Here is a 121,896-nt window from a genome sequence, read left to right on the forward strand (position 1 = left end):
TGGGATGCGTCTGCAGGGCGGTGGGAATGTGTGCAGGAGCTCTGAGCCCTTTGCGGAGCGCGTGTGTGCCTGCGTGCGTGGTCTCAGTTGCTGAAATCCCGTGTGTGCAGGAGGGCTTCGTGGCTCTTCGGTGAGATTTTGTTGGTGTGTGTTCGGATGTTGCTGGAAATAAAACCTTGGTTTATCAGAGCTTCTTGCTGTGGGAAGTGGGGAAATGAGGTTCCTGGGCTCCATTGTACAAACAGGAAGCTGCCCGAAGCGCCATTTGCCTGCAACCTGGCCTGGTCCCTGCTCCCTGTCCTACCCCTTCCTGGTTCCTGTCTCAAGGTGGAGCCTCTGGGCGTCCGACCCTCAGTCTAGAGCCCTCTTGTGGCAGAGGCAGAGCCTTCTGCTGGAGGGTGCCCCGGGGAGGCCGAGCCGGTGCTCCGGGCTTCTGCAGGGTCTCCGGCACCGCGTGGGAGGAGAACGTGCCCGCCTCCCCCTCTGCCAGCCAGATGCATTAACAGACTAATCTGCGGCTGTGGGGAAGCTCCAGAGCCCGAGGCAGGAGGATTCCTCAAACCTTTTCAAGAAGTTCTTCTTTAGTAGTAGTTTAAAGCAGCAATTACTACTTTATTTAAGCTGGGTGGGGTGGGGGGGACGCTGTTGGAGGAAAAGACCGTTTTGAGAGCAGGACAGAAGACTGGGTGGTTGGGTGGGAGTGAGCAGCAGTGAGCAGGGTGGCCTGCCTGTCGTTGCTTCCTTCTGTCCATCCGGAGCCTTTTCTGCCCTTAGATTTCTGTTTCCCCATCTACCACGGCCCCCCAGTCTATTAACCAGCAAGAGGGCAAGTACGGGGTTTCCCAGGGCTGACGTTGCTTCTTTCTGTGGAGGACGCTGAGCCCCACTTGGCCATGTTTTATTCCCTTATCTGGAAATCCCTAACAGAATCGAGTGTTCTATCAAGAATCCAAAAGGAAAAACGAAACCAACCAGACCATCAGTTAAGGGTCATGCACCAATAAAAAGTAAATATTCCAGATGGAAATAAAATTTAATGAAACAATAAAAGTAGAGATTATGGAACGGTTCAGTAAGAATGAGATTTTTAAAGTATGCTTCAGCTTCGTGTCTTGCTTGGGAGATGGGGGCAGGGGGGTTGCGGAGAGAAAACACCACAGGAAAGCAGACGTAGGTGATTCATTGTTCCTTTAAGTCTGAGGGGAAGGGTTCCTCACTCCCTCAGTGGCTTGTGGTGAGCTGGAGTCCTTTATTACCGGCCTTGGGATTTACCTCTGCAGCTTACCGCAGCCTCTATGAGTTGGAAAACACCTTGTCTTGTTTTCATTTTGAAATGTCAAAACTCATTTTTGTAATAAATGTTTATTTTTCACATTGAGTTTGTTTAAAATCCTGAGGGTCTGTGTTCAAAGAAGAGGGACTTCGGAATGACTTGGATATTCAGAATCTTCCTGATAGCCTTATTAAGAGATTTGAGGAATCCTTCCACAGAGCCTGATAATGTGTCTTAAACCTAAGAGTTGGCCTGTGCCTGAATGGGGTTGATGCAAATGGACATTCTCTTAAATTGAAGTAGCACCTGGGGGAAGCAGTTCTATGGAGACAGGTGTTTTGAGAGACAAACCCAGTGTGACTGGGGAGAAAATGATTGTCAAGGATGTCTGCTTTTTTTTTTTTTTAAGATTTTGTTTATTTGACAACACAAGTTGGGGGAGTGGTGGGGAGTAAGTGGGGGAGGGAGAAGCAGGCTTCCCACTGAGCAAGGAGCCTGACCCAGGGCCCATCCCAGGACCCTGGGATCATTCCCTCCGAGCCACTCAGGTGCCCCAGGATGTGTTCTGTCTTAACAGATTCTACAGACGGGGCACCTGGCTGGCTCAGTTGGTGGGGCATACACCCCTTGATTTGGGGGTTGTAGGTTTCAGCCCCATGTTGGATGTAAAGATTACTTAAAAAAAGGGGTGGTTAAGTGACCAACTTTTGATCTCAGCTCCGGTCTTGATCTAGGGTCCTGAGTTCAAGCCCTGCACTGGGCTGCCCAGTGGGCATGGAGCCTACTTAAAAAACAACTTTAGAACAGAATCTATAGAGGAAGAACAGGAGGGAAATAGGTTTGGTCCATTTCAGAATGAAGGGACAAGTATGTTTTGTGGAGGTATGGGACAACTTAAGGGGAATAAGTGAAGAAAAATGCAACTTTAAGGAAAAAAAGCTCTAGTTCTGTAGATCCTTTGATTTATTACCCCTTTGGTATTAGCTGTAAAAATTTAATGAACTGGGAATTTTTTCTTTCTTGAGGGGTAACTTGTTGAATGATTATTATCACCCATTCAATTATTTACTGTTATTACCAATTTCTCTATTGCACAGGTGGGGAAAAGAGGCACAAACGCTAAGTAACTTGCCCAAATTCACAACCAGTATTCGGCAAGTGAAAGGTCTGGGATTCAAGAGAGCTGGGAGAGAAGGTTCCGAAAGGGAAAGAATTCGAAAAGAGGAGGAGGAGCTGGAAACAAGTTCACTTTCTTTTTAGAAGTGGATGTGTGGGTGTTAGGAGAGAGGACATTGAAAGTAATGATGTCCACCTGGGTTCCCTGCCCCCAACTGTGACTGTCACTTGAGTCTGACGTCCCAAAAGCACCTATAGGACAGAATAGCCTAAGAGTGCCACCTTCTGGAATGAAGGATAAAGCCACTGCATGTTTGCCAGTGACACAGAGGCAAGGCATGCATATATTTGTGGACGGCAAAGAGAAGAGCAACATCAGCTTGCAGAATGAGAATTCAAAAACATCTCGATGGAACAAACGTGGATACCAGAGGGGAGGCGGGTGGGGGCTACGGGTGAAACAGGTGAAGGGGAGTGAGTCCATCTCTCTTGACTGCTGAAATACATGAAGTTGTGCACCTGATAATATGACACTGTATTAGCTACACTGGAATTAAAAATAAAATCTCGGGGCGCCTGGGTGGCTCAGTGGGTTAAGCCGCTGCCTTCGGCTCGGGTCGTGATCTCAGGGTCCTGGGATCGAGTCCCACATCGGGCTCTCTGCTCAGCAGGGGGCCTGCTTCCCTTCCTCTCTCTCTGTGATCTCTTCCCTTCCTCTCTCCTACTGTGATCTCTCTCTGTCAAATAAATAAATAAAACTTAAAAAAAAAAAGTAAAAAAAAATAAAATAAAATCTCAATAGGCAGGAATGATACACTCGATCTTACAGACCAAAATTCAATAGTAGAAAGTATAATATTCTGCCTTTGGGTCCAAAAAGTTAACTGGTCACAAATAAAGATGGGAAGAGGGACGCCTGGGTGGCTCAGTGGGTTAAAGCCTCTGCCTTCGGCTCGGGTCATGATCTCAGGGTCCTGGGATCGAGCCCCACATCGGGCTCTCTGCTCAGTGGGGTGCCTGCATCCTCCTCTCTCTGACTGCTTCTCTGCCTACTTATGATCTCCGTCTGTCAAATAAATAAATAAAATCTTTTAAAAAAAACTTCATTTATGCACACAAAAATGTGAATTTCAAAATTTCCATGTCATAAAGTAATGACCTTTTGGTTTTTTTCCCCATTATGTAGAAATGTAAAAAGCAATCTTAGACCCTAGGCTGCACAGGAACAGGTGATGGGACAGCAATTAGTATTTTACTTGAGGTTAAAAGAAAGTGCCTGACCCCATCTTTTTCTAATTAAGTTATTTTATTATTTTTTAAATGATTTTTGGTTACTTAGGCATTATATTTATTTATTTAAGAGAGAGAGAGGGAGAGCATGTGTACACACTCCTGAGCAGAGGGGGAGAATCCCAAGCTCAGTCTCAGGACCCTAAGATCATGACCTGAGCTGAAGACAAGAGTTGGACACTTAATTGAGCCACCCAGGTGCCCCTCTAATTAAGTCATTTTAATTTCAGTATAGTTAACATACAGTGTTGTATTAATTGTAGGTGTACAATATAGTGATTCAACAATTCTATACATCACTCAGTTCTCATAAGAGGTAACTCCATTTGGTTTTGAATGCAGACTAAGATTCCTTTGGTCCAGGTCTGTAACCTCTCTGGGGAGAAAGGAACTCAAGACAGAGTGGGTGGAGCTGGACAAGTATAAAGTGAAATCATCAGAGGGTGCAGGAGAGAAAGGAGGGAAGGGAAAAATCAATATGCCAGTGAGCAGTGCTGGGGAGGAAGGTCTAACTGATGGAGACATCCATACCCATTGAGTTATTTATTTTATTTTATTTTTAAAAAGATTTATCCACTCATCTTTTTTTTTTTTTTTAAGATTTTATTTATTTATTTGACAGAGAGAGATAACAAGCAGGCAGAGAGGCAGGCAGAGAGAGAGGAGGAAGTAGGCTCCCTGCTGAGCAGAGAGCCCAACCCGGGGCTCGATCCCAGGACCCTGAGATCATGACCTGAGCTGAAGGCAGCGGCTGTAACCCACTGAGCCACCCAGGTGCCCCTATCATTTTTTTTTTTTAAGCAGTTGTTAGTTTTTTTTTTTTTTTAAGATTTTATTTATTCATTTGACAGACAGAGATCACAAGTAGGCAGAGAGGCAGGCAGAGAGAGAGGAAGGGAAGCAGGCTCCCTGCTGAGCAGAGAGCCTGCTGTGGGGCTCGATCCTAGGACCCTGAGATCATGACCTGAGCCAAAGGCAGATGCTTAACCCACTGAGCCAATCAGGCTCCCCTGAAATCAAGATTCTGATACTCATCTGACTGAGCCATTTTATTTTATTTTATTATTTTTTGAAAAGATTTTATTTATTTATTTGAGGGAGAGAGAGCACGAACAGGGGGAGGAGCAGAGGGAGAGGGAGAAGCAGATTCTCCGCTTAGCAGGGAGCCCAACATGGAGCTTGATCCCAGGACCCTGAGATCATGACCTGAGCCAAAGGCAGATGCTTAACCAACTGCACCACCCAAGCAATCCAGCCACCTAAGTCATTTTAGAACAACACCTATATTCAGTTTCTGTTTCTAGTTGATTCCTAGTTAGTTATTAAACTATGTGGAAATAATGCAATAGTTTTCAGTAATAAATCTATTATTTATAGCTCCTTAGATGATGTCACCAACTTCCTTAAGGGTGGGGAGCCTGTGTTATTGTATGTGTCCAGTGTCTGGTACATTATGCCAATCACTAAATGGTGAATGAGTAAGTATCCCATTCCAAAATTTGAATGAGGTAAATTGAGATAACTAAAGAGCTGCTCTGTTGGCTGTCAGTATTGTTACCTCTTGTTATTTGTATGTAAGCCAAATGAAAATAAGCAGAAGGGGAACGGTGGACAGAGTATCTCAGACTCTGAATTTTTAAAGGTTGGCACCACGAACATTTTGTTGTTGGTTTGTGGGCAGTGGAGTCAGCAGAACAGGGTGCAGGGCCGAGAAAAATAATGAAGTGGACTCATTTACTTATCTCTGGCATACGGAGTCCTTTCTAGGTGGCTGAGCTCCTGGGTCGAGTGCTATTCCTACCTCTGCTTAGGTGGCCAATAAGGAGCACATTGAAACTCCCTGGAAGACTACCTGCACACAAACAATCTAAGTGCTGAGAATGAGATCTCTTTACCTGCCCTTGGAAGGTCCTTGGCAGGGAGAGTGTAGCCAAGGGGATAGATGAGGAGCAACAATAACTCCCAAGGTTCAGACCTTCCTCACCCCTTTCCACCAATGTTTGGGCAACATTCCAAAGAGGTTGTAACTTTAATTATTTGCAAACAGAACACCTGCAGTCAATGTCTATGGTAGGGGAAGAAAAAGCATTTTTCCATCTACCCTCCTAGGTTCTCAGGTTGGGGACCTGTGATTCAGAGTGCAAAAGGCAAATTAACAAGTAAATATATTTACTTTAGAGAGAGGATGAGCAGGGGTTAGGGGTGGGGAGCAGAGCAAGACTGAGAGAATCTCAAGCAGACTCCCTGCTGAGCGCAGAGCCTGATATGGGGTTTGATTTCATGACCCTGAGATCATGACCTGAGCTGAAATCAAGAGCCTGACCCTGAACTGACTGAGCCACTCAGGCGGCCCCAGACTAACAAGTATATCAACCGGCATATCACGAAATTACATGGGAGCCCTCTGAGATGAGTAACTCAAAGTAGTGGGTTAGAACTCAGGCTTCTGTGGGGTGCCCAACTGGTTCCGTTGGTAGAGCATGTGACTCCTGATCTCAGGGTTGTGATTTTGAGCTCCATGTTGGGTGAAAAGATTATTAAAGAAGAAGAAGAAGAAGAACAACAACAACAACAACAATGACGACGACAACGACTTGGGCTTCTGTAGCATCTTAACAAAAGAATAACACATTTTTAGATATGTGACAAGACAAAGGAAAAAGAATTTCTAGGGGAGCAAATTATGGAAAAATAAATATGTGCAGAAAATGAATGGAAGATAAGGGCTACATTTTTTTTAATATATAATTTTTTCTTCCCTATGTAATCACTTTACTTATTAATTTCTTTTTAAATTAATCTCTAGGGCGCCTGGGTGGCTCAGTGGGTTGAGCTGCTGCCTTCGGCTCGGGTCGTGATCTCAGTGTCCTGGGATCGAGTCCCATGTCGGGCTCTCTGCTCGGCAGGGAGCCTGCTTCCCTCTCTCTCTCTCTGCCTGCCTGCCTCTCCATCTACTTGTGATTTCTCTCTGTCAAAGAAATAAATAAAATCTTAAAAAAAAAATAAATTAATCTCTACACCTAACAACACCTAACATGGGGCTTGAACTCACAACCCCAAGATGGAGTTGCATGCTTTAGTGACTAAGCAGGCAGGAGCCCTGATAATGGCTGCTTTGTAAGGGTTGTTATGTAAGTTCTTCTGGTGCCATCTCTGGGCTAAGGTTCTAGAGCTGTCACCAGTGATTAATTTCTGTCCTCCTGGTGGGAGAGACAACTTTACAAATTGATGTCCTGCCATTAAGTCGATAGGGGAAGGGCAGAGAGCTTCTTTTGTATCTACTTCTTAGCTGCCTTCAGCTCAAAATTTTAATATATCTGAGTGGCATCTTTTGGGGTGGTATATTCTGCCATGCTTCAGTGTGTTTTTTTTTTTTTTGGAGGGGAGTACTCTATGAAGCACAGGTTGAAATCCTTAAGGATGTCCAGGCTGAGAAAAGTGGCATTAGCAGTAGATTGGGGCATTTGGAACTTTGATCCCCACGATGGGCATAGAGATTACTTTAAAAAAATAAAAATCTTAAGAAAGAACCATCATAGATTAAAAAAGATGTGAGAAGGATGCATACTCTTTAGAGCTTGAGATAAGCCAATTTAGGTGAAAAGTGGTCATCTTCTATTTTCCCTATATGGAGCTGCAAATTTAGGAGTCACAGAAGAAGTGATGTAGCTGAAGTTGTTCCACAGGGAGCAACAATCTGGTTGGAGGGCAGGAGCTTGGAGCTGTATTTGCTTAGTGCCTTTCAGCATAGTAGTTAACCTAGAGTCCAAATAGTGCCAGGCACTCTTCTACAGGCCTAATTTATTTATTTAGACAGATGTTATTTATTTGATTGTCAGAGAGAGAATGAGAGCACCAGCAGGGGGAGCTGCAGGCAGAGGGAGAAGCACGCTCCCCGCTGAGCAGGGAGCCTGACGCAGGACTCCATCCTACATGATCTGAGCCTAAGGCAAACACTTCACTGACTGAGCCACCCAGGCATCCCTGTTCTAAGTGCTTTAAAGGCATGAACTCATTTAATACTTCACCCAAGAGGAGACACTGTTATTATCTGTATTTTCAGGTGAGAAATGGAGGCAGGTGGAGGTTCAATGCTCTGCCCAGGGTCCTACAGTTGTATGTAAGTGGTACCAGAATGTCAGCTGGATAGACAGGCTCCAGAGCCCGATTTGGAAAGAACAGTCTTTGCTGCCTGTACCAAGATTACAGAAGCTAGTTACCTGTATGGAAAGAGATATAGGAAGGCTTTCTTAAGCCTCCCCAGCGCTGTCACTCTACAAAACTCCAGAATGCTTTTTGGTCCATTGGTAAATAAGAGAACCCATGTTGGGAGGCACCACCTCCCAGGTTCACAAACTCACTTGGGACCTGAGGCACCACTTACCAGAATTCATTGTGAGTGTCGTGCCTGGGGGGAGTACAGTCTGGGGCTCCAGCATGCGGCTCCCACCAGTGCCTTCAAATCCTAGGACGGATTGGAGATTTCAAGAAAGCATTCCTTATGGATGTTGGGAAATTTCTCTGTTCACTGAAAAATTTTTTTAGTCCTAAGTCATGGCCTGATGGTGTCACCTTTGGCCTTGGGCATGTGGAATTGAGCAGGGGGTAAAAAAAAAAAAGAAAGAAAGAAAGGAGAAGAGTGCATTATGGGGGGAGCAGGTGCTCACAACCTCTAGCCCCCAATGCTAGCATAGAGCTAAGTTCTAGGTGGTCTACAGGTTGCTCTCTGACATAGTCTGGCTGGTTGTGTTCTGTCCAGATTCCTCTGTGGAAGTTCTAGCCTCTAAAGGGGATGGTATGAAGAAGCGGGGCCTTTGGGAGGAGGGTGTGGCTTGAGTGTGGAGCCGCTAGGATTAGTGTGTTATCAGAGAAGTGCCAGAGAACTCCCTACCCCTTCTGCCATGTGAGGACCCAGCAAGAAACCTGTATTCTGGGGGTGCCTGCTGGCTCAGTCAAAAGAGCCTGTGACTCTTGATCTCTGAGTTGTGAGTTCGAGCCCCACACTGGGTAAAAGGATTACTTAAAAACAAAAGCAAAAAAGTCCGTGTTCTGGAAGAGGGTCTTTGCTAATTCTATCGGCATTCTCATCCCAGACTTCCAGCTGTAGAACTGTGAGTCGTAAATTTCTGTTGTTTACAAGCCACCCAATCTATGTTCTGTGGTTGTGGCAGCCCTAATAGATGAAGACATCCTCTAACATTTTAAAGAGTCTATAGGCAAAAGGACAAAACTGCAGGTAGATTTGTGAAATAAGGTTGGTAAAAAAAGTGAACACAATTTCTGGCAAGACAAAGGAAAATTCCTGTACCTTTCCCAGTCTGGAACTTAGTGACAGAGGCCCTGCTTGCTTGCTGTCTTTTTTTGTTTGTTTTTGTTTTGTTAAACTAGGGAGCCCAGTGGAACTAGAGCTCACAACCCTGAGATCAAGACCTGAGCTGAGTTCAAGGGTAGGATGCTTAACCAACTGAGCCACCCAGGCACCACAAATTTTATTTTTTATTGCTTGCTGTCTTAAGTTGAATGCTGGCTCCCTGCCAAATCCCTGAAAATCACCATCCACAAAGTGAAGCTGGCTTGATTGTCTCCTGTAGCTGGGGGAAGAACAACGTTGAGAAAGTAGAGGCTCAGGGGGGCAGGCAAAGGTAAGATGTTGAGAGTTTTGGAGTCTTTTTTTTTTAATTTTTTTTTTTAAAAGATTTTATTTATTTGACACAGAGAGAGATAGTAAGAGAGAAAACACAAGCAGGGGGAGTGGGAGAGGGAGAAGCGGACTCCTCACAGAGCAGAAAGTCGGATGTGGGACCGATCCCAGGGCTTGATCATGACCCAAGCCCAAGGCAGATGCTTAACAACTGAGTCTCCCCCTGGAGTCTGGTTTAAACTAAGTCATTGTGGTGGGGCCTCTGCAGCAGGTAGGGGAGAGTTTCCTAACCACCGTTGTTTGAAGAGCCATTTTACTCTAATGAGGCTTAGTTGGGATGTCTAATTACCTGCAACTTCATCTTCTGGGCAGAGTTTTGTAGAATACTAAGGTCTGATAATGCAGGCCTTATAGTCAGGTCACCTAACATAGACAGCAAATGGTGTGGGTGTGATACGGTTTTTGAATATAGCTGAGGTTCGGTGGGGTGAGGTCTGGAGCCCACAGCCAAGAAAGGATTCTTGACACGTCTCTAGTGCAAAATGGTGGTTTATTAAAGCAGGGGGACAGGACCCGTGGGCAGAAAGAGCTGCTGCCCCAGGATTGTGAGAGGTGACTGATTATATTCTTGGGAGTTGGGGGTGAGGAAAAAAGGTTTTCAAAAGAATTTTTGTATGTTAAAGAGGACCTACAAGATATTGGAGGCCTTGAACTGCCAACGTTGTTCTTCCCTCTAGAAGAGCATTAACATGAAGACAGTGGGGAGTTCCCTTCTGGAAATTAAGTTATTGATAAGAATGCTTTTTTCTTGTAAATCATGAAGACATTCTGTAAACCGAGGGAGACTCCTGTCTTGCTGGACTGTGATCTCTGTAAGCGAACCGTTTGTTTTTCCTTCCCTTGGTTTTAGGGCAGCTGAGAGTGACTGAGGAATGTCACCTGGGAGTTTGGGGATGGGAGTCTCCGGGGTGTCAGCTTGGGCTCTGTCCTCAGCTTGCCTTCTGCTCCAACAGGTGCAGACTGGTTTAGTACTCAACTCAAAAAGTTTGGAGTGTGGCACGTGCTGCAGCCCAAGGAAATGGATTGGGATGCAGGCTTATTAGAGAAGAAAGGACAGGAAATTTAATAGGTAAGGGTAAGTGCAAGGGCAGGTATCCGTGCAGAAAGGGTACTTTTCCTGCAACTGGATGCTGCCACCAGGGGGAGCTAGACCCTTCTGGCAAGGCCCTTCCTTTGCGATGCTAAGTTACAGGCAGGGTTTTCAGGAGGTAAGTTAAGCAAGAGGGAATAAAAATAGTTCATCTCACCCATCAGACGGAGGAAAGTTAAAATGTTTGTGTAGGGGAGGAAAATAATTTTCCTTTACTCTTCTAGGTTCTTGGGAGAGACCCCTTTTTAATAGAAGACAGTTTAACAGGAGAACAAGTTTAATAACATGTATACCTCCTGTGTGCTTGAGATACCCAGCAAAACTGAGTAACTTCCCCAAGTGAGCTGAGTCATCATCTTAAATACTCCAGCTAAAGACAAAGACGTTGGGGCGGCGGGGGTGGGGTGGGGGTGGGGGTGGAGGAGCCATTCTTTAGGAAGCTTTTCAGGTAAGCACGATAAACCAGGGTAAGGAGGTTATACAGATTTAAGTTTTGAACTTCTCTAAAGATAAAAGTTTCTAGTGATTAGGCCCCTCCCCTCTTCCTGGTGCAGTGCAGGAGACACCCTTACATATGGAAATTTCCCTTATAAATGCAAGTATCTCTTACAAAAGGTCACATCTACCTATTTTTCAGAGCTTTTCCTGCAGACTATGTTTCCTTAAAACATCCCGCTCGAGGTCATTTTTATGCCGAAGAGGCGTTTTTGGAGGTGACATTCTGCTTCCCTTCACGTGATTGATGCTCGATTTGGCAAGGCTGTGGGGAAAGAAGTACTGGTATTGTTAGTGGGGATACAGAAAGGTGTAACTGTGCCCCAATGTGGCAGCATCTTAACGAAACAACGTATACATTGAACGTTTAACCTGGCAGCCCTATATCTGGGAATTGATTCTGAAGCTTGAGATCTTAACAATACAAAAATACATGTACACAAATTTATTTAATTGCGGCATTATTTGTAATTGCAATATATTGGAAACTACCCCCCAAAGTTCAAATATGTAGGCATTTGTTTCAATTACCTATGATATATTCACACAATGAGATCCAATGCAACTGTAAAAAATATATATATATTTTGAAAGGGAGAAAATATCCCACCCCAAAGTATGCCTCCGGCATACTGTTTTTTAAAAAATGGTTATTTTTAAGGACTTGCAAGCTGAGGAGAAGCTGTGAAAACTGAGAAGTGACCCTTTTGTAAGAGATATTTGCATTTATAAGGGAAATCTCCATTTGTAAGGGTGTCTCTGGGGCTTGTATCCCGAAGGGGGAATCACCAGCAAGGTGAATCTGCATGACAACCTTAAGTCTTGTTTACTGTGCTTCTCTAGGTCTCTCCGATAATGGACTCCTCACCCCCAACAGCTTCTTTATCCTTTAAGGTGATTTTCCTAGGTGTTCCCTTGTATACAGGAAGTATATATCAGTAAACTTCTGCTTGATTTTTTCCCCCTGTTAATCTGTTTTATATCCATTTAATTTTTAGAACAAAGAACCTAGAAGAGAATAAGGAAAAAAAATTTCCTTCTCGGGGCGCCTGGGTGGCTCAGTGGGTTAAGCCGCTGCCTTCGGCTCAGGTCATGATCTCAGGGTCCTGGGATCGAGTCCCGCATCGGGCTCTCTGCTCAGCGGGGAGCCTGCTTCCCTCTCTCTCTCTCTCTCTCTCTCTCTCTCTCTGCCTGCCTCTCCATCTACTTGTGATTTCTCTATGTCAAATAAATAAATAAAATCTTTAAAAAAAAAATTTCCTTCTCGACAATTTGTATTAACTGATTTGAAGTATTTTCCAGGATATATTTGCTAAATGAAAAAAAAAAAAAAAAGCAAGGCTACCTTTGTTGTAAGAAAAGGAGATAAAGTAAGAAGGCATACTGTATTATTTTTGCGGAAACACACAGGATGATAAAATTAATGAGACCGGTTATCTATAAGAGGTGATAATAAGATTAGGGTGAAAGAGGACAAGGAGTTTACTTCTCTGAGCGGCCGTTTGTCTAGTTTTGACTTTTTGAACTGTTAAATAGTAAAAATTCAACTGAGTAATTAAAAAAAATTTTTTTTAATTAAAAAAAAAAATTCGGCTCCATGCTCAGCAGGGAGCCCAGCATGGGGCTTGAACCACCGACCCTGAAATCAAGACCTGACCTAAAATCAGGAGTTGGATGCTCAACCAGGTCACCCAAGTTTAGGGCAGTCAGGGGTGCCTGTGAAATGTCACACATATTACCAAGGGGAGTGGGTGGAGAGGGGGTGCAAGGTGCCAGCCCCTGCTCCGTTCTCAGCCAGCCTCCTGCTCCCTCATCACAAGTGCCCCTCAACTGAGTAAATTTCATTTTTTAAAAGGCTTTATTTATTTATTTGTTAGAGAGAGAGCACACAAGCCCGGGGAAGCAGCAGGCAGAGGGAGAGGGAGAAGCAGACCCCCTGCTTAGCCCTGTGTGGGACTGTGGGACTGGATTCTCAGGTCCTGACCTGAGCAGAGGCAGACACTTGACTGACTGAGCCGCCCAGGTGCCCCTCAACTGAGTAAATTTTAAAATACCTAATGGGTTTTATTAATCAAGTCGTGAATAGGAAGCACCACTTCTCCCAAGTAGAGGGGCGCTCTACTTGCAAGGGCTACAGAAATTGAAAGGTTTTTTAAAGGTGGGGGGGACACCTGGGTGGCTCAGTGGGTTAAGCCTCTGCCTTTGGCTCAGGTCATGATCTCAGGGTCCTGGGATGAGCCCCGCATCGGGCTCTCTGCTCAGCAGGGAGCCTGCTTCCCCCTCTCTCTCTGCCTGCCTCTCTGCCTACTTGTGATCTCTCTGTCTCTGTCAAGTAAATAGATAAAATCTTAAAAAAAAAAAAAGCGGTCTGGTCAGACACTTGTCTGGTGCTTAGTTTAAAGGTAGAGAGGGCACGGGAAAAAGGAATTAATAAAGAATCTATTGCTTTAGGCAAGGTAGTCTCCTGAGAGTGGTAGGGGTCCATCAGTAAAATTCCTAGTGCTGACCTGGAAGTCCTTTGTTGACTGGTTAGAGGTTAGATTTCTGGGGGTGGTTGAAACGACTTAGGCAGTAAGTTTTGGTTTACTGACTTGGGGCCTTAACCTAAGTGACACCATTTGGTTTTCTTTTGAACAGAACCATGTTAATGTTTTGCAGATAAAAAAATAACTCAGTGAGGGCTCCTGGGTGGCTCCATTGTAAGGGCCTGCTTAGCCAGAGTGAGCCATTTTGTAGTTTATGCAGTAAACTTAGATTGACCTGCCTCCCCCGCCCCCCCAGAGGAACTTACTTAGAAACAAGTCTGGGAAACCAGAAAAATATGACTGACCAGACCCTGACAGGACATGTCAGGTCAGGGGGAAGTAACAGAGCCCAGAATACAAGTCAAGATGGAGTCAAGCCACTTGAGTCAAGCCAGGTGGAGACATCCAATCAGGAAAGCACCTCCCTAACCACCCGAGAATGTAGGCCCTGCCTTTTGGGCACCAGTTCTGACCAGAGTGATAGGCTAGTTCAAATAGCTACTATAGGGTGAATTGAATTTCAGTTGGCCACCTGTGTGTGGCCAGGCTCAACCACATGACCTTTACTCTATAAAAATTAGTCTGTGAGGCTGGGAGGGGTCGCCTCTTTGCAAGAGATGGCCCTCGCTAGTCAGTTTGATTCTTGATGCTTGGCGCGAAATAAAGCTTTGCTTGACGTTCGCTTTGTATCAGTCTCGCTCCTTTGACCATGGACCCAACACAATCAGTTAAGAGTCTGCCTTCAGCTCAGTCATGGTGCCAGGGTGCTGGCATCGGGCTCCCCACTCAGCAGGGCATCTACTTCTCTCTCTGCCTTTCACCCTACTCGTGGTCTTTTCCTCTCTCTTGCTCAAATAAATAAGTAAAATCTTAAAAAAAAAATAAATCAGTGTGAAAGAACTGGAATTACATGGGAGTGCTTGCCAAGAGACTCCCATAGTTGTGAGAAGGAGCTGAGCATTGGTCACGATTGGGCTAGGATAGTCTGGAAACCACACTCAAGAGACAAACACAGCATGGCCAAGGTCTCAAGTCCGGGCTGTACATTTTGGGAGAAGGTACTTCTAGAGATGGTTGAATGTGCTGGGTGAGGGGTCAAACTTTAAGAACCACTTAAGTGACTGATTAAAAGGAAAAGTCTCTGGAAGCAGGAAATTAGAAATTAAGGCATATCGGACAGCAAAAATGAACACAATTTAGTAATGAACTTCAAGTCCCTTACTTCACTAGGAAGCAATCCATGGGTTGGGGAGTATCTCACAGTAGTGTGGTCAAAGAGAGAGTCTTCATCACCTGGCTCTTGTGGGCAGTGTGGTGGCAAAGCCCTAGAGCGTGCGTGTGGTGGGTAGATGGTGACAGGATTCATAGCCCATTGGCCTGGGCAACCAGCCAAAAGCAAGCACTGCTCCAGAGACCTTGGTTGCCAGCCACTAGGATACAGAGGAACAGGGCTTGGAGGGAGGCTCGGGGCAAAGGAATACACTCAGAAAATAAGAAACAGCTTGGGACTTTTGCTACCCAAATTCTTGCAGCTAGGTAAGAAAAATTGTGAAGGATTCTGAAATGGCAAATACCGAGCAACTGTCTAGACCAGAGGACCCTCTTCGGTCCTCTTCGGGGTTTGTGGACTCTGAGAAGTGTGTATTCCTCATTATCTCTGACTGTTTTGCAACTCTGTGGGGAAAGGAGTTAACTGGGAAGTCTGATGTTGATGCGATGGTCCAAGAAATGCGAATGATTTTTATCTGGTACTGATCTGATTGGGTTTGCCTCTGTAGAAAGGAGGTGATTTCCATCAATTACATTCTTGTCCTGTATGACTAATTCATTAATTAGTTAATTAATTAACACTAATTCATTAATTAGTTAACACCTTCCCTCCTCGCTCCCTCCCTTCCTTCTTTCCATCCTTCTTTTGTATTTCTACGGGAGCCATGATTTTACCTTAAAAGCAAAAATAAAAACAAAAAGCTTTTCAGGATGCCACCAGACTTGATTTGGCTCAGGTCTTGATCTCAGGGTCCTGGGATAAGCTCCACCATCAATTACAGCATGGTCTGCTTGAGATTCTCTCTCTGCCCTGCCCCCTCCCCCACCCCTTTCTCTCAAATAAATAAATAAATCTTAAAAAAATAAAAGTATCACAGGGCTCCTGGCTGGCTTTGGTACGGGACGGGACTCTTGATCCTGGGGTAGTGAGTTTGAGCCCTGTTGGGTCGGCAGGCTCTGGGAGTGCAGGAGGAACAACAGAAATCTCCCAGCCCCCTCCCCCCTTTCCTTAAACCCCTGACTCTCCCGCCAAAAGGATAGGTAGCCCGATACCTATGCAGGAAACAGAAGTATTAGGACCCCCCACCCCATACCCTTTGATCACCAAATACCCTACCATATATGGATGTGAGCCCATGCCCTACCTTGGCCTGATAAAAGACCCCCCCCCGCCAACTCCCTCCTAGTGCGACTTCCCCTACTCCCCTTTCCGGAGTCCCGAGGGTGCCCACCTCCTCCCGGCGCAACTTTCCTGGCTCCCCTTCTCCTGAGCCCTCAGACTTCGCCGGAGATGCCTTTAATAGATCTTGCCTTGCGCCCACCTTGCCTGTGAAACTTTACATTTAGTGCCATGAAACCTGGGAGGAGATTGAACCCCCACCCCGGTAAGGAGGCTCTCTCCTCTCCTAGCCAGACCTGGATCTGCCTTTCCAAATGCCACTTCCGAAGCTGTGGTGAGTTTCCCCAGATTCCGCACCTCCGTCCGGAAAGCCCTGCCCTAATTGCGGCCGCGTGAGGGCGGACCCCGCCGGTCACCAGGTGACCTCCGTGACTCCGAGAGGCTGGGAGGCGTCCTAATCTCTAGGGCAGTCGACACAGGTTTTCTGCAACCCAGTGGTGGACGAGGGGACACCTTACTCCAGCCCTTGGGTTGCCTGGCAATGAATCATGAGGAACTCCCAATCCAAATTTGACCCTAAAACATCCCCGGGGGTGTTTTAGGTCTGTTGGCCAATCTCCGAACCCTGGAACTGGACCAGGACTTGAGAAATGATGTTACTGTACTGTCGCTTGGCCACAATACCAATTAGACAATTGGTCCCAATGGCCTCCAGAAGGCAAGTTTAATTTTCAGATTCTCATGGACCTAAATAACCTCAGCAGACACCAAGGCAGATGGGCCAAGATCCCTTTTGTTCAGGATTTCTGAACGGGCGCCCTCGTCCACCCCTCCCCCTCCCCACTCCTATCCGAACTCCTGACAGTTATTAGCAGTAAACGTGAAACTGCAATCAAAGTTTACTGAAGGTCAAATAAGCTCATGTTATTTGTTAAAATCTGTTAGCAAAGAAATGACTAAACTGATGGTTAACTGTCCATCTCAAAGTTTTAATGGGTAATTGCTGAGATAGCTTTCAAAGTCTTTGGTAACCTGAAAGTTTAAAGTTTTGCTTGGATGACAAATGAGATTAAATTTGTTGGACATTTAGGTCTTTTCCAAAGAGGATAAAATGCCAAGTCATTGATTACTGAACATAGGTTTGTGCTTTTGACTTCTCAGAGCAAAGAAAATAAGAATATTTAAATCTGTTGGTAAGCATGGTTTGTGCTTAACTGATTCATAAATTGGCATCTGAAGAATTCTGTTGTAACCGTTCACAATTGATTAATAACTGACTCGAGGTTAATAACTAAAGGTGTTTCTAAGAGTACAAAATTCTGTGAACTGTAAGACTGATGGAAATAAAGGAAGCAACTCTGTATGTAGGAAAGTAGAAGATATGTAAGAAAGATTTAAGGAACGGGAGTACAGTTTGTTGAAAGTAAAAGGAGGTAATTTTGTCCTAAATGAGATGGTTGTTTGGGACAAAACCTGAATGCAAAGGAAGTTGTAGAAGGTTTGTGAAGGGAAATCATTCAGGAACCCAATGAAAACCCGGCCATGTTTCTTAACCGACTTACTGAGGCGCTGACTCAACACACTCGCCTAGACCCGGCCTCTCTGGCAGGGGCGACCGTTTTAGCTACCCACTTTATTTCTCAGTCAGCCGCCGACATTCGGAAAAAATTAAAGAAAGTGGAGGAGGGCCTTCAAACTCCCATTTCTGATCTGGTGAAAATGGCATTTAAAGTCTTTAACTCCCGAGAGGAGGCAGCAGAACTTAAGTGCCACGCCAGACTCCAACAGAAGGTCCAACTGCAGACCCAAGCCCTGGTAGCAGCCCTGAGGCCGGCAGGTTCTGGGGTCAACAGAAAGGAGCACCTAACTGCGTCCCTCCGGGGGCCTGTTTCAAGTGCGGAGCTGAGGGACACTGGGCCCGTCACTGCCCCAATCCAAAAGCGCCTACTAGGCTGTGCCCTCGATGCCGCATGATGGGCCACTGGAAATCGGACTGCCCCAGCCTCGGGGGATTCCCAGTGTCTCCACACAGGGGAGACCCTGAGACGATAAGTCTTGCCTTCCAATTTCTCGGATTGGAGGATGACTGACGGAGCCCAGACTCGGACACTCCTCTCACCCATGCCGAGCCCAGGGTCACGCTCCAGGTAGTGGGTAAGTCCATTTCCTTTCTGTTGGACATGGGGGCTACCTATTCTGTCCTGCCTTCCTACTCGGGTCCTACTCGTCCCTCCCCAGTTGCAGTTATGGGAATCGATGGTACTTCTCCACTCCAAAGGCCACCCCACCCCTATGTGCAGCCTGGATGGGTTCCCCTTCTCACACTTCTTCCTCTTTATACCTTCCTGCCCTGTTCCCCTACTAAGCAGGGACATCCCCCACAAACCTCAGGCCACCATTCGTCTGTCTCCCTCTCCCTCGACTTCTGTTACCTCGTCCTCCCTCTACTCCCCTCTGACTTGTTCTCTGTCCTAGGCTGTCTCCCTTCCGTGCACCCGCAGGTATGGGACATCTCCAGATCTATAGTAACAACCCACAGGTGACGACTTAAGCCCATCATCGACCGCCTCTGGCAGCAGGGTCTCCTTATCCCCATCAACTCTCCAAGCAACTAGATGTCACCACCTAGGGATGGCAGCCCTGCCTCAGGGCCCTAGCAGCAGCAGCTTCTCTGACAAAAGAGGCCCTCAAACTTACCTTAGGACAGCCCCTCACGGCCTTCGCCCCCCATCGACTAATGGACTTAGTCAGCCACAAATCCTTGGCACAACTCACTCCTTCCCGTCTCCAACTCTACCACTTGCTAGTCATAGAAAACCCGCAGGTCACACTCTGTCTCCCCTCGCCTAAATCCAGCCACTCTCTTGCTGACACCTTCGTCTACCCACATTCCTTCCCACTCCTGCTCTCAACTCCTGGAAGAACTCTGTCCCTCCCATCCAGGACTTTCGAACCAGCCTCTGCCTGACCCCGATCGCACTCTGTTCGTGTTGGGAGCTCCCGCACAGCGCCGGATGGACAGCCACACGTGGCCTATGCAGTGGTCGCCCTGGACGCTGACATAGAAGCGGCCCCCCTTCCCACTGGGACTACTTCTCAAAAGGCAGAACTTGTGGCTCTCACCAGGGCCCTTCACTTATGTGAGGAACAATGGGTCACTATTTATACTGACTCTAAATAGGCTTTCCTTATTACCGACACTCACTCTGTCCTCTGGTGAGAAAGGGCATTTCTCACGATCAGGGGAACTCCCATAGTCAACGGGCCTCTTATTGCCAAAGTCCTCGAGGCTCCAATCACCCTACGGGGTGGCTATTGTCCACTGCCATGGCCATCAGGCCTCCAAGGAACCCATCTCTTTGGGGAACAACAAGGCCGACTCTATTGCCCAACGGATGGCCTTAAACTCCTCTCCAGCCCCTCTCCTCTTTCTCAACACTCCCCACAGTCCCTCCTACACTGATGAGGAGACTCGGGCCCCCAAAACATTAGGTGGCAGGTTGGGTGACAAGGGATGGCATTTTTTCCAGGACAAAATTGCCCACATGAACAGCCTAATCCACACCCTCATTACTGACCCACCAGTCTCTCTGCATCGGTCCAAAGGCCCTATACCAATTTCTCTAACCTCTTTCACCACCCCCTCCTCCAAAAGACCACTAAGGAGGTACACCAGGCCTGCAGAACCTGTTTTGTGGTCAACGCCCAGGGCCACCTCCTCAGACCGGGACCCACCCACCAGCTCAGAGGGCATCAGCCAGGGGAGGACTGGCAACTTGACTTCACTCACATGCCTCAACACAAAACCTTTAGATACTTACCAACTTTTGTGGACATTTTCACAGGCTGGATCGAGGCATTCCCCACCACGAGGGAAACAGCAGACGTGATTGCCGCGGTTCTCATTGAACACATCATCCCGAGATTTGGACTCCCTTGAACCCTACAATCGGACAACGGACTGGCCTTCATCTCCAGCATCACACAACAAATCTCTGAGAGTCTCAACATCACCTGGAAACTCCATGTCCCCTACCACCCCCAATCCTCAGGTAAGGTCGAGAGGCCAACGGCCTCCTCAAGGAACAACTCACCAAATGCACTCTTGACACCCGCCTCTCTAGGCCAACCCTTCTCCCACTAGCACCCATCTTAGGGCCTCTCCTCTCAGCCCATTAGGACTCAGCCCCTTTGAGCTCCTGTACAGCAGCCCTTCCTCCTCAATCACAACCTGCCTGCCTCTCCCCCACCCCTCCTATCCTATCTGCCCAATCTGACCCTCTTAGAGCCCTCCTAAGGGCTCATGCAGATGCAACCATCCCTGCCCCCAACAGCCTTGGCAGAGATTTCTTTCCCCCAGGCCCTAAATCCTGGGGACCAAGTTCTCCTATGAGAACTTCACCCAAAGTCCTTACAGCCCAGGTGGACCGGCCCCCATACTGTTATTCTCACAACTCCCACAGCGGCAAAACTCCTAGGACACCACCCATGGGTACACATCTCCCATCTAAAACCAGCTCCACCACAGGATGCCTGGACTTCCCAAACCCTGGGGCCCATGCAGTTGCGGATTTCCCACACCACTTCTCCTCACCCTCCTCCTTCTACCCCCCCCCCCCCCCATAGCTGCCCCTCTGGTGACCCTGGGTTCAGGTGGCTCTTCATCCTAGTGGAAACTTGGACCCATGGGGACACCACACAGTCTAGTCAGCTGGTCACCACAGATTGCCAGCCCAGCAAGATGACTGTGAAGATGGCTGTGTTTGGAGATAGGCCCTATAAAGAGGTAATCAAGGTAAATGATGTCATTAGGGTAGACCCTAACCCGATGTGACTCTGGTTCTTATAAGAGGAAATGAGGACATAAATGCAGACCCAGGGATGACCTTGTGAGGACACTGCTAGGTCAAGGAGGTCCCTTTGCAGGTCAAGGAGAGAAGCTCCAGTAGAAATCAAATGTGCCCACATCTTGTGATCTTGGACTTGCCAGCTCCCTCCGGAATTGTGAGAAAGTAAGTTTCTGCACAAGCTCTGCACAAGTCTTTGGTGTTGGGTTAGGGCAGCCCTAGCAAACAGGTGATGCTCTATTTAAGGATGTGCCCCTGAGCACAGTCGTAGCTTCTGCAGGAGAAGTTTGCTAGCTACAGTCCACGTTTCTATTCATTCTTGACTCACAATGCAGTCTGATTTTCTGCACACACGGGAATCTCGCTCCAGTCTTGTGTTTTGGAGGCACACCCTGCTGGGGATCCTCTGCAGGTTACATTTCCACTGGGTGGGTCCCTCTGGTCCAATGTGGGAGCTCCACCTGGGGAGTCCTTCTTGTGTTAGGTGACCCAGAGTGAAGAAAAATGCTCCCATTTTTCTTCATATAGAAGACAGGAAATTATAAGCGGCATTTAAATTGAGAGTCTTATTTTGCATGGCTTAGTTTATAGCAAGACACAAACAAAATTACACTCTTTCATCAGGGTGGGGACACTTTGGGAAAGGGGCGCATCAGTGGACTGGTGGAGGTCGTGTGCGTGGTCACAACCTTTTTCTGGATGCATTACAGCCTCACCTTTCAATGGCCATAAAACTGTTCACGTTCTGAAGTTCAGGAATCCCTCTCCTGGGAATCTGCCCTAAGGATATAATTAAACAGAAGCAAAAGATCCTATACGGACAGATGTGGAAGATATTAGCTGTAGCATGCTTTGTAAGAGGAAAAAGTTGGAAAGCAACCAGGTCCTCAACAGTCAGCAAGTTAAGTTAGAACACAAAAGCCCATGAAATATATGCAGCTATTAAAAATGACAGTTATGAAGAACGTGTAAAAGCATGAATAATGTTTATGATTTTATGCATGGCCCTAATGAGGATGTAAAATAACATCCATTTTATAATTACATCTGTGTGAGAAAAGTTATAGTCAAAAATTGAGAGATGGTAAGAATGAATACAAAATGTTCTTAGGGTAGCAAAGCTGTGAATTGCTTTTTCTTTTAGACATTTTTTAAAAGATTTTATTTATTTATTTGACAGAGAGAGACACAGCGAGAGAAGGACTCAAGCAGGGGGGGTGGGAGAGGGAGAAGCAGGCTTCCCACCTACCAGGGAGCCCGACGCGGGGCTCATCCTAGGACTCGGGAATCCTGACCTGAGCCGAAGGCAGACACTTAATGACTGAGCCACCCAGGCGCCCCCAATTTAATGGTTTTTAGTGTAACCATAGCGTCGTGTAACTGTGGCCATACTCCGTTTTAGAACATTTCCATCACCCCCAAAACACCCACACCCACCGCAGTCGCACCTGGTGTCTGCTCCCAGCTCCCTCCAGGCCTAGGCAACCACTGACCTACTTCCTGTCTGTATGCATCTGTCTCTTGTGCACATTTCACATAAATGGTTCATCCTTCTTGTAGCATGTGTCTGAAAATGAACCCTTTTTAATCACCAAATAATATTCCGTGTCGTGGATTTGCCGTATTTTATTTATCTATCATCTGTGAGACGGAGAGACTGGACTTGGGTCCCCTCAGCCCCGACCGCAGAATCCAGCGTTCTTTGGCTGCCTCCATAAGGAGGAGAAAAGGCTGAAACTCAGGGCTCTGGAGTAGCATCTCGGGGGACTGCAAAGGGAAAATGGTTACTGAGAGGAGCACATGGGCTCTGAAGACTGGCAAGGATGGGACCAGACCAGTCTGCTCCCAGATGGACGCTACTGCTGACCTTTCACGGACTTTCCCCCTCATTATAACAGTAAAAGTCATGCTCAGGGGTGGAGATTTAACATGCTAGTTAGACATGACCATGCATGAAGAGGCATGACCTTCAGCGCACGGGTGCTGACGAATCCCTACACCCACGTGCTTCCTCGTCACCTTCCCCACCTCTTCTCTCCTCCTTCCTTCCTTCCTTCTTTCCTTCTATCCTTCCTTTTCTGCCCACAGTACTTGTTAGTTGTCCATTTATCAAGAGAAGCTATTCCATAACCCGGTACTCACGTTCCATAGTTCAGGAACACAGGCCAGGGACAAACGTCAATGGAACTCAACCCAAAGAAGCTCTTCACATTCCAAAATCACTTTGCACTCTGAAACATACCAGCCTCTTGGTCTCTCAAAATCTTTCACGGACTCGTCGTTTCTATAGAAATCTGCGTATGCCCTTTCCTGGTTTGTGGCCACCCCACACTTACAGAAGGTTGGAACCCTCAGGGATACAACGAATGCCCCAAAAATGTGAAGTCACAGACCCGGGGGCTGTTGGCCTCTCATCTGAGGTTTCATCGAAACTCCGGAAGCTGTGGTTGTTATTTTCTTCTACGCTGAAGAGATGCTCAAACCCAAAGTCCTTCCTTTTTTTTTTTTTTTTCTTTTTTCTTTTTTAAGGTTTTACTTATTTATTTGACAGAGAAAGAGACACAGCGAGAGAGAGAACACAAGCAGGGGGAGAGGGTGAGGGAGAAGCAGGCTTCCATCCCAGGGCCCTGGGATCATGACTTGAGCCAAGGCAGATGCCTAATGACTGAGCCCCCCAGGAGCCCCCCAAGTCCTTCCTGACAGAAATGGACGGCATTCCCAGCACCTAAGTTTCTTTAAAAGCTCTCCCTGATCACCTCAGGGAGTCTGCCTGAAGATTCTCTGTGCTGCCTCCCTTGTGCTCAAGCAAAAACCCCAATAAAGCCTTGCCTGAGACTCCCATTTGGTCTTTTCTCAGTTTCTTTTTCCTGTTTTTTGAAAGAGTTGATTTATTTATTGATAGAGAGTGGAGGGCGGAGGCGGGGGTGGCGGTGGGGGTAGGACCTCAAGCAGGCTCCACGTTGAGTGCAGAGGCCAACCTCGGGCTCCATCTCAGGCGCAGCGCTGAGATCCTGACCTGAGCCGAAATCAAGAGTTCACCAACCCAGCCATCCAGAAGCCCCGCCTCTTGTCGATTTCTGTTGCTTAGCGAGCTGAAGGGGTCAGTTCAGGGACAGATGGACATTTGGGTTATTTCTCTGGATTTTGTGTGTTGACTGAGCGATGCGTCTCATTCCCTGTCAGACAGGTGGCTTCTGCCGCTGCATTCAGCTGGGAACTCCGAGGGGCCTCCTTCATTCTCCTCCACGGGCCTCCAGGGTTTGGGCTGGGTTCCAAGAGAGCAAAAACAGAAGGGCTTGAGGGCTGCACCTTTGTCCTTCCTGCTACATTCTCTTAGTCAAGGGAGGTCACCACGCCAGCCCCAATTTAGGGAGAGGAGAAGCAGGCTGCACTGTTGATGGGAGGGGTGACCTCCGTGGAGGGAGGGGAGGGATTGTGGGTGACTTTTTTTTTGTTCAAATTTTTATTTAAATTCGAGTTAGTGAGCATCTAGTGTAATACTGGTTTCAGAAGTAGAGTTCAGTGATTCCTCACTTACATGGACACCCAGTGCTCATCCTAACAAGTGCCCGTCTTTAGTACCCATCCCCCACGGAGCCCCTCCCCCAGTGGGTGACATTTTTGGATTCTACCGCCTTAGCCACATGGACCAGTCCTCCCCAAATAAGGTGGGGTGGTTTGACTAATTGCGGACAGTGAGGTACGAGCAAAAGTGACAAGTTTCTCTTCCAGGCTGAAGCAAAGCAAAGTCTGCACCCTCCGCCAAATGTTAACATCCCTTCTGCAGTCAAGTCTGCCTCATGGAAGACAGTTACCATGAGTCACCCCACACCAGACCCGCTGCTGACTTTGCATTAACAAATAACAAGTCTCTGTTGTGTTAAGCCACTGGGGTTTGGAGGTTGTTTGTTAAGACAGTGTAACTGAGCCCATCCTTATTAAAATACATGGTTATGTCCTTCCCCTGCCCCTAAATCCCATTCTTTTTTCTTTTTCTTTTTTTGAAAGATTTTATTTATTTACTTGTCAGAGAGAGAGAGAGCACAAGCAGGCAAAGTGGCAGGGAGAGGCAGAGAGAGAGAAGCAGGCTCCCCCTGAGCAAGAAGCCTGATGTGGGACTCCATCTCAGGACCCTGGGATCATGACCTGAGTCAAAGGCAGCGGCTTAACCGACTGAGCCACCCAGGCGGCCTTTTTTTTTTTTTTTTTAAAGTAGGTTCCATGCTGGGTGTGGAGCTCAATGCGGGGCTTGAACTCATGCCCGAGACCTGGGCTGAGATGTCAGCTATGTAACTGACTGAGCCACCCAGGTTCCCCACCTAAATCCAATTCTGATGCTGTTTCTGCTGCTCTGACTTTAGCCTCCCTGCTTCATCTACTGAACTTACTCCTCTGTGCTATTGCTTCTGACTTCCCTGGGTAAACTTCTGCCTAATATAGGCTGACCCTGGGACCTTATAGCCCCTAGTGGCTCATGTACCTTGGACTTGGAGCCCTCCCTAACCCCCCCGCCCCTCCAATGTGGGATTCATGGAATCCAATGTGGGATTCATGGAAAACAGAAGGAGTGACAGCCAGGTGACCAAGATCTTTATGGCAGGAGTTTAGACTTGACCTAGTAGGCAAAGGGGAGCTGTCCATGACGTTTTTAATGTGGAGAGATTTTGGGGGGAAAGGTGTCTGAAGAATTGTTTGTGGATGAGAGCAGGGTATATGGCAGGGAAGTGAGGGTGAAGAGAGTGGTCAGTTAGGGAAACGGTGGGGTAACTGTGAATGTCAAAGGTAATAATTAAATGTACATAATGTTTTATAGCTTTTACTTATGCCAGGCAGCCCTTCCTTGTTAATTCTCATAACCCTGCAAATTCTTTCTCTTGCAGTTGGAAAAATCAAGGCTTGGAGAGGCTGGTGGTTTGCAGTTATTAAGAGGCAAAGCTGGTGGGGCACCTGGGTGGCTCAGTGGGTTAAAGCCTCTGCCTTCGACTCAGGTCATGATCTCGGGGTCCTGGGATCCAGCCCCACATGGGGCTCTCTGCTCCGAGCCTGCTTCCTCCTGCCTCTCTGCCTACTTGTGATCTCTGTTTGTGAAATAAATAAATAAAATCTTTAAAAAAAAACAAGAGGCAAAGCTGGTACTTTGAGTTCATTCATTAATTCACTCATGGAATCTGATTTAATTCAACCCCCTTTTTTTGAATCTTGCTGGGTCAGTGCTTCCACACCTTTGCACCCCGGCCCACACAGAAGAGGATGCTATTAGCGGGGCATTCCTGGGGGAGGGGCTCCTTGCTGTAGCCCATAGACAGCACTCTCTGGTGCTGGGTGTTAGGACTGAAGTCTTCTGCCAAGATAATAACTGAATTCAGGGAGTGTACAACAAGAGGCCGTACAAATAAGGATCCAGTATAATTTTGACTGCAGTAAACATTTAAATGGTTGTAGGAACATGGCTTGGTTTTTACATCACTATGAAAAGTCTACAACCATCCACAAGAAGATGGGAGTAAGAGAGAAGACCAGCCGGTGACCTAGGGCATCTCCTTTCCCCTTTGAGGACAATGGAGACTCAGCTTCCTGCTGTTCCTCCCCGTGGCCACTAGAGGGTAGAGTGCAGGCGTGGCACTCACCTGGCACCGCTCTCCAGCTCAGGGTGCAGGGGAGTGGAGGGAGCAGAGCTGGTCTGGATGCTGAAGTCCTGGGCCAGAGGGGCAGTCGCGGAGATGCCCAGAAGATGCACTTGATATTGGTCTAGATATTGACCACTGGCCTCTCCTGGGGTCTGGTCTGAAGCCATCAAGGTGTTAGGTAGCTAAGGCGTGTCCTGCTGGACCCTCACTCTGTGTGTGGCTGGGAAGGGGCTCAGGGGTGAGATGGTAAGGGCTGTGTGCCCTCCTGGCTGTTCCTGCTCCTAAAGCCTTAGCCTTGGGATTTCCAGAGGGAGCAGTGTGGTCAGTGCTGTATCCAGGAAACATCCTCGGATCCTCTGGTCCCCATCTTCCCGATTCCATTTTTCACCATAAGCCTACTGATAGTTTTCACTTTAATTTAGCTGAGCAGAAGAATCCAGGGCTTGAGCCTGTGTTGGAGAGTGGATCAGATGGCCTCAGCAGAGAGAGCATTGACCTTGGGGGCCTCATGGCCTCGCGGTGGCCTGCTGAGGGGACAGCAGCTGGGAGCTGGTGGCCAGGAGGGAAGATATTTGTGGCACCAGACTGTTACAGAAACATATTCTCACATCCTCTAACAGTGGCCCATTCTCATGAGATGTCCCAGGGGAACACAGCCTATGCCTCTTCCCTTTCTTCCCATAGAAGCTGCAAAGAAGCCCAAGAAATTTGCCGAAGAACAGGTGGTGAGTCTTAAACCAAGCCAGCGTCCTCTCCCTGAAGCCACCATCATGGGTGCCAGTCCTGGGCATCGGGGGGGGGGGGACATCCACCTGCTGCTACGGTCTGTTCCTGCTCCAGCTTCTACCTGAGGAGGTTTCTAGCATGATTCTTGAGGCTTTTATGACCCACCCAGCCAAAGCAGATGTTGCCTGAGCACGGGGAGAAAGCTGTGTTCCAGGGGACACTTAACGGTGGTGGCAGGAGCTCTGGTGAGTCCGAGATTTCCCCGCACTTGTGAATTAATGGGTTAGCCTGCCACAGTTTCCTGGATGCTGGCACAACACAGACGCCAAGACTGGGACAAAGGCTTTGCATTTCACAGCAGCCAGAGCATCATCACATGGCCTTGTTCTGGCTCGGAGTCCCAGTTCCAGCCGAGGGACGCCCGCGTGTACGGTGGGTCTCTCCCGCGGCAGGCACGCTGGGCAGGTCAAGGAACAACAGCGTTTAATTTAATTTTTTAAAATTATTTTTGAAAAATAGAAAATCTGTTTTTTATTTTAAAAAATTTATTTATTTAAGAGAGAGTGGGTGAGAGCAGAGGGGAGGGCAGAGGGAGACACGGAGAGAAGCAGACTCCCTACTGAGCAGGGAGCCCAATGTGGGGCTTGATCCCATGATCCAGAAAGGTGGGAGGCGGCAGACCCCACAAGCTTCCCAGGACCCCTCCCTACAGACACTCACCCCAGATCCCTAAGCCCCTGCCCAGAGATAATCACTGCTGTGTTTTTGTTATCATAACATTTTTGACCTACAAGAGCTCTTTGGTACAGGAAGGTGCTGAGTGACAAGCTGGACAACATGTCACTTTCTTTCTTTCTTTTTTTTTTTAAAGATTTATTTATTTATTTGACAGAGAGAGATGACAAGCAGGAAGAGAGGCAGGCAGAGAGAGAGGAGGAAGCAGGCTCCCTGCTGAGCAGAGAGCCTGATACGGGGCTCGATCCCAGGACCCTGAGATCATGACCTGAGCTTAAGGCAGCGGCTTAATCCACTGAGCCATCCAGGCGCCCCAATATGTCACTTTCTGACCTGCCTCCCTGTCCTCATTCAAGGCACGCACTGTTATTTGTAAATCAGGAAAAATATCTCCATTTGTCTTATAAAATTAAGTTCGTATCCAGAAGTTTCTGTCTCCCTAAGACATCTTGGGGATTTGTCATTATTCAAAACATCACACTCCACTGGTTCAACTCGTTTATTTTTGTCTTTAATTCAATTTTAGTATTTCTTACAGTTTTTGATCTTAAGCAAGGAAAGACTTGGAGCTCTTTTGAATTATCTGGTAGCATTTAAAATGTTGAAGTCACTGTGTCCTTTGATGAATACCAGCTCCAGAGGAGCTAGACTATTTATAGAACTATCAAGCTAAAGGGTCTGTCTCCCAGAATCACATGGGTGGCTACAGCTCGCGGACAGGGAGCTGTCCAGCTTTCCAGCGCCCAGAAAAGGCCTGGATTAGGCAACAGGTCGTTGCTTGTCTCTATGACCTACAATCATCCCACCCAAGGCGATTCTATCTTCTCCTGTCAAAAGAAGGAGAGTTCTTATCCTCATCAGGATAAGCCCTGTTGGAGGGGGGAACATTTTTCTTCCACTTCAGCAGCCACGCTCCGCTCTAGTCACTTGTATTAAAGAGTGAGCAGTTGAAGAATACCCAGTATTTTTGTTAATAATAGGCAGCCATGCCTGAAAGATGCATCATGGTGAAATTGGACATGTCCTCAGGACCTTGAGCATGGCTTCTGCTGGGAAGTATTGGGCTGTTGTGTGAAAAGACATGGCACGGGTAATAGATTCAGGTCAAACAGAATTGTTAATTTTTCCTTAGAAACCTTCTGGCCGGGGGCCTGGGTGGTTCAGTGGGTTAAGCCTCCGCCTTTGGCTCAGGTCATGATCCCAGGGTCCTGGGATCGAGCCCCGCATCGGGCTCTCTGCTCAGCAGGAAGCCTGCTTCTCCCTCTCTCTCTCTCTGCCTGCCTCTCTGCCTACTTGTGATCTTTCTGTCAAATAAATAAATAAAATCTTAAAAAAAAAAACCCAAAAAACCCTATGGCCCTTTTAAAGATTTTTATTTATTTATTCGATAGAGAGATAAGGAAGAGCCAGAGAGCGCAAACGGGGGAACGGCAGAGGGAGAGGGAGCCGAGCAGGGAGCCTGACGTGGGGCTCTATCCCAGGACCCCCCAGGATCATGACTGGGGCAAAGGCAGATGCCTGACCTACTGAGCCACCTGGGTGCCCCACCTTGTGGCCCTTTTAAATGAGAGAGGAGAGCAAAATTGTTGAGTCCCACTGGTAGGCATCTGTTGAGTTAGAGGCTGAGGTCATCTACATAGGACACCAGTATAGAGAACCCAGGAGACATAATACTGTTCAAGTCTTTTTGAAGGATTTGCAAAGGTAAACATAGACTCTCAGTATCCAAGGATATTGGAGACCTTGATGTTTAATGGCAAAAAGACACAGATCATCGGGGGGGAATAAGGATAGAAAGGAAAGAGGAAAAACTCCTCACACCCCCGGGGAACGGCAGAGCATGGAGTGACGACCACACAGTGGCTAGATGAGGAAAACGAGGAAAAAAGTCAGCACTGTTGCTCTGACTGCTAGATCCGGAGCATAATGGCAAGCGCATTTGTTTCGCTATTTAACTAAAAGAATTGGAAACTGTCAAGAGCTTTGACATGGAATTCTAATGTCTTACAACAGTTGTAGCAATGATGTTGCAACATGGAGACACTTATTTCCGATTCTGGATGCAAGGGAAATTGAGACATCTTATTTATTTATTTACTAATTTGGTTTAATTTATTTATTTTAAAGTAATCTCTATGCCCAACGTGGGACTCAAACTCATGACCCCAAGATCAAAAGTCAAACGTTCCACTGACTGAGCCAGCTGGGAACCCCTGAGATTCTTTTTTTTTAATTTATTTTAAATCTTATTTTAATATGCGGCATCTGGGTGGCTCAGTTGATTAAACATCTGCCTTCAGCTCAGGTCGTGATCCCAGGGTTGTGGGATGGAACCTTGTTGGGCTTCCCTGCTCAGGCTGGAGCCTGCTTCCCCTTCTCTCTCTGCCTCCGCCCCCACTCTAGTGTGGTCCTTCTTTTACATAAACAGATAAATAACATCTTTTAAAAATCATTTTATTTTTGGGACGCCTGGGTGGCTCAGTTGGTTAAGTGGCTGCCTTCAGCTCATGTCATGATCCCAGCGTCCTGGGATCGAGTCCCACATTGGGCTCCTTGCTTGGCGGGGAGCCTGCTTCTCCCTCTGCCTCTTCCTGCCACTCTGTCTGCCTGTGCTTGCTCTCGCTTCTCTCTCTATGACAAGTAAATAAAAAAAAAAAATCTTTAAAAAAATCGTTTTATTTTTATTTATTTATTGAATGATAATTGACATACAACATAATATTACTTTCAGGTGTACAACGTAGTGACTCAATATTTTTATTATGAAGGGATTGCCTTGAGAGGTTCAGCTACCACTTGTTTTATGTATTTATGTTTTATCTTCTTTTTCATATGTGTGTTAGTTTTGTACAGTAAAGTTTTTTTTTTTAAGATTTTATTTATTTATTTGACAGACAGAGATCACAAGTAGGCAGAGAGGCAGGCAGAGAGAGAGAGAGGGAAGCAGGCTCCCTGCCGAGCAGAGAGCCCGATCAGGACCCCGAGATCATGACCCGAGCCGAAGGCAGCGGCCCAACCCACTGAGCACCCAGAGGCCCCCCCCCCTTTTTAAAAAATATTTATTTGAGAGGGAGGGTAGGAGCGAGCGTGAGCAGAGGTGTGGGGCAGAGGGAGAGGGAGAAGCAGGCTTCCTGCTGAGCAGAGAGCCCGATGTGGGGCTTGATTCCAAGACCCTGGGATCATGACCTGAGCTGAAGGCAGAGGCTTAACTGAGACACCCAGGCACCCCAGGGTTTTCTTTTTAACAATGAAGCATAAACCAATCACTTGGAGAAGCTGGGCTGATGTGAGTTTGTGGGGAGACCTTCCTTCCCTGCTTTTCTCTCTCGGTGCATGCGCATTCCATCAAGTGTTTTGCCTCAAGCACATTCCGAGTTATTTTGACGCGGACTGGCCCCTGGCGATAAGTCTGAGCCCACAAACAGCAGTGCTTTATTAAAAGCCGTTATTTATTCCTCCTTTTACACTCTTACCAACCCTCCCCCTCATCCCAATAATTTCCAGCTTGTCAACACCCACAACCTCAGACTCGGCCCTGCCATGGCGTTTAGGCTGATGTGTGGTGGAAAGAGGCGTTGGCTATGATTGGAACCTCGTAACCCTTCCCTCACTCCCTCAGCCCCTCTACACTGCCAGCGCTGGTTCCCGTCTTCCAGAGCACAAGGAAGTTCAGTGATCAGAGGAGCTGATCTAAAATGCATGAGAGGGGGGTGCCTGGGTGGCTCAGTCTGTGAAGCATCTGTCTTCGGTTTGGGTCATGATCCTGGGGTCCTGGGAGCCAGCCGTGCATCAGGGTCCCTGCTCGGCGGGGAGCCTGCTTCCCCCTCTGCCTGCTTTGCGTGTGCCCGCACTCTCCCTGACAAATAAATAAATTAAATCTTTTTAAAAAAGGCAAAAGGGCCCAAAGTGAAGAAGAGAAAGTTGGTGAGGACCAGCGCTGGGTGTTAAAGGAATCCCACTGACCAGCAGCAGTGGGGCCACTACTCCTTTTGGGTAAGTGAGCAGTTCAGCTCCAAACCCCACCTGACAGCCTGTTTCCAGCGCCATCTCGGGGGCGATGTATCTTAGCCTGGGTCCTCCACAAAGGAAAGCCTGTGGACAAGATTCGCGTGCCAACATGACTGGAGAGGAGCAGATTCTGGGACGTGGGAATGAGGAAAGGAGGGAAGAGAGGTGAGAAATGATTCGAATCTGTGTCACTTGTGGTCGCTCTGCCTACCTCTTTACCCCAGTTCTCTAAGAGGTGTGAGGGCAGAGACTTCCCAGTCTCTGCCCCATGTCCCGTGGTGCATCTCCTGCCTGGGAGAGAGAGCGGCCGAGAACGGTTGAAGTCTGAGGAACAGGGACAACTCTGGGCGGACAGGGGAAGGGGTGTGACCGACGGAAGGGTCAGCAGATAAAGAAAGTGAAAAGCAGAAGAGGAAGGGAAGGGAGGGAGAGGGGCCAAGCTGTGCTGAGGGGAAGGAACATGGAGGAAGGAGAGATGGAGAAGTGACTGAAGAAAAGGGAAGGTGCGCGTCCCAGAAACAAGCCAACCCACCGAGCTCTGTTCACAGTGCAGAATCAGGAGCAAAAAGAAATGACTGCTGTTTTGGGGTGGCTCCGCTGTGATCTCGGGGTTCTGGGATCAAAGCCTGTGTCATGGAGCTTTGCACTCTGCAGGGTCTGCCGGTCCCTCTCCCTCCGCCCCTCCCACATGCGTACATGTCGCTCTCTCTCAAATTGTAAAAATCTTAAAAAAAAAAAAAAAAAAAAGAAGGAAATGATGGCTCTTTTAAGCCACTGAGTCTTGGAGTGGTTTGTTATGTGGCAATAGGTGACTGCCCGGCACTCTATGGTGCAGAGTTCCGGCTTGGTGCTTTCGCAGACCATGTGGATGTTTTAGTGGGATGGCGGGGGTGGTTCCTGTCTTGTAAGGATCTTTGTTGACAGCCGTATGGATGAGGGGTGGAGGGGGCCGGTACTGGACACAGAAGAGGTTTAGAAATTGTCAGGAGACGATTTCAGAAGTGGAGGCCACCAGAGGGCCTTGTTATAGGGCTTGCCAGCACCAGTCCCATTCCAGATGATTAATTTGAAGCAATCAGGGTGGTTCCACCATCCTGGCCAGAGGTTGGTTCGAGAGTGGGCACTTTTTTTTTTTAACAGTAAGCTTTATGCCCAATGTGGGGCTTGTAAGTCACGACCCTGAGAGCAAGAGTCACATGCTCCAGGGACTGAGCCAGCCAGGTGCCCCACGAGGGGGCATCTGACCCATTTCTGGTCAATGAGGCATGAGGAAAAGTGTGCGGGCCTCGGGAAGAAGCTTCCTTACCTCTGTAAGGGAGCCACAGGAGGAGAGGGTCCTTCTGCCCTCTGGACATTTGTTTGACATATAGGTTGTTATGGGTTGAACTGTGTTCTCCCAAATTCGTATGTCAGAGTCCTAACCCTCATACATCTGAATGTGACTATCTGGGGACAGGGTCTGCAGACAGGTGACTGAGCTAACATGAGGCCATTTGAGTGGGTGCTAATCCAATCTGACTGGGGTGCTTGAGAGAAGAGGAAATGTGGACACACAGGGTCATTAGGGATGTGCAGAGGCCACACGAGGCCATGGCGAGGAGGGCGCCATCTGCAAGCCGAGGAGAGAGGCCTCAGGAGAAACGAGACCTGCCGACACCTAGATCACGGACTCCCGGCCCGCAGAACCATGAGAAAGTGCATTTCTGTTGTTTCAGCGCCCCCGCTCTGGGCATTTCAGTAGGGCAGCCCTGGCAAAGTGGTAGGTGGGTGATGTTGGGAACTCTAGCACATGTCTCCCACAGCCAGAGGGTGCAGCCGGGGTGGGGAGAACAGTAGGGCCCTTGAAGACATCATAATGCTGTTGAGTGGATGAAGCCAGCCTCTGGATTTCCCATCTGGTGAGGCGATTTGTTTGCTTTGTGTTTAAGCCACTTTGAGGTGGGATTTCGATTAGTCACAGCTGACAGCATCCTAACTGATCCAGACCGGAGCCAAATTTGTGTCAGAGTGGTGGGGTGTGGGGAAGGTGGGGTGGGGAACGGATTTAGGAGGAAATAGGACGTAATATCAGTGGGACACATTCACGGTTGTGTCTGGATGATAGTGGTCAGAACGGGTGGTGTCCCTAAGATTAGAGCTACCACTTCCCCAGACTCTTAGGTGCCGTCAACTGCACACGTCGATTGTTCCGTGACTATACCACAGAGGAGGGAATGCACAGTGCTCTTAAAGATGTCAAGACATGAAAAAAAATGTGTCTTAGAATTATTAAAAGAAAGGACCAAAGAAGCATAAATTTTCTTTGAAGATTTTCTTCTTGGGGGCTGTCCTATCTTCTTTTTTCAATGTATCTGAGTATTGTGTGTGAATCCGGGAGGTGGGCATGAGGGAAGAAGGCAAGAAGTACTTTGAGCCTACAAAGTGCGCAGCACCTTAGCAAAATAGAGGCAACCTTTTTTTAAGAACTGCAGTACTATCAGTGCTTTAATAACATTATGTGTTTTGTCTGTGGTGTCACTGGGGAGGGACCGCTCGGTTCTCTTGAAGCTGAAGAGGCATGGTGGGGAGGAGGCTAGAGGCATTGGAGGCAGTTTGTGCTGAATTATTCTCCAATGCTGTTTCTTCCCTGGTGCTCATCTCACCAGCTTGTTGCAAAATGAGGACATTAAGGACAAAGTACAGTCTTTTTATGAAGTTAAATTTAATTCAGCTATATGTTTATATTTATTGTGAGATGATTATGTTCTTAATTTTGTTGTTAAAATTTCCTTTTTAAAAAAAATTTTTTTTTGTTTATTCATTTGAGAGAGAGCGAGCAAGCATGAGCAGGGGGGAGGGTCAGAGTGAGAGGGAGAAGCAGACTTCCCACTGAGCAAGGAGTCTGACATGAGGCTTGATCCCAGGACCCCAGGATCATGACCTGGGCTGAAGGCAGTCGCTTAACCAAGTGACCCACCCCGGTACCCCCAAATTTCCTTTTTTAAATAAAATGATAATGATGGTTGCTATTTAATTTAAAACGATGTTTTTACTTTGTTGTTTTTAAAAAAAGACAATTATTTATTTATTTGAGAGAGAGAGAGAGAGAAAGAGAGAATGAGAGAGAGAGTGCACAAGCATGGGGAGGGGCAGAGGGAGAGAGAGAGAGAATCCCAGGCCAACTCCGCTCTGAGCACGCAGTCTAATGTGGGGCTCGATCTCAGACCCTGAGATCACGACCTGAGCTGAAATCAAGGGTCAGATGCCTAGCTGACTGGCCCACCCAGATACCTCGGAATGTTTTTATTTTGTAAGACATAAAAGGGGCACCTGGCGGGCTTATTCAGTAGAGTGTGGGGCTCTTGATCTCGAGGTTTGAGCCCCACATTGGGTGTAGCAATTACTTCAAAATAAAATCTTTAAGGAAAAAAAAAAAAAAAAGAAACACACAACCCCCCCCCCCCCCAAACAATATCAGCTCTTACTGGTCTTTTTTTCATCTGTTTTCTTTGAGGGAAATCCTCAGGTCCAGGAATCCCCTACTGGAGGCTCATGGTCCTGGTCTCTTGGGGCCAGAGAGGATGTCTTTGAGACGCACAGAGGCCTCCTCCTGCTGTGGGCTTGAGCTGTAGGCTTAGTGCTGATTCATGGCCTCTGGTGTTATCTGGCCTGCAGCAGTTAGGGGGTTGGCGGAACCTGGAATGGGTCTAGGCTCTGCCTCTGTGTGGCCCGGAGGAGGCTCTGGAAAGAACTGTGTCTCCTCCCAGCCACTCCCCACTTCAGTGACTTTAGCCTCAGGGTTTCCAGAGGGAGCTGTGTGGTCGTGTTGTGCCCAGGACTGTTCTCTCCACAACGAGAATAACAATGGCATTAAAAATATATATATATTTATATATTTATTTGACAGAGACACAGCAAGAGAGAGAACACAGCAGGGAGAGTGGGAGAGGGAGAAGCAGGCTTCCCAGTGACGTGGGGCTTGATCCCAGGACTCTGGGGTCATGACCTGAGCTGAAGGCAGACGCTTCATGACTGAGCCACCTTGGCGCCCCTAATAAAGGCATTTTCGATTTGTATTTCTCGTCACTGTTATTTTTTAGAGAACTAAAGCATCTTTCTAAATGTCACCTCCCTTGATCTTCACAACATCGTGTGTATTGGCTCCATTTTAGGTGTGAGGAAACTGAGGCTCAGATGTGGTTAGCCACTTGCCCCCCGTGCGGCCTCTCCGTTCTGTCCCACCTCGGCGTCTCTCTTCTCTGCTCCGGGGCTCATCTTTTGTCACTTATTCTTCTCCATGTAATTTTCTGTTAACGTCTCAGCAACTCGTCTGGATGTGAGTTCCTGATTTCCTGGACTGTCCAGTCGCCAGGGCAGGGCCTCGCGGGAGCATCACGGTGTATGGCCGGGGCAGGAAGGAAGCCGGCGCTGGACAAGGCATCAGAGAAGCGGAGTGGCGGCGATGCTGGGAGTCTCAGGGCCTCACCTCACAGGTTCTGCTGCAGAGGTGCGATGGTTTGGGGCTCAGGGCAAGGAGAGGCAGGTTGTTGTGTCAAATATGCAGTAAGACTGAAAGTCTGCGTCTTCTCTGGCTGTGGTCACTACTCCGCCGGAAACACGGGCCTGTTCTTCTCTGTCTCCACCTCTGCCCAGAGGCTGCAAGGAAATCAAACAGGGAAGCCGTGGTGCGCGCGGTGAGTGACGAAGAATTTAAATAGGCAGGGCAGGGGCCCCTGATGGCTCAGCTGATGAAGCATCCGGCTCTTGATCTCAGCTCAGGTCTTGATCTCAGGGTTGTGAGTTCAAGCCCTGCGTGGGGCTCCACGCTGGGTATGGAGCCTGCTTGGAAAAAAAAAAAAAAAAAAAGGCAGGGCAATCAGGTTTTTGTCCTCTGAGAGGACAAAATTGTGGTATAGTTCAGTTTTTTTTTTTTAGATTTTATTTATTTATTTGATAGAGATCACAAGCAGGCAGAGAGGCAGGCAGAGGCAGAGGGAGAAGCAGGCTCCCTGCTGAGCAGAGAGCCCGATGTGGGTCTCAATCCCAGGACCCTGAGATCATGACCCGAGCCAAAGGCAGTGGCTTAACCCACTGAGCCACCCAGGCGCCCCTAGTTCAGTGGTATTAATCATCTTCACAATATTGTGCAACGATGACCACTGTTTATTTCTCAAACCTTTCATCACCCCAAACAGAAACTCTGTGCCTGTGAAGCAATAATTCCACGTTCCTTCCATCCGCCAGCCCGTGGTGTTCTTTGTTCTGTTTGTCTCTAGGAATTTGTCTACCCTAAGTCCTTCACGTAAATGGAATCACACAATATTTACCCTTTTGTGTCTGACTTATTTCACTTAGCATGATGTTTTCAAGACTTGTCCACGTTGTGATGTCTGTCAGAATTTCATTCCTGGACACTGGGGTGGCTCCGTCATTAAGCGTCTGCCTTCAGCTCAGGTCATGATCCCGGGGTCCTGGGATGGAGCCCCGTGTTGGGCTCCCTGCTTGGCAGTTAGCCTGCTTCTCTCTCTGCTGTTCCCCCTGCTGGTGCTCTCTCACTCTCTTTGTCAATTAAGTAAATGAAATCTTAAAGGAAAAGAAGAACTTCGTCCTTGCTTATCCATTGTATGCTATAAAATGTATTTATCCAGTCATTGGATATGGTCATCTCTGTGGGACACTTGGGGTGTTCCCACATTTTGACCGCTGTAAAAAATGCTGCAGTGAATATTGGCATAGACTACCTGAGTCTGTTTTCAATTCTTTTTTTTTTTTTTAATAGAAACTGGGGCATTTCTCCTTCCTTGTGTCCTTCCCTCCCTGTCTCTCTGTCTTCTGTGAACCACTACACAACCCAAGAACTGGAATGTTATTATTAACCTACACCTACCCATGTGTTTCTCTAGATCACTCGACCCCCTCCTTGCTTCTCCCTCAGTAGTAGATGTTGTCTGATTTTGTGTTGATTATTCTATTGTTTAAATTACTTTTTAACAATCACACACAGGCATCCACATCACACATATGCTTAAGTGATACATTGTTTAATTTCAAACTACTATATGAAAATACTATATATTGTCTTTGGAACATCCTTTTTTCCTTTGATATATAAGTATGATTACCCTATGCTGTTACACATTCCTATGTTCATTTCCTTTCTTTTTCTTTTTTTTTTTTTGAAGATTTTATTTATTTATTTCACAGACAGAGATCACAAGTAGGCAGAGAGGCAGGCAGAGAGAGAGGGGGAAGCAAGCTCCCCATCGAGCAGAGAGCCCGATGTAGGGCTCAATCTCAGGACCCTGAGATCATGACCTGAGCCGAAGGCAGAGGCTTTAACCCACTGAGCCACCCAGGCGCCCTCTTTCTTTTTTAAAAGATTTGTTTTCTTTATTTTAGAAAGAGAGAGAGACAGAGAGAGAAAGAGAGAGAGTGTGTGCGAGTGGGGGAAGGGCCAGAGGTACAGGAAAAGGGAGAGAAGCAGACTCCCCGCTGAGCACGGAGCTCACACAGGGCTCTATCTCACCACCCTGAGCATAAATCAAGAGTCAGACGCCCAACCAACTCAGCCACCCAGGCACCCCTCATACATTCATTTTCAATACTACGTATATATATCATTTTATGAATACAGCACATTTTTTCTGCTACCCTATTTTTGAGCATTTGTTTTGTTTCCAGATTTTTTTCCCCAATGAAGAACAATGCTGCTAGGAGCATTGTTGGGTATGTCTCCAGGTACATATGTGCTCACATTTCTTTTTTTTTTTTTTTTTAAAGATTTTATTTATTTAACAGACAGAGATCACAAGTAGGCAGAGAGGCAGGCAGAGAGAGAGGAGGAAGCAGGCTCCCCACTGAGCAGAGAGCCTGACGTGGGGCTCGATCCCAGGATCCTGAGATCATGACCTGAGCCAAAGGCAGAGGCTTAACCCACTGAGCCACCCAGGTGCCCTCCAATTTTTTTCCAAAAAATTGTACCAATTTACACTTTCATCAGCAATATACAACTGTTCAGTTGATCCACATGCTCTTGAATACTTGGTGTCATCAGCCTTCTTTATTTTTGTCAATTATACTCTGAATTTGCATTTCTCCATTCCTAGGGAGGTTGAATATCTTTTCATATGTTTATTGGCCATATGTTTCTCTTTCTCTATGGAGTGCTCGTTTGTATATTCTGCAGAATTTTCTACTGGATTATCCTTTCTTCTTACTGATTAATAAAAATATTTTATATATTAGTATTAATTGACACTAATCCTTTGTTAGTTATATGTGTTGCAAATATATTCTCTCAATGTATTATCTTATACTTTTACTTATTTTTTAAAACTTTTTTTAAAAAGGTTTTATTTATTTATTTGTCAGAGAGAGAGAGAGAGCGCACAAGCAGGTAGAGTGGCACGCAGAGGCAGAGAGAGAAGCAGGCTCCCCGCCAAGCAAGGAGCCTGATGCGGAACTCGATTCCAGGACCTAGGATCATGACCTGAGCTGAAGGCAGCGGCTTAACCCAATGAGCCACTCAGGAGTCCCTACTTTTACTTATTGATGGTATTTGTTGAGGAACAAGAATTCTCAATGATAAAAATTTTTCTGGTCTTTTCTGAGTAGCATAGGATTAGGAAATAAGAAAAGTATGTGGTCTGTATTAGTTTGCTATATTCAGGAGCTTTTGCTGAAAATAGCTACGCTTTACAGTGAAAAATTGTTATTGTCAGAGCACTTCACTCGGGATTTTGATTATTCGAAGAAATGAGGTTGGGTAAAACTGTTGTAATGGCTGTCAAATACATTTATTTGTTTATTTATTCATTATTGTTACTATTACTATTTTTATTATTCTTTTTGGATATGCCAAAGATATTTTTTAAAAAAAGATTTGTGTTTATTTGACAGAAAGAGACACAGTGAGAGAGGGAATACAAGCAGGGGGAGTGGGAGAGAGAGAAGCAGGCTTCCCGCTAAGCAGGGAACCCGATGCAGGGTTTGATCCTAGGACCCTGGGATCATGACCTGAGCCAAAGGCAGACGCTTAACAATGGAGCCACCCAGGTGCCCCGCCAGATGCATTTAACAAATGTTTTTTTTTTTTAATTTTATTTATTTATTTGAGAGAGAGACAGTGAGAGAGAGCATGAGCGAGGAGAAGGTCAGAGAGTGAAGCAGACTCCCCATGGAGCTGGGAGCCCGATGTGGGACTCGATCCTGGGACTCTGGGATCATGACCTGAGCCGAAGGCAGTCGTCCAACCAACTGAGCCACCCAGGCATCCCACCAGATGCATTTAAAGAAAGTTCGAAATCTTGGGAACATAGAGAAGTGGAGAAGGAGAATGAAAGGTTTACTATTTCTCTTGTTCCGTTATCTTGAAATTTCAAAGAAGTGAATAACTGTAGGATCCCACAGCAAATTCCCTAAAGAATGAGAAAAGCAACTCCGCTAGGCAGACTACTCTTCCATCTGTGGCACGGTTTCTCTGCACTATCACTTCTGAGGAGAATTCACTGGCTTTCACTGTAGATAAGACTAAGACCTCAGTGATGGTTGAAATGATAGAAAAACAAGAATTCCATTGGTCTTTCACAAAGCACTGCGCATTGGTCCTGTTATTTCATCAGTAGTATCTAGAAGTTTAGGCTGGCGGGATTCCAAGTGGGGTGGATAGGGTTTAAGTAGTTATGTTATTTTTAAAGATTTTATTTATTTGTTTGAGGGAGAGAGGGAGCAGGAGGGGGAACAGAGGGAGAGGGACAAGCAGTATGGGGGTCAATCCCACGATCGGAGCCGCCAAAATCCAGTGTCAGCCTCTTAACTGACTGAGCCACCCAGGTGCCCCAGTTTTTTTTTTTTTTTTTTTAAGATTTTATTTATTTATTTGACAGAGAGAAATCACAAGTAGATGGAGAGGCAGGCAGAGAGAGAGAGAGGGAAGCAGGCTCTCCGCTGAGCAGGGAGCCCGATGTGGGACTCGATCCCAGGACTCTGAGATCATGACCTGAGCCGAAGGCAGCGGCTCAACCCACTGAGCGCCCAGGTGCCCCAGTTTTAAGTAATTAAGTAATTAAGTAGAAGTTAGTAACTAAAACAAGTGTTACTGTTGTGTATGCAGATACACACACACACAGACACACACACTATGTATGTACAAAAAGTGCTTAAGATACACGAGAAGCATGCCTGTGCTAAACAATGTGCATGCAGAATTGGCAGCTGAGCTGCAGCCAGGAGAACAAGCAAAACTTTAAAGATTCAACAAATTAAGAGCAAAAAGACAAACAGGGCAGGAGGAATCACAGCATTTAGAAAAGAAAAGGATCTGGAAGAGAGAGATAAACTGTTATTTTTGCGACTTGAAAAAGAGATTGGGAATCACATTTCTAGGGTCCAAGACCCCAAAGTTGGCCTTTGATGTCATTCGAAAAGAATTACTAAATTCGAAACACGAGGCAACAAAAGTGTCTGCTAGGGACTTATAAACCTGAAATGATGCTTTAGGAGTTGATCTATTTTCAACAACTAGTGGTGTTTCTAACTGCCTGGACCTGTGCTGGGTTGTGCAGATGGGACGGAAGACAGGAGAGAATCATCAGGGGAGAGTGGGGTGAGGGCAGGTCAAAGCGTGTGATTCCCAAGGCTCCGTCCTAGCCTGCAGAAAGCGCACATGCGCACTAAGCAGCAGTATCCGGGACGCCTCGAAGGGCAGGTCTACCAGAAAGACTCTGAGAGCTTTGCAAGAACAGTTAATGTAGGGAAGTGGGAGCGGCGCGGGGTTGGGGAAGGAAAAGGGGAACTCCGAGGGGAACCCGAAATCCAGTCTGGGCTCTTCAGCTCCCGTGGTGTGTTGGGTGGGTCTGTGGGCATGTGCAGCCCGCATGGAGGGGTAACTGCACGGAGGCACTGATCCGGATTCTACAAGACAGACGAGGACCTGAAACAGAAGACAATGCTCCAGGGTGAAGGTTTGCCACGTTGTCAGTTGTTAAGTTTCGGGTTAGGATACTGACGTGTGATCACACACTCTTGTTTTTAGAGACACTAATGTGACACGACTTGAAGAGTGAGAGGGAACATGGGCTTGAATAAATCACCTTATTGGTAAAGCCTTGATTTTGGGGGCGTCTGCGTGGCTCAGTCTTAAGCGTCTGCCTTTAGCTCAGGTCATGATCCTGGGGTCCTGGATTCGACCTCCACATCCGGCTCCCTGCTCGTCGGGAAGCCTGCTTCGCCCTCTCGCGCTCCCCCTGCTTGTGTTCCCTCTCTCGCTGTCTCTCTGTCAAATAAATGAAATCTTAAAAAAAAAAAAAAAAAAAAAGGCTTTATTTTGATCTTCTATATTATAATTCACAAAATTGGTACAGTTCGCAGACTAGGTGGCAGGGCACCTCGGAGTCATTCTATTTTTGTTTTCTTTTTTGTAAAGCACTCTGATATAGTAATGCATCGAAAAAAAAAATCTCAGCATATAATTTGGTATCATCTGATTCTGATTTACACTACATATGAAAAGATACTAACGAATAAGACAAGTTTATATTTAATTATCTCTCCATCGTATAAAGCAATTCAGTGATGCATTTCTCCTGTGATTTGTGAAGACTTCATTTTTTTTTACGTAGAAACACCTTTTTGAAATTAAAAAAAATTTTTAAAAGATATTATTAATTCATTTGACAGAGAGAGAGCTCACAGGTAGGCAGAGGGGCAGGCAGAGAGAGGGGGAAGCAGGCTCCCCGCTGAGAACTGGATGCGGGGCTTGATCCCAGGACCCTGAGACCAGGACCTGAGCTGGAGGCAGAGGCTTAACCCATTGAGCCACCCAGGCATCCCAATTTTAAAATATTTTAAAAGAGATTTTTATTTATTTGAGAGAGAGAGAGAGAGCACGAGTGGGATTAGAGGCAGAGGAGGAAGCAGACTCCCTGCCGAGCAGGGAGCCTGACATGGGGCTTGATCCTGGGGCCTCCAGGATTGTGACCTGAGCTGAGGGCAGACACTTAACTGACTGAACCACCCAGGTGTTCCAGAAACACCTTAAAAAAAAAAAAAAGATTTTATTTTTAAGTGATCTCTATACCCAGTGCAGGACACAAAATCATGACCCCAAGATCAACAGTCACGTGCTCCATGGACTGAGGCAGCCAGGGGCCCCTGTAGAAACACCTCGTTCTAGTGCAGAGCAGCAGAGGTGGAGCCCCATTTCCTACACCATATTGCTAGTGTCAGGGAGCTGGCCTTCAGTTCTCTGACAGAGCAATTTCTCCATGCGGGAGCCAGAGCAGCAGGTCCTTGTTCCCGAGATGAGCCCTGATATGGATCGTTCTCTTCAGTTCCTGGGTCCTTGACGCAGATGGGGCTCCAGCAGGTCATTTGCTGTCCTGTGTATTGCTTTTAAAAGTCTGGATCTTCTCGGTGGGAATATTGCCTTCCTCCAATTTTGCCTGAACCCGAATGTCATCACACCCAACAAATAAACAGTAACTGGCTGGTTTTCTTCTGGCAAAGTGGAGGCCCAAAGAAGATAAACGTACACAGAAGGAGAAGCAGTGCTCTAGCCTTTGTGAGAAAGACGGAGAGAGAAAGGCCCAGAATAATGGCTGTACTTGTCCAAAACTCAGCCATGGCTTCAGAAGCACAGACAGTGCTCACTCAGGTGGTTGGGAAATAAAGATCGTGAGTTCTCATTTAGTGACGACTGCTTTCTTTCTTCTTCTGCAGTTTCAGATAAGAGTGTTTCCTGTTTTCCTGGGGTCCTAGAGTAGAACTTCCCCTTTCACTAGCTGCTCACTGGTGGTCTTTGAACACCCTTTCCAGTCTCCCCGACATGCTCCCGATGGCTGTGCAGCCTGGGAAGGAAGTCCCCAGATGGCCCAGACTCCTGCTGATCAAAGACAGAGACATTTCTTCATTACTCATAGGTTAGGGAGCCTGAGGCATTGATTCATGGTCTGTTGGTCACCCCCTAGACCTGGAGCACCTAAGTGTCAACTGGGAGTGTTTACTGCTCTGTCTCTCTCTCTCCCTTTTTTTTTTTTTAGAGGGTTGGGGAGGGGCAGCAGGATGGGGAGAGAGAGAATTTTTTTTTTTTAAAGATTTTATTTATTTATTTGACAGAGAGAGAGAGTACAAGCAAGCAGAGAAGCAGGCAGAGAGAGAGGAGGAAGCAGGCTCCCTGCTGAGCAGATAGCTCGATGCGGGGCTCGATCCCAGGATCCTAGGACCATGACCTGAGCTGAAGGCAGAGGCTTTAACCCACTGAGCCACCCAGGCGCCCTGAGAGAGAGAATTTCAAGCAGACTCCACACTCAACATGGGCTTGATTTCACAACCATGAACCAAAACCAAGAGTCAGCTGAGCCACCCAGGTGCCCACCTGCTGTCTCCTTGTTGTCCCTAGGACAACATTTTGTATTTTGTATCTCAGCTTGGCATCTCTTCTAATTCATGGATCTGGGTCCTCACAAAGCAAGCCTAGAGTCCATCTCAGCTGCCATCACTGGCTCTGGGATTCACTCTTACATTTCCCCAACAGGTTCCAAGGATTTTTCTCTAGTTCTGGTGGAGACTCTCACCAAGCCTGGAAGACGGGACTTCTAGCAGGGGGAGTCATTACTCCTGATCTTGGAGACCACAGGCCCATTGCATTTAGGAAGACTTGCCAGAAACCTGCAAGATAATGACTGACTCGCTTCAGGCCTCCGGCTTCCATTTTCTCCTTTCTTTCCCCTGCTTCTCCCAGCAAAAGGATATAAAAGTTGCTCTTATGTTCCAGCAGTTCCCTTGATGTGGTCAGTTGTGCTCAGGCTTTCAGCTCAGTCCCAGTTCTACCTGTAACTTGGTTTTCTTTTTCCTTTTTTTTTTTTAAATAAAGATTTTATTTATTTATTTGACAGAGAGAGAGCACAGGAGAGCACAGGCAGGCAGAGGGGCAGAGGAAGAGGGAGAAGCTGACTCCTTGCTGAGCAGGGATCCTGATGCAGGGCTCAATCCCAGGACCCCGAGATCATGACCTGAGCCAAAGGGAGTCGCTTAACTGACTGAGCCACCCAGGTGCCCTTATCTCATTATTTTTTAAAGTAGACTTCATGCCCAAGGTGGGGCTCGAACTCATTACACTGAGACAAAGAGTCGCATGGTCTACTGACTGAGCCAGCCAAGTGCGCCAGGCTCAAATTTTTTCTCTTACACTGCAGCCCTTAAGCTTTTGTACTCTTCCTTGGCCTCATCATCACCTACCACTGCACCCCACAAGTAGTGACTGTAATACTTTTTGTGACTGAGGCTGTACCATTACATACATCCTTCAGACTTCTCAGGATAACAGCTGCGAGGACAACCTTCTCAGGAGTAAGGGGAATGCCGGACTCCAAAACTCTGACAGGTGAAAGCAAAGATCAATGTCCAGAGCTGGATTAGCACATTTCACTTTTTCTAAAGAACAAGAAAAAGCAGACTGTGTCGTGAGATGAGCCCTGGACTAGGAACACTGGTTAATACGTGTCAATGGGTAGGGATATTTAAAAAAAATTTTTTTTAAAGATTTTACTTATTTATTTGACAGAGAGAGATCACAAGTAGGCAGAGAGGCAGGCAGAGAGAGAGAAGAGGAAGCAGGCTCTCTGCTGAGCAGAGAGCCCGATGTGGGACTTGATCTCAGGACCCTGAGATCATGATCTGAGCTGAAGGCAGCAGCTTAACCCACTGAGCCACCCAGGCGCCCCGGATATTTTAAAATTTAATGGAATTCTAAAATGAAAAATTATTATTAAAAAATAAAAATGGATTACTATTTCTAAAAACAGTTACAGTAATTCACTTGGATAATATATTTAGATCATAAAGTTTTGCTTTCTTAAAACCAGCCAATAGACAGATTAATCACAATGAATGTTTGGTCATTGATTGTGATGGTGAATTTTTTATGTCAGTCTGATTGGACCACAGGGTACACAGATATTTAGTTAAACATTATTCTGGATGTTTCTATGAAAGAATTTTAGATGAGATTAACATTTAAAGATTTATTTATTTATTTTAGAGAGGAGAGGGGTATAGGGAGAGGAAGAGAAGCCGATTCCTCACTAAGCATATAGCCTGAGGTAGGGCTTGATTCCATATCCTTGATATCATGACCTGAGCTGAAATCAAGAATCAGATGCTTGGGGTTCCTGGGTGATCTACTTTTGGCTCAAGCCATGATCGCAGAGTCCCTGCTCTGCCTGCCACTCCACCTGCTTGTGCTCTCATTCTCTCTCTGTCAAATAAATAAATAAAATCTTTTTTAAAAAGTCAGATGCTTAACCAACTGAGCTACCTGGACACTGTATGAATTTAACACTTAAATGGTTGGCTGAGTAAAGCAGATTGCCCTCCCCAATGTAGGTGGGCCCTATCTGATCAGTCGAAGGCCTGAATAGAACAAAAGTCTTCCCCTCCTACAAGTAAGAGATAATTCTCCTGCTTGATGGCCTTTGAACTGGGACATGGGCTCTGCAGATTTCGGACTTGCCAGCCTCCATAATTGCATGAACCAATTCTTTATAAATAAATCTCTACCTCCATCTTTATCTCTATCTCTGCATTTGTGTCTACATGTCTCCTAGTTACTCTGTATCTCTGGAAAACTCTAAAGTACTGGTCTTATGTTATGTAGTTGAAAATGTGGAAACTTGGAGAACTGATATTTTCAGTCATCATACACATAATATAGCCATTGTAAAATACGTAAGAATAAAAAGTCAGTCACACTCTCACTCAATCCTCCTTAAAATTCTGTTTCTTTATCAAAAGATTGTTATGATTGTTTTCCCTTGGGCATATTTCTCTGATTTACAACTATTCAGAGAACATAAATTCACACACTTAGTTCTGTCCACCTAAACAGAATTATATTATGCACATTGCCTTGTGAATGTCTTAGACTTTTTTTTTTTTTAAAGACTTAATTAATTTATTTGACAGAGAGAGACACAGGGATAGAGGGAACACAAGCAGGGGCAGAAAGAAAGGGAGAAGTAGGCTTCCCACCGAGCAGAGAGCCCCATGTGGAGTTTGATTCTAGGACCCTGAGATCATGACCTGGGCTGAAGGCAGCGGCTTAACCGACAGCCATCCAGGTGCTCTTGTCTTAGACAAATGTAAATATACATTTGTCTTATTCTTTTTATTTTATTTTAAAAAGGTGAAATCCTTATTTATTTGAGAGAGAGCAAGAGAGAGTGAGCACAAGCGGGGTGGGGGTGAGGGAGAGAATCTAAAGCAGACTCCCTGCTGAACGTGGAGGCCGATGTGGGGCTGGATCTCATGACCCTGAGATCATGACTTGAGCCAAAATCAAGAGTTGGATGCTTAACTGACTGAGCCACCCAGGCGCCCCCATCTTACTCTTTTTAAAGGTTTCTTAATATACTGTAGTATAGAATCAATACACCATTTTCCCCCAACTCTTTGCTACTAATTAACAGTTTGGCTATTTCTAGTTTTTTACCGAACATTGCTGTAAGGAAGAATCTTACCTATCTTTGGGCATTTGTGAAAGTGTTTTTGGTGCATGAGAGTATTTCTGTTGGATAAATTCAAAGAGGGGACCTGCTAGGTCAAAGGGTGTGAGTAATCATGTGTTAATGATTATTGGGGTGGCTGGATGGCTCATTTGGTTAAGCGTCTGCCTTCAGCTTGGGTCATGATCCCAGGGTCCTAGGACTGAGTTCCGCGGGAGCCTGCTTCTCCCTCTGCCTATCACATTCCCCACCTCATGCTCTCTCCCTCCCTCCCTCTCTCTTTCTCAAACAACTAAATTAAATAATAATAAAAAAAGAATCATTTAAAAAATTGTTGTTTAAGTGCCTTCTAATGAATTATCAGAACGAAAGGTGGTCCTAGGGACTCCAAACTTATAGTGGGTGGTCTGGGGGACTCGTGAACTTTAATTGGGCTATACTAGAATAACTTAGACTCAGTGAAAAATGATGGAAGTATGATTCGAGAAAAGGAAGGATGAAAGGGTGGGGGTTGGTGAACATTTAATTCCTGGATGGCCACTGACTTTTCAATGTCCCCGACTTACAGAGACCTGGAGATTATGCAGGGAATGTGGGGCTATGGGAGTCTCTGAATTTATGTGGCCTATGTAGGGTCTTGGGTGTTCATGCTAAAGTGGCTGAATTACACAGAGGGACCCTCTGTACAAGGACCCTGCAGGGCAGGATATAAATCCCAGGGAGGCAGGATCATCACGCTTTAGCTCACCAGAGTATCTCATGATATGCTTTCTTTAGGAAGTCATTCATTCTTTCAGCACTCAATACTCTGTGACCAACTACTAAGCACCAGACACCAGGCCAGGTTCTGGAAACACTAACGAGAGCACAGACTTCAGGATGAAGCGGTCAGGGGCGGGCAGGGCAATGTGTAGACTGTAACTGAGCTCAAGAGGTTCACTGCTTGGGGTGCATGAAATAGAATACAACCCAAGGAAATGTTGAAAGCGAAGAACTTTTCATTACTTATTATAAGTAAGGAGACAGGGAAATAGCTCTCAACGTGCTGTCTCCCATGGGGTTAGTACAGGATGCTTTCACTTAGTGTATTAGGAGACAGGAGCTCATTCAGTGTGTTAGGAGACAGGAATGGGGATCTTACAAAAGCAGGCTGTTCAATTGCATAAGCTTAGCATGTCAGCATTCTGGTGCATACATCATACGTTCAAAAAGTGGCAGAAAACCACCTGTAGGAGGAGATGTTAGTATTCTAATGAGCTACAGTTAACTTCAGGACAACTCAGGGGGCTTCTGCAAAGGTCCTCAGCTCCAATCCAAGTCAATGACTCACATAAGGGGCTATCAGGGAGGACACATCTAGCAAGGGGCTCTCAAATGAAACATCTAGTTGGCTATCTCTTTGGCTAGAACTGTTGGTTCTGCAAAACGAAACACATTCCTTCCTTGCTTTTGTCCCTTCCCCTCCTCCCTTTTGCTGATAGCTTTCAGCTCTTATTTGAGTAACTTCCCGTTGCATTCTAGCTAACAAGACCACAAGACAGAATGATATGTCTGCTCCCAGTTCAGCGTCCAGGGAATGGTAGGTATCCCTGCGACGCGTGGAGAAAGGATAGAGCCGGTGTTGCGGTCAGGATCAGTGAAGCAGATTAACAAATGTTTATGCTTTGAACTGTTGGAGTTCGTCCTCGATCTGTCGTAGCAGGAGATGTACCTTACTTACATGGTGCATTATGTCATAAGCGGTACTTCTCAAAGTCAAGGGCATGGCCAGATAGGCTCTGAGGAAGCTCTGCAGGGGTGAGGGACTGCCCCTTGGCAGAGCGGAATAACCATGGAGCCAGTGGGAATAAGTGATGCAGGACTTAAAATAAAAATAAAATGAAAAGAAGGAAAAGAGGGGCCCCTGGGTTGCTCCGTTGCTCAAACATCAAAGTCTTGATTTTGGCTCAGGTCATGTTTTCAGGGTCATGAGAGCTAGACTCCCTGCTCAGCCGGGAGTCGTTTGGAGATTTTCTTTCTCCTCCCTCTGCCCCTATCCCCACTTGCTCTCTCTCTCTCTCAATCAATCAATCAATCTTAAAAAAAAAAAAAAAGAAAAAGAAAAGAAAACGGCACTTACTTGTGTCCAGAATTCTTTTTCGTGCGCACTTTCAGCTACAGTTATTGATTTGAGGAATCAAATCACAAGTTATTGATTGTGAGAAACACAAGCCAAGGACTGACCCCACAGGCTCAGAAAGCAACTTGGCCAGGGTCATGCAGGTTGTTAAGTCGCTGAACTGTCCCTCTAGTCTCCAAATCTGTGCTCTGTCCAGAGCACCCTGCTTTCTTCACTGGTAGCGGAGGCTGCCGTCAGCCTCCCGTGAACCCAGCCTCGGATGGGGTCATTGGAAATGGATCAAAGGATGGGAAAAAAGAAGAAGGGCTGACCGGAAGGGAACTGAAAGTATTTGCAGCTGAGGGGAAAGCAGAAGAAAGAAAAAAAATCAAGGAGCCCTGGAGTATGGCCTTAAAGCAAATGCTTTCTGGGAAGATGGGGAGCCCCTACCTCTCCCCCTCTGTGGGGGCCTAAGAAGGGTCAAAGCTTCCTGGCCTTCGTGGAGTGCAGAACCGAAGTGTGCACAGGGGAGGACAGCAAAGATGAGTTCGGTTGCTGTCTGGGTGAGAGAAGGCAAGAGAAGGAAGAGAGAAGCACCGTGGGAAAGTGGAAGAGGAAAGGAGGGAAAGTAGAAGCACAGACAGGAGATGAGCGAAAGCAAATCCATGTAAAGACATTTCAGGTTGCAGGTGCGTAAACCTGGCTATCCACTCACACAGCCTCCCCGGGGTCTTAGATCTTCCTGGGGTCCCTGCTCCTTTCCTTCAACATGCACCCCCTTACCCAGGGCTCCACTTCTCAGCCACACCCCCAGCCCCCTCCTCCCACGTTCACTGTGCCTGTTGGAATGGGACTGTCTGAGATAATGACTCTTTTGGTCCCCTTGCCTCCGGGCGGTTTCTCCGTATTGCCAGGAGGATGGAGACAGCCGGAACATTTCTTCACCTCTGTCCCTGAAGGAGGCAGCCTGACCGGGGCAGAGCGAGGGACAGGATTTTGAAGCTGGTTTTGTGAGTCACTGAGAACCCAGCACCCGCCCACTTGAGGCCAAATTTGAAAGTTCAGCTCGTGAAGTGTAGGACCACGTCCAGGTACTGGGGCTTTCTCCGTGGCCTTGCTCGCTCTCAGCTGCTGAGAACAGCCTTGAGTTGAGGAAATTGTGGCCGGACAAACCGCGAGGCCGTTCTGCTCCGCGTCAGCCTCCGGCTGGCGGGTTGCTGCTGAGCCTGGGCGCGAGCAGAGCGGCTGGTGGGCGAGGAGCCGGCCGACCACTCCGTCCTCTGGGGATGCTGGGACAAGCTCTCGCCCTCACACTCCTCCTGCTCCTCAACGGGCGTCAGGCCCAAGGTAAGGAGGCCCAGCCTGGCATGCGGTGGGGGATAGCAGGGACTTGGGGCCATAGCCCCCAGGGAGAACGGAACCCACAGCCCCTGGATTATGCCATTTCCAAGGTCACCTGGAAGGGCGATGCTCTGGCTAGGGCACAGCAAACAGGCCGGCAGCAGGTTGGGAGGTCCTCGAGAAGGGGGTCTGGCCATGACTTCAGTAATCCAGGTGGCCTGGGGCAAGGAGACTCCTTTCCTCGGGCATCAGTTTATCTTTCTGTGTAATGGGGAGAAAGTGTCCTCTCTGCTGATTGTAAGATGGACAAAGGAAATATCTCTAAGTGGCGTGATTACCAGCAGAGAGAAGTGGTCCCTGGGCTTGGGTTTCTGTAAGGAAGTTGGGTGGTTCTGGAAAGCAGAGACTGACAGATTGCTCCCTGAGGCAGGGAAGCTGAGCAAGGAGGAGGCACGACCAACAGCCACGCTACCTGAATGGCCTGGTCCCCCACCCCCCAGCAGTCTCCAGCAGCCCAGAAGCTCCAAGAACATGAGAATTAGTAGGGAAATGTTGGCTTGGAGCAGGAGGTGGAGAAGGGGGAGGAAGGAGACAGTATCAGGAAGAGCACATGGAAAACTCAGCTTGGAGAGATCTCGGCTGAAGGCTGCTCCCCGCTGCTCCAGCCCTGGAGTCAAGGGTGCTCTGAGATGGGAGTCTGCATTCTAGGTCAGTGGCTCTTCCAGGGGCATCAAGGGGGAGGGAGCGAGCGGAGGACACATTCTGGGTGAACAGGGAAGGAAGTGGGGCACAGGGTAGTGTTGGTCCAAGGCCTGTTAGAAGCCGGGTGCAGACACACTGCGGATACTCTTATGTCCCCAAGGCACCGTCTGGGCTCCAGAGGACTGGCGGAGACAGATGGTTATGACACATGCATTTGTATTTACAAATCTGAACAAATACGGGCAGAGAAGGGCAGAGAGTGCTGGGACAGGGAGCAGTCAGGAAGGTCTGGATGCCAGAGTGGAGGGGGTCTGGGATGATGAGCCGGTGGGGCAGGAGACCGAGGCTGCCCCAGGTCCATGCTTGGGGCGTGGTGGAGCACATCCACTGCGGGGAACGCTGGGGTGGGGCAGAGGACGGAACTGGTCCCGCCAGGGTGTGGGCACAGGCTGATGGGCTTTGGCCTTGGGGAACTTCTCTCTCTTCTGGCTACTCCCCGTGTTCGTGGGGCTGGCCTGCTGTAAGCTGACGAAACCGCTGCTCCGTTTGTTTTAATTTTTAAACTTTTATTTTAAAAGTTTTTAAACCTTTATTATTTTTATTTATTTATTTATTTTAAGGAAGATTTTATTTATTTATTTGAGAGAGAGATTGAGAGGGGAGAGAGAAGGAGCGGGGGAGGGGCAGAGGGAGAGGGAGGAGCCGGCTCCCTGCTGAGCAGGGGGCTGGATCCCAGGACCCTGAGATCATGACCGGAGCCAAAGGCAGACACTTCACCGACTGAGCCACCCAGGTGTCCCATAGTTTTTAAGACTTTTAAGATAAAAAGTTTAAAATAATAATTTCAGAGTTCCAGAGAAGTTGCAGGTATAGTACAAAGAATTCTTATATTTCCTTCACCCAGACTCAACAGTTGTAAACATTTTATCACATTTGCTTTATTTCTCTCTGTCCCCTTATAGGTATGTGCATATAAATGGATAGTAAGTATGTTAACTAACAAAATTTAAATTAAAAAATATTTTAAAAAGTATGATGATAATTTTTGCTGACCCATTTGAGAGTGAATTTTGTAGTATGATTCTTCTAAGAACATGGGCATTCCCATGTCATATTATATCATATCAGCACAATTATCAAATTTAGTAAATCTAACATTCATAGAATCAAATACACAAACCATATTTAAATATTACCAATTGTTCCAATCATATGCTTTATGGCATGCTCCCCTCCTCAGTGCAGAATCCAATTAGGATCATGTATTACATTCACTTGTTAGGTCTTTTTCTCTTATGTGTTTTATTTTTTTATTAAAAAAAATTTTTTTAAAGTAAGCTTCCGCACCCAATGTGGGGCTTGAACTCACAACTCCAAGATCAAGAGTTGCATGCTCTGTTGACTGAACCAGCCAGGCACCCCGTTTTGTTGTTGTTGTTGTTGTTGTTGTTGTTGTTTTTAAAATATTTTATTTATTTATTTGACAGACATCACAAGTAGGCAGAAAGGCAGGGAGAGGGATAGGGGGACACAGGCTCCCTGCTGAGCTGAGAGCCCAATGCGGGGCTCAATCCCAGGACCCTGAGATCATGACCGGAGCTGAAGGCAGAGGCTTTAACTATCTTTTGATCTATAACAATTTCCCAGCCTTTCTTTGTCTTTCATGACTTTGACATTTTTGCGAAGTACCAGTCAGTTGTTCTGTGGAAGGCTCCTGAATGTGGGTTTGTGTGAGGTTTGCTCATGTGAGCTGGGCTGTGTTTTTTGGGCGGGGCTACAACACAAGCGATGCTGTGTCTCTTTCAGAGCCTCCCATCAGGACACATGATGGCCGTGGAATCTTTTTTTTTTTTTTTTTTTTTTAACTGGGCTTGCTGAAGAATTTAATGAGCATAATATATAAGTAAGAAGCTCCTATCACTCTCGAGGTCTGCAGAGTATTTTCAGAAGGCTTCTGACTGCAGAGGAAAAGCCACACATTTCGCAATGGGCTATCTTCCATTTCTTGCATGCCCTGCGCCCTGTGTTCCTCTCTCCTTTCTTGCACACCGGCGTTCAGCGTCCCTGACCTGCTGCTCCTGGAGCACACGGCACTCCATGGCTTTGCATTTGGTTTTCTCCAGGGTCAACCCCACCATCCTGTAATGCCTTATCTTCCTCTCCGTGGACCTCATCTCCACTGGACTGTTCTCACACTACTCACATCTCACACTCTACTGTTAACTCCTTTGTTTTCTTTTCTGTCTCCCACGCTCCTCTTTACCTCACCGGAATGTAAGATTCTTGAGGCCAGGACATTGTTCTTTCTCGTTCACGGCTGTATCTTCAGCCTCTAGAACAGTATCTGGCACAGTTAGTGTCTCAGTAAATACTTGCTGAATGAATGGTGGGTGGACCCTTTAATCCACAGAATAAAGTGAGAGTTTATCTGTCTATTGGCGAGTTTCATTGAGAGAAGCTGTTCTAGATTTTAAACATACTTCCTCTGTGGTCTTGAAGAAGCTAATTAACCTCTTGTTTCTCAGTTTTCGATTCATAAGGTGAAGTCCAGCATGGTGCGTGCTCCACAGAGATGTGTGAGCATTAGGTGAGCTATGGTATTAAAATACTCTTAGAAAGTTCTTATACCAAGTCCTCCCAAATGTCCCTCGTGTTACTCAGTTCTTTGGAGGTAGAGTCTATGTTTCACTTTGTTTTGTGATCAGAGTCAAGAAGAAAGACTAATTTCTTGGCTAATTATTTGAGTCAGAGCGAGTTAGAAAATCCTGAGGGGTGCCGCAGGTGGCTCAGTCGGTTAGGCATCTGCCTTTGGCTCTGGTCATGATCTTGGGGTCCTGGGATTGAAACCCGAGTTGGGCTTCCTCCTCCATGGGGAGCCTGCTTCTTCCTCTTCCTGCCCCTTCATTCTCATGCTTTTTTTTTCTCTCTAATGAATGAATAAAATCTTAAAAAAAAAAAAAAAGAAAAAGAAAATCTTGGATGAGGGGCACCCGGGTGGCTCAGTTGGTTAAGTGTCTGCCTTTAGTCCAGGTCACGATCTCCGGCTCTTGGGATGGAGCCCTGCACCAGGCTCTCTGTTCATCGGGGAGTCTGCTTCTCCCTCTGCCTCTCTCCCTGCACTCAGCTTGTGTACTCTCTTTTGCTCCCTCTCTCTCAAATAAGTAAATAAATAAGTATATTAAAAAAAAAAAGAACATCTTGGATGAGATGATGTTTTATTTATTTTTAAAGATTTAAAGATTTTATTTTTTTTATTCGAGAGAGAGAGAGAGCACAAGCAGGGGACAGGGAGAGAGAGAAGTAGGCTCCCCATTGAGCAGGGAGCCCTATCCCAGGACCCTGGGATTATGACCTGAGCTGAAAGTAGACACTTAACTGACTGAGCCACCTGGGCACCTGAGACGATGTTTTAATGGGTGACTCTTTTCTGAGGGTTTTCTCATTGTCATAACTGGGATCTTTGGGAGAATACAACATTTTTAAACTTAAAAGAACAAGTGTTCAAGACACTTAATACTATTATTACATTGTACAACGTGAAATATTCTCAGATTTTCACAGGGATATCTCCTTCTCAATTCCTAGTCCTTCCCTGATGTGCTTGAACACCTTTGGGCCAGGCCCGGGGCTAGGTGTTAAGAATTCGATGGTGAATCGATGGGCCCCTCGTTCACCGAGCTAACCTCTAGCACAGGACTCAACATATAATTACAGCTGTCATGAGTGCACTACAAAGTGCCCACACAATAGATACTCAAAATGTTAACCAAGTGAATAAATGAATAGTTTTTAGGTATCTTAGAAGCTGATTTGGAGGAGTTTGGGGTCAGATACGTTGAGCAGCAAGGACCTTCCAAATGCTGGCCATAGGAGTGGGTCTGGGCCCTAAATTCAGGTTCGGCTGTGGATTCTGGGGGCACCCACACTGGGGACTGGATGCACAGGGCCCGCAGACAAAACGGAAGGGCAGGGCAGCATCTCATGGATTAGCGGTAAGGCACGCTTGCCGGCTCTTCTTACAGACTGTGTTGAAATGTTCTCTTCTCGGGAAGGAGCCTCTGATTCTGACTACTCTGGCTGGGATCCAGGCATGTTCCAAGAAGACTGTAGCTGTTTATCTCTTCCTCACTGCACCTCCCCTGAAACCAAGGGAATGGTGAAGCTGTTGGGTACGGGGGACAGACGGGGACTCGGGGGACTCAGGGCTGCAGCATCGTCCTGGAGGGAACCGATTCCGTAGAAGTCGCTCCAAGGATTGCTAGGCCATTGTCTTCATAAACGGACATTTAAAATTTTAATTTTATTTACTTTTTATTATTTTGAGAAAGAGAAAGAACAAGAGAGCGAGAGCATGAGCAGGGTGGGGCAGAGCGAGAACAAGAGGGAGAATCTTAAGCACGGTACATACTCAGCTACGAGCCCAACATGGGGCTTGACCTTACCCCCCTGAGATCATGACCTGAGTCAAAATCAAGAGTTGGACACCACCCGCTGAGCCACCCAGGGGCCCCAATAGACATTTTTATTAAAGTGTGACCCATGTACAGAAAAGCATACAAAATTAGAAACATACATCTTGGTGGCTCAGGTGGTTGAGCATCTGCCTTTGGCTTGGGTCGTGGTCCCAGGGTCCAGGGATTGAGTCCCGTGTTGGGGTCCCTGCTCCGTGGGGAGACTGCTTCTTCCTCTGCCTCTGCCTCCCTGTCTCTGTCTCTCATGAATAAATAAACAAAATATATAAAAAAGAGAAACGGACATCTCCATATGTTACTGTTCAATGAACATGCTTGTGTCATTACCACACGTTCTCTCCACTCATTAGCTCTTCTCCCTTTCACAAATACGACCACTATTCTGACTTTTGACATCATAGGTTAGTTTGGCCTATCTATAAAGGGTATTATATGGTGTGTGCTCTATGTTTGTCTTCTTCTGTTCAGCATCTGATGAAATTTACCTGTGTTATTACTTGTACCTGGTCATTTCATGGCTTTTCAGTGTATGACCATGCAGAAGTTTATTCATCCCTTCTGCTATTGATGAAACTTTTGGCTGTTTCCCCCCGCCCCCATTATAATAATGGTGCTAGCAGCCTATTGTACACACTTTTATATATGCATGTCTGTTGAGCATGTCTCTAGGTATAGAATCATAGGGCATGTGTACAGACTTGCAGCAGATGTTGGCCAACTGTTTGCCAAGGTGGTTGAACCAAGCAGTATATGAGAATCCCATGATGTTTCAGGGCTGCTGGCTTCTTTTTTGAGGTCCTGCAAATGGGACGTGAGGGTGCAGGTGTGTGGAGCCTGGAAGGCAAAGGCTGAAACCAAGGGACCCACCTCTCTGCAGCCTTCCCGGTGTTCTGCACGGAAGTCCTACAGTGCATTTGTTTCTGGGCCTTAGCTGAGATGCATTATTGAATTTTAATTAATTAATTAATTAACTAACTTCATGAAGCATTTACTATGTTCTAAGAACTATACAAGATTCTGTTGATGAAAGAAAGATGAAACATGTTGATTGTATTCTTAAGAATCTTTCAGACAGGGGCAGCTAGGTGGCTCAGTCAGTGAGGGGTCTGCCTGTGGCTCAGGTCATGGTCCCGGAATCCTGGGATTGAGCCCCACATGAGATCCCTGCTCAGTGGAATGCCTACTTCTCCCCCTCCCACTGCTGCTCCCCCTGCTTGTGCTCTGTCTTTCCAAATAAATTAAAAAAAAAAAAAAAAAGAATCCTTCAGACAGAGGAAAAGGAGCATGTGCAGCAATGATTATAAGGGAAGTGTCACCAAAAGATGAGACCCAGGTAGAGCACAAAGGGACCTGAGAAGATGGAGATTCCTTCTGGCGGGGAGTGGTGTGGCCTGTGGCCCTGATGCATGCAGAATCGCTCAGGAGGTAGGGATAAGGAGGAAAGATAATGTAAGTAGAGGGAACAGCTGACTGGAAGTAGGGAAAAGCACACAGGGTTTGGACAGGAAATGAAAAGCAAATGCACCTGTTAGTTTGGAGAAAGATTGCATACATGAGCTGATTGAGTTAACTGATACAAGGAGTTGAGGGGCATGGATTGAGTAAGGTCGATAGAGGTCAGGGGGTTGGATTGTCTGAGGAGAGGAGTCAGTATGGCCAATGAAGCCCCCAAGTGTGGGGTTAAGTGAAGAAAGAGGGGAGATAAAGTGGGATGTGGGCCCTCGAGGGTGCTTTATCTACTTTATGGTTTTGCCTTGACTGGGGCTGTCCCTGCCCCCAGCACTTCTGGGATCTCACTGGGCTCTACTCACTCAGTCCTCAGCAGGTGGCCCCTCTTTTGCCTTCATCCCAAGCCTGGTGGCACAACCCAGAGCTGAGAAAAACCTCAACATCCTTTTGTTGGCTGGTAAAGTATGCTGCTCTGCGACTTTCCCTCACCCGCTCCCAGCACTCGGCCCTCACCCCTCCTCCACCAGCAGTCCAGGTCAGAGTTGGCCGAGCTGACTGTGGACAATGCATGGCCTTGGAGGCTGCTGGCCAGATTGTCTCCTTGGCCACCCTCCCTGCTAGCTGCCCGTTGCTTCCTGAGGAGGCAATAGAGCCAATCACCTCACCTCTGCTCTCCCTCTGCAGAGCTGCTGTCTTACTCCATTTGTTCTCAACCACCGGAAGAGGGGCCCCAAAGCTGCTGAACAGTAACAGCAGCAGTGGTGGCAGCCCCAGGGCCTCCCTGACCACCGGAATCTACTGTGGCCTCTCCCCTCTGAACAAGCTAGTCCTTTTTGTCAGAGTCTCCTCCATCTCTCACTCAGCATGGGCTAACTTGTGAGGAACTTATGCTTTCTTTTTTAAAAATTATTTGTTTCAGGGGTATAGGTCTGTGATCCATCAGTCTTGTATAATACCCAATGCTCGTTACAACCCATACTCTCCCCCCACAATGTCCGTTCCCCAGTTACCCGATCCTCCCACCCCCTACCCTCCACCAACTCTCAGTTTGTTTCCTATGATTAATAGTCTTTTATGGTTTGTCTCCCTCTCTGGTTCCGTCTTGCTTCATTTTTTTTCCTCTCTCCCCTATGATCCTCTGCCTTGTTTCTTAAATTCCACATATCACTGAGATCATGTGATAATTGTCTTTGACTGACTTCTTTCCCTTAGTGTAATACACTCTTGTTCCATCCATATCATTGCAAATGGCAAGATTTCATTCTTTTTGGTGGCTGCATAACATTCCATTATCTATATCTATATCTATATCTATATCTATATCTATATCTATCTATATCTATATCTGTCTCACATCTTCTTTATCCATTCATCTGTCGATGGACATCTGGGCTCTTTCCATAGTTTGACTATTGTGGACATTGCTGCTATAAACATTTGGGTGCATGTGCCCCTTTAGATCACTATGTTTGTATCTTTGGGGTAAATACCCAGTCGTGTGATTGCTGGGTCATAGGGCAGCTCTATTTTCTTTTCCTTCTTTCTTTCTTTTTAAAAAAAGATTTTTATTTATTTATTTATTTGAGAGAGAGCATGAGAGGGGAGAAGCAGACTCCCCATGGATCTGGGAGCCCAATGCAGGACTTGATCCTGGGACTCTGGGATCATGACCTGAGCTGAAGGCAGTTACCCAACCACTGAGCCACCCAGGCGCCTGGCTAGCTCTATTTTCAACTTTTTGAGGAACCTCCATACTGTTTGAGTGGCTGCACCAGCTTGCAATCCCACCAACAGTGTAGGAAGGTTCCCCTTTCTCCATATCCTTACCAACATCTGTTGTTTTCTGACTTGTTAATTTTAGCCATTCTGACTCATGTGAGGTGGAATCTCATTATGGTTTTGATTTGTATTTCCCTGATGCTGAGTGATGTGGAGCATTTTTTCATGTGTCTGTTGGCCATCTGGATGTCTTCTTTGCAGAAATGTCTGTTCATGTTTTCTGCCCATTTCTTGGTTGGATTATTTGTTCGTTGGGTGTTGAGTTTGAGAAGTTCTTTATAGATTTTGGATACTAGCTCTTTTTTTTTTTTTTAAGAGTTTATTTATTTGACAGACAGAGATCACAAGTAGGCAGCGAGGCAGGCAGAGGCGGAGAGAGAAGCAGGCTCCCGCTGAGCAGAGAGCCCGATGCAGGGCTTGATCCCAGGACCCTGAGATCATGACCTGAGCTGAAGGTAAAGGTTTAACCCACTGAGCCACCCAGGTGCCCTTGGATACTAGCTCTTTATCTGATGTCATTTGCAAATATCTTGTCCCATTCTGTCAGTTGTCTTTTGGTTTTGTTGACTGTTTCTCTTGGTGTGCAAAAGCTTTTTATCTTGAAGAAGTCCCAATAGTTCATTTTTGTCTTTGTTTCCCTTGCCTTTGGAGATTTTTCTAAGAAGAATTTGTTGTGGCTGAAGTCACAGAGGTTGCTGCCTGTGTTTTCCTCAAGGATTTTGATGAATTTCTGTCTCACATTGAAGTCTTTCATCCATTTTGAGTCTATTTTTGTGTGTGATATAAGGAAATGGTCCAGCATGTGGCTGTCCAATTTTCCCAACATCTTTTGTTGAAGAGACTGTCTTTTTTCTAATGAATATTATTTCCTGCTTTGTCAAAGATTAGTTGACCATAGAGGTGAGGGTCCATTTCTGGGTTCTCTATTCTATTCCCATTGATCTCTGTGTCTTTGTGCCAGTACCATACTGTCCAGATGATTAGAGCTTTGTAATAGAGCTTGAAGTCCAGAATTGGGATACCACCAGCTTTGGTTTTCTTTTCCAACATTCCTTTGGCTATTCAGGGTCTTTCCTGGTTCTATACAAATTTTAGGATTATTTGTTCCAGCTCTGTGAAGAAAGTTGATGGTATTTTGATAGGCATTACATCAAATGTGTTGATTGCTGTAGGTAGTGTAGACATTTTAACAACATTTGTTTTTCCAATCCTTGGAAATTGGAACATGGAACATTTTTCCATTTCTTTGTGTCTTCCTCAATTTCTTTTATGAGTGTTCTATAGTTTTCTGAGTATGGATCATTTGCCTCTTTGGTTAGGTTTATTCCTAGGTATCTTATGGTTTTGGGTGCAATTGTAAATGGGATCAACTCCTTAATTTCTTTCTCTTTTGTCTCATTGTTGGTGTATAGAAATGCAACTGATTTCTGTGCATTGATTTTTATATTCTACCACTTTACTGAATTTCTGTATGAGTTCTAGTAGTTTTTTACTGGAGTCTTTTTGGCTTTTCACATAGAGTATCAGAAGTTATGTTTTCATACTAGTGTTTCTTATCTCCCCTTTTGGCATCTAAGCCCTCCAGAACAGTGAATGAGTTGCAGCCCCCAGCATATAGTACCTTGTCTGTTTGCTTTTCCATCATTTCTTCCCCACAACATCCTGCCCCTATCCCCTTCCAGTCCTGCCCCACTCTGACCGTCCACCTCCTCCCCACATCAGGCTGGTGAGGGCTGCAGTAGAAAGTTCCACACCACAGATCAACTCCTGATTCAGAGCCTCCAATCTCAGCCAGGCCCTGGGTGTTCTGGGAATCCTTGTATCTGGCCCTCAGCATCTCCCATTCCCCAGAGAGAGGATTCTAGACCTTCGCCGTCTTGTTGAGGGCCAGTTCTATGGTCACTGGCTCCGTCAACCCACACCCTCCTTCTGCAAGAAAGAACATGCCAGTGAGGGGTTCCAGCCAACTGCCAACTATTCCTCAATGTCAGGGACACTAGTGAGGGGTTCCCCAATGTCAACCACCTTGTTTACTCCCATAAGGAAACCCATTCACCTCTTGCTTGGCTTGTCCTTTCCTGTGTGCTCTGGACATCACCACTTCATCCACGGGGCCAGCCAGAACCTGCTTCTCCCTACTGACATCTCTGAACTTTCTTTAAACCTCTCTTTTTCTGCTGGATTTCCACTCCTAGTTCATTTCCTTTGCATTTTATTTTATTTTTTAAAAGATTTTATTTATTTATTTAAGAGAGAGACCCACACAGCAAGAGAGGAACACGAACAGTGGGAGTGGGAGAGGGAGAAGAAGGCTTCCTGCTGAGCAGGGAGCCCCATGTGGGGCTCTATCTGAGGACCCTGGGATCATGACCTGAAGCGAAGGCAGATGCTTAATGACTCAGCCACCCAGGTGTCCCTTCCTTTGCATTTTAAAAACTATATTGCAGTGCCACCCAGTTTTGTCTTCTTGTCTTTTGTCCTCTGTCTTCCTTTCCTCTGTAACTCCTTCACTACTCACACTTCATTACTTCACTTTTAACACTTCCACCACCAACTGTGGGGGGTTTTTCACAAGCAGTTCTCTGTAACACTAGCTAGGTGACCTATAATTTAACTCAATTCTGACACTGTTTGCCCAGAGATAGCGTCAGATCCCACAAGTTCAGGGCTCAGTCCCACAAAACTGTGGCTTCCTGCTTCAGATGCCAGTCTGGTTGTCAAGCCCTGGTTGTGCTTCTGACCAACTGGTTATAGATCGTATGACCTACAACCAAGATAGAATGGTTTGATTAATATGCTGGAGCAGCTCACAGAACTCAGGGAAACACCTATGTTTACCAACTTTTAAAGGGATACTATAAAGGGTACGGATGAAGAGATAACAGGGCAAGGTCTGGGGGAGGGGTCCCAAGTGCAGGAGCTTCTGTCCCCATGGAGTTGGGGTGTGTCATCCTCCCAGTGGGATGTGTTTAACTACTTAGAAGTTCCCAAAACCTGTGCTATTGGTATTTTATGGAGGCTTCCTCATATAGGCATGATTGATTGTTACCTCTGTCCCCAGCCCCTGTCTCCTCTCTGGAGAATAGGGAGTGGGGCTAATTTGGATGACTACCAACTCTTCCCCACATTATGTTGTCACAAATGACATCTTTATGCATTGTGTGTCTATTAACATAGATTTATAATTGTTGTTTTAAGCACTTATTTTTTTTCGTGTTGTAAAAAACAATCACAAACCAAAAATGCAATAATACTGGCTGTAATAATTACCTATGTAATTCCCTTTAGCACTGTTCTCTATGTCTTCACGTGGCTTTGAGTAACTGCCTGGTGTCTTATCTCTCTAGGCATGCCTAAAGATCTGTTAGGAATAACTCCCAATGTTTCTTTGTCTGGGAATGCTGTCATTGGTCCTTCATTTTTTTGCAAGATAATTTTGTTGGAGATAGAATTCTTTTTTTTTTTTTAAGCACTTTTTTAAAAAAAAAATATTTTATTTATTTCTTTGGCAGAGACAGAGGCAGAGAGGCAGGCAGAGAGAGGAGGAAGCAGGCTCCCTGCTGAGCAGAGAGCCCCATGCAGGACCGTGAGATCATGACCTTAGCTGAAGGCAGAGGCTTTAACCCACTGAGCCACTCAGCACCCCTGGAGATAGAATTTTTAGTTGAGAGTCTTAACAAGCTTTCAGAACTTTACATGTGTCATCTCACTGCTTTCCACTCTCATGGTTTCCGAAGAGAAACTAATTATTAGTCTTACTGGGGAGACCTTGTGCATGACAAATAGCTTCTCTCTGGTTGTTTTCAAGATTCTCTGTCTTTGGCTTTTGACATTTTAGAATGTATCTTGGTATGAATCTCTTGTGTTTAACTTAGTTGGAGTTCATTGAGTTCATATACACATTCTTGGATGTGTATATTTGTGTCTTTTATTGAATTTGGGAAGTTCTGGGCCATTATTTCTTTCTGCCCCTTTGTCTCTTTACTGTCTTTTTGGGACTCCCATGATGCTCATGTGGGTATATTTGCTGGCATCCCTCATGTCTCTTAGGCTCGATTTATTTTTCTTCATTCTTTTCTCTGTCTGTTCCTCGACTTGAATCATTTCAGTTGACCTAGCTGTGCTGTTGAAGCTCTCCAGTGAACCTTTCATTTCAGTTATTATACTTTTAAGCTCCAGAATTTCTATTTGATTCCCTCTTATAATTTCTATTTATTAGTATTTTCTTTATTGAAACATCAGTCATCTGGATTCCTTTAATTCTTTGTCTATAGTTTCTTTTGCCTCTTTGAGCATATTTCAGACAGTTGAATAAAGTTTTTGAGTAGGGGGTGCCACGGTGGCTCAGACCTTGTTATCAGTTCAGGTCTTGATCTCAGGATCATGAGTTCAAGCCTCACGTTGGCTCCATACTGGGCATGGAGCCTACTTCAAAAAAAAATTGCTTTTTTCTATTAAGTCCAATGTTTATGATTCTTCATGGTTACTTTCTTTTTCTCCCTTGTAAACAGGCCACACTTTCTTGTTTATGTGTTTTGCTATTTTGTTTGCTATTCTTTTGCTTAGGATTTTTGCACCCCTGTTTCTGAGTGAAAGAGCCTTTGATTTTCTTCTCTTGTGATATACTTGCAGATTTTGGTGTCAAACTAATAAATATGCTAACCTCATAAAACAAGTTTGGAAGCATTAGCTACTTCTATCTCTGAAAGCATTTGGGTAAGATTGGAGTTAAATCTTTTTAAATATTTTGTAGAGTTAACCAGTGATGCTAACTAGGTCTGGAGTTTACTTTGTGAGAAAGTTTTTCAGTATAGATTCAATTTACTTCATAGAAATTTTCTATTTAATCTCAATTTTAAAATTTACTGATGGAAAGCAGTTTATAACTCTTGAGATCTTAATATCTGTAGGATCTGTGGTGATATCTTTAAAAAAATCCCGATATTGCTTATTTGTATCTTTTCACATTTCTTTTGATCAATCGACCTATGCATTTACCATACTTTGATTTTTTATGAAATAAAAAAATGGCTTGTTGATCCTCTGTTGTATAATTCTTCCTTCCTTCCTTCCTTCCTTCCTTCCTTCCTTCCTTCCTTCCTTCCTTCCTTCCTTCCTTCTTTTCTTTCTTTCTTCTTTTTAAAAGATTTTATTTATTTATTTAATACAGAGAGAGAGAGAGAGAGAGAGAGAGAGAGAGAGCACAAGCTGGGAGAACAGCAGGCCTAGGGAGAGGGAGAAGCAGACTCCCCACTGATCAGGGAGCCTGACTTGGGGCTTAATCCTAGGACCCTAGGATCATGACCTGAGCTGAAGGAAGACGCATAACCAAATGAGCCACCCAGGCATCCTGTATAATTATTTTCCATCTCCCTTTTCTCTGTGTCCTTTCTGTCTGTCTGTCTCTCTGACTCGTTTTAAAAAAGATTTTATTTATTTATTTGAGAGAGAGGAAGACAGAGAGAGAGAGTGAGTGTGCACACGGGTGGGGTGGTAGTGGAAGAGGGAGAGGGAGCAACAGACTCTGGGCTGAGCATGAAGCCCAGTGCCGGGCTCCATTCCAGGACCCTGAGATCATGTTCTGAGCTGAAGTCAGATGTTTAACTGACTGAGCCACCCAGGTGACCCTGGCACAATGTCATTTATGCTGCATTGTATTCAAAAGGCCTGCCCAGTTACTGGAGATAGGAAAGTGAGCCTTATCTCTTTGATGATGGGTGGAGCTACAAAGTCACTTTGCAAGGGGCATGGTCATTTTTGCATTCTATCACACTGATTTTCTGCTGGAGTTCTCAAACTTTAAATTTTAATTTCTTGAAACACAAACATAATGACAGAGTTATCTAAATGCTCCTTGAGCCTAATTCTATTGGTTATTTTTTTTTTTTAAAGTTTTGGACATGTTTCCTCTCCTTATTCTTGTTAGTTTTTTATTTCATTTTGGACATTTGCATGCAAATCTGTAAATTTTAGAAATAATTTAATGCTCATGTTGATGTTATTTTCCTCCAGGAATAATTTATATTTTTATCCTTTTAAGATTTTACTTATTTATTTGACAGAGAGAAAGCACAAGCAGGAGGAAGGACAGAGGGAGAGGGAGAAGCAGACTCTTCACAGAATAGGTAGCCCGACTTGGGGACCCTGGGATGATGACCTGAGCACAAGGCAGATGCTTAATCAATTGAGCCACCCAGGTGCCCCTAAAGATTTTATTTACTTATTAGAGAGAGAGAGAGAGAGAGGGTTGGAGGGGAAGGGACAGAGGAAGAGGGAGAGAGAGAATCCTCAAGTAGACTTCATGCTGAGCCCAGAGCCTGATGCAGGGCTCCATCTCAGAACCCTCAGATCATGACCTGAGCCAAAATCAACAGTTGGAAGCTTAACCAACTAAGCCACCCAGGAGACCCAGTATACCCACTTCTTCTTAACATGAGATCCCTGAACTCTGTGTTCTTTTAGTTCTTTGAGTTTATTGCAAGCCTTCTGGGAACAGGAGTCAAAAATTCTAGCTTCGCCTCTCCGAGTTTTCTCCTTCCAGATCTTGGCCCTGTTATATTCCACTGCTTTATTAGCTCCCTGATGCCGTTAGCAATATGCTTTTATACTTTGCCCATTTTTTCCCTAGTTATTCTCAGTGGGAGGGTTGGTTAGCATGTCTTAATGTGGTCTTCATGATCAGAATTAGATTTTTTTAGATGATTATTTATCTCAACTGTTAAGAATGAAACAGTTATGCTGTGGAATAAAAGTATGTTCTGCTTTCAGATCACAGATTCTTTGGAGTCAGGAACCATGTCTCATACACAAAGGGGCCCCGACTCTTCAGGGCCCTGGTCACACTGTGGATTGTAACCAGTGGGGATTGATCTCAGGTTCTCTGTGCAATGCGTCATTGTGCCTCTTGCATTTGTAGGACCATGGGAGACAAATGCAGAGCCGGTTTCTGGTTTGGCAATGGACAGAGCCAGTTCAATCATGGAAATACGAATGGGAACCCTGTGCGCGTGTGTGTGTGTTTAAAGATTTTATTTATTTATTTGATAGAGAGACATCCAAGTAGGCAGAGAGGCAGGCAGAGAGAGAGAGAGGGAGGCAGACTCCCTTCCGAGCAGAGAGCCCGATGTGGAGCTCGATCCTGAGATCATGACCTGAGCGGAAGGCAGAGGCTTAATCTCTACACCCAACGTGGGGCTCAAACTTACAAACCCGAGATCGAGAGTCTGCTCTCTTGACTGAGCCAGCCCAGTGCCCGGAACCCTATGTATTTTATTCTTAGGAGTGTCAAGAGCAAAGAAATATAATCTATCAACCGAGTAACTTCTTTCTTTATTTTTTCAAGTTTCTTTAATTATTTACTCTGACTCCTGAGGAAATGCCAGGGTGAAGATGTGGTTGGGACTGAACGTGTTTATAACGCAAGTGGATAGATATCTAAAAATCCCCCTCTCCATTGCTCTCCTCCCAATGTCCTCCATTTTAACAGATCTGTTCACATAACAATCCTTGTATCCTATTCTCTCCTCCAAATACTTTATGACCCTCCCTGGCGGACCTTTTCATTTCCAGCATTTTCTATGTGACCACACAGCTTCCCTGCCAAAAATGGCCACTGCAACTTCCATTTTTCTTTCCTGACTGCGCTGGTCTTTCCTCCGGGAGGCAAAAGATAGCAGCTCTATGTCACAGCCTCATTTTAATTAGCACACATCTTAATCTCTAGAGAGGACAACCGCGGGCATATATCAAGGCCCTGTAGTTTTATTTTTCTCTAATTATTCTTAAGGGAGCAATTGCTGTGGAGACCTCCTAGTGACTACAAAATTGGCAAACCTTAATGAGAAATGACCCCAGTTTGGTGTGTTAAGTGTTACAAGAGAGGATTATGAATCTAGCTCTATAGGAAGACAGGGGAGGGAGCTATGAGTTCAGTTTGGAGGGTTCATCTTACTGGGTTTGGCCGTTCAGAATTTCCTGCAGTCACTGGTGGTTGCTTCAGCTCTGTGGGGAGGGAGTCACGTCAGATACAGTGTTTATAACATTATGGTTAAAAACGCCTCCTCGACAGCCTCTAAATTGACTGGATTTCAAGCTCATCTTTTTTGCTGTGTAACTTGGGCTAATTACTTTTCGGTAATTTCTGCTCAGTTTTTTTCCCACCTGTAAAATAGGGATAAAACTCTTACAAGGTCATTGTTAAAACACATAGTTAAGGGGCGCCTGGGGGGCTCAGTCATTAAGCGTCTGCTTTTCAGCTCAGGTCATGATCCCAGCATCCTGGGATTGAGCCCCGCATCAGCCTCCCTGCTCACCAGGAAGCCTGCTTCTCCCTCTCCCACTCCTCCTGCTTGTGTTCCCTCTCTCGCTGTGTCTTTCTCTGTGAAGTAAATAAATAAAATTTAAAAACAAGAACAAAACCAAGAAAACCACATAGTTAAACGTGGTTAAAAATTTTTTTTAAAGATTTTATTTATTTATTTGACAGACAGAGATCACAAGTAGGCAGAGAGGCAGACAGAGAGAGAGGAGGAAGCAGGCTCCCCGTTGAGCAGAGAGCCTGATGCGGGACTCGATCCCAGGACCCTGAGATCGTAACCTGAGCTGAAAGCAGAGGCTTAACCCACTGAGCCACCCAGGTGCCCTGGTTAAAATATTTTTATGTAACTTTATATAAAAGTGTTTTATAAACTTTATGTAAAGTATTTTATAAATTTTACATGAAGTGTTTAAAACCTGCTGCACCACAGAAAGAAGTCGGGGGTTTTAACTATTTTTCCTGGTTGGTGGGCTCCTTCAGAGGAGGGGCCCGGAGCCCGGGGAGCGGGGAGGCAGGAAAGGGAAGTACACTTCCAGGTTCTCTCAGGCTCTGGTCTCCTCACACATGCCCCCTTCCTCTTGGCTCAAGGGAAGTCATATCCAACTGCCTGCTATGCTCAGGGTGGCGCCCTTCCTGCGGCCTCCAGCCTGGGTTCTCTTTTCTGGAATCCCTAGATTCTGCTAAACCTGTGGTTGGACTCTCGGGAATGCAACTCTCCCTACAACCCCCCACAACACAGACAAAGCACATAAACTCTGTGAAATGGAAGATACAGAGGAACTCAACTTCAAAGACTTCCGTGATACTGACTTGGAAGAGTAAGATTGAAACGTGGACTGACGATTTAAAAGAGATCTTCGATTTTAGGGAAGAGAATTTAACTCTTCTCATCAAAGCAGCTCAGCCGAGGGACAGTGGCCTGTACCTCCTGGAGGTAACTGATGACAGTGGGAAAGTCAAACATCACCGGTTCCGGGTTTCTGTATTTGGTGAGTCCCTAGGACTGCTTGGCCTGCCCCTCTGACCCCCTGCAAGGTTTTTATTTCCAGTGCCTTTCTGATCAGAATCTCTGCTTTCAGATCCTGTAGGGACCCTTGAAGCAGTGGGGAAGACGAAGGTCCTGAATGGAGGGAAATGCCAGGTGTCGCTGTCCTGCTCAGTCTCTGGAGGTGGCCACGTGAGCTATGTTTGGTATAGAGGGAAGGAGTTGATCGAGATCCCAAACAATCTCAGCATACTGGAGGAGCAGATTGATGTCAACAGCTTGGAAAACTACACCTGCAACGTCAGCAACCCGGTCAGCTGGGTAAACCACACCTTCTCCCAGAGCTGTGACAACAAGCGTGAGTGGAGCACTTTGCACTAACAGGGGCTGAAAATGGTGGACCCCATAATCAGACTTATGCCAGAGATGCTTGGGTATAAGACCCCTTGGTTGCCTCCTCAAGTGCCTTGCAGCCCCTCCCTGGGGTGGTCCTGGTCTCTGGGCACAGAGTTCCCATAAGCCAGGTGTAGCTTAGTCTGAGAAGATAGTTATCCCCACCAAGAATCCTAGGAGATGTGAGTTTTCCTTGTAAGGAAAGCTTAGTTGTTCGGTGGGTCACGGCCCTGCTCTGGCTGCTGGTCATCACTTCCTTCCTCTGACAGACTGATGGAGACATGTTTCCTCCTCCCAGGGAAGGGTAACTTCCCTGAGCCATGTAGTTCCCCAGGAGGTGACAATGGGGTACAACAGTGCCCTGGGCCATGGGAAAGTCAGTTTGATCACAGGGTTCCTGGGAGAGTTCTTGGTTTATTGCCTGTGGTCATCCTAAGACTTATCTTGGGTTAAGTTTGCACCAATTTTTATCAGATAAATAAAGAATTAAAGTGTCATCAGCAAAGGCATTACAGGGAAAAACTTACTTGCTGTCCCTGTCCTTAAGAAACTTACAGCCCAATACAGGCAACAAAACTAGGCGTTCCTAGGGGAAAAAAAAAAAAAAGCAACCAACAAGCTGAAGCAATTTGGAGTGACAAGAACCCTGGCTTTTGGGTCATGTCAGCCACGGTTTCATTATTCACTAGCTCTGTGATCTCCGGAAGATTCCTTACCCTCTCTGAGCTTCAGTTTTTCTCTTGGGTAAAGTGGGGATGATAAGACGCATTTCCCAGGATTGCTGGTAAGAGTAGGTGAGGTTATGCTTGTGAAGAGCCTCACCAGCGAGCACCTGGGACGCAGAACTCCTTCCCCTTCTTCCCTTGTCGACGGGCTCCCTCGTCATGCTACGCCTATGACACAGATGTGCAATGTGGAAGTTCACACGAGGAAGGGGAGTGGCAGGAAGGGGAAGGGAGGGCTGCCGGACACAGAGTGGGGCGCAGCGTGTTTTGTTGAGTTAGCAAAAGAGTGAATATATGTCTCATTTGCTGTGCCCACTGCTTTACATATATTAGATCATACGATCTACCCCCTTATGCAAATAACATCATCTCCTTTTATAAGTGAGAAGATGGAGGCTCAGAGAGGTTGAGGAAGTTGCCCAAGGGCACAGAGCCAGGCCTGTCAGACACTGGTATCCATGCCCTTAGCATCAGTCAGGGGAAGTCACCCAACTGTGGGGAGACAGGGTTGATGGTGCAATCAGTGGGGTGTGAGGGGGGAGTGCAGGTCTGAAACCAGTCCTCTGGCCAACAGGTGGGAAGGGGGAGAGAGAGACTGAAAGTTCAGGCCTCATGCTTTCCGTGTCCTAGAACACACCTCTGTGGACTACTTGGTGTTCATCGTGATTTCTCTAATCATCCTGCTCCTGGTCACCCTCATCTGCTTCTGTGTGTGGAGGAGGAAGAGGAAGCAGTCCCGTAAGTGTCGGTCCCTAGGAGGTGCTGTTGCCTGACCTGGTGTCCCCAGTGGCACGTGCCTGGGAGCACAGCACCTGCTTTTCCTCTGGAGCGTTGGGACATGTGTGTGCAGGTTTGGGGGAGGGAAAGCTGCTGGGTCCTTTTCCCCAGGTCATACCTACTGAGGGACCTCGGGGATGTTTGCAGGGGGCTGGTTTGTTGGGGGGCTGCCCAGCCTGACGGACTCCTCTATTGCCTGATTGTTGCTCCTGTGGGCATCCTGGGGAGGGCACTAGTCTGCCTCCTTTCTAGAATCTTTCTCAAGGTCTTGGCCATGTGGGATGGAGGTGGGACTGTGAGAAGCAGAAGCCGGGACAGGATGCCCTCTGGGGGTCTCTGCAGCTCTGTCTTTGCTGCTTTTCTTCCACAGATATCATCCCAGGGGAACCTCTGACAGTTTATGAAGATGTCAACAACTTGCAAAACAGGTGTAATCAAGTACGGTACACGAGGGGCTGGGGGTCTGTCTCCATTAGCCTGGAAGATGCTTTTGGGAGGATGGTCATTAGGGGAAGGGAGACAAAGGGTGCCACATAAGTGTCTTCTCAAAGTGGTCCTCAGCCCTCCCTTCTGTCTTCCCATCACCCTCCTGGCTGTGGCTGTGGAGGACAAGCAGAAAACAAGGGAGAACCTGCTGAGAAGGATGGAGCCCAACAAATCCACAGAAGAGGGCAGAATGCTGCTCTTGCCTCCCGGAGTGACGGCCGCCTGGTGTCGTCGCTTCTTAGTCTCCCCGGCTGCGCCAAGACCCAAGAAGAATCCAGCTTCCTTGCATTTTGTGTCTGGCCACAAATTCTCATGCCCATGCATGTCCAAGTTTACTTTTGTGGGTCCCTCTATTGTTGCCCAGGGTGTGATGGAAGCCAACCTGACCAGCCAATGCACAACAATGTTGGAGCTAGCTCAGGGGTCTGCGTCCACAACATTTTGGGAAGAGGCCTGAGTCTGGCTGAGATGCCCGAGCGAGAAACCAGTTTAGCACAAAACTGAGGAGCCAAAGTGGCTTCCTCCGAGAATCCACGAAGAACCTCTCCAAGCCAGCCTCCCCTGCAGGGAGTGGCCAGTTCTGCCGGCCTGCAGGGTGGAGTCGGTAGGGCACTGGAGGGCGCAGCTCCACTGCCTGCCCTTAAGCAGGGCAGGAAGTGGTGACAGGCCTAGGGGAAGGCAGGGCCTCCCTGGCCAGCCGGTGGCCTTCTTCCCACCCCATTCCCTGGCTCCACCTGAGGCGGAGAGACGGAAAGTCAGCGCGCTGGGATCTCCCGCTTTATCCCACGTGTGAGGCCTTGTGGAACAGGCAAGCCTCTTCCCTCAGGTCTGGGCCCCGTGGGAATCAGGAATCGGGGCAGCTTCCCCGGCCCGTTTCCTTTGCCCCTTCACGGACTACTGGGGTGTGAGACACGAAGGAGACTCTGTCTCTCCCATCACGACCAGCCACTGACGAATGCCCGAGAACAAATTGTCTCCCGACAGCTAGAAGCCCAGAGGCTTGCGACACATTGCCTTTCCTCCCACAAAAGGAGGATGACTTCAGGTCATCTTCTAGGTCATCGGCATTTAGGTAAATTCCGGGGAAGAGTGGAAAAGAGCTAGTCAGAGGATAAGAAATTTCTTGGGCCCTGGTGGGTGCTGTGAAGTGTGTCAACCTGGCGATTCACAGACCGGTACCCCTCGGGCTAATAATACATTAGATGTTTATAAAAAAATAAAAAAAATTATTTAAAAAAAGAAGAAAAAAGAAAAAGAGAAAGGAAAAAAGAAATCTCTTGGGGATTTAGGCCTCTGCCTCTGACTCAGGAGCTCCTCCCTCTGTGGCCTCATCCTTTGCTGGCTTCTCCCTGTGGGTTTCGGGGTTTGGTCTGAAGGCCTAAATCTCAAGTTCCTGTGCTTTTACTCTGGGGCCCTGTTCTGACCTTTCTGGAGACACCCCACTCTCGTTTCTTGCCCGATGCCCATGACTGTCGAGCCCCCAGGACAGCGGGCGATTTCCTGCTGCTCTGAGCTCCTTCCTCTTGCTGGCCCCCTCTGGCTCCCCGTTCGAGCCCAACCTGGCAATAGGGGCTCAGGGGTAAAACACCTCCAACCCTGACTCCTGTGGGCAGGAGGGAACAGGAAAGGCTTGGTCTCCCCGCCTTCGGCCTCGGTCCAAGTCTTCACTCAGCTCTGCAGCTGCCCAGGGGCTGACTTCAGGCCTAGGGCAAACTCTGCACCAAGGCTGGATCTAGAGAAGGGGCTTTAAAACAGTGAAGGCCTCTGAGGTAGGCGCAGGCCCTGAGGTGAGGCTCAGATCACAGCCCTGCTCAGGGCTCGGTGGTTACGTGGCAAATCTGGCTGAGAAGTCAGCAAAGACGAGTTTCTAAGTTACCGAGGTAAAGCCCGTGATCGGAGCCCCCGCGGACAGGGTCACCCTGTGCAATGCCTTCACACCTGGGGGGATCCTTGCATGGGACTGTAACTACTGCAGTGTGAGTTACTCTCTCTACTGTCGCTCCCTATCCTGGGGTGACTGATGACCACCTCCTTCATTAGCTTTCAGGCACCCTCTTGTTTGCTCTGTGTCTTCTCACCCAGCCCCCATCTGGAGAGACACAGCCATCCGACCGCGCGCCCCTTTACTCTTTCTTGTGCAGACGCAGAGGCAGAATCCCCCCGGGGAAGGAAGCACCATCTACTCCATGATCCAGTCCCAGGTACGCGATGGCTTCTCGAATCCATTCCAGGCCTGTCTATGGGGCTTCCTAAGGCCTTCCAGAAGCTCACACTCCTGAATGACAGAAAAGAGCTTGGTGCTCCTAGGGTCTAAAGGACGGTGTGGCCTCAGCTGCATTAAGATGTTGGAAAAGATCTCTGTGGTTCTGGAGTGTCTTGGCAGAACTGAACAGAGCTTGAGAGTCTGGTGTAGGTCTTCATTGCCCGTCCATGCCTGGTGGCAGGCGTGGCCCAGACAGCCCGTAGGGGGAGGAAGCTTGTCAGGGGACTTGGCTTCTGTTTTCTCTTCCCCGCTACTTCCAATACTTGGGGACCCTGTAGTGTGTTTGTTTTGTTTTGTTTTCATTTCTGCTCCTTATTATACTTGTTTTCAGGGAAGAATGTGTCTGTGTTGTCCTCTTTTATCTTATTATGCCTTAACAATAACAATTTTTAAAAATTTATTTATTTGCTAGGGATACAGAGAGGGGAAGGAAGCACAAGCCGGGGAGAGAGGCAGAGGGAGAGAGAGAAGCAGGCTTCCTGCTGGGCAGGGAGCCTGCCATGGGGCTCTATCCCAGGACCCTGGGATCATGGCCTGCACTGAAGGCAGATGTTTAACTGACTAAGCCACCCAGGCACCCAACAATAACATTTATTATGTACTTACTATGTCTCTTTTCTTCATGAATCTCACAAAACAGCCTCATGAACTGGGTCTAATCCAACCTCCATTTTGCAGATGAGGAGGCAGACACAGGTTAACTAGTGTGTTCTAGGCCACAGAACTGAGCTAAAGGGCTTCTGAGCCTCCCATTCCCCCTGCCCTCTCCCTGCCTCCAACATTCTGGGGTTATAGAAATTCACCATAAACTGGAGAAGCATTCTCTAATTTTGACAGCTAAAATGACATTTTTGATAACCCAGGCTGGGGCATCTCTCTCAGGGGAAACTCTGCCTCTTGGTGGTTAGTGATGAAAAATTTCTAATAAATATGACATTTATTTTTTATTTTTTAAATAATTAAGTCCTGAAGCAGTAACCTCTTCGGTTTGGTGGCTAAGCTGCCGGGCAGAGAAAATCCTTGGGGGATAGTGATAGGCTTCAGAGAAAGATCAAGAGAAGGAGAAAGTGGAGACAGAGGGAAGTTGGGGGGTACCCCCTCCTGCTCCCCATAAGATCATGTGACTCACTGACAGTGGGTCAAAGTCCAAGAGCATTAAAGAGAGATGGAAGAGGGACCGATACCTGCTAGTTTTCTGGCTTTAGTCACGTTGGATTCCCACAAGAGGAATCTCAGTAAATGCAAGGGAGAGCTCATCTCAGACTGAGATGTTGAGTGAGAAGGAGCCTCTTCCTCTGGGGCTTCTTAGAAAGAGGATGGCTACCTTTCTCTGAGGACACCTGGTTCAGGTGCAGAGAAGGAAGGCATGTTGCCAACGGGAGGCATTGATGTGTTGAGGAAAGACATCCAGTGAGTCTGGGGTTTAAATCCTGCTTCTACTGTGAATATACTGTCTGACTTGGGCCATTTACCTTTTTAGAGCCTTATCTGTAGAAGGGGCTGATGATGATCATTCCTCTCATGTAGGTGTAGCGTAAGGGTTAGGGGAGAACACTTATACAGAGTAAGTACCATCGGGTTGTCTGACTTCCTGGGTCCAGGGTTCTTTTCACTAGTGCTTAGAGAGTCTGTCTGGGCAGGGTTGGGGGGAGGGGTGGAAGAGATGACCTCCCTCCCTAGGATTCTTCTGGATCTATGCTTCTGAAAGGCTTTTATTTCTCTTCTTCTTAGTCCTCGGCTCCCACATCAGAAGAAGCAAATACGTTGTATGCGCTGGTACAGCCTTCCCGGAAGGTGAGTCTCCTCCAGTGCTTGGGAGGCAGGTGTGGATCTGCACGCGCACGTGAGCTTGCTGAGTATGGTTGCACTGCCCTGTGAGCTATCTTCCCTTGTGTGTATCTGAGCAGATTGGTTTAAATGGCTGGATTTAAATGTTAATGGGTCAACTAGAAATGCTTTTCCGATTCTGTTTGGAGAAAAAGAACAGCTCTGAGACTAAGAGAACAGCGGATTAAAGGAGTCTCTAGGAGTTTCTATGGGACAAGGACAATCAGACAGAAAGGTGGTACTTTGTCCAGAGAGACCACGCCATCCTTAGTAGGCCAGCTGAGGCTACAGAGAGATACTAGAGGGGTTTCAGATGTGGGGGAAGATAGCCCAGAGCCAGAGGAGTAGCCCAGACCTAGAGAGACACAATGTTGACTTGCAGGAAACCGGATAAGGTTCTAGCCAGTCATCTGCTGGTTGGTGAGCTGAGGCAACCCATCACAGTCCCCTCAAATCCGGCTCCAAGCTGAGCTCACAGCTCTTTGGTGAACCTGGTGCCCATGGTGATCTTTAACCTTGAGTGGGAGGGGAGTTGGAAGAATGGTATTTCCAAGGCTGGGGTCACAGCGGGACAACATAAACCTAACACGGTAGTACAGGAAGTTGGGAATATGCTGCACTGTAGGAGCCTTGAGTACCTCGGGTGGGGGTCAAATGGGGGAGAGGCTTAAAACAGATTTTCAGACTTTTTATTCACCCGCCTTCTAATATGTCATTCAATCCCTCCAGATCCCACCATGAGAGATAGATACATTTCAGTTCTATGCTGCAGGGCATGGTCCTGGGGATGGTCACAGGCACCACGGTCATGTACTTGCTGCTGTTAAGGAGACTCTACCTAGGACTGCGAGTGCCTCTGAATTCCAGTGTTTCTAGGGTTTCACCACGGTCAGGGATGTGTGTGCTAGAAATGCTTACACTAGGGGTGTGTGTGTGTGTGTGTGTGTGATGTGTTGATGAGATGCATGGTCTGAGGACACATGCGTATGTGTATGTGTGCGTGCGCTGGGCATGTGTGTGAGTGTGGATCTGAGAGGTATGTGGGTGCGGGATACCAACTTCTGACTTGGGTTCAGTAAGTGTGTATTGTGCCTTCTCTGGAAACCATAAACCCCATTACTTACTCTTGGGGTAGGAGATTCTATTCATCCCTGGCTGTGGGTTCAGGGATTTTTTTTGAGGCGGCCCTGAGTCTCTTTGGGGACCTCTCACATTAGAGAGGAGTGGGACGTTTCCTGACTCGAAGTTAAGCACTCTTTACCCTCTGAATTTCCAGTCTGAATCCAAGAAGAAGAACCAGAGCTCTTCCTTCAGTTATACCATCTATGAAGAGGTGAGATTCTAGAGCTCCTTCTGAATGGGTTCAGGGCCCACAGAAAAGCCTGGAAGTTGAACACTCGTGAAAAGGCCGTGCATGGGGTCTCAGAGTTGTAGAGATTTTAGGGATCTTCTTTTCTTTTTTTAAAGATTTTATTTATTTGAGAGAGAGAGAGACAGCATACAATTGGGGCGGGGGGGGGGTCCCTATTTTCCCTTCTCTAAATGACCTCAATGGAGCCACCAGGCTCAATGGTTACTTTACAGTGTCCATTCCAGAATCAGCTTAAGATGATCTATGCCCCAGAATGGTTCCCAATTGCTTGCTAACTTTGGAAAATCATTAAGATTTATTTATCCTCCCTTCTCTGCACCCTTGTCCCACACACCCGTGGAAAGGAGACATGTCCAATGTACAGCCCCCAGCTGGGGAACTAGCTGGAGGACAGCCCTAATTTAAAATTCAAGCTCCCTAATAAGAGTCCAACCCTAATCCATTCTCTGACCTTGAATTAAACCCCTACTTTCCTTGGACCTCAGTTTCTTCGTCTCTAAAACGAAAATGTGGGTAAGAAGATCCCTGGGGGGCCCCTGGGTGACTCAGTCAGTAAGCGTCTGTGGCCCAAGTCATGATCTCAGGGTCAGGCTCCCTGCTCCTCCCTTTGCCTCTCAATGGTTATTGAGGGTGTATGATGTGTTCGGTAGCCTGCTAGTGGAATCATGTGAATTATCTCATTTAATCCGCATAGAATGCCATGAGGTAGGTATAATTATACTTCCCATTATACCCAGAAGAATTTGAGGCATGGAGGGCATTCCCACCTACTAGCCTCATGGTACATCGGAGCTTCCACCTGTGGCCCAATAAAGATGCTGCCGGTGGTCCCAAGGGAGAAGGTAGGTGGGTGCCTGCTCGAATCCCTGGCATTTCAGCTGTAGCCCCACATCAAAGCCCGCTGGACAGCCCAGGGCTGTAGAGGACACCGTGTGGGCCAGTGCAACCGAGGGCTGGGTCATTGTTAAGGAAACACTAGAATCGGAGCCAGAAGAACCGGTTTCAAGCTCCTCCTTTATGTTCTTTGTTCTCCAACTCCAAGCTTCATTTTCTTAATCTGTAAAATGGGGGTAATAATTGATGCCTCTCAAGGATGCTATGAGGATCTCCTCGCGGGTGAGGGTCTGAAGTTCTTCATTTCTTCCGCAGGTTGGAAAGACACACCTCAAAGCCCAGAACCCTGCCCGACTGAGCCGCAGGGAGCTGGAGAACTTCTGCGTGTATTCCTAGCTGCTGGAGCCGTTCTCCCCTCCCTTAACGTCCCAGCGTTGCTTTGGGAATCAGCGCCATGGATGATACCGCATGAGTCTACAGAATGGAGCACAGTTTAGAGAGGACATGGGAGTTTTTTATAGTCTATGTCTTGTTTTTGGAAAATGATTTCTAGTAAGAGCGAGTCTGTTAAATAATATCTCTAACTTATAGATTGGATGAGAATGAGTAGACTATTGGGTAGTTCATCAAAGACTGCAAAGCAAGTCGACAGCCGCACAGCGAGTGTATCAAGTGCTATGCCGATGCAGGCTGCTATTATTACTAGCATTACGAACCCTTCCTCTGGTTTTCTAATGTGTGACTCATCTTTCCTCCTCTCTAATCAGGAAAGACCACGTTTCTAGACTCCCCCCTTGCCCAGGCCCATCTTCCATAGAGGGAGGAAAGATAGGGTGACGCAGAGAAAGAGAAACAGCCCCCCACCGTGAGGATGGACTAACTAGCTGTGAGCCACTGGCAGCTTCTCCAGGAGGCCCGGGCCTAGGCTTTACTCTGATACAGAGGAAACCCCACTCCCCCCACCACACATTAAACCCTTACTTCTGGCCACTTGATCACGAGGGAGAGAGGGCAGGATTGAGAGTAGAAGGTGCAGAGCAAGCCGACCTCTGAGTGGAAGGATCACCCTGAGCCCGTGCTGTCCTGATAGCTGGACAGTGAGACCAGCTTTGCCTACGGTATGATGTATGATTTACAAAAACACATTATTAGAAATCTGGTTTAGCGTCTTCACAAATTCTTCACAAGTAGAAACATATTCTCTTTAAGTTCTGAGTCCTGACCAGTGCTCCCCACGGCGTATGCTGGAGCAAGGGTTCAGCCGGCTGAGCAGCTGGGAACTAGACCCCTGCTGGGCTCCCCTGAGTCTCAGGTCAGTCTCTTCCACGAGGCTGTGGGGACAAGAGATGAGACTCTGGCTGAGCCCAGTAAGGGGATGCGTGCGAGCTGGAAGAGGTCCCACTCAGAGACCCCAGCTGTGGCTATCGCATGGAGCCTGGTTCCTCAGTTGTCCACTCTGTATTTAACATGGGAATTCAATACAAAACCATGCTATCATTCCGAGGCATTCTAAATTTCTTTTCTGAGTTAAATTTTTGTGTCCCTTCCATATTGTACTTTTCCTCTCTATAGCAGCCAAAGGGCACTTGTGTCCATCAATAAACACAAGTCTGTGTAGTTTCTCCTGGAGAGGGGCCTGGATTCCTTGCAAGTTATCGGTGTCTTCCAGCCTTGTTCACACTGGAGCAGATGATCCCAGGGTCCCCAGACCCCAGGCCATTCAGTCTCATGGGAGCATAGTCACAGCTTATCCTTGTTCATCTCCTGCCCTCCTGATCCCTCTCCCTCGGGGCTCGTTGGCTGGCCAGCTAGCTTCCTCCTGGAGACAAGTGTGGGCGGACCACATTTTGGAGCAGGTGTCAAGGGTAAAAACCAGGAAAACATACGCAAAAGGAGCCTGGGGGCTCCAAGGCACATACTGGCAACTCAGCGCTCGAGTCAGGAGTTTGGTGAGCAGAGGGAGCTGGAAACGTTCAGATGAACAGGAACAGTTCAGATGAACACCAGAGACACTGACACTGACCCGGCCTTTCGTGCAGCCTGAGTTGCAGCTTATTAAAGGAGCAGAAGAGACCCCGTGGTCTCTCCCAGGACTTTTGGGGATGCTGTATTCTAGAGTGTGATAATGCACAGCGTTATCATATTGTGTGTCTTTACTGAGCTTCTGTAATAATGCCTTATGAGGATAATTATCCGTGCGATGACCAGCCAGTGAAGAAGCAGAAATTAAGCTCCTGCTGTGTATGAAGCACTGCTTGGTCTCTGGGAGGACCCACTGCAGGACACAGAAAGCATACGGACTCCACAGGACACATGCAGGAGAGCACAACAGCAGAAGCACAACATTAAGGACATAAGTGGCAGGGCTTGCTGTTGCATGGGTTCGCCATTACACATTTAACCACATTCCTACTAAATGGACATTTAAGTTGTTTCTGTCCTTTTATTTAAAAAGCTACTACAGTGGGCATGATTTTACAGGGGTCTTTGTGTCCATGAGTGAGAATATCCATTGGATTCATTTTAGCAGCTGTTTAGAAGATGGGGTGAAGGTCCAGGGTCCTTCCAACAACGTTGGACCAGTCGTGGCAGAGTCCTGAGTTGGTGCCTCCAAACTGTAGAAGCACACAAGGGGACGGACGGAGCAAGGACTTCTTGAAGGCCGGGGACTCCAAGACGGAGCCTGTGTCTGATCTATTCATAGATTTGGGAAGTCACAGGGGTGGGGGGAAGGGGGCGCGTCAAATTCAGGTATCTTGGAGACACTAAAGGCAGTTCTGAAGTGCTTCTGTCTATAAGAGCTCCAGGCCTTACACCTTCCAGGAGATTTTCCAACTACAGGGAGAGAAGCAGCAGCTGCTTTTCTTTTCAGGTGAAATTTTCATAGGTAGGGATTTCAGAAGACTCAGAATCATTCTGTTGTGGTGGTGGCACCCCCTGTGAGCCAAAAGACACAAAGCATATTGTTAACAAAGCCCGGGAAGCCCTGGTTTCCTCGGCCCTGTGCTGCTGCGGGAGGAAGGTCCGGCCAGGCTAAGACTGGTCCGTGCTGTAGAAGTCAGGTCAGATGGACTGGCCCTGGGATGGAATAGTCCATCAGGCCGGCTGCAGGCATTTCTGGAGAACCTCCTACTGGGAAGCGGGCAAGGCTCTCTGTAAGGCAGATAGAGGGCAGTTTAGTGCAGCACGTTGAGGGGATACAGACATGCAATAAAAGGCCTTGCTCTCAAGAAGCTACTGTCTAATGAGCTCAGTCTCTGCCCTGGCTGGAAGCAAGACAAACATCTAGAGAAAGACATTCCAGGTGGTAGAGGTTCTGCCGTAAAGTAATGGTTCAGACTCTCAGACTTCATGTTCCCAGGGTTCTGAGGACTCTTCGTTCAGGGAAGGCCCCAAGGAGGAGGTGAGGCGTGAGCTGATGCAGAGAGGAGGGCCGGCCGGGCGTCAGGAACAGCTCGGGAACGGCATAAACCTTCGAGATACCGTGCAGAGACAGTGTCAGAAAGTAACGGCTCAGGCAGGTTTGAGAAGTTCCTGACCAAGTGGGCAATGACAGCCTCAGGGGACCCAGAGTGAGGACTCGTGGTCCTGAAAATTCTGAAGGCAAGGGGTAAATTCTGTCAAGACCCCAGCTGAGGAAACACGCTCCTGTCCGCTCAGGTTGTGAGTGAGGGAGTCCCTGGGGTGGTGTGTGAACCACGCAGGACCCACCAGACCAGTGGTGACTCACGGCCGTTCTGAAACTCCGAGTAGGGACTGATGTCCATGACTTTAAGATAGACCAGTAGTGGCCCAAACACAAAGGGCCGGGTTGGAGTAGGAAGCAGCTTTGGGAGTATAGTGTAACGTACAGATGAGGTCTCAAGGCCACAGGCGAAGTACCTTGTTGGCTAAGCATAGGCGACCTTCCACAAGGCAGGACATGCGTAGGCGATGGCTGAGCGGAGCTGCATACCGCACAGATGCTTACCGACCAAGTTCTAGCCACCTTTTAAGGTCCAACACAAGTTAGTTTTTTGTTTTTGTTTTTTCCCATGAAGTCTTTCCTGTCGACCTCAGTGCAGTGATACCTCCCACTTTCAATGTCTGGAAAACCCCTTGGGAATGGCACACCTCACAAGTAGTATGTAGAGTGTTTTCATTTCCCTTCTAGGTGATTGAATCTTCTCCATGCCTCTTCCACTGACAGCCAGATAAGATAACAGGTCTTCAAGGTTAAGGATAGTGCCTTCACCGTATCTAAATCCCATAGTATCTAGCCTAATTCTAGACACACTCAAGATGTTCAATAAATACCTATTGATTGATGCATCAATCACAGAGAAGTAGCATAACTGAAAACCTTTGAGTTTTTCTTTTTTAAAATCTTGTTTGCGGGTGCCTGGGTGGCTCAGTCCGTTGAACGTCTGACTTGATTTCGGCTTGGGTCATGGTCTCAGGGTCGTGAGAAAGGGCTATGTGCCTGGCTCTGTGCTCAGCAGGGAGTCTGCTTAAGATTCTCTCTCTCCCTCTGCACCCTCCTTCCGCAAAATAAGCAAATAGATCTTTAAAAATGTTTTGTTTGGGCATGTTAAAACAAGGAGGAAAAACAGGGAAGGAATTCTGGGGGAGATCTGAAAACAAAAAGTATATATGAACCCAATCTTTTCAGGGAAGTGAAAGCGGAGCAGGCAGCTGGATTCAGGTCAAGGTTAATTGGTTAAGGTTATTCAGGATTATTTTAAAGCTCTTTGTGGTTTTTATTTTTTACTTATATATATATGTATTGTTTTAAAAATATTTTATTTGAGAGAGAGACAGAAGGAGAGAGGGAGGGAGAAGCAGACTCCCCAGCTGAGCAGGGACCCTAGTGTGTGGCCCAGTCCCAGGACCCTGAGATCACGACTTGAGCCGAAGGCAGATGCTTAACTGACTGAGCCACCCAGGCACCCTGTATATTTATATTTTTAAAAGATTTTATTTATTTGACATAGAGAGAGAGAGAGAGGGAGAGCGCGCACACAGCAGAGGGAGCAGCAGAGGGAGAGGCAGGAGCAGATTCCCCCTGAGAAGGGACCCGACGTGGGGCTCAATCCCAGGACCCTGGGATCATGACCTGAGCTGGATACAGACACTTAATTGACTGAGGCACCCAGGCGCCCTTCTTTCTGTTTTTTTTTTTTTTTAATTCATTTTTTTAAAAGATTTTATTTATTTATTCGACAGATGGAGATCACAAGTAGGCAGAGAAGCAGGCAGAGAGAGAGGAGGAAGCAAGCTCCCAGCTGAGCAGAGAGCCTGATATGGGCCTGGATCCCAGGACCCTGGGATCATGACCTGAGCCGAAAGCAGAGGCTCTAACCTACTGAGCCACCCAGGAGCCCTCTTTCTGGTTTTTAATACTGAAAGTCCAACTACTGTCTGTATGACCTTAGGCAAACTTAGCTTCTGCGAATCTCAGCTTCTTTTGCTAGAAAATGTGGATGATAACACATTTGTAGAGGGATCACATGAGAATATGTTTGTCCATGTTTTATAAACTTGTTATGAAAGTTAGTTCTTCTTATTTAATGGTAAATTCTACCATTAAGGGACCTTTCAACATCACAATAAAACCAATGTATTATAGTTAATAGCACATTTTCCAAAAAATCTTGACATTGGACTATTGGCTAATTTCCAGTTGTTTGGGGAAATTGCCGTACTGGTGGATTAAGGGTTGGAAGTAAATTTGGAAATATACATAGATCATGCAGCATTTGTGTTTACAGCTTCTCATTCCGGTCAGTGTTAAGAATAATCAATACAAAACATTATGAAATCAATTAGAAACATTCAGCCTTTGGCCAAACAGATGTGAATCAGAAGTATTTGTTTAAGCATTTCTGTTGACCCTGGAGTGTGTCAGGGGGATGTGTAGTGGAGAGAACTTCAGCTCCTTTCCATGGGGATCTAGGACTTTCGGTTAAAATGGTCTGTGTAATAGTTCCTTGCTTTAGGAACCCTGGGACACAGAGAAAACTGGTCTCACCTTCTGAGGTATCTGTATACAGCTGTAGACTGTGGCTGAACTCTCCTTCTGCTCAGGAACTGGGGTATTTCCCTGTAATAGACCAACATCAGAGTATCTGTAATCACCAGATAAGAGCTTTCCAGGGTTTCACGTTCAGCCCTTCAGGAGAGGGGATACCCCACGAGGTTTAGGTTTCATTCAGAGGTTGGTGGCTGCCTCCGTGCAGTGGGGAAGTGCTCTGGGTGCTCCCACCTCCCTTATCAATGGCCCAAGATTGGGAGCTGAGGATAATCACCTTCACTCCAAGGGACCCCAAGGTTTGGTGAACATGGATAGAGCCACAGCTATCTGCCCATGTGCTGCTGGTTCTGGCCCCTGTTTGGAGGGACTAGTCATCGCAGTTATTGGATGGTTCTAGAAGTGGCGGAGGAGGGAAGGTGTACTGATCCAAAGGGCTCACCTGCAAGTTGACGACTACTTGCATATACACTGTGTTGTCCTCAGGTGCAGGCACCGTGCTTTCTGGAGTGACAAGATCATACTCTGCTTGCCCCTCAGAGGATGAGTCAGATCCAGTGTCCTCCTGAGTGAGCAAGTCATACTCATGGTGCCTCCCAGCCTTGGGTATGCCCGAACTCTCCCGGTCCTTCTCCGTTGTTTCACTGCTGTCAGGGCTGCTGTCGGAGCTGGGCCTGTGCTGTTGCTGGGCAGTCTCAGAGAAAGTGTCCAGCTTCTGACACCCTTGGGAGAGCATATTGCACAGTGTGCGGTCAGTAGTGAGTTTCGAACACATTGTGTGGCTGGGTTAGAAAGTGTGCCAGCCCCTACCTCTTTCTTGTTTTGTGCAAGGATCCGACCTGCTCTGATCTCTACTCCAAGTGAGGCCTAAGGAACTGAAAGAGAGGTTGAACTGTGTCCCCACAGCGGACTCTGTTCTACTCTCCCTTCCTTCCTCCTTTCAGGGATTCACTCATTTCTCTTGGGTAAATGTTCATGGAGGGTGACACGGGAGGGACTTAGCAACGCTCTGTGAGCCGAACTGGCTCTGCGGGCTAAGCCACCCTGAGTGCCACACTGTGTGGTCTGGGAAAACACAAAGAGGCCCTTAGACCTGCTCTTGAAGGAGGACACTGTCCAGCAGGGGGTCAGATCCATACGGAGATCAGTGAATGCAAGCCCGGCGCTGGCAAGGGGGGCGTGACAAGTGTCAGGAAAAGGTGAGGACTTGGTCTCGGGTTAGGAAGCAGAGAAGAACTCAGGAAGTTGGTGGGATTGAGGTGGGCCTTGACGGAGGGCTGGGATTTTGATGAGTAACAGGCTGTTGTTGGTTGAAGAAGCAGTATGATTAAGGTGTTCAAAACATTTAACAGGTGCAATGGATGCAAGACAATCAGAGTGGGCCCCTGTGTTGAACAATTTGTTGGTACACCAGGTGCATGTTTAGCTGCTTTTGGGGACACATCAAGGGGACTATTTGGTCTGAGTGTAGAATAATAATGGTTCACACGTACCAAGTGCCTCATATGTATCAGACAGCATCCTAAATACTCCATCCTAAATGTATTCAGTCTGCACGAGATCCCATGAGACAAAAACTACATTTATTTTTTGCAGATGAGGAAACTGTAGCCCATAAGGGTTAAATATTTGCCCGAGTAAGCGGTGGGGTCAGGATCTGAACCTTGGAAACCTTGTCCCTGATGTTCTTAACTAATACTCCAAACTAATACTCAAAATCTGCATAGGAACAAAGTAGGTAAAGGGTGGTCTGGCTAAAGAGTGAATGAGAATATAAGAGTAATTACCACCTCTTGAGTGCACAGTGTTGGCACTGACCCACTCAGTACTCACAGCAACTCTCAGGACTGGGCGCACTTATTTTCAAGGTAAGGAAACCGATGCATAGAGATTGAAGTGCCCAACGTCACTTATGAGCAGAGTCAAGATTCAAACAGAGGACCGCCTGGCCTCAGAACACACACACTTGGCCCCTAGGTTTTAGTGACTTTTGAATAACAAACAAAGGCCATGAGGAGCCATTGATGGCTTTAGAGCAGTCAGAGTTGAGCTTTGCAAGGTAGTGAGCAGAAGGGATAGAAAAGAGAAACCCTGGGGAAGGGAAGGCCAGTTAGGAAACTGTTCTACTTTTAGGGAAGAAATAATAAGCAATGGGAATGTCTGTTAATGAGGACTAGTTAAATAAATTAAGGTACATCTGTAGGATAGAATAAATAGGAATCAGTCTTACATATGTCAGTATTACTAGGATATTCTGTTAAGTTAAAAAAAGCCAGGTTCAGGAAAATGCTGTAGATTGCTCCCATACGTGTAACTAAAAGAAAGGCACCTACACACACACACATATACACAAACACATACCCACAAACCTATTTAATGCCCATAAATGCATTAAAGACCCCAAAAAGATTTAGAAATGCATCTTAACGATGAAAGTTCTGGGGGGAGGGGCCAGGAGATTGGGATTGGGAAGGAGATTTAATTGTATACCATGAGAATATACGATTTTTCAGTTAAAAAATCCCTGCTCAGTAAACAGAAAAATTGTGACACAATGAACCTTGGTAGTGACCAAAGATCTGGAGAAGAGGACACTTTGATTCCATCTGTCCTTCCTTCCTCCCTCCCTCCCTTTTAAAAAATAGATTTTATTTATTTGACAGGCAGCGAGACAGCCAGAGAGGGAACGTAAGCCGTGGGAGTGGGAGAGAGAGAAGCAGGCTCCTCACAGAGCAGGAGCCCAACATGGGACTTGATCCCAGGACCCGGAATCAGGGCCCGGGCTGAAGGCAGACGCCTAACAACGGAGCCACCCGGGTGCCCCAAGAAGAGGAGACTTTGAAGAGATGCTAGGGTGGTTAGAGAAGCAGACCTTGGGAGGTGCTGGGGAGGGAGGAAGATCAGGGATGGCAGTGGTGTCCCCAACACTTCCTTACTCCCTCTCCTGTGCCCAGATCACAAAGGCATAATGGCACAGGCTGGGGGAGACCAGGGTCTTCCCCCAGGTTGTGAGGAAGGAGCCGGTGAGAACCTCCACCCTTACCGTCATTCCTACTTCTTGGTCCCTTTCTCTTGGTAATGTTTTCCCATCCCAAAGGCCCACACTGTTGGATTCCTTGAGCTGCCTGCATCCCACCCAACCCCTCTTTCCATCTCTTCGGGGGATCTCTTCCATGAGAGGTTACATGTTTTTTTTTTAATAGCAGGGTTTGTCCCAGTGGGGGGAGTTTGGGAATTCCTTAGAATTCCAGAGCTTAGAGTTCAGGGTGGTAATGGAGGATACGGAGCCATGGGAAGCAGGGGTGGTAAGACGCAGGCATCTCATATCAGCACTCCAACGCCCATCAGGACAATTCTACTTTTGCATACTTTGTGTTGTTGGGATGTTGCACCGTATTTTGTTCAAAGAAAGCATTCCTTAGCTTTTTTAAAAATTGGAAAACCACTGCCTCAGGGATGTTCTTGGGCAATAGGTGTCCTATGAAATCTTATGGGTTTTAATTTTAAGTAAGTTTTAGTTTTGTTCCTGCTGCAAATTTTACCATTCTATCCAGCCTTTGTTCCTCCATTCTTGGAGTGAGGAAAATAACTCCATCCTCATCGGAGCCCACATTTAAAGGATGATAATGCCGGAGGAACCCTACAGATCCCAGAGGCCAGGCCGCCTCCCCTATCTCTGGTTATCATGTTTCTGGAGTCCGTCCTGGCTCTGATTTCTGTTCCCCAAACTTTCCTTCTCCAAGCCACATAACTTCTCAAACTTTAACAAGCATATGATTCACCTTGAGATGCAGACTAGAGTTCGGTATCTGGGGTGGTGCCCCAAACTGGAATTTCTAACAAGCTCCTGGGTGATGCCCCGTGTTGCAGATCGACAGATCACACTGAAGAAATTGTCAGGCTTTGGAGCTTCCATCTGGCCCAGGGACCCCACAGCCCGTGTCATTGGTGATATTACCTGGTGCGTCTGCTGGGGTTTCAGTGGAGCTGGAGCTGGAGGCTGGGTCTGAACCTGACAAACCAAGGTAGAGAAGACTTAGTAATAGGTCTGTTTGGAGAGAGACGTGTGATTCTAAGTGACAAAGGAGACGGGGAGAGATTTCCAGAGACAAACACAAGAAAAACGCTCTAGGGAGGGGGTGAACCCTGACATGAGTAGGAACCCACAGGACAGGTGGCCAGAGTCCCAAGGTCATTTTCAAATGACCCTCTGTCCCCTCTGTGGTGGCCACTTCTCAGGTTCGTTTGCGTCTTGTAGGAATTGCTGCAGGTATCTTATGTGTTCTACCCAATATGCTCTTTCGGGAACTGCTCCATTTCCCCTGCAATACGAAATTCCAAGGGAGCTGCCAATCATAATAGCTAATCCCGCTGGCCACAGTAGTTGGTCCAATCAATGGTCACATGAGCCAAGGCTGCACCAACCAGAGATCTTTCAAGTCGGAGTTGGAGGGAAACATCTTCTTTCTCTTCCTGGTGGCATATCTCCTAGTAGATACCAGCCTGGAGCTACCAACTGCTGTGTTGTGGCACAGCCCACCCCCATCCCTGCCCCTCAGCTCAAAGAGTAAAGTAAGGGTGAGAGATGGAGGGCCCTGATTTTTAACTCTCTGGTAACATTTGTCCCTAAGGCCAGCTCCTTCCCTTTCTTCCCCAAAGATTGATTATGTGAGTCCCAAAATAATGAATCACACCTCCTTCACCGCCCCCCCCCCACCTTAAAGGTAGTTTGAGTTGGGCTTCAGCGATTTGTAACTAAATTTAGAGTCCCAACGAACAGCCCTCTCCCACATCAGGAGGAGAAGAAATGAAGTTTTGGGAGAGTAGGGGTAAGAGGGGACCAGGAGAGGGCAGACAAGCCTCCGAAGGTCCCAGGGATGTGGTCTGGTGCTGGCACGTGCAGTGATCTCAGAAACCCACATGGTATTTTTTGCTTCCAAATGTACCAGATGAAGATCCCAAAGAACAGGATGCTGGCTATCAAGAGTCCAGTGTAAAGCTCTGTGTTCCTCTCAGGCCCTTTGAAGAGGAAATGAATGACATTAATACAAATAATGACAAGAAGGTTGGAACAAGCAATGGACAAAGCATAATGGCCATCTTAAAAAAAAAAAAAAAGCAAAATGGCCTCTTAAAATCTCATGCTATCGCAGGAAATATTCCTTTTCATTCATTCATTCTACAACTATTTACTGAGTAGGCATTGTTCTGGGCTAGAAATTATAGCAGTGCTTAAGGTAGACACTGTCCCTAGGTAGAGAGATAACATGCCTTGCCCAGTGTCACAGAGTTTTAAATACTTAGACAGGATTTGAATGTAGGCTGCCTGGTTCTACCTAAGACATGCTTATCCATCACACTACACTGCTCCTCTCTGTAAATGGTGTAAGGGGAGTTCTAGGCTCAAGACGGAGTCAAGATTTCCACCTCGTAGGGCTCTAAATCCATCTGCCAGCCTGACCTAGAGTTATCACCTCCCAGGTAAACCTCTCTTTTTCTACTTCCTTCTAGAACAGAACAGAGCACAGAACTCAGGGTTCCACTCGTGATTTTGTTTTGTGACATTGAGCAAGTCCCTAATCCTTTCTGAGTCTCAGTGTCTTCATGTAACGGAGGATAGTAAGGGTATTTGCTGTGTAGGATTATTGTGAAGCTAATTGTGTTAAAATGCGCATGGTCCTAGAATAGTGCCTGGCATCTAGGGAGAGACCCTAGGGCTTCCTTTCTAGCCACTCAGAGTCTGTGTTCCCTCGTGGTCTGCCTTCCTTCACTGATCCATTTCAATCAACTCATCTCCACTAACTTCTGACACTGTGCTGTCCATGTATGGTAGCCACAACCCATGCTCTAAGCCCTTGGAATGTGGCCAGTATGACTGAAGAACTAAATTGTTTACTTTATTTAATTTCTAAAAAATTGAAATGGAAATAGAAACATGGCGATTTAATTTCTTATTGAAAAATGGTGAGTAGGTTTGGGACAACTTGGATATGTAAAGCTATTTTTTTCAACTGTCACTTTTATGAAATCTGAATACAGACGGAATGCTTCCCATGGAAATTGGTCATCTGAACGGAGATGTGCTGTCAGTGCAAAACCCATACTGGATTTCAGAAGCTGAGTACAACAAGAAACGTAAGTTATCTCAACGGTAATTGTATTGAATATAATCCAAAACGGTGATATTTTGGATTTAGTGGGTTAAATAAAACATATTATTAAGGTTAGTTTTCCTTGCTTCTTTTGACTTTATCTAATGTGGCTATTAGAAAGTGTGAATGACACGAGGGACTCCCGTTATATTTCTGCCGGAATGTCCTGCTCTTGCCCACTCTTGTCCACACTCTCTCACTGCATTTCATAAAGAACCACTCAGACTACGAACACTTGGATACCAACGTCCCGGTCCCTGAAGTCTGGCTGAGCAGAGATAAACGGTAACCTGGACAGATGTCGCCAGGAAGAAACTGCTGGGAGCTGCTGCTGACAGGGTTGCTGGCGATGCATGTGATGTTGGGGTGATTTGCACCACGTGTCCAAGAGACATGGAGGTGAGGTCCCTCTTGGGACTCGAAGGTTCCTTTTTGTAGGGGGGCCCATGTGTATGTCACGTTGTATCCATTGTCCTCCACTGAGCATGTCAGGTTGACCCTGCAGATACCATCCTTAGCAAGCCCAGGACGCCAGGTAATTTTTGGCTTCTTCAGTCTCCCTGTGTGAGGAGAAAGACAGACCTAATGTGGAGTCAGGCCTGCCTGCTGGGCAGTCACCATGTCCTCACTCATTCAGAACACACTCCTGAAGCTGGGTGTTGGCACCACCTTAGGGCTGAGAAAGTGCCTCCAGGAGTCACAGGAATGTTGAATGCACCTGGCCTTTCTCTTGGCAGCCATGGAATCTCAGACATACCCCTTCACCACTATGGGCCTTTGATGCTCAGATGTTAAGCAAAGGAGTCAAAATAAAAACTGGAAAAAGAAAGACATCACATCACTCCATAGCGTACCCTGTGAAGAACCAGCAAACCCGTCAATACAGGTAGGTACAACGTCTCATGCACTCTGAGGACTTGAAGGCTTACCTGTTGAGGTTCCATCATCAGCCATCTTTACTCAGGAGATAAAGGGTGAAGAGCTGAGTGCCGCTCTGACATAGAGTTAGTGCTCAATAAGTGTTAGCGATTTTAAAAGAAATATAACACTGGCACTAGTGATTCCTAATTTATTATTATTTTCACTTAATCTTCTTTCTCTTCTTTTAATAGTTGAGTCATGGCATGCCATAGATGTGGACTAGCTGACTTCCAGCATATTCTAACAGGACCATGCTCCATGAGTCTCCACAGATAAGTAGACACCATCAAACCCAGGCAGGGGATGTGATGACCATGTCTGGGTGGTACAGCTGAAGCAGGTGGCAAATGTAAACCCAGCTGTCAAGCCAAGCTCCTGCAAGGCCCAAGCCTGAGGAGAAAGACTGCAAGTTCTGTCCCTCACACTCGGGAGAGCCAAGCAGCCATGCCTCTTGGAGGTCAGAGGGTCTTTGGATACTAAAGCCTTTCTCCTCAGTCTTTGTCCTCTCCAGCCTGCTGTGCCCTTATCTACAAGGATACTCTTCTATAAAAATGCAGGTGGAAGAGCTCTGAGATCCACCTGACAAGCAGTGCAGGACAGGGACAAGCACTGCAGGTTGGGTGGCGGAGGCCAACCTCGAGCTTAGCAGAAGGGGGACTTGGCAAGTAGTTCCTGCCCAGCTGCTGGCTGGAAATTTTCCCTCCAGTGAGTTGACTTGTCTGGACTCAAAAGCTGTGCTAGTGATCTGAGGTATTTGGGGAGGCAGGGAAAGGAGCAAAGAGGAAGGAGAAACATCCCAGGGGAGGAATGTAATGATGAGTACTCTGCTCAGAAACTCACCGTAGACATGCAGCGTGATGTGTTTTGTGCTGATGACTCCGGAGGCCTGGGAGCACACGTAGGCATGGTAGTGGCCAGCATTCTCCATCTTTAGCCGGCCAATCATCAGGGAGTAGTCTTGGCTGGAGTTCATATTGGCATCCTTGAACTTCGTGAGTGGATCAGCTGTTGCTGCTGCTTTCCGCTCTTTGCTGATAATAGACGTGTTGAACGTCCAGATGACGTTCTCTCCGGCGTGACTGGCCGAGAGTGTTAGGGGCAGGGTGACTGACTCCCCCAGGATCCCCACTACTGTCTCCCCTACCGACTCTCCTCCGGAGGGTCCTGGAGCTGCAGTCAGAGATGAGACATTGGGGCTTCGGTCATTGGGTCTCTTCCCTAAACCCTCAGCCTGCCGAAGGAGATTGAAGCCCCAGAAGCTCTCCTGCCCACACCCCCTTTCCCTTCCTCTGACAAGGCCTCCCTGCTCAACACTTGTCATGGACAGATATGCACCTGGCTCTGCCTTTTGCACACTCAGGCCTCCCTCGCCCTCCCTGTCCTTCTGAGGAGACCACGGGGGATACCTCCAGCTAAAGAAAGAACAAATTAGATCTCTTCATCCATCTTCCCTTCCCTTCCCTTGCTTTATCTTTAAGGTTTCAGAGTTCCCTGGGAGCTCCCAGGTGCCCTGCCAGTCTCTCTCAGACCCCGGAGGGTGAAAACAAGATTCTTCAAGCCTGTCTTCGTCCTCACTCCACCCGTGTCCTGCCAGAACCCTGGTGGTTTAGACTCCGTGACTGCTCAGACCATCTCTGAAATCCCCTGGAGGGCCCAAGTGGAGCCTGTACCTATACAGAACTGCCGGGCGCGGACGGGGCTGGAGGTGCTCTGGCTGACCGGGTTCCTGGCTGTGCAGGTGTATTGCAGGTCTGGGTCACACAGCGTCCGGCGGATGATGACAGTGGAGCCCTCCTGCGATTCAGAAGCCTGCGTGTCCTGCAAGGTCCAGCTGTACAGAACACTTGTCCACGCCCTCTCCACAGAGCAAATCAAGGTAACGTTGCAGGAGCCACTGTCGGACATGTTCACAGACTTCACGATGACTTGAGGCTCCGGCACCTGCTCTGTAGGGACAACAGCAACAAGGAGATTACTCAGATTCCCTTCAGCAGCAGGACACAGCTGACAGAAGAGGCTGGTGATGATAGAAGACCCAGGGACAGAAGGAAAAGCCAGAATACCTGTTCCAGGGGAAGTTTTCTCTTAGTTTCCCCCGCAGCCTGGACTGAGTGCCCCTCTTCTACACTCCCGTAAATCCCCAAAGAGTGTTACCTCCATGACTCAGCGAGACACCAGTCCGATTACTCCTCTGTCTCCCCAACAGTACATGAACTCCTTCAGGACAGGGCCAATGCCTGTGCCCAAATACTAACACCTGACTGGCCCGTCCTTGGAAGTCTCTCTTGCATGTTTGGTGAATAAATGCACAAATGAATCAGCCCCAAACTCTGTGCAGCAGGGAGTTCTGCCTCTAGAATTTGGAGTTGCTTTTGTCTTTTGGTTGGAATTTATGGCCATGGTGCTTTCAGACCTTCTTCCCGGTCCTTTCTTTCCCTTTTGTTCCATTTCCTCTGTGTGTGTGTGTGTGTGTGTGTGTGTTTAAGTGTGCTTTTTTGGGGGAATTGATAATACATAAAATTGAAAGGATACAAAAAAGCGTACATAGTTTAAAAAGCAAGCTTTCTTGTTCCCAGATACTTGTTTCCTCTCCCCAAGAATTATGCTACGAACTTCCTGTTGATTTTCCCAGAAATATTCTAGATATAGACACACACATGATAGTATACTATATAAGTATATGTATACTAGATATTGCTATTATATATACTGTATATTACTATTATATACACACACACTGTCCTGAAGCCTTTAAAAATTTAATTATATGTTGGCTTTCTGGGGAAGGCGGCAGAGTAGAAGGACCCTAAGCTCACTTGTCCCATGGATACAACTGGATAACACCCGCATCCATGTGAATAGCCCAGAAAATGCCCTGAAGACCGGCAGAACTAAAGCTCCACAGCTAAATGTATAGAAGAGGTCACCGCAAAGAGGGTAAGAAAGGCAGAGGCGCAGTTGGGAACTTATGGACCCACAGAACCGTCCACAGGATGGAGGGATAGTGTGGGTGCAGAGGAGGGACAGAAACACTCTCACACAAGGAAGAGGAATCCTCATAACATTTGGTTTGGAAAACCAGAGGGGCCTGATTTCGTGAGTTCTTATAATCAGCAGGGGCTTAACACCTGGAACTTTAAAAATGGGCTGGCTGGGCTCTGGGAGGAGGAAAGGAAACTGCATCCCTGTCTATAAAGAGGCAGCACAACAAACAGCACCCCCCCTGCCCCCCAGGACAGTAGCAGCAGTTTGAAAAATCACCTGGAATATGTGGGAAGGAGACTTGTTTACTAATCTCAGAACATGTATTGGAGGGGCAGAGATCACGCGCAGACTTCTCCAGGAACAAAGGAGCTAGAGGACATCATTTCCTTCCCCTGTCCCCACCCCACCTCGCTAGACACATGGACACCTGTGGGAACCAGTACAGTGCCAACATGCAATACCTAACTTGCTAACAGCTCACCCGACCCCTGCATTCTCCTGTAGACATACCCCTCCCTGTCATGCCTCCTTTGCAGACCTGCTCCCACCGCAGACTTGCACACCCCTTGCCAACACCAGACACCTTGCCCTCCACCCAGCCCCCGCTTCTGCAGATTTGCTTCCTGCAACCCAGCTTGCCTGGGTCCCCTTTGCTACAGGTCCCCTCCTGCAGCCTGCTTGGAGGGGGAGAAGCAAAGCTTGATACGCTGCCCAGCTTGCCCCTGAGTTCTCCTGTGGTCCTGACTTGTCCAGTGTGCTCGCGGCCAGAGCCCATCCAAAGTAGTGCCTCAAACCTGACAGTGTGCAAGCAGTGCCAGCAGGGGCCAGCACTCCAAAGTCCCAGGCACTTCCTGTCCCAGGGGGAAGGGAAGATGAGATGACCACACACAACACACACACACACACACACACACAAACACACACTCCAACATGGCCACAGCAATGGGTTTGGGGCCAACATCTGGTCTGAGGGCAGGCCCTGCCCACCAAAGAAAGAATCTCAGGGAACAAAACAAGGAAATCACTCTGTAATTCAGTGCTATTGCATTTCTGGCAAATGTCTGCTCTGACTCCACTCAAGCCCAGGCAGCCTGCGACTGGCCACTAACAACACGAGCACAAATAGCTCTTAACCCACTGAGCCACCCAGGCCCCCCATTGATCTTTTCAAAGAACCAGATCCTGGTTCCATTGATCTGTTCTGTTGGTTTTTAAGCTTCTCTTTATTTCTGCTCTAATATCGACGATTCCTTCCTTCTACTGGTTTTGTGTTTTGTTTGTTCTTCTTTTTCTAGCTCCTTTAGGTGTGAAGTTAGGTTCTTTCTTTGAGTTTTCTTGCTTCTTGAGGTAGGCCTATATTGCTATAAACTTCCTTCTTAGAAGAGCTTTGGCCGCATCCCAAAGATTTTGTACTATTCCATTTTCCTTTGTCTCCATGTACATTTGATTTCCTCTTTGACTTCTTGGTTGACCCATTCATTGTTTAGGAGCATGTTATGTAACCTCCACGTATCTGTGTTCTTTGCAAATATTTTCTTGTGATTGATTTCTAGTTTCATAGTGTTGTTGTCAGAAAAGAGGCATGGTATGACTTTGATCTTTTTGAACTTGTTGAGACTTGTTTAGTGTCCTAGTATGTGACCTACTCTGAAGAATGTTCCACGTGCACTTGAAATGAATGTGTATTCTGCTGTTTTAGGATAAAATGTTCTGAATATATCTGTTAGATTCGTCTGATCCAATGTTTAGCCAGTTAAGGGTCTGTCTTGGGCCCAGGGTCTTGGGATTGAGGCCCTCATCAGGCTCCCTGCTTAGCAGGAGGCCTGCTTCTCCCTATCCTTCTGCTGTTCCCCCTGTTTGTGCTGTCTCTTTCTCTCTCCAATAAATAAATAAATAAATAAATAAATAAATAAATATTTTTTTTAAAGAAAGAAAATATCAACAATATTGATAAACCTTTAGCGAGTCTATGGGAGAAAGGAGGAGGAGAGAAAGAGAGAGAGAGAGAAGACTCAAATAAACAAAATCAGAAATGAAAGAGGAGAAACAATAACTCACACCACAGAAATACAAAGGATTATAAAGAATATTATGAAAAATTATATGCCCACAAATTGGAGGATCTAGAGGAAATGGACAAATTCCTAGAAACATATACCCTCCCCAAACTAAATCATAAAGAAACAGAAAATTCCAGTACTGGGTATTTGCGCAAAGAATATGAAAACACTAATTTGAAAAGATATATGCACCCTTGTGTTCATAACAGCATTATTTGCAATAGCCAAATTACAGAAGCAGCCCAAGTGTCTATAGATAGATGAAAGGATAAATAATATATATATATAAACAATATATATATATGTGTGTATATATAAGTATACATATATGTATACATATATATGTGTGTATATTTATGTGTACACACACATATATACACACATGTATGTATGCATACACATAAATATTCACACATATATACATATATACGTATATACATACATATATACACACATATGTATATACATACATACGTATGTATGTATATACACATACATATACACAAATATATACATATACATATATATGCACACACATACATACATATACTATATATATATGAGTATTAGTAAGCCATAAGAAGGAATGAAATCATTTTTCTAAAGATTTTATTTATTTATTTGACACAGAGAAAGAGACTGCAAGAGAGGGAACACAAGCAGGGGGAGTGGGAGAGGGTGAAGTAGGCTGAGCACGGAGCCCGATGTGGGGCTCGATCCCAGGACCGTGGTATCATGACCTCAGCCGAAGGCAGATGCTGAACAATTGAGCCACCCAGGCGCCCCATGAAAGGAATGGAGTCTTGTCATTTGTAACAACATGGATGGTTCTAGAGAGAATTTTGCTAAGTGAAATCAGTCAGTCAGAGAAAGACAAAAACCATATGATTTCACTCATATGTGGGATTTAAGAAATAAAATGAACAAAGGAAAAAAGCACAAACCAAAAAACAGATTCTTAGCGACAGAGAACACACTGACGGTGCCAGCGGTCGAGTAGGGCATGGGCAGACTCAGGGAGGGGATTAAGAACACACTTCTCAGAACCGGCCGAGGGTGATGTACGGAAGTGTGGATTCACCATAGGGCACACGTGAAGCTAACATAGCACTGTGCGTTCCTGGTGCTGGAATTAAAACAAGCTATCAATGTGACTTAGAAATTGCTGCAGGTTGGTACATATGGAGCTCATTCATTCTGTTTCTATTCCCTGCAAAGTATTCCATTTCTTTAACATATGCAGAGCACTCAACAAATCAATAAAAAAGGTCAAACTACCTGATAGAAAGGTCAAACTACACAGTTAAGCTGAACTGTGTCTTCCCAGAGTTCATATCTTGAAGCCCTAATTCCCAGTACCTCAGAACATGATTTTATTTGGATATAGGACTGTATTTGGAGATAGAGGCCATTACGTTAAAATGAGGTCATGAGAACGGTCCCTAATCCAAAATGACTGGTGTCTTTATAAGAAGAGGAGATTAGGACATAGAGGACACAGACAGAGGGATGGCCATACAAGGACATATCAAAACAGGCAGCTATCTGCAAGCCTAGTAGCAAGGTCTCAGTAGAAACCCAGCCTGCTGACACCCTGATCTTGGGCTTCCACTCTCCAAAACTGTGAAAATAAGCTTCCGTGGTTTAAGCCACCGAGGCAGTGGTATATTGTTATGGCAAACCCAGCAAGCTAGCTAGTACAGACGGGTGAAGGGTATTAACAGAGTTGCAGAAAAGAGAACACAAACGGTTTAAAACACATTTTGGCTGTGTTTTCACTCTGACATCTGTATTTATGGAACTGCATGCAAAGGACCAACATGGTGGCCCTATTTGTCCTAGAGAGATAAACACCTAGGAAGAAAAAAAATCTGCTTTTAAAAATAAAAGATTAGGGGCGCCTGGGTGGCTCAGTGGGTTAAGCTACTGCCTTTGCCTCAGGTCATGATCTCAGGGTCCTGGGACGGAGCCCGCGTCCAGCTCTGTGCTCAGCGGGGAGCCTGCTTGTTCTTCTCCCTCTGCCCCTCCTCCAATGTGTGCTTTCTCTCTGCCTCTCTCTCTTTCTCAAACAAACAAACAAACAAATAAACAAATAAATCTTTAAAAAAGATAAAAGTTCGGGGTGCCTAGGTGGCTTAGCCGGTTGAACATCTGGCTGAGTCCAGCTCAGGTCATGATCTGGGTTCATAAAAGTGAGCCCTGCGTGGAGTCCGCTCAGTCTCTCTCTCCCTCTGCCCGCCTCCTTCTCAAAATAAACACATAGAATCTTAAATAAATAAACAAACAAACAAAATACTAAAACCCATGGAAACTCTCTGGAACTCACCATAGACGTACAGTATAAATGTCTTGTCAGTGGTGACTGCAGAAGTCTTTCGGTTTATCTGGGCTTTGTAGGGTCCAGCATCTTCCAAAGTCAGGCTGCTGAGACACAAGGAGTAACTGTCCCCGCTGATGTTTAGTCGGTCCTGGTAGCTTTTGGCTGTGATGAAAATCTGTTTTTCTGCAGTTACGAAAGCAAGAGTGCCTTGGGGACCACTCCAGGCGACATTCTCAAACGCCGTGTCTACTGAAATGTTCAGGGGGAAAATCACCAAACCCCCTAGAATCCCGGGCACCACTGCTGAGGTTGAGTGCTTTTCAGAGGCTCCTAGCCCTGCAGAGACAGAAGAGGGATTTGGAGAAGAAGTACCTGGACTCCGCAAGTCAGCCTTCATTCATTCATTCTATAAAAACATACTGGGAACAAATGACAGATGTTGAGAAATGAAATGAAATTCCTGCCCTCCTTCCTCTAGGCTCATTGCCCAACAGAATCATTCCTTCATTCCCTCACTTAAAAAACACTCTGTCTTATAAACGCATCTACAAAATCAGTTAAACAGACTTTCTAGTTTTCTGTCCCAATGTGGAAATTAGGCTGGTGACTTGGGGTGAGTTTTTGAATTGCTCTGAGAATCAGTTACTCATCTAGAAGACAGAAAATGTTCACACCTATGCTATCTTCCTTTAGGGATATGGTGGAGATGGAATAAAATAGGTTGCTGTAAACCGTAAAGAACAAAGCAAGTAAAAAGGAAGCATATTTTAAAAAACGAGACGGGTTGATGGATGGCTAGCAGGGTGGATAGATGGACAGGCGTGGGGGAAGGCAAGTGATGTGAAATTAATGGTAGCGCCAGGGTGGGAAGCATGGGAGTGTTAGTGCAAAATTCTTTCAAGTTTTCTCTGTGTTCAAGAATTTTCATAATAAAACGTCGGCCACAAAATGACCATTTCTCATCTCAATCTCACTCTTCCTTTCCCTCATTGTCCAGGGGATCTCAGACTGGCTTTGTCTTGGCCAGGGAAATCTGGTCTGTCCTTAGGAACAAGGTTTGGGGTTGGGAATAGTTACGTAGCAAGGATTCTGCTCCTGATTTCCTCATCTTGGGAAAGACCCAGATCCCTGATGTACATTGTTACCATGGCTTCCATAGGCCCAGCATCGGTCCGAGGCCGCTCATTTCCTTGCAGGGGCCCTGTGAGTGTCTGCTGGGGGACCTCAGTATGTATTCCCAGATTCAAGAGCTTCTGAGGCTCTGGAGAGTCCTCTGATCGAATTTGATCCAGATCCAATCAAATGGGTTCAGGACCCAGATTACTCCAGGAATATGCTTTGAAAGTAAGTAGAAAATGTTGGAGAGAAAGGAAAATCTGAAGCCTGGAGAGACGGGAAGAGGCTGAGGTGTGCTCTGAAGGCCCAGAGTGTACAGAGTTATGCAGGTACACAGATGAGACCCCTAGACTGGTGTAGACTGGTGCAGGGCTGGGGACAGGGGCGTGATTCTCTACCCACATCAGCCAAGCACTTGGACCTTGTAGGGAGGTAGCTAGGAGGATGCAGGACTAGGGACCTTGGACAAGTTAGTCTAGGTCAGTTCAGGAAGATTCTAGGGTAGTCAGAAAGCAGAAACTGGGTTCGTGTGATGCTGGTTTGAAGTTACCCGAAAGAGAGCTCTTCACCTCTGAAAGATACTGTTTATGATTCCTACGACAACTAGCACTGTGTAGAAGTGACCTCACTCAGTCCTCAAAATTACCTGAAAATTAGCTCATGTTTACAGAAAGGGAGCTAAAATTTTGGGAGTTTTAGCCACTTGTTTAGATGACAGGTTGGTCAGCTGCAGAGCCCAGATTCCATGTACATGATGTCCCGGAAGGTGGAGGCCAAGAGCTCTGACCACCCTCCATCCCAGGAGCCCAGAAGGGCCTGAGTCTTGGCTGGGCACATATGAGGCACCCGTGTCTCCTCACATTAAAGCAAGGCGCACGGACTGTCAGCAGGAGAAGAGAGCTGTGGTTCGTGTGCGAATCCTGCTACTGCTGCAGCAAACAATGCTACGATGCTCCGTGACTCCCAGTGCAGGGACAGAAGTCCCAGGCATCAGCCATCTTATTTTGAACTACTATTTGGCAAATAATAAAAGGGTGTACAATGATTGTGATAACTGAATTTGGCTTCCCCACCTTCAATAGTTTCCAAATAGTGCATTTAGTGATTATTATAACAATCAACTTCTCCCAGCTACATGCCAAGTGCTTGCTTACAGATAACATTTTTCATGTACAAGAGTGTCTTGCATGATATGTCTTACTAATCACATTCTATGTTTAAGAAACTGAGGCTCACACAGCTAGGAAACAATGGAGCAAAGATTTAATTTCAAATGTTTCTGATATTTGTAGGGGCAGAGGATAGGCTGCCCTGAGGTGGGCCACTTTGGCATGAAGATTATTCCAAACCGAAGGCAATCAAGACCATGTGGGCTCCAGAGAAACTTTTGCCTTTCCCTGAACTACACAGAAGAATCTGAACTGGGGATCTTTCTCAGAATAAGGGTTACCAGCAGAGATGAATTTTATCTGAGTGACTGTTCTGCACGGCAGGGCACACCTCTAATGACCGTACATCTTCTGTTCTCTGCATTGCCCTGTGAACGACCCTCCTTCCCTCGGAGGTCCCAGACCCCTGCCCCCTTCTCCTTCGTCTGGGATGACGTAGATACCTCATTTTTCCTGAGGGTCTTTGGAATTTCCTTGTCTGTGTGGACTCCTCATATATATGTCATTAAATTTGATTTTTTTTCTGTTAATCTGTCTCATGTCAACTTGGTTCTCTTAGTCCAGCTAAAAGGACCTTGAAAGGGACAGGACATTCTTTCTCCTTGACATACCGAAGTGGAAGAACTTTGCACCCTCCTGCCTCCCAAGTTCCTGAAACCATTCCCTGGAGACACAAAGGCATCAGAGAAACTCCCTGCTAGACCAAGACAGTGAAGTTTGAGGTCATCCCCAATCCGCGGAGCTAGATAGAGGGAGATGCCTCTTTACCTTGAAATTTACTTGTTGGTCATCTGAGGCTTGAGTGACATTAGATGGTGAACTTCTGGTTTATCCAACACAGTCAGGTAGCACCCCAAGAGTTGGGTGTGGCTACAAGGAACCATGATGCTTGTCATGTTTTTATGGCAAGCAAAGATGAGATGCAAAGTGAAAAGAGATTAGATCGGAACCCAGCCCCAGGTGCTCGGCCCTGCCCCCGAGCATGCATCTGGGAGGTTTTCTAGAGCTCCCCTCACTGCCACCCCTCCACCCCCCTGCACTCAGATGCCTAGGCTAACTGTGCTACCCTCCACAGTCCTGAGGAAATAGTATTCCCAGAGGGACAGTAGAGGTCACTGTCCCAGGGGGCTGAGACCCTCCCTGGGGTACTGAGTCAGCTCTGCCCGCTGGCCATGCTGCTGAGAGGTGTTTCCAGAAAATAGCAGGACTTGGGCCTGGACGGGGAGGTAGGATGTGGGGAGAAAAGGACATTCGGAGAGAAAGCACCCAGCCCAGGGCCCCCAGGCCGTCTCCAGACCGCAAGGGAAGCCCCCGGTGTGGGACATCTGACGAACATGGCAGATGTAGAAAGAAGTTCCAGCAGTTCAATATGTCCCCAGAAAAGGGGGTGGCTTGTCACCAGAATTTTCATGTATCTCTCTGTGGATTTTATCCACATTGTACAGGGAACACACTCATCACTCAGCATTCCTTAGCGGGAAAATGTCAGAGTGAGAGGAACATAGTTATTTGAGAGTTATTTGAGACAGGGGCCAGAGCGTCACCTACTCACGGGGAGTGACTACGCACAGGCTGACACACGCACAGGCCCCCCCCACGCCCACACACGTACACGCTCACACACGCACATGCTCACACACGCACATGCTCACACATACCCGCTCACAGATGCACATGCTCACACACGTACACGCTAACACGTACCCGCTCACACACGCACATGCTCACACGTACCCGCTCACAGATGCACATGCTCACACACGTACACGCTAACACGCGTACACGTTCACACATGTACATGCTCACATGCCTGCGTGCACGCACACGTACATAAGAATAACGTGGAACCCACAGACGAACTATCACAAGGAGAGGAGTTTCCAGATTTTACCAACAAGAACTCCGGCGAACAATGTGACCAGCCCTGGAGGGACACCGCCAGTGAGGGGCAGTGGCCATAACGGGGACTTACCCACTGGCAGGAAGAGGAGACGGGTCCAGAGAAAGGAAAAGAACATGTGTGTCTTGGTCTTCTCTGGTTTACTGGAGGACGGGAGAGCCGAGTCATCCGGGTGTCGCTTGGGGCCTGCCATGATGATTTGTTTGTGGATCTCCGGCTGAAAGAGGAAGCACTTACGTAACCGAGTCCTGTGCACGCGTGTGTCTGGTTGGGCGAGCGCTGTCTGTAACGGGGACCACAGGCTCCTCCCGCTCGCGCGGGCTGCGCAGCCACCCCAAGACCGAGAGGAGCGCGCTCTACCCACTGAGCCAGCCAGGTGCCCCCGTATCGGCCTCTTCTCCGTGTGGGGCTGGTGTCCTGGCTTGCTGCTACCCAGGAGAACGTGGCCGTGGCGATAAGCTGTCACTTCTGAGATTAGGTGCCAAAAGGTTGTGTCTTCCATCTCTGTGTCTCTCTCCCTCTCTCCCACCCCCAGGTCCCTTTGCCCGGAGCCAGGTATTGTGTTGTGAGCCGGAGGCCTCAAGGCGAGGAGCCAGGGAGAGCGCCAGCCCAGACCCAGCAAGGCGCGCACGTCTCTGCCAACAGTTCATGAGGACTTCAGAACCCCGGGAGGCCGTGCCTGCCCAGGGAGGTCGGCAACCCCGCCCATGCCTTGACTGGTGCTTGGTGAGACACCGGGACCCAGAGGCACCAGCTAGGCTGTGCCTGGTTGGCTGATCCCGAGAGACCGTGAGGTAATAAATCTTATTCTAAGCTGCAAAGTTCTGTAATTTGTTACGCAGCAATGGATAACAAACAGCATGGCCCAGTGAACTCACTGTTTTGCTTTGCAAAGCTGGTTTGCATTTGCCTTCTCGTCCCGTACAACCGAGAGGATTTTCACTGGTAGGAAGGAAGGGCCGTCAAAGCTGCCTTGAGGATGGAAGCTTCTAGGGGCAGCTGTGCAGTCGGCAGGCCGGGCTGTGCAGTCGGCCGGCCGGGGGATGGCATCATTCCCTTTATCCGGGTGTGGGAAACAGACTTTTCTTTTCTTTTCTTTCCTTTCCTTTTCTTTGTTTCTTTTTTTTTTTTTTTTTTAAGTAGGCTCCACACCCAGTGTAGAGCTCAGTGCGGGGCTCGAACTCACAACCCTGAGATCAAGACCGGAGCTGAGATCAAGTGTCACACGCGAACTGACTGAGCCACCCAGGCGCCCCGGGAAACTGACTTTTTTTTTTTTTTTAAAGATTTTTATTTATTTGTTAGAGAGAGAGAGATACAGAGCGCAAACACAGGCAGACAGAGTGGCAGGCTAGAAGCAGAGGGAGAAGCAGGCTCCCTGCCGAGCAAGGAGCCCAATGTGGGACTCGATCCCAGGATGCTGGGATCATGACCTGAGCCGAAGGCAGCCGCTTTACCAACTGAGCCACCCAGGCGTCCCGGAAATTGACTTTTTAAATGGGGGGATGTACAGTGTCTGGTTAAACGGTGACTAGTTGGTGTCTTGAGATTCAGATTGTGTGTTTGCTGAGGTTGTAGCAGGAGAGGACTTGGAAGGAAAAGTGCAGGAAAACGGAGTGGGGAGTGTCAGGTGACATTCAGTGAGTGCGTGTCAGGTGCTGGACCCCCTGACAGTGGACACGCACGGACTCATTTAGTCCACATGACAGCTTGAGGAGATCGGTATTTTTATCACCCCCGTTTTGTAGATGAGGAAGCCTCGGTACAGAGAGGCTAAGTGGCTTATTCTGACATTTTTAAAAACAAGAATTTGAGCCCAGGAAGTCTGGGAGACGGGACGGAGGGAGAGAGCGGACCACGAGGACGGCAGGCACCTGCCATCAGAGGGCACGTGCAAGCTTCAGAGCGAGGCCTCCTTAAATTTTGTGCGGCAGGTGCCTCTCTTGCATCCCGCTAGTCCTGGCCCTGGGGCTGGAGTGTGGCTGTCTAGAGAGAACTGCAGGACGCATGGCCAGGAGCGGTCTCTGGAGCCCAGATCAAGGGTCTTATAACCCGATACTACGAACTCAAAATTTGTGTCCCGTCCCCCGTTCCCCAAATTCCTATGTTGAAGTCTTATTTCCAAAGGGGTGGCATTAGGAGGCGGGGCTTTTGAGATGTGATTAGGTCGTGAGCGTAGAGCCCTCATGTACAGAATTAGTGTCTGCCTGCAAGAGACCCCGGCCGCGTGAGGGGAGAGTGCGAAGACACCGTCTATGACGCAGGAGGTGGGGCCTCTCCGGATGCTGAGTTACTGGTGCCTCCATCCCTCGACCTCCCCGCCTCCGTCAGAACTGTCAGAAGTCAAGCTCTGCTGTTTATAAGTCCCCGTCTCTGGCACTGCTGTTACGGCAGCACAAACTCACCAAGACATCAGACTAGAGGCAGAGAGCATCTGGTAGGCAGGTTTTTTTTTTTTTAATTAGAATTCAACTAGCCAACATATTCAATTAGCCATCATTAGTTTCCGATGTCGTGTTCCATATTTTATCAGTTGCGTATGACACAGAGTGTTCATTGTCTCATGTGCCCTTCCTAGTGCCCTTCCTCCATCTAGCAGGTGTTTTTGTTTTTTTTTTTTAAAGATTTTATTTATTTATTTGACACAGAGAGAGAGATCACGAGTAGGCAGAGAAGCAGGCAGAGAGAGAGGAAGAAGCAGGCTCCCCGCTGAGCAAAGAGCCGGACAAGGGGCTTGATCCGAGGACCCCAGGATCATGACCTGAGCCGAAGGCAGAGGCTTTAACCCACTGAGCCACTCAGGTGCCCCTAGCAGGTGTTTTTAAACAGGGGTGCAGTGTTATTCAAGGACCCGTTTGGAAGCTTGCTCCAGCAGCAGTGGGGAGGGGATAGAAGGAATGGGACTGTGCTAAGGGGACAAGTAGGGAGTTGTTAAGGAGCCCAGGTAAGAGCACGAGAGCTGCCACACTCTGCGTGGGAGCTGGTTCGAGGACACTGATGATAATAAAAATCATTGCTAACATTTACTGAGTAATGACTATGAGTGATGCTTTGTGCTTTATGCAAGTTTTCTTCTAATCCTCAAGCCAACCTTATTTGGTTGGTACTCCTGCCATCCTCATTTTAGAGACGAAGAAACTGAAGGTACACGTCCCTCGAATAACCATGGTAGTGGTGAACCCGGACGGGCAGTCTGTGATACATAGAATTGAAGTATAAGCATTGAAGTAAGTAAAAACCTAAAAGAATATGAATTTTGATATAATGCAGTTGGTCAATGTGTCCTGGGCTCACCCAGTCCCCGACTTCACACAGCGAGGGCTAATATTCTCAGTGAGCTGTGGACGCAGACATCTTGTGCTGGGATTCAGGGAGGAGGCAGGTGGAGTTGGTTATTTTCAGCTTCTCCGTGTCCTTGGTCCAGGTCAGTAAATGTGATCAGATAGCTGGAGATTTCTGGAATTCCTTCTGCTGTCCCAGGAACTCAGCCAGGCAGAGGCACAGGTGCCAGAATCACCCATCTACCGGGCATTGCCCCCAGGTGTCATCAAATCTCGGCCCGGGCTGTGATTTGGATTCTGCAGTCACTGTCCCAAGTTCTGCTGCTTACAGTCACCACTAGTTCTAACAGGCCCTTCATTAAATTTGCAACGAAGATGACCCTGCCTTTTACACAACTGTATGTTTTTTTTAACTTCACTTTGAGTATTATGTGGGGGTTTTTACATGTTTATACTCCTGCAGATTGGAACAATATGAAAAGAATACAGAATTTCAACAAGTTTCAAACTTCTTACACCTCAATGGAAAGATAGTTAAATATCTTAAGAGCTGAAAGAAATGTAACATCAAATCAAGGGCTACAGTTAGAGTAAAGCGAAGAAAGAATTAGGTGATATCACAGTGTGGCAAGTTGAATTGAGGGACACAGGCTATGAGACCAGCCTTCTTCTTCTTCGTCGTCTTTTTTTTTTTTTTTTTAGATTTATTTATTTATTTATTTGAGAGAGGGAGAGAGAGTGCATACACACACACACACACACACACTCTCTCTCTCTCTCTCTCTGGGAGCGGGGGAGGGCAGAGGGAGAGAATCTTCAAGCAGACTCCCTGCTGAGTGCACAGCCTGCTACAGGGCTCCGTCCCACAACCATGAGATGATGACCTGAGCTGAAAACAAGGGTCGGATGCTTAACCAAGTGAGCCACCCAAGCACCTGAGACCAGCCTTTCAGAGGACATAAACAAAGGGACCTGGCTAGGTACCAACAGCTGAAATCTCAGTAATGTTTCTGGTGTTTAAGCAACCTTTGTTGATGAGGCGAAAACAGCAGGAGTGGAGATGACATAACTGTGTCCTTTATGAACCTTTCAGTGCTGGAAAGATAAGGAATTCAGAGTAGGCATGTTCAAGGTATCAGTTAGTACTTTTTACTTACATATATGTATTATTTGAGACATTCAGCTTATTAAAGTAATCATTCGTGGTTCCAATTTGAACTACGTATTTGAGTAATTGATTTGCATTTGTGATTTTATTTTATTTTAATTAATAAATTTCTGTTGAAGTACAGTTAGCAGACAATGTTACATGAGTTTTGGGGGTACAACATCATGACTGGACACATCTGTACGTTATGCTCACTGCACATGCAGTGGCCATCTGTAACCATGCAACGCTATTGCCGGTGAACCTAAGTCTATGTCAAATACTGAATATTCGAAGACTACTTAAGAATTACCCTATTTATGGGGCGTCTGGGTAGCTCAGTTGGTTAAGCATCTGCTTCATGATCCTGGGGTCCTGGGATGAAGCCCTGTGTCGGGCTCCCTGCTCAGCAGAGAGCCTGTTTCTCCCTCCCCTCTGCTGCTGCTCTTGCATATGTGTTTGCTCGTTCTCTCTCTGTCAAATAAATAATTACAACCCCCCCCCCAAAATAAAAAAGAATTGCCCTACTTATAAGTTTGGTGTACTAGGTTTATAAGCTTTTAAAAAAATATTTGGGGGCATCTTATTTATTGATTCAAATACTTTATCCAAAGTGGTTGGGGGGTGGGGGTAAGAGGTGTTGGGGATGAGCCAAGGACGCGTGGAAGCGCTGAATGCCTATAGTGTGTACCCGACACCGGCTTAACTCTCCTGTGTGTTAACTCTCTGGGAGTAAAAATAATAGTATTAAAAGTACATTTACATCTTATATATTAAAAGAAGAAGAACAAGCAGAAGCACTGTAGCATAAAATCTGTTTTCAACTCTGAAAAAAAGAAAGTACTTTAAAAGGAAACTAAGTACATTACATTCAATAGAGAGATTTAAAGTCCTTAAAGAAATCAATTCATAAGCTTGTAAAGTGAGTCAAATACGATCAAGAGTCACCCAAAGGAGGTTAAATGCAGCCAGATTTGTAAACAGAATGTGATTCATAAGCTGAATTGCACTTAAGGCTGGCCAAGGTTGTAAATTTGCTTGTTTGTATTTTTTTTTGTAAACTAGTATGAAGTCTTTTTAAAAAAAATTTTAAATTAACATATAATGTATTTTTATCCCCAGGGGTACAGGTCTGTGAATCGCCAGGTTTACACACTTCACAGCACTCACCATAGCACACACCCTCCCCAATGTCCATAACCCCAACTCCCTCTCCCAACACGCCTCCTTCCTCTGGCAACCCTCAGTTTGTTTTGTGAGATTAAGAGTCTCTTATGGTTTGTCTCCCTCCCGATCTCATCTTGTTTCATTTATTCTTTTCCTCCCCCGCTAAGCCCCCACATTACATCTCCATTTCCTCATATCAGGGAGATCATACGAATATTGTCTTTCTCTGACTAATTTTGCTAAGCATAATATCCTCTAGTGCTATCCACATCGTCGCAAATGGCAAGATTTCATTTCTTTTGATGGCTGCATAGTATTCCATTGTGTATATATACCACATCTTCTTTATCCATTCATCCATTGATGGACATCTAGGTTCTTTCCATAGTTTGGCTATTGTGGACATTGCTGCTATAAACATTCGGGTGCACGTGCCCCTTTGGATCACTACATTTGTATCTTTAGGGTAAATACTGAGTAGTGCGATTGCTGGGTCGTAGGGAAGCTTGAGTATGAAGTCTTAAAGACAAAATAGCTTATGGATAATTTTTTTATGCACAAAAAGCGTCTTCAAGGAAATAAATGATAATGGGGAAGTCTTATTGCCGGGGAATTAGTTTGCTAAGATCATAACTGAGCAGCAGAGGCATGATTCAAATCATGAAGCGTCATGTCCACTCCACTGCACCCAGCTCTGAGCCATTCCCGGCCTGCTTTTCTCTGCCTGGTGACTCAGTGTCTGCCCATGCGCTCAGCAACCATGTAGGTGAGAAGCCCCTGTTATGCACCGACACTGTGCTAAGCGCTGGGAATTGAAGGATGAAAAAGGAAGCCTAGGGTGTGGTGGGTGAGGCGGGGGGCAGAGACTGGGTGACCCAGGAAGCAGATTGGCGGGAGCCAACGTACAGGGCTGAGAAATCCTAGGGGGTTTTGGGGGAGACTCTAGAAACAGTCTGTGGTGACTGGAGCCCAAGATGGGAGATGTGGCGACATGGCATTAGGTCAAGCTTGACTAGAAGCAAGAGAACAGGAAAAGCCTCTTCTCCCAGAGCTGTGAGTCTGATTTTGCCTTGTAGGGGATGGGGGAGCTTCTGAAGGCTTTAAAGCACGGCTGAGACATTGTCAGCTTTGACTTTTAAGTCATAGCTCCCCTGGCCTTTCTCATATGTCGCCTCATGTCTACATCCTGTGACTTCAAAGTTACACGCAATTACTGCGGTGAACTCTAGAAAGAGGAAATATTTGTGGGCTGACATTCACACAAGCACAGCTGGTCAGCTGTCCTGAGGGAGGCCATTCTGCTGGTGACTACTATGGGTCTTTCTCTACCAGGGTTCCTGCTCCTGCTTGGTCCTTTCACGGGTAAGTCTGTTCCTGCCATTGCCTCCCAGGCACCTCTACCTGCTGCACATTTCTCTTGCCAAGGGTGAGTTTCACTGAAGGTGCCGCCTCTCTGGGAGCCAGGCTGTGTGTGTGTGTGTGTGTGTGTGTTGCACGTGCTACCATCTCAGACCGTGCAGGCCCACACTGTGACCTCGTCATGCTCACATTTCCTCTGCTAATGAGTCACAGGGAGCCCTGGGCATCCCCACACAGGCAGACGGTGGGGGCATGAGATCGAGGACCTGCCCCATCTTCATCTTGCCATTTCAGTCATGATCCTTTTACGTCTCTTTGCCTCTCCTCCCTCTCCCACCAGCCCCCGTGAGTGACCCTTCATCCTGAATTGGGCTTACTGTGTCCCCAAAATGACTCCAGTAGGGGATCTCAGCCTGACACTTAGTGGCTGTTTCTGTCCCTTTAGATTCTTATTGCTTGCTCCTGTCCCCGAGGACCTGAGTGGTGGCAAGAAATAGGCTTGGGAACCAGAGTTGGGGAACGAAGCGTTTGAGAAGGCTGCGTGAGGGGCTAGGCTCTGGTCTTGCTTTTGCTTTCATTCTCCTTCAGGGGAAAACCAGTGTGTGTCATTACGAATGTCATCTGCCTTGGGGTTGTCCCCACCCTAGTCTTAAGGGGTTCTCCTGTAAGCCGGCTGGTGAATCCCTTGATACATTTAAAACTCGGCAGTGAAGGGAAGGAAAAATTTTTCTTTACCCTTGAGGTCTCCTACCTGAACTAAGAACTAAATTTATGTGAGACAGATTAACAGGAGAAAAAAAAAAACCCAAGGTTTTATGATATGGGCATGGGGGCCCAATAATGAAATTGAGACCTAAAAGAAATGATTGAAGAAGCAGTTTTTGTACTTTTTAGATAAAGAGACAATAAATCTGTGAGGAATTGACAGGACAAAGAAAACTTAACTCTGGGCACTTTGATTAGTAAGGAATTCTGAACAGACTTTGTGCTGGGGGAGTGAATTAGTAAAAAAGTAACACGGGTTGTTTGTAAGCGTTCTTGGCTCTAACTTTCCCACCTCTGGTGATCAGGCTTCTCTTTCCCTCCTGGTCCAGGCAGGCTGCCTTTCACACGGGAGATCTGTTTCCTGCTTTCAGGGGACAGCAGAGGGTCTGAGTGTCCTCGTGCGGACTGGCTCTTAAGCCACTTATTTAAATAATCAGTAGGCCCCAGTGGCCCATCTTGGGTGGCCTGCCCTTGTCACCTATCACAGTTTATAAAGAACCTTTATCTAAGTTAAACAACAACACGACAACAGCAACAAAACTCTGATTCCCACAACAGATTTGTGATATAGATAAGGCACACAGGATTACACATATTTTATGATGGCAGACGGAGGCTCAGGGAGATTAGGGGACATCTTGTGGTGCACGGTCTAGAAGGCAGCACGGCTGGCTGTGGGAATACAGCGGTGCCGTGGGAACTCGGAAAGCCGTGTCCTCGGCCACGGCCAGAACGGGCGTGGAGATTCCTGCGGGGCCCCCTCATCCCCACTTTCCTACCCCCACACAGGGCAAGCTCATCTGCGAGCTTGCACCTCTCCATGGCGTCCAGGCCAGGTGCTCTGCGGTCCCCACCCACAGGGGCATCCCCCGGGCACATGGCCAAATAATGGGTAAGACAGGTCCTGCCTTAGAAAATGTTCACAGTTCAGTTCAGTTCTGGAAACATCCATTGGGGCTCTTGTGTGTCAGGTCCTGTGCTGGCTGTAGGGTGGGAATGGGGGTCAGCAGGTCCCTGGGAGGAATTAGGTACGATGAGAGCCCACTGCTGGCCACACAGCATGGTTGACAGAGCACCGTCTTTGGGGTCGGGTGAACTTGGATCTTCATGAAACTTCTGCTGCTTCTGAGCTGGGGACTGGGGGCAAGTGTCTTAAGCTCTTTGTGTGTCAAGATGTTAATCTTTCAAATGGGAAGAAGAGCCCCCCACCTTCTTGGGACATCAGATAAGAGGACGTGTTTACCCTACTGGGCACGGTGTCTGGCATGGGGATCGTGTCCTGATCTGATCCCTCTGTGTCTCCCCTCACTTGGATCCAGAAACAGGATTCAGACCAAGAGGTTCCACACACCCGCACGGCAGCAAACCCTGAGCCTAACGCACCCAGATACTCATTCCCATCCATCACTGTCCTTGGGGAGCTTGTGAACTATGCAGAAAGACATGCACACAGCATCTGTACGAATCTGGGTGAAGTCAATGCTTAAACCCAAATAAGCCAACAAAAGCGCAGAGGCTAAAGGAAACCGGGGTGGGCAGGGCTGGACTGAAAGTATGGAGCCCAGCCCAGGAGGAGCCCTTGACTGAGGCCTGATGCGCTACTGCGTCTGAGGTGGGAGGAGGAGCCACACTGTTCGGTCGCCTTGCGGGTCCCCCAGCCGGATTTCAGGTCCCACATGGGGTGAGGAGGGGGCCGCTGATAGGCACACCTGCCGCCCTGCTATGCTTCCCATCGGCGTGCACGATTCTCTGGATGCAGCCAAGGTAGCCCCACAGAAGACGTGGACGCCAGGCTGTTGAGTGAACTCTGGCTGGGGGCACAGAATGTAGACCTGCCTCCAGCTTGGGGTGCCCAGTCCCCCAGGACAGCAGCCCCCTTGGACCCACACCTACCCTCCCAGGACTTCTTGGGTCAACTTGGCAAAGTGACTCACCACCTGGCCCGGGAACAGCGATGCGGCGGGCGGTCTTGTGTCCCACTCTGAATCAGGACCCAGATCCTTCCTGAGCCACTCCAAACCACTGAGCCGCACACCTGGGTCAGTTTCAGATTTTCTGTTTCCTGGGACAGCGTGGCAGTGTTGCAAAAATATTCCAACGGTCACACGACTGAACACTGGTTTTTTGCATTTCTCGATGAGGGTGCTGGTGAGTTTCGGTCAGAGCGCGAACAAAGGCGCAGTCACCAGCTTGTTCCAGTGACATCAAGAATCTTGAATAACATTTAAGACCACAGAGTCCTGGAAGATGGCACTCCCTGCTTCACAGGTGAGAAAGCCAGGACTCAGAGAGGCATAAGTCACCTCCCAAGATCATACAGCTAGTACCTTGCAAGGGTTTCAACTTGGGCAGTCTGACTAGTGCCGTGGTGCTTCTGCTCTTCTTCCGAGTAGCTTGGTCTTGAATGACTGTCCCCTGACTCCCCTGCATCTTGCTTGGGCAGCCCAGCACTAGCCTTCCTCCTAGGAAGATGCTCGCAGAACCCAGGCGGAGCCGCAGAGCTCGCTTCTGCTCAACACAGACTGGACATGCCATGATGTGGGATGCTGCGGGGTGGCGCGTGCTCATGTGGCTGGGCTAACTGAGTTCTGACCGATTGCCTGGATCAGCAAGAGGGTGGCTCAGGGTAACCGCAGAGCTCGTCCCCCAGGCACCTCCCAGAAACTTGCCTTGTTCTCCGCTCCACTCAGCATCTGCAGCCCTAGCCCAGCCTCTATGAATTATTGTTTTACGTGTGAATTACTTACTGTAAATGCTGAAGAAGGCCACTTTGCCACGAAGGGAAGGGGCTGGCTTGTGCCCCTGTTCTACCAGCAGCCAGCTATGTCGTCTGAGGCAAGCCACGTCATTTCTTTGGGTCTCTGGGGTCTCATCTATAAAATGGGAATAATCATCCCTTCCCTGACTCTCTCAGGCCTGTTGTGAGCCTCTGGCTTAGTCAGGCTGCCCTTGAAGCTTCTGATCTGTGTCTCTGCAGGGACAGGGGTTTCCGGACAGGACCCAGACCCTGTGACAGTAACTGGGGCCCTAGGAGGGTCTGTCACTCTGCCTCTGCAGCTACAGGCTGGACAGCCGGTGGAGAGCATCTCTTGGATGTCCCGTTCCTCCTCCATGGCCATAGCCACCGTGTCCTTGGCAGAAGCAGGAGGGCCAGACACCTTCCACCAGGCAGACACCCGGTACTGGGGTCGTGTGAGTGTGGTGGGGCCAGGCTTCTCGCTTCAGATCAGCAACCTGAGCTGGAGCGACGCGGGGCCCTACCGAGCCCACGTGAACCTGAGGGGCTCCCGCCTCACCCGCACCCAGGAGTACCGACTGCAAGTGCACGGTGAGTGTCCCGCCTGCGGCCACAGGTGTGGGGCGGAGCCCGTCTTTCAGGCTTTCTCACGGCCTTTCCCACATCTGTTTCAGTAACATTGACAGTTTTCCTGATTACAAAGCTAACAATGCACACTCACTGTAAGAAATACGAGAAACCACGTGAAGTAGAGTTGCCCGGGAGCATCTCCTGAGCAATGTGAAGGCCCCGGATGTGGCCCAGCCTGTGGCCGCAGAGCCCCTGTGTCTGTAGTGGGCAGAGAAGGGACCTCAGCCCCGAGAACTCAGTCGCGCCACAGCCTTCTTGAGCTTGCTCGAGGCTGAAGTGAGAGTAGTCTGTCGGGTGAGGGGAACTCATGGCAGCCACATCTGCAGACGTGCAGGAGTGCTGGGGTCACGCTGCTTAAAGGTACTTAAGGGTTGTTTCAGGAGGGAAAACTGCAAAAGAGACAACAGAGGTGGGGGCAGGCGCCCCAGCAGCAAGGAGGGCGAACTGATTCAGCCAGTAAAGACACAGTAAGCCAGTTTTAGATTCAGACCGCTCATTACTCATACAGAATGTGAAAGAGTAACCTGAGTCCCTCACACCAGAAAGAATAACTAAAAGTACTGTTTGGCCACAATGCAGGGGCTGGAACACCCCATTGCCAGAGAACCAGCTCTGGGGGTGGTCTGCAGCTCTCTTCGGAGCAGGGGAGCAGGAAGCTCCTTCCTCAGGAGTGCATCCCAGGGGAGACCGTGGGGTTGACGGAGAGGGTTTTCGGCATGTCAGGGCCACTGTCCTCTCCTGTTCTGGGAGGATCCCAGGGCATTTTGCTAAGACTCAGATCAGCTGTGGTTCCAGTCTTTGCCCGAGGGACAGTGGCCGAGGTTGCGAAGGTGGCTGCCCCCCCACACTGGGAAGCAAAAAGGTGCAGGTGTGAGTGTGGACGAACACGGGGAAGGTCACAGACGGAGGAAAGGCAGAGAAGCTTTTCAGTCCGAGTCATGTACTGGGAAATACTCCTATTTGATGAGGCAACTTTTTTAGTGTGAGAAAATGGACTTGCTTCCTGGGGAGAAAGCGTTTCTGCCACAAAGCAGGCCTGGGTAGGCCATGGCCCTGTTCTCAGACAGCTCGAGGGCACACCGGGGCTTCGGGGACCTTGGTGGGAGTAGGGTGGTCCAGGGCTGGTGGGAGAGCCCCTCTCGTCCGCCCCAGCGGAGCGGAAACAGCGAAGGAAACAGCCGGCAGTTTGTCCTTCTCAGGGAGCTCTCCAAGTCACTGCGACCTCACGTCAGCCCTATAGCCGGCAGCAGGAGACGGGTTTTTCTTCTGGGCTGCCGAAACCAGTCTCAGAGAAAAGTGACCCAGAGATAGAAAGTGGCAGAGTCAGAATTAGAACTCAGGCGCCCTGATGCCACATCCTGAGTGTCTGGTTTGTCCTGTGTTAGTGGGCTTGAGCGAGAGAGGATGCTGAGGGAAAGGGGCCTGCAGGGGGCGTCGCGGAGGAAGGATCTGGGCTCCAGAGGACCACGCGGAGGGGAGGCAGCCCAAAGTCACCCAGCCTGCCTTCTCCCCAGGGGGCATTCTGGGGGGGGGCTATTTTTGCCCAGTAGAGCTGCCCCTGGGGCTGCCGTCAGGTGGCAGGAAACAGAGCAGACTTCTCCCACAGCCGTGGCTCTGCAGCCTGTCCCGTCCACTCTCTCAGCGACTCTTCCTGTCACTCTCAAACTCACTGGCTCCGGCCTGGGGACACAGCCAGAACGTGGAAACCTTAAGGAAGCATCTGAGCTCCTGGTCCTGGGGGAAGAGGGGTGGGGTGCAGGTTGAAGGGAGTACACGGGAGTGGGAGAGCCCTCAAAGGCCAAGGGCCAGATCTTCTGGGAGCCTCGATGGGCCTCTAGGAGCTTGGGCATCCGGGGGCTGGAGGTGTCCTGCAGAGACCCTTCCTGAGAAGAGATGTAATCACAACACGGTTCTGTGAGGTATGTACACACAACCTTCATGTAGTTAGTGTGGGGGTGGGAACCCAGGCTTGGGGGACAGATCCGTTGGGTTTGGATCTAGGAATCCTCATTTAATAGACGGGACTCTGGACAAGTTACCTGAAGCTCTCTGAGCCCATTATACAGAGTAGGTGCCCAACCTCTGCTCCCTATTTCACACAGTGGTTCTGGGAATCAGTGATGCTCGGCGGCCAGGCCTCGTGAAGCCCGAAACTCTCCAGTAGCTGTGGGCAGATTCTACCTCCCTTTCTCCTTGTGCATATTCAGGAGGAGGCAGAGTCTTGGCCTCAATGCCTTGTGCCTTCTGCCCTGTGAAGGGAGGCCACACAGTCCTCGGTTGGTTCATTTTGTGCCCACAGAGCAGCTGGCCCAGCCCCGTGTCACACTGAGCTCCAGGATCGGTGAGAATGGACACTGTATCTTCATCCTGACGTGTGTGGCCGACAGCAGAAGAGGCTCTGTGACCTACAGCTGGCTACCTCGGGGACCCCGGACGGTTGTGTCCCATGGAGGGTCTGTCCTCAGTGTTTCCTCAGGGCCCGGAGACAGGGCTCTAACCTTCACCTGTGTGGTCAAGAACCCAGTCAGTAACAGCAGCTCCCTCCCCGTCTCAGTGCCGTCCTCATGTCCAGGTATCTGGGACCTGAGCACGCTCTGTGCCCTGGGGCTCTCGAGTGGACAGAGGTGGGGCGCAGAGTCCGCTCAGGCCCCGGGAAGAACACTGTCGAGGGAGTGGGCTGGGTGCGTTGGGGCAGTGTGGTCGGGGGAGGGTGGGGAAGGCCCACCGGAGCCCGTGTGAATGCTGGAGGGGTTTGGGCAGGAGGAGCCCCACCGGGCCTGGGTGGCCCTGAGCGCATAGGGGAGAACCTGGCATTGAAGCTGTGGTTTTCCGTCTGTCTGCAGGGCCAGGAATCCTGGGAGGGGAGACCGTGGGGGAGACGGTGACCGGTATCCTCGGGGACTTGGCCATTTTGCCCCTGGAGCTCCCAGCTGGGCAGGAAGTGGAAAAGGTCACCTGGAGCTCTGGAGAGCTTGCTGCCATTATGCAACGAGGGCCAGGAGGCCAGCCCGTCCTGGCTGCCGGGACTCAGACACTGAGCAGCAGACGGTGGCATGCCCTCCCCGACAGCTACTCTCTTCAGATCAGGCCCCTGACGCTGCAGGACTCTGGCCGCTACAGAGCCTGGATCACCCTGCAGAGTCCCCCGATCAACATCACCAAGGATTTCACCCTGCGTGTCTATGGTGAGGGGCGTGGAGGGCTCACGTTTGAACTTTGACCTTTCCTCTCTCCCCTGCTTGGCCAGACCAGAGTCTGCTCAGAGCTCGAACTTTCCTTCCTTGCACAGAGAAGCTGCAGGAGCCCAATATCACTGTCAGCTCCCAGATCATGAAGGGTGGGACCTGCTACATCACTCTGATCTGCTCCCTGCAACAGGCCGGAGAGGACGTTCAGTACAGATGGGCACCCCTGGGCCAGGGGGCAGTTATGTCCCACGGAGGAACCACTCTCCACGTCTCCTGGAGACTGGGGGCCAGCGACAGCTATCGCTGCACTGCCAGCAACCCGGTCAGCCAGAGATCCAGCTCCGTCCCCGCAGGGCCACTCTGCTCAGGTAACCCCTCCCTGGGGTGAGCCCTCCTCCCTGTGGGGCCAGGGGCTCAGCACCTCCACCTGCTATCCTCCTGGGGGAAGGAAGGGAGGGTTGGATTTTCCACAGCAGGGAGTGTCTCTGGGGTGGCAGAAATGCGGGCTCTGGGGCCACCCTGAGTGCCCCAGCCCCCGTGCCTGGGCACTCACCTCACTCTTGGAACTCCCTGAAGGGAAGAGCTTCCCCCAGCCCACGCAGTCCTGCCCAGCCCACTGAGGAGGCATCCCAGGCGTCCCTGGCCATGTCCTCAGTGCAGCCTGGAGCTGCTGTAAGATGGAAATCCCAGGCTGTGCTCCTCCAGCCCCGAGGGCGGCCTCTCCCGGTTTCCATAGTCCGTGGCAGGACACTGCCCCAGTGACACCAACTCATGGTGTCCCTTGCCTGTTCTCGGCTGCCTTCCGAGCATCTCTCCGCTCCCGTCTCTGGTGCCTTACCAACCACTTGCTCTTCCACCCTTTGTGGCTGGCCTGCCCCCAGCGGCCTCCTCATTACTAAGTTCAGGGCCACTCCTCACTTGCGTTCTCCTCAGCCCACTCTCCTCGGGAACCCTGGGCCATTGGCTCCTGGGGCGCCTTCTCTTGCATCGCAGTCCTTTAGGGTCCTGCCCAGGCCTTTCTGTTGCCCCGGGGCAGAAAGCTGGGTGTCGTTACGAACCCCCGTTTCCCACTGCTGCTTGCCTGTGCTCAAGCTCCCGGTTACTCCACTCCCTCCCCTCTGGACCCCCTGCTGGTCACGCTGCTGGGGAGAGTTCTGAAACAGAGATGCTCGGGTTACTTTTCTGCTTTAAACCTTGTGGTGTCTGCCCACCATCAAGGTATAAAAATATTATCCCTTCTACATTCATTTAAGCAACTCATGTTTACAGAGCATTTATGATGATTATTATTGTCATTTTAATTGAGATATAGTTAATGTATAATATTCGTTCCAGGTGTGTAACACTGTGAGTCAACATTTATATCATCATGAAATGCTCACCAAGATGTGTCCCACGCAGAGTTATTACAGTATCATTGACTATATTTCCTATGCTGTACTTTTCACTCTCACAACTTATTCCTTGAAGGAGCATTTTATAACCTGACAGAGCATTTTTTTTTTAAGAGATAGAGAGCATGTGTCTGTGTGCAAGTGGGGATGGGGGGAGCAGAGAGAGAGGGAGAGAAAATCTAAAGCAAGCTCCACGATCAGTGCGGACCCCAATGTGGGGCTCGATCCCCTGACCCTGAGATCATGACCTGAGCCAAAACCAAAAGTCAGATGCTTAACTGACTGAACCACCCAGGTGCCCCTTACAGAGCATTTTAAAAAAGAATTTGTTTTGTCAGAGAGAGAGAGAATGAGAACACGGGGTGGGGAAGAGAAGCAGAGGGAGAAGCAGACTCCTCACTGAGCAGGGAGCCCAATGTGGGACTTGATCCCAGGACCCTGAGATCATGCCCCGATTCAAAGGCAGATACTTCACTGACTGAGCCACCCAGAGCATTTTTCAAAAAGATTTTATTTGTAAGTCGACTCTATGCCCAATGTGGTGCTTGGACCCCTCACCCTGAGCTCGAGAGTTGCATGTTCCACCAGCTGAGCCAGCCAGGCACCCCCAGAGCATTTTTAAGGTGTCTTGTGTTATTCTAGGAATTGATGGTAGAGTGAAACAGAGGTTTGGATGAATGGGCAGTCCTCCGGGAACTGTCACAATTGTCACAAGGTGCAGCTGACCCTACTAATGATTTGGTTGGGTACTGCACATGTTGTATTAGGGGCTTCACCTGTGTCTGTCTTCTCCTTTGAATGAGACCAAAGCCCATTTTTATCCTCTCTATATCTCCAATACACAGCATGGAATAGGCCTGGAAAATGTGAATCCGACAGTGATTCGGGGAGCAGCCAGTGCCGGGTGTAATGAGGCACGAGGAAACGTGGTAGTTGGCTGTGGACACTAATGTTCTCCCTGCCTCTCCATGGGGCCCAGAGGCCAGTTCATCTCTGTCCCCCAGACTCAGCTTCCTTAAGGGCCTCCAGTCCCCTGAATCCTCTTGGAATCTCTTCCCCTGCCTGCCTGTCTTCTGTCTCTTGTCTTCCCTTCCTTTTACCCCAGTGGTTAACCTGTTGTCATTGTTTGATTCAGCTTCCTTCCTACTCTACTCCTGGAAGAAGGAATTTCTTCTCATTTTGATCCTGGGAGCTTTGCAGATTGAGTAGATTGACTCTGACAAGTGGAGAAGCCAAGAGGACTGTGAGAAGGTGTCACCCTGTGAGACACAGAGATAAAGAATTCTGTCCCTGAAGCGCCACCTGCCAGCATCTCCTGGTGAGAGAGAAATCAGTCCCTGTTAATACATAAAACCTATTTCATTTACATACACTTCAAAATTGTCAAGAAACTGCTACATATCGTCTGTTTAAAATAATCTGTTTATGTTTTATTTAATCACCTTTTAGAGTGTTCAGACAGAAAAGAGGACTTATTCATTTATTCATTTAAGAAAAGTTGCATGTTTGTGGGGCGCCTGGGGGGCTCCGTTGGTTAAGCCTCTGCCTTCAGCTCAGGTCACGATCCCAGGGTCCACATTGGGCTCTCCACCCAGCAGGGAGCCTGTTTCCCCTGCTCTCTCTCTGCCTACGTGTGATCTCTGTCTGTCAAATAAATAAATACAATCTTTAAAAAAAAAAAAAAGGTTTGTGAGATGATTAAGTGTTGTGAATATACGTATTCCTCTTCTGTTAACTTTGAAGTAAATGGGCTAAGAGAGCCCAGATGGAACTTAAATTTCATCTTCTTGGAGCAGTCTTTTGATCACCTTATTTATCCAAATCTTTTCTCTTATTCATAATCATTGTACCCAGCTCAATTTTGTCAAAATTATCACAATTTGTAAATACATATTGATTCGTTGGATTTTTTTTTTTCTGCTCACTTTCTGTCTCCCCCACAAGATGTTTAGCTCCAAGAGCTGTATCTGTTTAGTTCACAACATAAATTCGATGGCAATAGAGTACTTAGCTTATGGCAGGTATTTCATTATTTTCTGAATGAATGAATAAGTCATGGATGAGAGTTAAGAAACTTTTTTCTTAAGATCCAAGGACTATCAGATTTCATCATCATTTGGGATCTGTGCCATTGTGTGCGTTTTCTTTCTGCTTTTGATAGAGGAGGAAGGAAATGGAATCCTTATCCTGAAATTTCTGTTGTCAGGCCGTCTCAGGCAACCACCTTGGCATTCAGATTATGCTGAGCTGAAAACAGTCAAGGCTCAAAAGACTTAGGGAAGAAGCTTTGACAACCCCCAGTCCCAAGAATGTAGACAGAGGACCAGCTGCAAGAAGATGAACATCACTATAGATAACTACAGTATAAGAGGAACTAAAGGTGGCAGACAGGGAGGAATTTAGCAAATTCTGTTAAAATTCCTCTCTGTGTCCAATTGTTTCTGTGTGGCCTGGCAGACATTTGTTTTTTTATCATTTATTCTTTTTCACCTTCCTGTGAATTGACTTCCTTCCCTTCGAAGTCCCAGACCCCTATCCTCTTCTCCTTATATCAGGTCGACACATGGTCCCCATTTTGCCTGTCTTTGGAATTTCCGTGTATATGTGGATTTAATTTGTACAAAACTAAATCTGATTTTCTCCTGTCAACCTGTCTGTGACAATTTGATTCTTTGTCTAGCTAGAAGGATCTTGAATAGCAGAGGAAATTCTTTCTTCCCAACATCTTCTAAGGAGTTTGCTTGCATCTAAGTAGTTTGCTTGACCCTCTGTAATGGGCTTCTCCCACTGCAGTCACTGAAATTTTAGAAGCACAACTCCTCTGGCCCAGACACACTGACTTTCTTCCTTGCAGGTCTCACTGTGTCCAGAGTCTTTGCACGGGCTCTGCCCTCGGATAAAGCTCTCCTGTCCTGTAAGGAGGTCCTAGTTACTGGTAGACTTCAACTCAATCATCATTGTGTGGGAGAAGCCATCCCTGATCCTGGCAACAGCCCCCATTACAGGTTATCCTTATACTATGCTTCTTTTGTTTATACAAGTCGTTGTTGCTGTGGTGGTATTTGGAGATAATTTGATTCTTGGCTTCTAAAAAGGAAACTCTTTTCTCTCTCTAATGCACCAACTACAGGAAAACTTCTCTGTTCTTTTCTACTCAAAATGAACACATTTGACACTAAATGTGTGGCTTTTCCCCTACACGAACCAATTCTCCAACACCAGCTAGGTGTCCTACAAGTCAATGAAGATTTGACACTATTTACTTAGTGTCAGATCCCACAAGTGAGGGGCTCAGTCCCAAAAGACTGCTCCCGCTTCAGAGGCCAATTACAAGTCTGGGACCGCCATACTTCTGATAGAGGTTTATGAGGTATAGTCTAAGGCTTCCACAACTCCCTCCTGGGGGTCAAGAGTTTGCTAGAATGGCTCACAGAACTAAGGAAAAACAGTTTACTTACTACATTACTGGTTTATTACAAAAGGAAACATCTCAGGAATAGTCAAATGGAAGAAATGGACGGGGCAAAGTATGTAGGGGTGTGTGTGGAGTGTCTGTGCTCACTCTAGGTGTCCCACTCCCCAGAACCTCCATGTGCTCCCCAATCTGGAAGCCCTCTGAACCCCTCTGTCTGGGGTCTTTTTATGGAGGCATCATTATGTAGACATGATTGATTAATCACTGAACTTTGGTGACAGAATTTTATCTCCAGCCTCTCTCCCTTCCCTGGATGTTGGGGGTAAAAGGTAGGGAATTTGGGGAAAATAGGGCTGAAGTTCCAACCCTCTAACAATTTCGTTGATTCTCCAGGCAACCAGCCCTGAGGCTATCCAGGCGCCTCCAACCACCAGTCATCTCATTAGTATAAAAAACCACTCATCTCTTTCAAGATTCCAGGGATTTTAGGAGCTGTTTCGGAGGAAACGGGGAGGAAGACCAAATCTATGCTATTATCTTTCAATTTCACAGCCTCCCTCAGAATTAAGCACCGGAAGGATAGAGACCTCTGTTTAGTCACTGCTCTATTTTCTGTGTTCAGCACAGTATCTGGTGCTTGGCGGTGCCCAGTAAGGAATGCGTGCGCGGTTGAGTGAACACCTGCCTGACATAGTACAGACACCTTCTTTCCTCCCCCACCAGAGTTTCTGTATTTATGAGCTGTATTAACAGCTCCTACACCCCAAACCACACAGCTTTGGGTGCTGCATTTGATGGACCTTGATGTGAAAGGTGGCTTCCTGCCCCAACACGCGGGTGGTTTCCTTTATCTGCTGACTGAGCTCATGAGGTGAATGCTTTTTCTGCACATGGATTTGGAAATGTTCCTACTGAGAGTCCAGGCTTCAGATCTATCTTCAGTCCAAGCCCAGTATCCCTGGGCTTGATTTTAGTCACTGGTTTAAAAAGAGGGAGGGAGGGCTGATTCTCATTATTTCACCATTCCATTCAGACTGGCTTAGAGGAGAAGGGGTGGGC

General features: G+C 47.5%; 4 protein-coding genes and 4 long non-coding RNA genes across 21 annotated transcripts in view; 4 read left to right on the plus strand and 4 right to left on the minus strand.

The window, feature by feature from the left end:
* Positions 1–1,378, plus strand: part of F11R (F11 receptor) — a 22,857-nt gene extending 21,479 nt beyond the window's left edge. For all 5 annotated transcript variants that reach the window (XM_082704314.1, XM_082704316.1, XM_082704317.1 and 2 more), the window contains exon 10: positions 1–1,378. This exon is cut by the window's left edge. The gene's annotated coding sequence lies outside the window, so the exon portion shown is untranslated.
* A 20,956-nt stretch (positions 1,379–22,334) lies between these two features.
* On the minus strand, positions 22,335–23,116 carry LOC309849675. Its single transcript, XR_014303831.1, has 2 exons — positions 22,869–23,116; positions 22,335–22,493 (listed from the first exon to the last, which is right to left on the minus strand). It is a non-coding gene; the product is annotated as an uncharacterized lncRNA (long non-coding RNA).
* Positions 23,117–35,061: 11,945 nt separating this feature from the next.
* Positions 35,062–49,662, minus strand: LOC309850413. Its single transcript, XR_014304226.1, has 2 exons — positions 49,421–49,662; positions 35,062–36,640 (listed from the first exon to the last, which is right to left on the minus strand). It is a non-coding gene; the product is annotated as an uncharacterized lncRNA (long non-coding RNA).
* CD244 (CD244 molecule) lies at positions 49,568–78,621 on the plus strand. 2 transcript variants are annotated; one of them, XM_082704310.1, is made up of 10 exons: positions 49,568–50,088; positions 50,317–50,746; positions 68,134–68,448; positions 68,539–68,802; positions 70,193–70,300; positions 70,710–70,777; positions 72,967–73,026; positions 74,820–74,882; positions 76,192–76,248; positions 77,437–78,621. In XM_082704310.1, exons 2-10 carry the CDS (start codon positions 50,686–50,688, stop codon positions 77,515–77,517), a joined length of 1,077 nt encoding a protein of 358 aa, XP_082560436.1. In that variant the 5' UTR covers positions 49,568–50,088; positions 50,317–50,685; the 3' UTR covers positions 77,518–78,621. The 2 variants fall into 2 exon arrangements, with proteins under 2 accessions (XP_082560436.1, XP_082560437.1); XM_082704311.1 differs by lacking the exons at positions 49,568–50,088; positions 50,317–50,746 and adding an exon at positions 51,147–51,448.
* Positions 78,622–79,544: 923 nt separating this feature from the next.
* LOC309850400 (T-lymphocyte surface antigen Ly-9-like) lies at positions 79,545–102,295 on the minus strand. Of its 4 annotated transcripts, none has more exons than XR_014304219.1 (10): positions 101,827–102,295; positions 97,576–97,905; positions 91,875–92,150; positions 91,045–91,374; positions 89,574–89,843; positions 87,299–88,150; positions 87,090–87,143; positions 83,574–83,854; positions 83,132–83,203; positions 79,545–80,058 (listed from the first exon to the last, which is right to left on the minus strand). XR_014304219.1 is itself a non-coding variant. In XM_082704292.1 (10 exons), exons 1-10 carry the CDS (start codon positions 102,254–102,256, stop codon positions 79,990–79,992), a joined length of 2,211 nt encoding a protein of 736 aa, XP_082560418.1. In that variant the 5' UTR covers positions 102,257–102,295; the 3' UTR covers positions 79,545–79,989. The 4 variants fall into 4 exon arrangements, 3 of the variants coding, with proteins under 3 accessions (XP_082560418.1, XP_082560419.1, XP_082560420.1); XM_082704292.1 differs by having other exon boundaries at positions 88,052–88,150; XM_082704293.1 differs by lacking the exon at positions 87,299–88,150.
* LOC309850410 lies at positions 89,891–92,593 on the plus strand. The gene is made up of 3 exons (XR_014304222.1): positions 89,891–90,169; positions 90,396–90,909; positions 91,683–92,593. It is a non-coding gene; the product is annotated as an uncharacterized lncRNA (long non-coding RNA).
* Positions 102,072–119,106, plus strand: LOC309850401 (T-lymphocyte surface antigen Ly-9-like). 6 transcript variants are annotated; one of them, XM_082704299.1, is made up of 7 exons: positions 102,072–102,130; positions 102,290–102,548; positions 112,451–112,801; positions 115,140–115,412; positions 115,684–116,025; positions 116,130–116,396; positions 118,558–119,106. In XM_082704299.1, exons 3-7 carry the CDS (start codon positions 112,567–112,569, stop codon positions 118,629–118,631), a joined length of 1,191 nt encoding a protein of 396 aa, XP_082560425.1. In that variant the 5' UTR covers positions 102,072–102,130; positions 102,290–102,548; positions 112,451–112,566; the 3' UTR covers positions 118,632–119,106. The 6 variants fall into 6 exon arrangements, with proteins under 6 accessions (XP_082560425.1, XP_082560422.1, XP_082560421.1 ...); XM_082704296.1 differs by lacking the exons at positions 102,072–102,130; positions 102,290–102,548 and adding exons at positions 108,238–108,402; positions 108,682–108,775 and having other exon boundaries at positions 116,219–116,396; XM_082704295.1 differs by lacking the exons at positions 102,072–102,130; positions 102,290–102,548 and adding exons at positions 108,243–108,402; positions 108,682–108,775.
* On the minus strand, positions 110,015–112,440 carry LOC309850409. Its single transcript, XR_014304221.1, has 2 exons — positions 111,367–112,440; positions 110,015–110,610 (listed from the first exon to the last, which is right to left on the minus strand). It is a non-coding gene; the product is annotated as an uncharacterized lncRNA (long non-coding RNA).
* Positions 119,107–121,896: the final 2,790 nt, after the last annotated feature.

This window comes from Mustela nivalis, assembly GCF_964662115.1.
Source record: "Mustela nivalis genome assembly, chromosome: 16".
Taxonomy (NCBI): Eukaryota; Metazoa; Chordata; class Mammalia; order Carnivora; family Mustelidae; genus Mustela; species Mustela nivalis.

Coding starts and splice junctions, on each gene's coding strand:
- CD244 (XM_082704310.1), top strand. CDS start 50,686: ATGCTGGGACAAGCTCTCGCCCTCACACTCCTCCTGCTCCTCAACGGG. Junction 68,449..68,538: donor GTTCCGGGTTTCTGTATTTG/GTGAGTCCCTAG, acceptor CTCTGCTTTCAG/ATCCTGTAGGGACCCTTGAA. Junction 73,027..74,819: donor ACTCCATGATCCAGTCCCAG/GTACGCGATGGC, acceptor TCTTCTTCTTAG/TCCTCGGCTCCCACATCAGA.
- LOC309850400 (XM_082704292.1), bottom strand. CDS start 102,256: ATGGAAGACACAACCTTTTGGCACCTAATCTCAGAAGTGACAGCTTAT. Junction 88,151..89,573: donor TCCTGGCGACATCTGTCCAG/GTTACCGTTTAT, acceptor TCCTCTTCAAAG/GGCCTGAGAGGAACACAGAG. Junction 80,059..83,131: donor GTATACAGATACCTCAGAAG/GTGAGACCAGTT, acceptor TTTGGCTCACAG/GGGGTGCCACCACCACAACA.
- LOC309850401 (XM_082704295.1), top strand. CDS start 108,331: ATGTGGCGACATGGCATTAGGTCAAGCTTGACTAGAAGCAAGAGAACA. Junction 108,776..112,450: donor GCACATTTCTCTTGCCAAGG/GTGAGTTTCACT, acceptor GTGTCTCTGCAG/GGACAGGGGTTTCCGGACAG. Junction 112,802..115,139: donor GTACCGACTGCAAGTGCACG/GTGAGTGTCCCG, acceptor TTGTGCCCACAG/AGCAGCTGGCCCAGCCCCGT.